Here is a 106,568-nt window from a genome sequence, read left to right as displayed (position 1 = left end):
ACTTTAGAAAATTGCTACCAAATAGCTCCTTATTAGCTAGGAATGTGTTTTTAAATTAGTGGCAATTAAGTTAAATGCCACTTCCGAAAACTGCTACCAAACAACTGCTAATTAGCTAGGAATGAGTTTCTAAACTAGTGGCATTCTAATTAAATGCCAGAATAATATACGTTTGTGGCATTTTTTGGTAAATGCCACAAATGTAGTGCCACTAAAAACAAGTTTTTTTTGTAGTGAAAAGAGAAAAGAGAAGAGAGGAAACAGATACAAATTGGTAAAATGATGACCCTTATGTGATTTTGATATTGAAATTTGGTAGAATTTGCCAATTAAGAATTCCAAATTTCTGGCCCCAGTACGTAACAAGTTGGGAGAAACTTTCCAGCACACAAGATTGGGTGATCCAGGTACTGTGCGGTGCCACTAGCTGGTTTTGTTGAGATCAAACCAGATCCAGATTATTCCACAAGTAGGGAAATTTCTTCACCTTTTCTTTTTGTTTTCTTAGCTTTTGTGTTAAGATGTGGAATATGGGAGCTGCTAACGATATATAATCTAGGCTTAAATACTGTAGGGGTCCCTGAAATTGTACCCCGTATCAAAATAAGTCCCTGAAATTTTTTTTTCCGATTCCGGGTTCCTGGAATTGATTTTTTAATCAGAATAAGTCCCTACGCCGGAGAAGACGGTGGTTGACGACGGCGGTCATGGCGGCGCTACGACCAGGGTGTTGGGCCGGCTTCGTCTCGTCCTCAGGAACTCAGTGGTGGTGGTCTCGTGGGCTGGGTCGTCACAGTTGAAGAGAAAAGGTCAGTCGCAAGTTGATTTCTTCTCGCCGGAATTTATGGAGCTTCTCGGTTTCTTCGTTTTAGCTTTGTTTCTTGCGATTTCTTCGCCCATATCAGATATATGAAGGTCTAGGAGTGTTTTAAACATGTTATTTCATGGTTTGTGGAAACAATGAGGAGGCAACCACTGTCTTCTCCGGCGTAGGGACTTATTTTGATCAAACAAATTTTTCTAGGGACCCGGAATCGGAAAAAAAATTTCAGGGACTTATTTTGATACGGGGTACAATTTCAGGGACCTACAGAGTATTTAAGTCTATAATCTAATCATATCAAATAGACATAAAAAAAATGGCTATCTGAGTGTCTTTTGGTGGTCGATCATTAACCATGTTTTTTCATAGGCTTAATCTTCAAATTAGTCCATGACTTTTTCTCGCCGTCTGAACTAGGTCTCTCATCGAAAAAATTTGTGCAAAAGGTCCTCTTATATGTAAAACGTCTGGAGCAGGCCAGGTCCTCGCCGGAGCCCGGAGCTCCGGCGAGTGATGATTTGGCATGCTGACTGTATTAATGAGGCCTATGTGGAATTTAAAAAAAATTAAAAATTACACATCAGAAACTAAATTAAAAAATTAAATTAAATTATATAAAAAAAAATCTGCTTCATCTTCTCATAACCTGTTTCTTCTTGTACAGATTCATAAAACAAGTTTAAATTTGCAAACACTAGGAAAATGGCACTTGCATGTACGATGATCATCGAAAAACCAAACAGTAGCTACATCTCAATTATTTTGGAAATGTGACCGAACATATGGATCACTAATTCATCAACAACAAATCAGTTAAAACCTAACTTAACACTTCAGATCAGTCTCTCTGGCAAAATAGTCGCAATATTCTGCAGCTTTCACATTATCTTCATCTACTTGCTAGAACAAATTTTTCCATAAATTTCTGCAAAACCCCAAATCAATCTCAAACGATGAGCAAGGTCTGAACTTAAAATCCAAATCACCCCCCCCCCCATTAACCCGTTTCTCCTCCTTTATCTTCTTCCCCTTCATCATCAATCTTCATTCTCTTATACACAAAACCCATTGAACACACAAGAAAAAACCCACAAAAGGTTTGATTTTTCTTAAAGATTCACAAACCCATAATACACATGAATCTCTTAACCTGTTTGAGGTTCAATTCTCATAAGCTTGATGGGTGATACACCGCCACAGATTGAAAGTCAGCCACCAATGGCGGTGGTGCCGAAACTGGAAGATTTCTTCGAGAGCCACCAAGGCGAAGTACAAGGTTCTTCTTCTTCACTCTCTCTGTTCGACCACGTGCCTCCACCTCCTGGGTTCTTTAACGATGAGCAGGATCTGAACTCGGTTGTTGCTGCGGAGTTTCAAGCCGAGTTGGCCACCACGAATCAGGGCTGAGGGAGGCGCGATCTGGGTTGAGGAGCCGCGATTTGGGTTAATGGAAGCACGATCTGGGTTAAAAAGCAACACTCCTCTATGGTCCTCTCTGTTTCTGTTGAGGGTGGGGGTGGGAAGTTGTGGGTTTAGGTTTCGGTTAGGGTGGGGGTTGGGATTGGGGTTTCTTCCGAGGGTGGGGGTGGGTTTGTTTGCTCCGGTGAGTGATGAAGCTCCAGTGGGTTTGTATGAGGGTGTGTTACAGGTCTAAGAGATCAAAGAAGGAGAAGAAGCACAAGTCAAGGAACAAGAATTCTGGACTTACATTTTTCTGGGTTAGAATGATGAAGATGATGAACATGGACCAGTGGATGATGGTGATAATGAAAGTGTTTTGGGTTTGTTAATTAGGTTAGGGTTAATTTTGTTAATTTGTTATATTTTTCTTAATTTAATTTAATTTTTTTATGTGTTAATTTTTTATTTTTCTTAAATCCACGTAAACATCCACATATGCCTCATTAATATGCTCAGCATGCCAAATCATCACTCGCCGGAGCTCCGGGTTCCGGTGAGGACCTGTTCCAGACATTTTACATATAAGAGGACCTTTTGCACAAATTTTTCCGGTCAGGGACCTAATTCAGACGGCGAGACAAAGACAGAGACTAATCTGAGGATTAAGCCTTTTTTATATATTTTGCTTGCAATTTATGATTATCTGGTTGTATTATTATTTAGGCTCCACCACTTGCATTTACATACAGCTGCCAATTTCTATTTATTATATATATTTATACATCAATTTTTAGGCTACGATATATAATCCACCAAGCTAAGCCATCATCAATATTCCAGATTATATATGATCTCCTTAAGGTAGATTTGGAAATGACAAGTGGAAATTTCTAGATAAGACCGTGACCATGAGTGGTAGTTAGACTAGGCTTTGGATTTTCTTCTTTTATACATTTGTCTGAATTGCATATCGTTGCTCCTGAATACTCTGGGGTGATATTCACAACGAAGCACAACTAAAAACAGTGGTGGTGTGTAGTTCAAAAAAAAAAAAAACAGTGGTGTGTATTTAATATTTATAAAAACCGTTGTGAACTTGTGATGCTTAAGTCAACTTCTTAAGAAAGAGTAAAATAAATGCTCAAACTAATGTTTAATTAAGACTAATTATGACACATGAATATGCATGGGCTTTTGGCCCTCCACTTTATAAAAAAAATGACACATGAATATCAGCAAAATGAATAATGTCTGAGTAAATGAATGTCCAAGCATGTACTCGCTCCGATCCTAAATAACTGACACTATTTTTAGCTAAATTTTGTTTTTAATTATCTGTCACTTTATAAAGTTCAAAAGATCATTAATTATACTTTACCAATTATACCCTTCATTTATTGGTGGTAGAAAAGTTGAAAAAGTTAGAATTAATATGAGAGATAAAGAGTATAGTAGGAAGTTAGATTGTAATTTTAATAAACAAGAACATTAATTGTTATTTCTTAATACTTGTGCAACAACCTTAAAGTGTCAGTTATTTAGAAACGGAGGGAGTATCTAAAGACACATAAATTGTTATTTTTATGATTTGAGGTCTCTAAAAAGCTAGATGAAGGATTTTAAAGATGGTCCATATTTTTAGGTAATCTTGTTAAAATTTTATTAAATGTGTCGGTTGTATTTGCTCGATGCAGAACGTTCATTAACTTAGTCATCTCGAGTTCTCGAACAACCTATAGATGGTGATTGCTTGGTTGTAAGAGGTTTGGGCAGACTGAGATGTAATTGGGCCTTCTGGCCATTTGGCGTACAAATGTAATATTTTATACACCCATATAACCATTGTTACAACAAATAATGGATTAGAAGTAAAGAGAAAACGAGTGTTCATACCTCTGGCTAGGTATGTTTTTTCTTCTTCTTCTATTTCTTGTTTGATAGTTATTTGCGTGTTTTTAAGGGAACCAGAAGAATATTGATAAAACTCTAACATCAGGGCACTTAGGAAAAATCTAAACTTCATCCTACTAAGAGCATCTCCAAGAAGGAGGTCTTAATTTTGGACTAAACTTACTATTTATGGACTTGTACTGCGACAAAGAATTTAAGGCACTAATAATATGTCTCGCTGCACATTTCGCTCTGATAGTCAGGACCTTACTTTAATATACTTTTGGTTTGGACCCACAAATATTATTGAATGAGAGAGAAACAAATATGATTGAATTGAGATGTTAAATTATGTTGGTGAATGTGAGAGAAATAAGTGTTATTTTATTTAAGATCTCACTTTTGAGGCAGCAAACTAAGATCTTAGCTTTTGTCAATATCTAGCTCATGTCATATATGACAACTCCAGTGGTGATATCTTGTTAGATTTATATCTTATTTTAAGATCTATGATTAAGATCTTCATTGGAGATGCTCTGCACGGTTCTTAGTTGCTACTAAGATTTCATGTCATGTAGAATATCTCCAACAGTATGATGTAACAAGATCCAGATCTTATTTTAATGTCCCAATTTAAAATCTCTATGAAAAACGCTTTTAAAAAAGCAAACCTCATTTTACTAAGCCATAAGCTTTCTTGATATCAAGACAAGTAAATCCTTTATCCTTGGGGAGTGTTAGAGTTCAATGGTTTCTGGTTCTCTAATGGCTTGTTGGTTTGGAATATCTTCACATACCAACATGTCCTGTGTTTTGTTATGCATGAAAATCGCATTGTAGATAGACAATTCAACCTCAAGCAACTAACCTATGAATAAAATAAATGTTAAGAGAAATCCAACTAACAAACACAATAACTAAAAACCCTCACTAGGGTAACCTTTTTTTGGAAAGGACAAATGAACTTTTTTTTTTTTTTAGAAAGATGAAGGTTTATATATATAATAAAAAGCTACAAGTAGCAAAATACAAGAGAACTTTATTAAACAGAAAAGCACCGGAGGTGCTACAAGAACATGAACACAACACAGAGTTACAATACATAGAAGTCTGAAAACCCCACAAAAACAAAAAGCAAGCCACACCAGTATCACGCCACAGGCTTCTGATGATACAAGTTTAACTCTCACTAAGATAACATAAACGATTCTTCAAAACAAAAAACATAATAGGAACACCGAAAGGGAATCCAACTTAAAAAAAAAAAAAACTGACAACACAAATTAACTAACATGCAATGACTGAAATTGCATATTTAACCCAAACCTGACACAATATTATCATGAACTAGCATAAAATGATCAAAGTGAGTCCACATAGGGCAAGACCACGTGCAACAGAGCCATGCAAGAGTAATCCCGAGTTAGAATTAGAAAGGACATGTCTTACTCCATCTGGACCAAACTTCTTTAATCCTTCTCCTACTTCTTCTGGAGTAGGAATAGGAATCCTTTTCACGGAAACGGAATGAGATTTTGAAACAAGGAGGAGAAGGAATAAAAGCAACAACACAGAAAGATAGGCTTAATTTCACTTTGGGTCCCTGATGTTTCGAAAATGTGCGGTTTGCATCCCTTGTGTTTAAAATGTGCGATCAACATCCCTCATGATTCCAGAACGATCTATTAAGACCCTTCCGTTAAGTTCCGTCAGTTGACTAAACAAAACTCGCAGACGATGTGTTCATTAAATGACGTGGCCTTACCACGTGTATAATACATTTTGGCTTAATTACAAATTTAGTCTCCAATGTTTATCAAAACCACAATTTTGGTCCTCCATAAATAGAGTGAAAGAGCGTACAGGAGAGAAAGAAGAAAACAAGGAGAGAAAGAGAAAGGGGATGAGAGAACGAAAAAAAGGGAATGAACGCACCAAAATGATGGTGATTGTTGATTTTACCAATCTTTTCCCCTTTTTTCCATTTGGGTATTGTTGATTTTACCCAAAATGATGGTGATGACCAGGTGAAGCATGCAGCCATGGTGAAAGGAAGGAGCTTGGTGGCTGCCTCTGAAATCCCATCCCACACTCAAACCACAACCAACACTCTCTCCAGTCTCCACCATCACCAGAACCCACTCAGTCCAGAACCCACCCCCACCAAGAAACCACCTTCAACCCAGAAATCACCACCACTCTCCACACCACGCCACCGCACCACCTCATATCATCTCTTCAATCTCAGTGCTTAGCACATCACAACAGGACAAATCAAGGAAATCGAAGTCAGATCTGCAACGCCCAACTTCTTCCCTTCACTACACTTCCCTACGGTGGTCGCCTGGCGGTGGCGGTGGAGGCCACGGTGCGACGATCCTGTCTCAGCGAGATTCTCTCCTTGGCTTCTTGATCGAAGCGACGAGGATGGTGAATGGGGAAGACCAAGCTCCTCGCCGCGCGGAAACAAAATGGTGGGACGATGGGAGAGGGCGGTGTTGTGGGCGGAGATTGAGAGGGAGAGTGGGAGGAAGATAAACTGAGATAATTTAATTTTAATTTCATTTTTTTATTTTCAGATAAAAATAACTATTTTTTAAAAAAATAAAAAATACCAGGAAACCCACGACAATGGGTTCCGTTTAGTCAACTAACAAAACTTAACGGAAAGGGATTCAATAGATCGTTCTGGAATCTTGAGGGATGTCGACCGCACATTTTAAACACAGGGAATGCGAACCGCACATTTTTAAAACATCAGGTACTAGAAAGATATGATGATTTCATGTTGTTGTTGATGAGGATGACAATTTGCAAATAAAGAAATCGTGAACGAGTTATATATATATAGAAGGTGTATGGTGTTGCTCTGCTCCCTCGGCAGCTTCTACACGGCGTACGTACGCGCTTATTATTTAAGGTGATGGGACGTAGTATGCAGGTGAGGGAGAGTGATCACGTGGTGGTGGGTCTTGAAGAACAAGAACGGGTAAATAGGCAAGTTGGTCCCTAAATGTGTCAGCCGCCTTCAAGTTGGTCCCTAAATTTTTAAAATGTATCCCGCGGTCCCCGAATGTGGCAAAAGTCATTCAAATTAGTCCCTAATGTTAAAAAATGTGACAGACGTTAACGACAACAGTGACATGGAATTTTGTTTTTTATCTGGGAGAGCTGACATGGAAATTATTTATTTCTCCCTCAAAATGAAATTCCCTGAACACGTGTCAAAGGCTAATTGGCTGAAATTGTAGTTAAATTGGTCCCTACCAGCTTAATTAACTTAAAACAAAATCAAACAATCCAACCTTCATCTTCTTCCTCCTCCTCCCTCAACCTTCATCTTCTTCCTCCCAACCCAACCTTCAAATTTTAGAAACCTTCATCTTCTTTCTCCTCGTCGCTATAAAAACCAATCTCTCTAGACCCTCACCTTCCCACGCAAACCCCCTTGCTTTCTCTCGTTACTGCCTCCTTCGCCACTCGCTCCGACACCACCCTGTTCCTGTTCCGTCACGTCACCACTGTTCTTCTTCCTTGTCCTTGCTGATTCAGAAACAGAACCCACCACTCTTTTCCTTCGATTATTGCAAATCACGCACAGAAGAAGCAAGAATATCAGTAACAGAACCACCTCACCGATGCGAAAAGGGTGAGAAGCTTCAAAGTTAGAAACTTTGAGCCAAAGGGTATCGTCGATAATGGATGGCGGTGGTGATGATGGATTTTCTTGTGCTCTCATTTACAATCGATTAATTTGTTAGTAGAATACAGTTCTTGCTAAATCATTTTGTGCATCAAATAATTAGACAAATATGCACAATCCTCTAATTTAATCTATCTAATTAATCAATTGTAATATTTAGAACTCACTGACCCAAGCCAAAATGTCAATAAATAAAATAGAAATAGAATTATTTACACACCACCGCCATAATTGCTACAATGATCTGTAATCAACCAAATGAAAATTATTTCCCCTTTCTTCTCTTTTTCTACAACATGTGTCTTTTCTATTGGACACTACCCAGCCGCTTTCTACCCAGTGGCCAGTACACACCCACTGTGTAGGTTTGATCGGACTTCTCTCTATCTATCTCTATCTCTGTTCAAATCTTCATCCAAATACTTGACTAGTAGCAAGGAGAAAAAACCAGGTAAAATCCATGGTGGATCAGGAACAAGTGGTGCTGCTGTGAATTATCAAACTGTTCCACCATCTACCTCACAGGTTCAGACTTCTTCAGCACCACCCACCTGGGTTTGGTTTTGGTTTTGGAAATAAGAAAATGGAATTAGAAAATTTTCTGGGTTTTCAAGTTTAAACTTTAAACTTGAAGAGGGAAGAAGATAATAGACTTAAATAGAGGTTGAAAATGATTAGGGATGAAGATAAGAAGTTAGGATATAATTTTTTTTTTGTTTTATACTGGGGACTAGTTTGCCACATTCAGGGACTAACTTGACGTCCAAATGTTTTCCCAACATTTTCAGTTCCACATAGGCGTCCACATAGGCAAAAAAAAATTAGAAAAAAATGATTTTGTTAACATCTGTTTCTTTTTTTAACGTTAGGGACTAACTTGAATGACGTTTGACACATTCAGGGACCGCGTGATGCATTTTAAAAGTTTAGGATCAACTTGAAGGCGGCTGACACATTCAAGTACCAACTTGACTATTTACCCGCACAAGAACGTACACATGCAGTAATGACAGTATAGATTAGCTAGCAACTACTCCAATGCGACATTATTGAATAGTACTCTAGATCATTATAGCAATTAGTACGTATGTTGGAAATGTTTTAAACAATTTAAATATATGTTTTAATAATTATTTTAGATATAATTATTTTAAGAAGTTAAAATGAAATAGACAAACTTAGTATTTAGATATTAAAGTAGAATTTTTAAATGATTTTTTAAAATTTAATATATAAATATAAAATATTATTATTTTAATGTTTAGATATGTTTAAAGTCTCTAGTTTTTTAAGATAAATAAATTTTTGTCCTTAAAAAGTTTCTTCAAAATTTCATCTCTTAATTTTTTTTCAATTAAATTAACTCATTTTGCCTACATATCGTTTATTTTTACTAGTCAACCGTCCATGTGGTGGCAATAGTGGCGTTGCTGTCACGTGTGTATTATTTTTCTGATTAAAATGCACTTTTTAATGTTGATATTTTTGGACTATGGGATGAATCCAACGAGCTTAAAGGTTGTAGTAGAGAGATTGAGAGAAAAACTGCGCCAGAAGATTCAGATTCAGGAAATACATGTATATTTAGTGTTAAAAATTGTATTGTCTAAAATTGGTTATTTATGACATAATGCATAAACTAGCTAATACCTAATGACATTTAATTAACATTTTTTACTTTTGCATATACTATTTCTTCTCAAAGCAAAAAAAATAGCGGTTTTCCCGATGTATAAAAAAAAAAAGCAAAAAAATAGCGTATTGTTATATATTGAGCAATTATCTATCTTGGATTTGATTTTATATTCTTTCCAACCAATTTTACCAAGAAACATGAGTCAAAGAAGTCATTTAGCTTCCTTGATCGTGTAACTATATGAAGATAAAAAAACTAAGTCAATCAGATTGGGAAATTTCATTAATTGGGTCCACAATACACTATGCTGAAGTAAATAGCACGGCAGAGAAAAGGATGGATGTCCCATATTCTGGCCCCAGTACGTAACAAGTTGTCAAGTTGGGCAAAACTTTCCACAAGATTAGTTTTTTTTTTCTCAGCAAAAGTAATTGTATTAAATGGGGCGCACTAGTTGGTTTTGTTGAGATCCAACCAGATCAAGATTATTCCACAAGTTGGGAAATTTCCTCACCTTTTCTTTTTGTTTTCGCCGGGGTGTTCATTAACTTAGTTAGTCATCTCGACCAGTGGCGGATCCAAGCCCTAAAGTTAGGGGGTTTAAATTTTTCAAATGAATACATCCGTAAAAATATAATTAAAAACAACTTTAATATGTTTATACATCAGAAATTATACAAGTCATAGTTTTCCTCTACGTGATTTCATATTCTGAAATCGTTGAACATTAAGGTCAGAGTCAATGTTATTGAATACATCACTCTTAATGTAAGTAACTAAACAATCGTTCATCAATGTATCTCCAATTTGGTTACGCAGCATATTCTTCACAATATTCATAGCAGTTGCTACTTATTTTCCTAGTTAGCGACTGATTAAGGAGGTAACAAGACACTTAGTGCTGTTGTGTTGGTGCATACTAATGGCATACAAGACATAAATTATATCAGGAATATAGCCCAAAATAGTAAGAAGCAAGCAAATGATGAATTCAACGTGCATAAAACCAATCACAATCAGCAATCTATCAAAAATCAAATACCAAATCCAACAAACTAATAGTCTAATACTATCATATAACTTCAGATTGGTCAATTAATATCCAATTAATTAAGAACTCAATTTATTTCACATCTTCCATAGTTTTAATTCACTCAATATTTAGATCAAAATCCAGAAAGGAAAAAACTGTGAAAGAGATCAAAAAAATCGATTTTGAGAATGGAAAAAGGAAAAACAAGTCAAAGGGGTGTTGATATGAAAAATTGGGGCAAATTATGCATCAAGTGCACAACAACCCGTGAAGATCGACGAGCGAGGAGAGTGGGAGGCGCGGCGTGACGGGCGAGGACGAGGAGGAAGGCGCAGTGGACTGGTTTGGTGGCTTGGTGAGTGCTTGGGTAGTTGGGTGGGAGTCTGTGAAAGACTTAGGATACGTCGTACGCGAGAGAAAGTGAGACAAAGTGATAGAGTGAGAGGAATAAGTGAGTGTAAGTCTTTGGTGCAAATAGGTGCAAAATTTGGTCTACTAGTATAATTTAAAATTTTCAGGGGGTTCAAAAAAATTTATATACAAAAAAAAAATTATATAGGGGTAAGTGCAAATTTTTTTTGAACCCCCTGAAACCAACACAGGTCCGCCACTGATCTCGACCAACCTATACGTGGTGTTTGATTGGTTTTAAGAGCTTTGGGCAGACTGAGATATTATTAGACCTTTTGTCCATTTGGGCCGGCCACAACATGAAACTTCTATCTTGGCATGTAATGCAATGTAATGTAAAGTTATAACCATTAACAAATTCTTATAGTTCGAGATGGATTTAAGACGGCACCCACTCTTTTTTGGTTGAACGCGACCAATATAATTAATCTTCCGAACGAAATTGTGCCTTCGAGTTTCTTCTGACCCTGTTCGACCATTTCAAATTTAAAATGTCATATGAGCAACCACGCGCTAACAATTACGTTTCCAATCAGAAAGTCGTAACCTTCAATGCATTCACTTTTTCAAATAGGTGCTTCGTTAAGGTTTCACAACAATTTATATCCTTTTATTTTTAAATTTCCAAATTGGGAGGAAAAGAATAATAGTTGTGTATGAAAACGTCATTTTCTAACACAACGACTTGCAAGTTCATACTCAAGAGAAAACGAGCGTTCATACTCCTCAGGTATGTTTCTTCCCCTTCTACTCCCCTTCTTCTGGTTTGATAGTTCTTTACATGTTTTTGTATGGGAACGAGGAGAATAGTGGGGTTTTTTTATAAGCATGAGGAGAATATATAGTCATAAAACTCTAAACTCAAGGCATGTACTCAAAGTCTAAACTTCATCATCCTTAACCTATACAGAAGAAAACTCCATTTTACTGAGTCGTAGGCCTTCTCAGTATCAAGATAAGTAAAAGCCCCAAGGATATAACCTTGGCGAGCGTTAGTAGAACCATGAAAGACAATTCCACCCCGAGCAATTAATCTGCGAATAAAATAATGGTAGAGAGAAATTTAACCAACATACACAATAATTAAAAACCCTGATTAAAATAGAGGGGGTCTCCATTTACTCCAGGAGTAAATCCCTAAAGCTACTTCCAATCCTAACCCTTTATTATTTTAAAATCTAAAGGCTTATATTTCATCTTTGATGTCCCTCACGTGTTCTCTCAATGCAACAACACCATGCTTCCTGCAAATTTTCCGTTGAACTTTTTCTTCCAAAGTTTTCAATGTTTAGAGATAATTAAAATGTATAATAAAGGATGGCAAAGACATATCAAAGGAAAAGAGAGACAAAAAGACTGGGGAGAGCTTTGATGATCGACAGAGATGGACCATGGGAATGACTAGAGACCGCTGCCGATAGAGATTTTAAGTTGGTGCTGCGATTATTGTTCAAGAGATGTGAAAAAGCATGTTGAATTTGGTTAGGGTTGGGGCTATTGTTTTCAGTTTTCATTACTTTTTCTAAAAAACGCAGATCTGTTATTTTATCCGGAACAGATCTGGAAAATGGAAAAGAAGAAAAACACAAAATCAAAGATTTCTCCTTTTAATCATCTCACAATCAATCAAGATTCCATGTTTGTTGTTGTAAGCCATGGCCGCACCGTAACGGACCACGCAAACATCTGCTGCACTTGTTGACTGCGCGCGCCGGAGACCCTGCCGCCATGGTTTGGGGGGCGAACCGTTTTGTTAAGCACGTGAGGCAAGTTAGAGATAGATTTTAGCCTTTCGATTTTAAAATAATAAAGGGTTAAGATTGGGAGTAGCTTTAGGGACTTACTCCTGGAGTAAATTGAGTCTTCCTCATTAAAATAACATAAACGACGTTTTTTCAAAACAAAAATACATAATGGCACCTCTTAAATGGAATCCAAATTAAAAAATAAAACTCTCAAAAAGGAAAATTCAAAAAAAATTAATTAACATGTAATGACTAAAATCTTAATCTTAATCATATATAAAGCTCATCCACCAAAGTAGGTCATATTTTAACCTAAATGCCACATGTTTTTCACCTATTGGTTGTTACAATGATTTTCCAAATGTTTAATTTCCATTGGTCCATATTCATGACTTTTCATTGGTCCATATTGATAACTCAATAAACTTGGAAATCTTAATAATATATAAAGCTCATCCAACAAAGTTGGTCATATTGTAACTTAAATGCCACATGTTTTTCACCTATTGGTTGTTACAATGATTTTCCAAATATTTAATTTTCATTGGTCCATATTCATGACTTTTCATTGACCCATATTGATAACTCAATAAACTAGGAAATTAAAAAATTATTAAATCATGGAGCCATATCAAATATTATATAAGAAAAAAATTCAAAAATATATAAAAAATAATCACAAATTAGAAATTAATTTTTTGTTTCACACTTTCATTACCATATTATGGAAATAAGATTTTAAAATGATACTTGAATAATTTTGATTTTTTAATTTATAAAAAATATATATTAACAAAAAAACATATTGAGATACATATATTGTTTTTTTACATTGAAATACGGATTTTACTTTATTTTCGTATTACAACAAAAATACAGATTTTATTTGTTTTTCAAATAAAATAATAATTTTTCATACAAATTTAGAACAAAAACACTATTAAATATGCATTCAAATTTTGAATTTCCTTTTTTTTTTTTTTTTTGAACGAGAATTTTGAATTTCCTTGAAGGTAGACTATTCCGTTAAATGTCTTTAATCACTACCTAAACTTAATGCAGTTAATTATACTAATAATTACATTTTAAGAAATCTAATCAATGAATACTCATAATTTTAGCATGCTAAATAAATGCGACATTATAAAGTCAAAAAATTCATTAAATAAATCGAAAATTACTATAATATAATTTAATACATTAAATACTTATAACTATTCATAATTATTTTTACTAAAACTATTTTTAATTTACAGAATCATTATTTTTATTTTTATTTTTTCTAAACTATATTTTACAGTATGTTTTTAGCATTTAAAAAAAAATTTTAATTTTTAAGAAAACAATTTCAATTTTTATCATCATACGTTTTTTAATTTTTTTTTCCAAAATCTTACAAATATTTTCTTTTTCCTATTTAGACACTCACCATTGAATAACCGTGACTTTGACATGCAATTCAAATTCATAATTTGAATACGAGATTAATGATCATAAAATCAAAACCGAATAGGTTAAGAATTTAATGGGTATACACTGTCAGTGTAAACTTTGTACGTTCAACATGAAGAGCCTGAACTATTATTATACGATTGGAGCGATCTTTCATTTGACCTCATAATTTATTTGGTGAATCCTCTTCAGGTCATCGTTGGCCAAGTCTATCTTCTTCTCGTGTAACACGACAGGGTACATGATAGCTTCTTCCACAGAGGAATGCCCCAACCCAAGTAAATGACCAATCTCGTGCATCACCACCGATTCAAGGTCCACTTCACCATCTTCACTTAGCTCGTCACTTGGAAGCACCCATTCCTCTTCAGCATCCAGATATATGCCCCCAGCATGAACACTGTAGTTCGTGTACGCACCTCCTACGATTCCTCCTTTTCCATCAAACCTCACAAATGCTATCTTGATGTCAGAGGCGTTGAACGACGCCGTCTCTGTGAAGTTCAACGTCGTGACCACCTTCGACCACTTGTCGAAGGCATCTCTAAACAACGACCTAACTCCGTCAGTGACGTTGTTCTGAGGGTTAAAAGCATAAGTCAGGTTTTTATCCCCGGTTTTCCACCACGGCTTAAACGACGTGGTGTTCGCCTCACCGGAGTTCATGGTGGTGGTACCGTTTATGATGTCGGCCACGCTGCACCGCGGCTGTGTTATGATCTCGTGCACTTCCTTGTCAAGCTCTCCGGTGACTTTGAGATTGAAATTCTTCTGGAACTTCTCTATAGCGGATTGGAGATTAACCGTGAACACGTCGGTGAAGTTTGAATGATGCACAGTGGAGTTGAAATATCCGAAGAGGTCTAAAAAGTCTTTCACCTGCGACAAACCATCCACGGTGTCTCCAATTTTTATCAGCCTATTGAAGAGTGACTTGAGCTTGTTCAAGATCTTGGAAAACCATTTAGTTGCAGTTACTCGTCGAAGTAACGACGGAATTTGTCTGCTTCTAATTAGTAATCCAATAGCGGGTGCAAAAGAAATGGATTCAGAGACATCCACAAAGAGAAAGGTTAATACTAAAAGGAGCAAAAAGGTGCTGCCTCTATGTGCTCTCAACCTCATATTTTAGTACTTGATTTTGTTTCTCTTGGGTGATCAAGTGTCTTGGTTTGGTGTTGGAGAAAATGTGAGTACAGAGCTTATAATATAGAACTCAGGGATTGGAGACAGTCGCATACTTTGTGCTTTGGAAAAGTCATCAAGTTGCGTCTACTAAGCAGGTTCTGTACAATCCGGAGGAAATTTCATGATTGAGTTCGACAGGTTACCTATCATTTTAGCTTCAACAATTTACATCTATAAAATACACTCTACGCGGTTTTGACGTATATATATATTTTTGCAGACTAACCAAAAATTAAAATCATCAGATTAGAGAGATCCCCTCACTTCCTTCTCCGGGGAAGCCCAAGGTATTGGCCCAGCAGACATCGCTTCTGGGTTCTAGTGGGCTTTTTTGGCGGCCCCATTCTCCTTCCACTTTTCAATCACTGTCCTACTTACATCTCTCCCTTCAGGGAAGAGCTCTCATACTCAGGGAAGACTGTATCATCGATGACTCGCAGTCTCGAGGAGCAAGCAGGGATACTGGTGATCGCCCAGGAACAGAGCTTTAGCCACATGGAAACTCCCTTCCTAAGGGTCCTTCAAGATTAACACCGATGCTGGTTGGAAAAAAGATCACCTAAGAGCTACAACTGCATATCTGGCTAGAGATTGTCGTGGTCAGGTCTTAATAGGGGGGGCCTCGGAGATACTTGCTTCTTCCCCCCTTGTTGCTGAAGCTGAGGCTTTAAGGGAAGCGATCATTACATCATCCAACTTTGGCTGGAGCAATTGTACTTTCGAATCGGATTGCAAGGAATTAATTGAGGTCTGTAACCGGACGAGAACAAATGGAGAGCTCCAAGTTATCACTGATGATATAATCAATCTGGCCACTAAATTCCATTCATGTACCTTCCTTTGGACCCCAAGGGAAGCAAATCAAGCCGCACATACCATTGCCCAGCTCCACTTTCATCACTCCCTTCCACTCAATTGGACTCGCAATTGGCCTCCGGAGCTCGCTAGGATCCTGAGAAGAGAGTCTCACCAGAGAAGCACGTCTACCGGAAGTGGCACGATCCCGTTCGATCCTGGTGGCTAACGTCTCCCCTCCCCCTTGGTTCCTCAGCCTTTGGGCCTAGTGACGGGCAGATGGGGTAGAAATAGGAATGTGGATTCTATTGTTGTTTAGGTTCTTTGTTAACCTGTAATCTTTTTCTTTCAGTGGTCTTAAGATCCACTTTCCATGTTCTACCCTGCCCTACCCATTTGGGCTTTGTTTTCTAGTAAACGTTGTCCATTGACCAAAAAAAAAAAGAAAAGAAAATGGATAGTTCCAAAACATATAAAAATGGATCAGTTATTTTTTTTGTCAAAAAAACGGATCCGTTGGTATAGAAATTTTTTTGTTGCCTTTCCAAACAAAAATGATTTTCTCTTTAATTTTAGGCTTAAATAATCTTTTGGTCCTTAAAATTGTAAAGGGAATCAAATTGAGTCCCTGAAAATTTTTCACATCAAATTGGATCCATAGAATTTGTTTTTAATCAAATTAAGTCTTTTTTTTCTCAATTTTGATCGATCAACGGTCCAGTGGCAAGCCTAATCAGCTGAGGATGATCACATAGATTTTTTCACATCAATTTTAGTCCCTTGAAAAATATTTTAATGAATTTTAGTTCATGTTCTTCCACCGTCATTTTTTTGTTGCCTCTAATTTTCTAGGTTTTAAAATAACAAGGTGAATGTGATGAACATATAGTTTTTTTAGTGTTTTGAATGTCTGGATTTAAGGATTTGAGTTATGAAGGAAGAGGAAGAAGGTGGAAGAACATGGACTAAAATTGATTAAAATATTTTTCAAGAGACTAAAATTGATGTGCAAAAGTCCACGTGACCATCATCATCTAACTAGGCTTGCCACTAGACCGTTGACTGGTCAAAATTGAGGACAAGGACTTAATTTGAATAAAAAAACTTTCTTGGGAGCCAATTTGATGTGAAATTTTTTCAGGGACTAGGTCTGATTACCTTTACAATTTCAGAAACCAAAATGGTATTTAAACTTTCTTTATAAGCAAAATTGAATTAATGAAACACAAGATATTACCTCAGTCAATTACATACAAGAAGACATAGCCAATTAAAACTCATAAAATGCACTAGTAACAAATTAAATCTATTTGCCAGCTAATACTCCACCGATTATCATGTACACCAAACATTTTTTTTTAATGCATGTTCACCAAAGGTTATTCCCAACTAGAACAAGAATGAGTGAACATACATGACAGAAAAACAGAAACTAGAGAACATGCATGTAACCTTAATGAACTTTTTTTCACGACAAAAACCTAACATAAACGTAAGTACATGGTACTCCAACCCTTACATCAACCAAAAGAAAAAGAAAAAACAGATAACTTCAGCTCACATACCAAGCAAGAAGGCAAACAGTAATAACGGAATTAACGGGGATACAATTACAAGGAAATAGAAGAAGAAAGGATTCTTACTTTTCTTAGACAACATATAAAACCTTAATTAATAAAGCAGTGATTGGTGAACATTCAAAAATTGTGGACATTTCTAACACATGTGTTATTAGTGATTTGATTTTGGTTAAAATCTGCCACAGATATATATAAAATGTCTAATTAATTAAATAATAGAAGAGAAGTCGGTACAATATATAATAATAAACTTAATTAACTAAAATATCCATTCAAGCTATTATATATGATACATATCCATTCCCACTAGAACAAGTGAACATATCAATCAAATTAAAAAAAAATGATCAAGTGAACATGGCACAACAAACAAAAAACAAGAGATCATAAATACAAGACCTTAACAAAATATGTTACACAAGTATCCAGTTTCAATCGATATTCAACTGACACATGCTTTAGTAGAGGTTTAAAGCCGTCAATACTAAAGCTTGTGTCAACTGAATACCTGATAAAAATTAGATGTCCACATATAATTCTTCAAATCTTAACACGCTTAATTACTTTATTTCCAAGCGGGAAAAAGATCTGGCCTTGATTCAGCAAAAACCTAAAACCATGAAAGCAAAAGCACCAATGAAAGCAAGGATCAGGTTGTGCCGCATTACATAGCCGGCGACGCCGCCATTACTGTTCGTTCCATGTGAAGATGCTGAACCGTTATTATGACCGGAGTTATTCACCTGGTTTATTTGGTGAATCCTCTGCAAGTCATCGTTGGCCAAGTCTATCTTCTTCTCCTGCAACACAATAGGGTACATGATAGCTTGTTCCACAGAGGAATGCCCAACCCAAGTAAATGTCCAATCTCGTGCATCACAACCGATTCAAGGTCCACCTCGTCTTGAGTCAGCTCCTGACTCAGCATCACCCATTCCTCTTCAGCATCAAGATATATGCCTCCAGCATGAACATTATAGTAGTTTGTATACGCGAATCCTACGTTTCCACCTTTTCCATCCAACGCGACGAACGCTATCTCGATATCGGAGGTATTGAACGTCGTCGTCTCAGTGAAGTTCAACGATGTCACCTTCGACCATCGGTCGAAGGCATCTCGGAACAACGACCTAACACCATCAGTGACGTTGTTTTGAGGGTCAAAAGCGTAGGTGAGTTCTTTAACGCCCGCTTTCCACCACGGCTTAAACACCGTCGTGTTGGCCTTCCTAGAGTTCATGGTGGTGGTTCCATTGATGATATCGGGGACGCCACATCGCGGCTGTGATAAGACGTGGTACAAATTATTGTCCAGCTGCCCGGTGACTTGGAGATTGTAATTCTTCTGGAACTCCTCTATGGCGGATTTGGCATTCTCCGTGTACTCGTTGGTGAAGTTTGAATGAAGAGTGGAGTTTAAGTATCCGAAGAGGTCTAAGTAGTCTTGCACCTGCGACAAACCATCGACTATGTCTCCAATCCTTGCTTTTGGTCCATTGAAGAGCGACTTCAACTTATTCCAGACGTTGGAAGTTCATTTACTTGCAATTACTTGTTTAAGGTACTGCGGAATTTGTTTGCTTTTAGTTAGTAATCCTGGTGCTTCTGCAAAAGAAATGGATACAGAAACATCCACCAAGAGAAATGATAATATTAGAAGGAAGAGAAAGCTTGTGTGTGAACTTATCCTCATATTTCATTACTTGTTTTTTGTTTCTCGTTGTTTGGGGTGGTGAAGGAAATGCGAGCCAAGGTACAACTTATATAGTGGTTGGACTTGGAGATATATAGTCCCGATCATGACAGCTAATTAGTAAAATTTATATGAATTTATTTTAACTATGTTTACTAAAAAAAATTAGAAGTGTGTTGAATAATGAAAGATTACATAGTAATGACATTTTAATTTATTGCCCATTTGCTCCAATAATGGTCCCAAACAAATCAAATGTTCACTCACTTTATCAATTAAAAATAGCATTGTTTGTATATACCTGATCAGAAACAATTGGCCGAGGAAGTACTCAAAAAAGAAAAAATAAATAATTTGGTGAAGAAGTCAAAAGTCAACTAACATATGTTACAAAGGAAAGGGATGTGTAACTTAGCCTTATTTTATTTTACCATTAAGATTATTCATAAAATATAAAAGAGTAAAATACAGTAATTTCTTAAAATTTGTCAAAATGACACATCACATTTGTGACGAATTTTATGACGGAATGGTTTGCGTCGTAAAAGTCATCACTAACTTAGCTTACATCCCTTTATTTTAGCAACAAATTCACATTTCCGAAATTTGTCACTAATACATGCAAAGTTTAACAAGTACTTTAAATTATCTATAAATTTTAGAGATTGAAATATAATTCATCGTTAAAATAGATTAATTTGGATTTGTGACGACTTTTACAACAGAAAACATTACTTTTATAAAATCCGTCACTAATTATGTCTTCAATATTTGAATTTTGTGACGGATTTTAGTGTTCCATTGCAAAATTTGAAAGAGAGTGGAGTAGAGTATATACTTTAGGCAAGAATAAGTTGAAGTGTCATTTTGACAAACCTCGAAAAAATTGCCTATATTTAACTGTTCTTGCCATGAACATTGATGAAAGGTATAGTACCTAGAGAGTGGAGAATTGCGTTAGAGAGAGAATGCTGAATTTCATGTATGATTTCATCAAATGAGCCAAAGTCCCTTACAACTGATAACTACCTCCAATTTATAGAGCTCGGGTACTACCTATTGGGCCAATTGGGCCTCCGAGATCAAGGCCCAATTTAAGGTCAGGGCCCCGCCACGGGGCGGGCTATATGCTGGGCGTTGCCCCTCTAGGGGCTCGCCCAGTCCACTAGTCCACAAGACACCGAGCTCGAAGTATGAGAGCTAAGTGTGTCTTTTAAATGCCTTTACATGTGTCCTATTGTGCACTGGGATCTAAGCTGTCAACATGACTTGAGAAAAGTGTGGTAAACTATATCGCCAACATGGCGTGAGCAAAAGGAAACTAACATCTTTAGCCACCCAGTCCACTGACTTGGCGAGCAACCCGAGCCGGCAAGCCCACAAGTCCACAAGTCCACAAGCGGCGAGAGCGATTGCTCCGTGCTGGCGATTAGCTGGAGCAGGTACATGACCGTTCGCCGGCGGGCATCATTCTGGAGCGACTAAACTTTGTTGCTGGCACCACCTGTCAGGCGATGGCGTTTGGTTTCTTCAGTGGCGAGGCCTTTCGCGCTTTCTCTTGTTTCAAAACTCTTTCAAATCCCTAACTGCCCCACGTGATGTGTCAGTTACATCAATTTCCCTCTTTCTCCGGAACCGTCACTTCACTTTTCATAACCGTCCCATCGTGCGCAGTAACTCCCCATTACACGCGACCCACCTTCCCAAAACCATCATGACTTCTAACCTTCCACACGCGTCCAACACGCGTCACCCTTCCAGACTCCCTCCTTTCCCTATAAAAACCCTTCTTCCCTACAATCATCCCTTTCCGAAACCCCTCTTCACCTCCTTAATCGCTTACCAGACTCCTTCTGCCAACTTCCGTTCCGGAGCCATCGCTTATCACCCCTTCCGCTACCCACTCTTCACATCTTACTTCGGTGAGTCCCACTGTCCTTATCTCTGCATCATTCACATACTCATCTTTTCCTTTCTTTCACTTTGCTGCCTTCTAAAAATGGCTTCAAACCCTACCTCCCCTAATCACTTCTCATCCTCCTCCGGAAGCGACCCCGACGCCACCGCTGCCGGCGGCCTCCGTTTAGAGGTCCCGGAGATCCCTCCTTACCGACTAAAAACCTACGCCACTCTGCCCCTTCCAGTCCAAATAGCCCCCACTCACGAGGCTATAGACCAACCTTCTATTTTCCAGGATAGCGATCTCATCGTACAGTTCGTAAACTCCTTGGGTGGTTTGTCTAATGACGATGAGTTTAACGCCAAACTCAGGATCTGGATTTGCAGTCCTGGGGATCGCCCCAGGCTTCATAAGCCAGACGGCGACGTAAAGAGATCCCATTTCTTCTTTGCATATGAATACATGTTTAGCGAGCTTGGAATCAGGCTTCCCTTCTCGCCTTTTGTTCAAACCGTCCTCCGCGACATCAACGCGGCTCCCTGCCAACTCCACCCCAACGCCTGGGCCTTCATTCGGTGCTTTGAAATCTTAAGCGCCGCTGTTGGCATCGCCCCATCCCCCACCAGTTTCTTCTACCTCTACGACGTCGACCCCAAGTCCATAAAAAACAAAGGATGGATTTCCTTGAAGGCCCGGGCCGGCCGGAAGTGCTTGCATCCCCACAAAAGTAATGCGAAGTCTTCCTTTGCGCGGAAGTACTTCCGTGTAGCGGTTCATCCCGCCTACCCAGAGGCCTTCACCCTTAGAGACGGGACCGCCCTTTTCCCCCTTTACTGGACGGAGAAGCCTAATGGGATTACTGATCCTTCCGAGGAATCCTTGTCCGTTAACGACAAAGCTTTTCTGCATCTCCTTGCCCCACTCCCCATCCTTGACTGCTCAACAGTCCTTGAGGGCGCTGGCTCCTCAAGGACTCCCAAATACCTAGGTCGTCCATGGCTTACTTCTATTATCGATATCTTCTTTCTCGCCTCTTATGTTGTTACTGATATTTTTCTTTGTTGCAGAAGACATGAACTTTACAAACGCCGAGCTCCTGAAGGCTCGTGAGAGGAGAATGGCCCGCTTTTCCCCAAAGTTCAACACTGAGGGCGACGTGAAAAAGCGGGGCGGTGCCGAGAACCAAGGTGAGGGCGCCAACGCTCTCAAAAGGAGAAAATTGGTCAAAGCCTCCTCCGTCGCCGGCACCTCAAACCCTGGCGCTCAACCCACCACCGCCGCTGCGTCTAAAGGTAAAAGTGTTGCTAAAGCCTCCGCTACCGAGACAACCACTGTCCCGGCCCCCAAATCTGCTACCGCGGACGTGGCCTCTACAGCCGCCACCAAGTCCACTACTGTAGGTGCCACAGCCGCCTCCACCGATGCCACTACTACCTCTGCTGGTGCCACAACTACCTCTGCTGATCCGTCGCCAACCGCTGATTCGACCGCCAACATCTCCCAACCTTCAGCTGCTGAGAAATCTGTCACCGTCAATGCCACAACAGCCGCCACGTCTTCTGATGCTCTTGTCGGGGAGAAAAGGAAAGAAAATGAAACCCCCCAGTCTCCTCCTCGCCAGGACGCACCTCCTAGCCCGCCCCCAACAAATGATGGGTGCCCTGCGTCTCCTCCACCTCGCCGCGAAGAGGGATCTTCTAATGTCGCCGCAACCCAGATTGAGCAAGCTCCTGGTAAAGAGAGCGATTCCTCCAGCTACTTCAACATGCTTCCTAACGCCATTGAACCTTCAGAATTCTTGCTTACCGGCCTCAACCGCGAAGTCATAGAGAAAGAGGTTTTGAGCCGGGGTATCAATGAAACCAAGGAGGAAACTCTCGCTTGCCTCCTAAGCGCTGGGTGCATCTTTGCCCACGCGTTTGAAAAGTTCAACATCGCCACCATCGAAGCTGAGCGATTGAAGGCCGAGAGTGCTAAGCATCAAGAAGCCGCCGCTGCTTGGGAAAAGCGTTTCGACAAACTGGCGACGCAGGCAGGAAAAGATAAGGTCTATGCCGACAAGATGATTGGCACGGCGGGGATTAAAATCGGCGAACTGGAGGATCAGCTGACGCTGATGAAGGAGGAAGCGGATGATCTTGACTCAAGCCTTCAAACTTGCAAAAAGGAAAAAGAGCAAGCTGAGAAGGACTTGATTGCCAGAAGCGAGGCGCTGGTTGCTAAGGAGTCGGAGCTCGCGATATTGCGCACTGAGCTGGAGTTAGTGAAGAAGGCGCTGGCGGAGCAAGAGAAAAAGTCTGCCGAGTCCCTGGCCCTGGCGAGGTCTGACATGGAGGCGGTGATGCAAGCCACAGCTGAGGAAATCAAGAAAACGACTGGTGCTCACGCCGAGGCCCTCGCCTCGAAAGATGCCGAGATTGCTTCCCAACATGCAAAAATCAAAGTGCTCGAGGACGAGCTGGCGACGGAGAAAACCAAAGCCACTGAGGCGAGGGAACAAGCCGCTGACATCGCCCTCGACAACCGCGAGCGCGGTTTCTACCTCGCCAAAGATCAGGCCCAACATTTGTACCCGAACTTTGACTTTAGCGCCATGGGAGTAATGAAAGAGATTACCGCTGAAGGACTGGTTGGTCCCGACGATCCTCCCCTGATTGACCAACACCTCTGGACAGCGACTGAAGAAGAAGAGGAAGAAGAAGAACAAGAGAAAGAGAAAGAAAACAATGAATAATGTAATTTTAACATTACTTTAGCTTTTACTGCCACCTTATAGTGTACTTTTCCGCCATGCATCTATGTTTAAGCAACCTCGCCACCTTGCCATAGCTTTTTATATCGCCGTTGGATATTTTGTAAACCATGTTGGAATGCTCTTCACCGTACATTTTTTGGTCGCCGTATTCTTATTGCTTAAAAAATTTAAGAACGAGTTTCATAGTTTAACCCCCCAACACGCCGAAGTAGTAAAATACTCAACATCCTGATTGACCAAGCACTCGCCTTCCACCTTATTCATTCGCCAACCTTATATCTTGCGCTGTTTTTCACGCGTCATATGATTGAATTACGCCTAACGATTTCGTGCATTAATTTTAACTAGGACTTGTTGCTTGGTATTCCACCACCAAGACTTTAGACGTTTTCCCCAAAGGGAGAAAACGGCCTCCATTCTCGAGGGCTTCGCCCGGGGCTTTGCCCGCTCGGGGCTTACAATGCTTGGATCCCAATGGCCATTTGGAGGTCCCAAGACTTTTGCCTAGTTAACGGCGCTCGTCGTATTCTGGCGAGACTTACCCAGCACATCGTTTACGGGACCGGCGATCACGTCAGACTTTCCGGGGGGTGATTCCCAGGCGTCAAAGGCCATTTGTGGAATCGCCGCCACCTTCAGGGTTCCAGCAAGCCCCTTTGGGGATCAAGCTTGTCCCACTTAGTGATCGCCGTAATTCTTTAAGTCGATCGGCAATTCCGATCGTCAGGGAATCCCTGGAATTTTTGGACACGAATTTCGTGAATTTTCGTTTTATTTTATTGATGGAGCGCCTCATTAAAAAACTCCTTTCGGAGAAAAAGAGCACGCTTTGTTTTTGTAATACATTGGAGAATTTGGAAACCTTTTTCAGAAAATTTTAAAGATCTCTGGCTCCGGCGACTCCGCCTTGCTCGCTTTCTCGCCTGCGATCAACTATAATAGTAGCGCAAGCTCAAACCATTGAACGACCGAGGTAGCCGCCTTCCATCAAGCTCTTCTAAATGATAGGCCCCATTACCAAGAACTTTAATAATGCGGTAGGGCCCCTCCCAGTTAGGAGTAAGCTTATTTCCCGGGGCTCCCGATCGCCACTTGAGGACCAGGTCGCCGACCTGCATATCTCGGACGCGAACCCTGCTGTTGAACTTTGCCGCCACGCGCTGCTTCATCGCTGTTTCCCGAATGTGCGCCTCGTCACGCGTTTCCGACAAAAGGTCCAACTCCGCCGCCATATTGGCCTGATTCTCCCCTTCAAAATCTGGCTGGGTTCGCCATGTGAAGTTGTCAATCTCCACTGGCAACATAGCATCAACCCCATAGGTCATTCTAAAGGGGGTTTCCCTTGTAGTGGATTGCACAGTGGTGTTGTATGACCATAGCACCACCGGGAGTTCCTCCAGCCATGCTCCCTTAGCCTCCTTGAGCCGCCGCCTTAATCCACGCAGGATTACCCTGTTTGCAGATTCCACTTGCCCGTTTGCTTGCGGATGTTCCACAGAGGCAAACCTCATCTGTATGCCCATTTCCTTGCAAAATTCTCTAGTTTGATTGCTTGAAAACTGGGTCCCGTTGTCGGATACGATCGCCCTTGGGATCCCGAACCTGCAAACAATTCGCCTCCAGTAGAAGTTGACTATTTTTGCAGAGGTTATTTTGGCCAAGGGCTCGGCCTCAATCCACTTAGTGAAATAATCCACCGCCACCAATATAAACTTCATTTGCGACTCGGCGATCGGAAAAGGTCCGACCAAGTCCACGCCCCACATGGCGAAAGGCCACGGGGCGCTCATCGTTACCAGCTCCTTTGGCGGTGCCTTAGATAAATCAGCAAACACTTGACATTTTTTGCATTTTTTCACAAAGTCCATGCAATCTTTCCTGAGGGTGGGCCAGTAGAATCCCGCCCTCAACACCTTGCAAGCCAAAGATCTCCCCCCAATGTGGCTTGCGCACACTCCCTCGTGCACCTCAGACATGATCGCCTCGTACTTTTCTGGCGGCACGCATTTTAACAATGGCGCCGAAAAACCACGGCGATACAAGTGTCCGTCGATGAGAGTGTAGTGGCTCGCCTCTCGCCGCTGCTCCTTTGTGCATTGCTCTACTTCCGCCGGGTCCCCCGCCAAGATAGACAATATAGGCCCCATCCATGTCGCCCCTCTGTCCACACATGCCATAAGCTCGCCTTCAATGCTGGGGAACGCCAGCGTTTCCTGAATCACACTTCTATTGTTGCCGGGCTTTCGCGTGCTCGCCAATTTGGCCAACGCGTCCGCCCGCTGGTTTTCAGTCCGAGGAACATATTCCACCACAACCTCTTGAAAAAGCGTCATCAAATATCGCACTCGCTCCAGGTACTTGATCAGATTAGGATCTTTGACCTGGAAAGTGCCCTTCACTTGATTCTCCACCAACTGCGAGTCCGTCCTTATCAACAAGCTCCCGATCTTTACCTCCCGCGCCAACTTCAACCCGGCGATGAGAGCTTCATAGTCTGCCTGGTTGTTTGTGGCTTTGAACTCAAATTTCAGCGATTGTTCCAGTACTAGATCCCCTGGTCCCTCCAACGTTACTCCCGCGCCACTGCCGCTGCTATTGGAGGATCCATCTACAAAGAGAGTCCACTGTGTGTCTACTCTTTCAAACCGATCTGGGGTTAATTCCACCACAAAATCAGCCAGCGACTGTGCACCAACCTTGCCTCGTTTATCATATTGCAACCCATATTCGGACAATTCAACCGACCAGGCGACCAATCTGCCTGACAAATCCGGTTTTTGTAACACTTGTCTCAGGGGTAAATCCGTCCGCACTCTTACTGGAAAACTCTGAAAGTAAGGTCTTAACCGCCGGGCGGTGACGAGGACCGCTAATGCTGCCTTCTCGATTTTCTGGTATCTGACCTCTGCGCCCTGGAGTGTGTGACTAACAAAATAAACAATTCGATGTTCGCCATCTACCTCCTGCAATATCACAGAACTCAGAGCACTATCGCTCACAGCAAAATACAAATGCAGCGGGTGTCCCTGTATTGGCTTCGACAAGATCGGTGGCGACAATAGGAGTTCCTTGAGGCGAACAAAAGCTTCCTCACACTCCGCCGTCCACTCAAATGCGACATTCTTGCGAAGACACTTGAGAAAAGGGAAAGATCTGTCACCAGACTTAGGAAGAAACCGAGATAACGCTGCTATTCGCCCTGTTAAACGTTGGACCTCCTTCACATTAGAAGGGCTTTTCATCTGCTGAATTGCCTTGCATTTATCTGTGTTTATCTCTATTCCTCTGGTTGTGATCATGAATCCCAAAAACTTGCCACCCTGAACACCAAAAGAGCATTTCTCCGGGTTGAGGCGCATATTGTGCTTCCTTATCTCGCCAAATGCTTCCCCCAGATCTTGATGATGGTCCAAACCACGTACCGATTTAACAATCATATCATCAACGTAAACCTCCATGTTTCTTCCCACCTGCCCAGCAAACACCCTATCCATCAACCTTTGGTAGGTCGCCCCAGCGTTCTTTAGTCCAAACGGCATGGTGCGATAGCAATAATTGACTCTGGCGGTCATGAAAGCCGTTTTGTCATCGTCTGCCGGGTGCATGCGGATCTGATGATAGCCAGAATAAGCGTCCATCAAGCTAAGCAGTTCGTTGCCCGAGGCACCATCAACGAGGCTATCAATGCTGGGAAGGGGATACGAATCTTTTGGACATGCTTTGTTTAAGTCTGTGTAATCTACACACATTCGCCACTTCCCGTTCGCCTTCTTCACCATTACGACGTTCGCCAACCACGTCGGATACTTCACTTCCCTGATGAACTCTGCGGCCACGCGCTGCTTCATCGCTGTTTCCCGAATGTGCGCCTATGGAATTCACACCACTTCTTGGGATTGGCGTCCCGTGATTGATACTTAGGGGCCTCTGGCTCATCCACTAGATTTGCGCCCCTCGCCTCACGGAGCATATCTGTTAATTCGGTATTCATTACCATGTCAGCTTCCTCCCGCTGGCGATGGGACTTGGATTGCCATGGCCGGCGCTGTTCATAGTCATCACGCCGTGGATACAACTGCTCCTTGGTCGGCCTCAATGCCGGCTTCCCTTTATCTTGCCGCTGCTGCTTGCCATCCCCCTTATCTTCGCCATTCTTATCTTTTTTCGCGCGCTTGGGTGACGTGTCGCCCTTTTCCAGCTTCGCGCGCTTTCTTTTGAAAGCGTCGTCCTCCTCATCAAGAATATAAGTGCTGGCGCGAGCACGCATCTCCTCCATCGAACGCGCCGGCTTACGTGTCAATTTACTGTTCAATCCTCCCGGTAGCAAACCGTTTTTAAATGCTAGAGCACAAGCTCGAGGCTCCTCGTCCTCAACCTTGACCGACGCTGCGCTGTACCTTGCCATGTACTCCTTCAGTGACTCTCCTTCTTGCTGGCGAATATTATATAGGTCATTGATCGTCACCGGCTGATTCTTATTCGCCGAAAATTGCACTAGAAACTTTGATGAGAAGTCTCTGAAATTCGAAATCGATCCGCGCGGCAAAGTTGTGAACCACGCCATCGCCGTCGATTTGAACGTCGATGGAAACATCCTGCACTTCACCGCATCTGACGCCGCAATTATCACCATCTTCGTATTGAAATACAGAAGATGATCCTTCAGATCGGAATCTCCGCTATAAGAATCCAGAACTAACGTTTTCATATTATCCGGAATCGCCACACTCTTGACATCTTCCGAGAACGGACGGAACTCAGCCACGGAATCTGCTTCTCTGCTTCTATCGTCCCGCTGCTCGCGACGGTAGAAATCCAACTGAGCCTGTAGATGCTCATTCCTCTGCTGGATGTTGTCAATGCTGCGCATCAGATGGCGCCATTGCTCCTGTGTCACCGCCGGCTGTTGCTCCGGAGCAGGTGAATTCTCTGGTGAGCGCTCCAGAGATCCAACCTGTGAAGGCGATGGAGGAGGTGGTGGTGATGGAGGAGGAGAAGGCGACTGTACTCCCGCCGTTCGTACCGGAGAATCCAGGATCACACGATGAGGCCGCCGAGGCGGCGAAATTCGCTGTCGCACCGGTGAATGATGCTGCCTCCTGCGTCGAGTCTCCATCCAAACCAAGAACGATGCAAACTCGATCAGAAAACGAACACCGGTTACAGAATCAAAATCAAAAGTCCAGAGAATTGCCGATCACAAACAGAGATAACTTCCTGCACAATCAATCTACAGTCCCCACGTGGTCGTGGGTTCGATCCCCACAGACGGCGCCAAATGTTCTTGCCATGAACATTGATGAAAGGTATAGTACCTAGAGAGTGGAGAATTGCGCTAGAGAGAGAATGCTGAATTTCATGTATGATTTCATCAAATGAGCCAAAGTCCCTTACAACTGATAACTACCTCCAATTTATAGAGCTCGGGTACTACCTATTGGGCCAATTGGGCCTCCGAGATCAAGGCCCAATTTAAGGCCAGGGCCCCGCCACGGGGCGGGCTATATGCTGGGCGTTGCCCCTCTAGGGGCTCGCCCAGTCCATTAACTATACTTTTGTAATGGTATTCTTCAAAAATAAATTAATACTTTTTAAATTAATGGTATGCCTCTAACGGGTGGTTGGTTCAAGTGGTACATACTTAATTTTTCTTAACAATGTTTCGGGTTCGAGTCTTGTATATGAAAAAAAAATCATGCTGAGAGAGTTAGCCCCACCATGATGTGGATGTTTCCGGCTCGAATAGAATTTTCTCCGAAGAAAGACACATGTCTTAAAAATAAAATTAATGGTTTGCCGGTCAATTCTCCTTGAAGAAAACATTTTCAATCGATCGATATAAAATTTGTGCATAGCATAATGAGATTTCTTATCTTCAATACGCAGATAACTAGTGAGGGAGGCTTTGACTGAAAATCAAACAAGCTAGCTATATGAAAACAATACTTAATTAATTGATTTGGATATTCGTTTAGTTTAAAAGTAAAAAGCTATTATTCACTCACAAGTAACACCTAATCTTTTTTCATTCATTTTTCATTTTCTACTCACTTTATAAAGTAAAGTAAGTATCATAATCATTGATTAAATTATTTTATTGAATATAATCACTATTTGTATATCAAATGGGGTTTCAAGCACCCCTTGTGTTTGGTTTTAACTTAATCTTTGCTTACCAAAAAAAAGTATCTACATGTTAATTATAATAGTTCTTTTTGTTATATTTTTCTTATTGGTCAAATTAGCTCTATAGAGATTAATCTCCACCTCCCTGGACCTACTCCTCTTCAACCCATATGTCTCACAACTATTATTATTTAAGTTATCCTTCATGGCAAGTTGATTAGGAGGATTAAGGCTCCTGTTGGAAGAGCTTATTATTTGAGTTTATCTGGTAGTATAAGCTAATTATGTCAGTATTTGGGAGAGCTTACGCAAACAACTTATGACTTACAATAAGCTGTTTTGAGCTTATTTTCATAAGCTACTCAGTATAGCTTGTTTGGAAGAGCTTATTATTTGAGCTTATCTGATAGCATAAGCTCTTATGCCAGTGTTTGGGAGAGCTTATGCAAACAGCTTATGACCTACCATAAGTTGTTTTAAGCTTATTTTCATAAGCTACTCAATATAGCTTATGAAAAATAAGCTCTTATACCAGTGTTTGAGAGAGCTTATGCAAACAGCTTATGACCTACCATAAGCTGTTTTGAGCTTATTTTCATAAGCTACTCAGTATAGCTTATGAAAAATAAGCTCTTATGCCAGCGTTTGGGAGAGCTTATGCAAACAGCTTATGACCTACCATAAGCTGTTTTGAGCTTATTTTCATAACCTACTTGCTATGTTTGGGAAAACAACTTAATTAAGCGCTTATGGTCATAAGCGCTTATGACATAAGCGTTTACTCATAAGCTATTTTAAAAAAAATTATTGAAATAAATTGAAAATAAGTTATATATAAGCATAAGCTCTTTCTCATAAGCTATCCTGAACAGCTTATGAAAATAAGCTTAAAATAGCTTCTGGTAGGCCATAAGCTGTTTGCATAAGCTCTGTCAAACACTGACATAAGCTCTTCCAAACTGGTTAATATAGCTTATGAAAAAGAGCTTATGCTTATATATAGCTTAATTTCAATAAATATTTTAAAATAGCTTATGAATAAGCGCTTATGTCATAAGCGCTTAATTAAGCTGTGTTTCCAAACGGGGCCTAAGTGTTATGTGCATGCATATTGCATTTTATGATAGATTTTGATATTCCTTCGCAAAAGTTAAAAAAGGAACATGCTATATTCCTAACCATATTTAATGACAAAGTCTTCTTCTTAATGGAGTCAACTTCTTTTGAAGTTTAAGAACTCTTATTGGAATGGCGCAAAATTGAAAAGGCAACAATATTTCTTTTCTTTTCTGGTGTCATTTTACTTCATTTCGTATCACGATTCCATTAGCATATTTTTCTTATCACTTTCTTTACCCTCTTCTTACAATAATTTTTAATATGCGATAATCTTCTAAAGACATCCAATTAACGATATTGGTTTTATAGTCTTCCAACCTTTTTGGAGCCTCAACCTTTGAAATTAATGCTTTGTTAGGGAAGAGTTAGTGAAGAGGGAGATAAAGAAGAGATGGCACCCTCCCTTATTTGGTGAGTGAGAAGGGAGATATAGGGAACTGCAACAATAATTCCTACTACTTTTTATGGTTACCCCAAATTGCAGAGAAAGCAAAGTGTTGTACATAACTGGCGGTTTGATACTACCTGAATGCGTCTATAATCGCGCATAATCATTAAAACTAGATAAAAATATTTTTAAATACAAAAAATATATTTTTCTCTATTCTATATTTCTTCTCTTTATTTTATAGAAAACAACTTATAAATTTATTCCATTTATCATATATTTCTCACATTTTTCTCTTTACTTATTTTCACTATTCTCTCTTTCTCTCCTAAACCACCCTAAGGCTAAAAAGGACTAATCACATCCATTTCATAATGAATCTTGAGAATGGGTGGGAAATATGAGAAAAATGATTAGAGACGTGATAAAAAATTAAGAGGTATAAAGAAAAATAAGTAAAAATTAAGGGTGAATGAATGAAAGCTCTTATATAAAAGGTATGAATTTTTCAATGAACAATTCCAATCCAAGAAAAAGTTGTATATAATAACTTTACAAAAATAAATAAAAAAACTACATAATCGTGGATAAAGAATGAAGAATGCCAATGGTAGTATCGTACAAAGTATACAGTATATATCGGGGCAAAAATGTAAACCTAATATATGCCCCCTACTCCGTGTGAGCTTACAAAACTCATTCTAACTTACAGCAAGAAAAGTGCAAATCCAAGTAAGACGACGGAGAAAAAGACGGAGCCACCCTGGCTACCACCGTCGCTAGAGTCCCTCTCCCGCGAAGAGGTGGAGGGAGTTCCAGTGAAGTTCGGGTTAGAACCATAGAGCTCCTGAATCCCTTGTATGTCATCTTCATCAAGCACCACCTTCCTCGTCCGCGCTGAGATAGAAGGGTACATGATAGCATCTTGCACGGAAGAGTGTGCTAATCCTAGTAAATGTCCTATCTCATGCACCGCAACAGACTCCAAATCCACCGCGTTCGAGAGGGACGCCTCCGTCACGTCCCCGCTCACCACCCAGTCCTCCGCTTTGTCCAGATGAAACCTCCCGTTCGTAGGGGAGAAAGCATGGGCGAGTGTCCCGAGAACCCCGTCGAATGCTTCCCCGTCCCCGTGGTCCCCACTGTAGAATCCAATCTTGATATCGGCCATGAAGTACGTTTCCGTTTCGCGGAACGTTATCGTGGTGACCTCCGACCAACGGGAGAAAGCGCTCGCGAACACCGCTTTCGTCATGTTGTCGAGGCTTTCTTCCGGGTCGAAGGCGTAGGTGAGCTCCTCGGTGCCCTCCGGCCACCGAGGCTGTCCTTCAAAGAAGGAGTAGTGCGCGACGGTGTGGAGGCTGGAGTTGGACTTGCCAGAGTTCATTGAGGTGGTGCCGTTGATGATGTCCGCGACGCCGCAGCGGGGGCGGACGATTTGGGTGAGCGTGGCGTTGTCGAGCTCGCCGGTGATGTTGAGGTTGAAATTCTTCTGGTAGGCGCGTACGGCGGACTCTAAGGCGTCGTCGAAGTCGTCCGTGAAGTTGGAGGGTGGTGCTTCGGGAATGTAGCCGAAGCGGTGGAAGTAATTCTTGAGGTTGGAGAGGCCGTCGTAGGTTTTTCCCGGGCTGCAGCCTGTGAAGTTGCGGTATGAGTCCCACGCGCCTGGTGGCGCGTGGTTTGGGATGGAGGTGGTGTTGGGGAAGAAGAAACGAGCTGAGACGACTGAAGGTAAAGTGGCGCAGATTGTTACTAGTATTGCCAAACTGATGAAAAGGAGATCACGGTGGTGATGAGTGGTCATAGTTGATGATTCTTCGTAATGCCAAATTAAAGGGTGCAAGAAATTGTGAAGAAGAGTGTGTGATAAGGTATGAGTTATATGAAGTTAAGGAATTAGGAACTATATTTATATTTACATTATGTATATTGTATAGTATTATATTATATGATGGGAATGAGCGTTGAAATGTTCGTCTAGAATATAAAATGAGGATGTGTTGAAAAGTGTAGTTTGTGCTCACGCAGAAAGGTAAGCATCTGGAAGGCAGGCCATTGGAAACTTCGACGTTTTGGCATATAGAATGGAACTGTTGTTGTTCGTTGAGGACAAAGATACATGTGTGCTTACGTGAACACTATTGGTCCAAGATGGAGTTTCCTTATAAGTTATACTAATATAATTTGTTATTACAAGGACCAATAGAAAACTTATAACGACTAGGGCGGCGGCGTCGTTTGACTTCGATACCTTCCCTTGAATACCTTCCTTTTTGTTTTGGTAAGCCACCTTGAATACCTTCTCTATAATACTGTACGTTATTCCCTTGAACATTCCAGAAGCTCTAAGTTCTTTGATAACAATCACCTAATGGAAAACAAACATGGATCAAGGCAAAAATGAATAATCACTCTGCGATTTCCTTCCAAGATTTCATAGAGACATTATTGTGATTCCTTAATTATTAGGATTAATTCAAACAAGCGCCAACGTACACACCATTCCATACTTTGCTAATTATAATAGCACCGTATTCACTCCACATAGAAGAAAATTCGGTCGGATTTTATGAACAAGAAATGCAGGACAACTTTTAGGAACGAAAGGAGCTTGAGTTCGATCACAATATAATCCCATGGTGACCATTGTGGAAGTTCGAACAATGCTCAAATAACCTTGGAAATTCTACGATCTTTTATATGTGACTGTGACATGATTTTATGTTTTAATATTAATCAATCATGATTAAATCTAACGGCCGTAATTTATTTTTCAGTTCATATAAAAACATTCAACATTCAGGGTTGGGTGGGTAGCTAGCATGGTTAAGCTAATGGTAATTACTAACAACTAATTAACATTTGTCTATAAAAAAAATATAGAAACTTTCAATAATGTTTTGTTCACATATCTTTTCACCTCCACCTTACATAAATAAAAAGAGAAATGAAAGAAATTAGTGATATGACCAGAAATGCGGAAAAAAATAAGAAGAAAAATGTGTGAAAATAAAATGTTAATGTGTTTACACCAAATTTTGGTACAACAAACAAGAGAATCCAAAGATCAATATGTGATTTGATTCGAGTCCTCTCTTTGAGTGAAAAATTAATGCAAATTTTATCATTGGAAATGAATGCTTTTAAAGAAAACAAATCTGAATAACAAAACAAAGTGAACTTCGACTAAATATAAAATAGTATGACTTCAATCTTTATAAATAGTCCTTAAGAAAAGAGTTTCACAGAAGATTCATACTCTTTTCCTTTATTGTTGCTTGTAGTCTTCATCATTCGACTGAAAGCTTTTAGAGTTTTGGAGTAGAATGAAATTGTGAACGTACCCCGATTACAATGTCCTAAACCTTATTAAATTATAGAGCTACAAGTAAACTGTCTTCCAACAGTCGGATAATGCGCGCATTTCTCACAAGTGTCCTATGATTTATTCCTGCTTTTACACATGTTTCTTTGGTATTCAACTTCCAATAACTGACTTCTAGGCTGGTCGAGCATTATAATTGTCTTTCTCGAATCATGAAAACCTTCGACCTCTGTCTCGAAAACTCGCTTGCCCAACTTAACAAAATTCCATTTTTATCAAACTACAATTTAACTAATCTAGCAATAAAAATCGAAATCATGCAAAATATCAAACTAACATAGAGAAACTGAGGTGTGTATTAATCACTACTAAAAAAAAATCTCGGCATAAGAATACATCTCCCTCACATCTCTCATACACATTTTCCACCTTGTGAGTATATAGTAACTTGATATGTTTATTTGATGGCATAAAGCACCTTTATCCCTTTTATATCATCATATCCTAGATTCACACGCCTTGTTCGAGTTTGTAAAACCGGCCACATGACAGATTTCTTGTCGTTAGAATGGTCTAACCCTAGCAAGTGCCCAATTTCATGCACCGCCACGCTTTCCAAGTCTATTGCACGGGATACTGGTGACTTTGTAACATCACCAGACGCAACCCAATACTCTTCAGCATCCAAGTGGAAACTGCCGTCAATGGGAGGTCTTGCATGTGCCAGTACATTATATGGACCATCAAAAGGAAACCCATCACCATGGTCCCCTTTGTAGAACCCGATCTTAATGTCTGCTGTCTCATTTGATGTTATCTCCTTAAATGAAAAAGGCATCCAGGGAGCCCATCGACTAAACGCCCTAGCAAACGCTCTTTTATAATCATTGTTCACATTGTTTTGTGGCAAGAATGAATAGGTTAGCTGTTTTGTTCCCGCAGGCCATCGCAGGTTTCCATCAAAAAATGCGTAGTAGGAACCCATGTGGAAGTGCGACCTATAATTGCCCGTTGACCAAGTGCAACAAAATTTAACTTGTTAAATAAAATTGACAATAACTAATTGAAATATAAATTTTGTATGAGAAAAATAATTTATTTCAATATTATTTAATGTGCTAAATATGTTTTTATAGTCTCTTTAATATATAGGGTGGAACCAATTTTTGTCCTTGTGAGTATTTATTTTTGAACATAATTTAAATATATTTACCATGGACCAATTTTGAGTATTTCTTAATTTTAATGGATCAAAATTAATTTTTTTTTATGAAGTAAAAACATATTACTCAAATAATTAAGAAAAATAATTCTTTGAAAGAAACAGTTTGTTTTTCTCTCCTTAATTACCTAATTTGTTTCCCTGTGGTGGTGTCTTTCTTTTCAGTGTGGATGATATCAGGAACGCCGCAACGTGGTTGCATCATGTGCTTGACAGTGTTGTCGTCAAGCTTACCAGTGATGTTGAGGTGGTAGTTCTTTTGGTAGCTCCGAATGGCAAACACGAGGGTTTCATCAAAAACATCGCTGAAGTTGGTGGGTGGCGCGTGTGGAATGTAGCCGAACCGGTGCAAGTAGTTTTTGACAGTTGACAAGCCTTTTTGAGTTTGGCCAAGGCGACAACTAGTGAAGTTGTGGAAAGTTTCCCATTGCTTGTGCTTGTGCATGTGGGAAATGCTAGGAATGGAAAATGATTGAGTTGAAATTGCTTGGACTGAGATGGTGAAAATAGCAAGAGCAGCAAAGAAAAGACCATGGTGGTGGTGTAGACTCATGTTTGGTTGGGGATTTGAGAAATTAAGCTGAATGAGGAATTGGAGAAAATTACTAGTATATATAGGAGAGGAAGGAATATATATTAGAGCTAATTAGAAGAAACCATGAACATATTGTCGGTTCTTGGCGCCAACCTATGTATTATCCTTTTGAAATTAACGTATCCGATCATGATTATAAGCAAAAGTTAGCTTTGTAGATTTATTCAATAAATGATGTATGTAACAATTTTAAATGATGTATGTGACCATTTTAATGACCACATACATCATTTATTAAATGAATTTAAAAAGCTAACTTTTGCTTATAATAGTGACCGGAGGGTGTATATTATCAATCAAATTTAATGCGCATCAATTATTTGGTCTTTGACCATCTAATTCTTTGCAACAATGATATATACACACCTCCTTTTTTATACACTTCATTTCCACATATTTTTATTTCTATCTCTCTCATCTTATCATCTATCATATCTTATACTTTCTCTTTCTTACTTTTTCTTTTCTTCCTATCTCTCCTCCTCCACCTCTTCCCACCTCATTTTAAGGTGTGAAGATAACATTATTCAATTCTTTGGCATTAAATTTATGACACGAGTCAGATCGTACCAATAATGAGAGAACCAATTTTAATTTAAGATAAATTCATCAATTCATTTAAAAATATTTATAATATAAGTATTTAGTATAAAAATAATTTAAAATTGACTTGAGGAAAATTAATAAGAACATTAATTACCTTTCCGACGTATAAAAAATTAAAAACATTAATTATATATGAAATAAGTTAAAAATTCAAATTATTACTTAAATTTATATTACTATATGTAAAAAATGGGGTTGTCTAAATGACCCATAGTGAAAATTGGGTTAAATAACTCATGTTCTATGTGGACCAATCACATTTAAGATAAATATGTTGAATTTTTTATATTTTATTTATAATTTATTTAGGATTAAATATGTTTTTGTCCCTCTCTTATACGCATAAATATAAAATGGTACCTGAAAATATACACAAAAGTTTTAGTCCTTCAAAAATTTTATTTAATCTAAAATGGTCCTTATAATGTCATAAAACGTGCGTGACAATTTCAGGCCCTTCAAATTTTCTTCCATCACATTTAGTCTTCTTTCCATCATAATTATTTCATGAGGGAAGATTCATTGACTCTAGGAGTAAGTTAAAGAATCTATACTCCCAATGTGGCTGAGATTATTACCCTAAACTCTCATATGACTCCTTCCATTTGTTTCCCAAGTTCGCTAGAAAACAATGGAACATCAGAACATGGAACTGAGCAATCGAGCAAGTGGGTCTCGTTCGTTTTTATATATATTATATTATTTTGTGTTATCTTCACAAAACATGAACTGGGCATATCAGAAATTGAGCACGGTGCGGGGCTTCAAGCTATGATTTCTCCAATTGATTTAGTTGATAAAAGGGATCTTAATCTTGTTATCATACAAACTGATGGAAACATGGTCCGAAAAATTAAACAAACAGAGGAAATGGACCATTGTCTTGAAATTTTTTATCGCAAAACAAGGGTGGGAAGGGCTTCATCACATATTTTTTATTGAAGAAAAACCTATCTGCATATGAAATTGTCATAATCCTAATTATTGATCTTAACATACTCAAACAAGATGGTCTGATGGTGTGAGTGACTCCTTATAAGAAGAGCAAGGGTTTGTGATCCGTCAATAGGTGAGGCTTCAGATTGAGGTAGGGAAAATATGGATGGATTGGTGAGAGTGGAAAAGCAGGATTTGGCAATGAGTGAACGAGGAAACGAGAATACGTGAATTGGTGAGCCTCAATGTTTATTGTACAAGAAGAAGTCAACGTTTCCATTTTTGCATATGGTACAAGAAGCCATTTTTTGGTCCCTACGCAGGTAACATGAATTCATAAAACATAAAATCCAAGTGATGAGCTGAGAATCCCATGGCTGTGTTCATTGAGTTTTGGGATGAGATATGAAGTTCTAGGTTTTGAAATGATTATGAAGAGAGAAGGATGAAATTTAATGGAAGAAATTTTGGAGGGACTGAAATAGATGTGAAAAATAATTAAAAGGACTAAAATCTTTGTGTTTTTTTAAGGTACCATTTTAGATTCATTTGTATAAATTAGGGACCAAAAACATATTTAATCCTAAATAAATTAATAAATAAAATATAAAAAATAATCAATTTATCTTAAATGTGATTGGTCCACCTAAACAATGGGTTATTTAACTCAAATTTCAACATGGGTCATTTAGACAACCCCGTAAAAAATTTAAGATAACGTTAATAATTATTGATCACTTGATAAAAAGTATTAATTTTTTTTTTATGACAAGAGCTTACAAAAAAACAAAAGAAAAGGGAGAGAATTAAGCCCTCATGAATAAAGTGTCCCTTTGGTCCTCTCTCAACAATCTCTCAACAAGCGCAGAGTTCCATAAATGGGAATATCTCAAATTAGAAACTCAGACATAGAAGAAGCTCCTTGCTTAGCTAATAAAAAGTATTAATTAAAATAATATATATGAATAAAAATCATTTAATCACGTTAATTATTTAATTTAAATATGTTAAATAGACTTATGGTATGTTTGCATGTCGGAGTGAAAATAACTAGAAAAATTATAAGAAAGAATACAAATGGGAAATGAGACGATGACTTTTAAGTTTTTCATAAATATTGCATTTCACTTTTTAAGTATATATATATATATATATATATATATATATATATATATATATATTAAACTTTAAAGTGGTTTTTAAAATTGAGGAGGACTCCGTTTACTCGAGGAGTAAATTAAAAGACTCACTCTCAATCTCATCTCAGCCCTTGTTTTTATTATACATTAACGGTTGAGATTAGTGTTTCAAATCTGTCACGTGATCCTCTATTCCTGTCTCTTCCTCGTTCATCTTCACATGTGTTTACAGAAAAAGTAAAACTGTCATGTCCGGATGTCCTCCGGTGATGTTTGGCAAAATGACACACACATATATATATATATATATATATATATATATATATATATATATTTCCTCATGTACATAATTAATTAAGGGAAATCTCTACTAAGTACTAAGTATAGCTAAGCTTTTATACATGGCCAACAGGCCAATAAACCTGAAACTAAATGCCATAATGTTGAGTGAGCTAAAACTGAAGATGTATTTACAGAAACATGTTGAACCTGTGGTATTCCTGTAGTAGAATGCTTCACTTTCTGAAACTGTGGCATGGTTAACTTGTGCTTGCACTTGTGACTTCCATTAGGCCTTTAAAGTGGAAGAGTTTTAAGCCTTTTGATACTCCTCATGTGAGAAAATTGATTTAATAGCTTGTCCCTTTCCTGAAGAGACAGACTCTTTTTCTTCCTGATGTGGATTTTCTACACAAGAGTCTGCCGTGTTAGCAGTGTACGTAAGTATTGGTTTTAAATTTTGATCCTGGAGCCTGTGCTTTCTATAGTACACCTCAAGTCCTCAACTGTCTAGCATGTTCTACCACAGAAAGTACATACCCTATTATTCTTTCCTCTTCCAAAAGATCCATTTTTTTCTTCCCTTCAAGAGCATTCACACTAATCTTAGATTCTTCTAAAACTATACAATTACAATGTCTCTCATATATGCTGGAGAACCTGAGAAGGTAGTGGATTCTCATTCATCAAAAGAACTTGAGACATAACTACACCAAACTGTTCATCATTAAGAACTAGCAGCACAACTGCACAAGCACATTTTATAGAACACACACAAGCATGATATGGTCTATAGTTATCTAACTCCTCCCACATAACCTTCAATTCCATGTAGAAATCAGTTACACTCAAATAGAATTTTTCCTAAAAGCATTAAGTTCCTGCTGTAATTCTGCAACCCTCACAAGATCCCTTGTGAAAAAAGCTCTTTTAAATCAATCAAAACATCAACAGCAAGTTCTATTAACACAAAACTTTGTGCAATAGAACTAAAAAAAGAATTTAAGATTCAAGAATGTACCAAATTATTGCACCTTTCTCAGGTACCTCAATCCTTGGATCATATGAGTTTGCGATTATTGCTCTCTCCATTGCTCTTGCCCAAGAATGGTAATTTTTACCATTTAGGGGATGATTGACAAGAGCAACTCAAGGATTCTCTGATGGCTGAATATAGAAGGGGCTAGCTGGATTTTGTGCTGGATCATCTGGTGGAGGAGGTGGGGGTACATGGCCACCATTGGTCAAAACATCGAATCAGAGGTCGCAGCAGAGCTTCAAATTAAAAGTGAAGCTCTGATACCATAAAAGTGAGAGAAATGGAAAGTGAGAAAAAATGTAACTGAATTGAATGAACAGAATTCATTAATTGAGTAATTGTGTATACAAGCAATTTATAGTAACTGAAGCTCTAACAGAAAAATAAATGCTTACTAACTATCGTTAACTAACCGTAACTAACTAAGTACAATAGTAACTATAGTATTATAGTAATGAACTGAAAGTGGTTGTAACTTGCTGCATAATCTACTTTTTCTTTATTGTTTGAATCTGTTGAATATTATTATTAAGATTTAGTTTAAAAATAGAGATATGGTTCAGATATAGGTTTCTATTATAGATTAGTATCTTAGGTTTCTATTATAGATTATAGATTAGTATCTTCAAGATTTAGGAAGATATAGTTTAGATATCTCTTTTACATCTATATATATTGTACAAGTTCATCAATATATGAAATCATCAGAAATTATCATATTCAAGTTGGTATCCAGAGCTAGGTTTTTAGGTTTCTTTCTCTCTTTACTGGTTTGTTGTTCCAGCAGCCACTGTGCTGCTGCCGCTCGTTTTTTTTCCGGTGGTTAAGTGACTTCACGACCACCGCCATCAGAACCAGAGGCCGCCGATCTGCTCTCCGACGAAATTTCAACTTCGTCCGACCACCCACACGCCGCCACGCGCCGCCACAGCACCACAGCTTCGCGGGCGCGTGAGTTCCACGCGTCGCCTTCCAGGCCGCCACGCGCCATTTTTCCGCCACCAGAGTGATCGCCCGGCCTTCCTCTTTCCCTTTTGGCCACGTTTGGTTTGTGGGTCTTTTGTTTTGACCCTGTTTCGTGCCACCTCTCATTGTTGGCAAAGTTTGGTTTGGTTTGTTTTTAGGTGCTGTTTTGGACGTCCTCCTTGACGGCTCCCATCGTTTGCCCAATTTTGTTTATTTGTGCTTTGTCTCTTTGGTATTTTTCCTCTTTTCTTCATGGCTGAAGAGAAGAAGAGTTTGGTGTCTTATGCTTTTTCCGGATCTCCTAAAATTACCTCGGAAAAGCTTAATGGAAAGAACTATTTGAGTTGGCGTGATGCTGTTGACATTTGGTTTGTTGGTCAGGGATTATCTGACCATCTTTCTTTCAAGGTTTCTGACATTGATGCTTCGAAAAAAGACGATTGGAAGAAAGTTGATGCTCAGCTTGTATCCTTGTTATGGCAGTCGATTGAACCGAGTTTGATGCTTCACTTTCGCACTTACAAAACTTGTTATGATATTTGGAAGACAGCTGAAACCTTTTATGCGAATGATGTTCAAAGGCTTTATGAGACAGCTCAAGGTATATCGTCTCTTCATATGACAGATTCTGACCTGCCCTCCTATCTGAAGAAGGCTCAGTCTCTTTGTGATGAAGTCAAACTGATGTTGGAAAATGATGATGTAAAGGAGATGAAAAAGAAGATTGATAATCTGCTCATGGTACTTGTTCTCCATGGCCTCCATAAAGACTATGAATCTATTCGAAATCAAACTCTGACAAATTCTGCTATCCCTACAGTTGCAGAGCTTATTGGTCGTTTAATTAGGGTTCCGCCACCAGAGATGGATTCTCACACCGCTTCCGAGTCATCTGTTTTGGCCTCTAACTCCTCTGGTCGAGGTCGAGGTCGAGGTCGTGGAGGTAGATATGGAGGTAGAGATGGAGGTCGTGGTAGAGGAAGAAACAATCTTCATTGTTCCTATTGCAATATGGACGACCACACTCAGGATCGTTGCTACCACTTAGTTGGGTTTCCTAGCAAAACTGCCGCTGTTGCTCAATCTCCGGTACATGGTATTGAACAAAAGCTCGAATCTGAGGAACATCGTCTTTCTGCTAGTGAATACAAGGAATTTCTTCAACTTAAGGAAGCTCAACAATCCTCTTCCTCAGCCACCGTAGCACATGCTGGTAATTCTACCATTTGTCTCTCTCAATCTGCAGGATCGTGGATTTTAGATTCTGGTGCTTCTGATCATATGGCTGGTAATCCTTCCCTTTTCAATAATTTGACACCTCCTAAAGCACCTCATAATGTTACTCTTGCTGATGGATCTAAAGCACAAGTCAAGGGCATTGGTCAAGCTTCACCCCTTTCCTCTTTATCCTTAGATTATGTCTTCTTTGTACCCGGTTCCCCTTTTAATTTAATTTCCATAAGCCGACTTACTCGTGCTTTGAATTGTTCCATAACCTTTGTTTCTGATTCTTTTCTCATACAGGACCGAAGTACCGGGAAGACGATTGGAGTTGGATATGAATCACGTGGTCTCTATTACATGCAACCTTATCTATCAACACTATGTGCAGTCTCCGAGTCTCCTGATCTTTTGCATCGTCGGTTGGGTCACCCAAGTCTTGAAAGGTTGAAGCAAATGGTTCCGAAGCTTTCTCACTTGAAGACATTGGAGTGTGAGTCATGTCAACTTGGAAAGCATGTTAGAGCATCCTTTCCATCTAGTATTAGTAGTCCCACTGTATCACCGTTTGACCTCGTTCATTCTGATGTTTGGGGTCCAAGTCGTGTTCCGTCAGTTTTAGGATTTAGGTATTATGTTACCTTCATTGATGACTTTTCAAGATGTACTTGGTTATTTTTAATGAAAGATCGTTCTGAGTTATTTGATGTTTTTAAGACTTTTTGTTTTGAGATCAAGAACCAATTTGGAAAGACTATTCGCGCTTTACGCAGCGATAATGCAAAAGAATATTTCTCTGTGCAGTTTACTTCATTCTTGGCATCTCATGGCATCATTCATCAATCCAGTTGCCCTCATACACCACAACAAAATGGTGTGGCTGAACGTAAGCATCGTCATTTGGTAGACACAGCCCGAACTTTATTAATCACTGCTAACGCACCATTGAAGTTTTGGAGTGATGCCATTCTTATTGCATGTTATTTAATCAATCGCATGCCATCTGCTGTTCTTGGTAATAAGGTTCCTCACAGTATTTTGCACCCTCAAGACACCCTTTATGTTGTTCCTCTCCGGGTGTTTGGCTCTACCTGCTTTGTTCATAATCTTTCCCCTGGATGTGACAAGTTGGCTGCACGAGCTATTAAATGTATATTTCTTGGATACTCTCGCTGTCAGAAGGGATACCGGTGTTACTCACCAACTACACAACGGTTCTATGTGAGTGCGGATGTTACTTTCTTTGAGGATAAACCATTCTTTGACTCAGCATCCGACGTGGCTTCGCAAGATTTTATTGACCCTGGTATTACATCTCCAGTATTACCTGTGCCACTCGCTGACTCTCGTCGATTTGGTATTACTTATGAGCGACGACGATCAGACATATCATGACCTTCTCCTACAGTTGAGACTCGTGATTCAGATCCAGCTCCAACATCTCCTCCTGATGACCAGCCTATTGCTCTTCGTAAAGGTAATCGTTCCACAGTTAATCCTCATCCCATTTATAACTTCCTAAGTTATCATCGCATATCACCTTCCTATTGTTCCTTTGTGTCTGCCTTGTCTTCTGTTACTATTCCTAAATCAGTTCAAGAAGCACTGTCACATCCTGGATGGAGACAAGCTATGATTGACGAGATGACTGCCTTGGAAGCCAATCATACGTGGACACTTCTTCCACTTCCTCATGGTAAATCTACCGTTGGATGTCGATGGGTCTTTACCATTAAGGTTGGCCCTGATGGACAGGTGGATCGCTTAAAGGCCCGACTTGTTGCCAAACGGTACACTCAGATATATGGTTTTGATTATGGTGATACTTTCTCTCCCGTTGCTAAGATGGCATTTGTTCGTTTGTTTTTAGCTATTGCTGCCATTCACCATTGGCCGTTGTATCAACTTGATATTAAGAACGCTTTCTTACATGGTGATTTAGAGGAGGAGATTTATATGGAGCAACCACCTAGGTTTGTTGCTCAGGGGGAGTTAGGTAAGGTTTGCCGGTTGAAGAAATCTCTATATGGTTTAAAGCAGTCACCTCGAGCTTGGTTTGGGAAGTTTAGCAAAGTCATTCAAGAGTTTGGCATGATTCGTTGTGAAGCCGATCATTCTGTGTTTCTTAAACGCTCATCATCCAGTCAATCCATTTATCTTGTCGTGTATGTGGATGATATTGTCATTACAAGAGTTGAAGTTTTGTGAGTTAGGACCTATGGAGCTTGCTTGTGATAACCAATCAGCTTTGTATCTTTCCTCAAATCCAATTTTTCATGAGAGGACCAAACATATAGAGGTCGACTGTCATTTTATCAGAGAGAAGATACTCTCAGGCGTAATCAAGACTTCCTATGTTCAATCTAGGGATCAACTTGCAGATATGTTAACCAAGTCTTTACGAGGGCCTAGGATACAATATATATGTAACAAGCTGGATGCATTAGATATATATGCTCCAGCTTGAGGGGGAGTGTTGAATATTATTATTAAGATTTAGTTTAAAAATAGAGATATGGTTCAGATATAGGTTTCTATTATAGATTAGTATCTTAGGTTTCTATTATAGATTATAGATTAGTATCTTCAAGATTTAGGAAGATATAGTTTAGATATCTCTTTTACATCTATATATATTGTACAAGTTCATCAATATATGAAATCATCAGAAATTATCATATTCAAGTGAATCATATAAACTCATTTCAATTTCAATTTCAATTGAGAAATACAAACAAGAATATATATCCTAAAACATTTCACTACCTAAAGTCCTAAACCAATCAAAATGATTTGAACTGGCTGTTGTAAGTGATTCTCGTGAGTATCTTGCCACTAGGAGACTGGATATTGTTGCAACAAGACGAAAAGAGCATGGATTTCTTTCAATGAGTGAGAGTTTAGCTTCTTCAATCCTTTCACTTCCCCTGCTATCTATTTTTGTCAGGAAGCAATTCTTAGAGTTGTTGCTTCAATTCTTCATCGGTATTTCTGAATTTTCCAAAGGATGATAAAACCAAATCCAGCTTAAAAACAACATATTAGTCAACCATAGTCACAATGCTGTATACTTTATTCCTTATACAAGGTATTAGGGATTATGCTTTGTCATTTTCATGCTTGTCTACAATTTATAAACTTCAAATTCCCAATTATACTTCTGAATTTCAGCTTCTTGATGAAAGTAATCGCTTCAGACACTGAGTAAGCAGAAAAGCATTTGTTGCTGCTTTCCTCTCAAATTTACAATGGACAATGGTTTGTCAAATCCTATTTAGTTTGGTTTCTGGTTCATCTACGATAGGCTGAATCCCAGAATTTGATTAATCTATAATTGGAGTTTGGAGAGAATTTAATTATATATTAATTTGGATTTGGCTCCTCTCAAGTGAGGTAAGAATCACTTGAGAGTTAGAATGTTGATTTCTCAATCAACTATGGAGACCGTTGATCATGTACTCACATTTGTATAACAAATTTGGTGTTTTTTTTTAACAACTCAACTCAAACTATGATTTCCTAATTATTTGTGACAATTTATGTTAACCTCTAAAAATTAAAATGACTCACTCATTTTAAAAAGAGTTAAAGTCTGTTAAACCAATTAATTTCATCATGGTTATCTAGATAGCATCCAAGGATTATTGCATTTTCTGTGAAGAAGAGACAGTTTGTGTTTTCTTGGACTCTTATCCTCTAGTTTTTAAAGTATATATTGTGAGAACATAAACAATTTTTTTAGAATGTAAAAACTGTTATTAAACAGAAAAAGGATAGTAGAAACATCAAATAACAATGTGAATATAGTTCTCCAGTACAACAAAGTAAATCCTAAAATCAAAGAAAAATCGCGCAGATATCTAATTGAAGCCATAGAGCGCCTTAATCCCATCTATATCATCACTTGTGAGATCCACCTTCTTCGTTCGTGATGGTATAAAAGGGTACATGATAGCGTTTTGGTCTTTTGAATGGCCCAACCCTAGCAAGTGCCCAATCTCATGCACTGCCACACTTTCCAGGTCCATTGCCCTGTCTACAGGTGACTGTGTGACATCACCAGACGCCACCCAGTACTCATCAGCATCCAAGTGGAAATGTCCATCGGTGGGAGCGAATGCATGCGCAAGTACCCCCATCGGGCCATCAAAAGGGCTACCGTCACCGTGGGCCCCATGGTAGAACGCAACCTTGATGTCGGCCATCTCATACGACGACGTCTCCTCAAATGCTATATTCACCACCGGCGTCCACTGATTGAAAGCGCTCGCAATCGCGCTTTTGTAGTCATTGTGGAGATTGTTTTGTGGCAAGAATGCGTAGGTTAGTTGTTTTGTTCCCTCCGGCCATCGCGGGTCACCTTCGAAAAATGAGTAGAGGGAAACCATGTGGAAGTGTGTCTTATCATTGCCCATCGACCTAGTGCTACCCGTGGTGGTGTTCCCCTTTTCTGCATGAAAGTTGTCCGGAACACCGCATCGTGGTTGCATCATGTGCTTGACAGTGTAGTCGTCAAGCTCGCCGGTGACGTTGAGGTGGAAGTTCTTTTGATAGGTTTGAATGGCAAACACGAGGGTTTCATCAAAGTCATCATTGAAGTTGGTGGGTAGTGCGCTAGGGATGTAGCCAAACTGGTGGAAGTAGTTTTTCACAGTTGACAAGCCTTTGTGAGTTTGGCCAGGGCGAGAACTAGTGAAGTCTTGTAAGGCTTCCCATGGATTGTGTTTTTGCATGGAGGACATGCTAGAGGGAAATGATCGAGCTGAAATTGTGGGGAATGGGATGGTGAAAAAATAAAGAATAGCAAAAGTAGCAAAGAAAAGACCATGGTGGTGGTGTAGAGTCATGTTTAATTTGGTTGGGGATTTGAGGAAGCTGAATGAGGAGTTGGAGAAAATAGTATATGAGGAAGGAATATATATATATGAGCTGAATGAGTCATGTTGAATGTGCATCTTCATGGTATTTGATCACGTAAATATTTTCATGAGAATGATGGAGGATTCATATTAATTAGGCAATATCAAATATGTGATGAGCGCCAAATCTTGCCTTCGGTTATTTCACATTGAGTAATTAATCAAAATAATGATTCAAGCGTTATGTCTTTTTTTTTTAAGTGGAAGCGTTATGTCTTTAAAACATATATATTGTGTCATTCTTGGACCATAATTAAATATCCAATTGCCTCATGCTACAAAAGGCATGGCTTCGAAACACAAAAAAGAAAAAATAAGAGCAGTAACAAAACAAATTTCCATGCACGCATGGTATCCCTCTTTATTCTTTGATCTTTCTTAATTATTGAAGTCACAAGCCGGTTAGAGGTAAATAAATTTGCGTGCATATGTTTATATGTCCATTAATACAAACAATTGTCTCTTGAAATTGTTTAATGCCTTAAATGCAATTTTTTTGAAATGGCCTTAAATGCAATTGATTTTCTTGAAGGGGGAGGGAATATAAATAAATAATTGCATTGATGTTTTTAAAACGAAATTACATTGATGTTTTTTATTGAAATTGCATTAATGTTATTCGTGTGATCAATATTATATTTGTAATTTGTAGTTTTTGTTTCTTGTCTGTTTAATTTTTTGATATACCAAAAAAAAAAGGAGTTTTCAAAAAAAATATTATATATAGAGAAAATTTATTTTGCTGATTCGCTTGATAAACAATGATTCAATAGAAAGTGGGACCAACAACGTTCAGCACACAATTGGTAGGAGTTGAGCTTAAACATTTAATTTGATGTTCAATCTTAGGTGTACATTATAAGCTAATTATGTCAAACATAGCTTTAATGCAATGTTTTGGAGAAATATTTGTTCAAAAAACTTATCAATTTAATGTGATCGTCGACGAGATGATTAATCTCATTGTTACCGGCTATGAGGCCAGAAGACCTTTGGGAAATAGAGTGAGGAAATATTTTTTGCATACCCCAAAATTATATGTCCGACCCTAAAAGAATTTTCTAAAATATTCTTGTAAAAATTCTTTCAGAAGTTAAGCTTTTAAAGAAATAGATTTCGTTATGCTTTCAGAATTTATAATTTTTTTTCTTCAAATTAAAATTTTGGCATTGCTCCGGTACCCATTGAAAATAAGAGAGCACAATACTTTTTAGTTCATTTTTTACCATACAAAAGTCTTATTTGTAAATTTTAAAAAGTCTATTATAGAGAAAACATGACTAAAAGGTATGGAACCCTCCATTTTTGAAAGGGTTCCAAAGAAATTGCATAAAAATTCAGGTGTAGTTTGCAAGTAAAAAAAAAAATTCTAAAAGTTTAAATCTTTTGCTTCCAACCGTCCACGTACCAGAACTTTAATTCATGAAAAAAAAAACAATTTACAATTTCAAACGGACCAAATTATTTCCTGTCTGTCTCTCTGTAATAACTTTTTTTAATTAAAGATTTTATTTAAAAAAAATTATGATGTTTATTTCAGTTTTTTAAAATTTATTATTTAATAATGAAATAAAATTATTTCAAAAACTATTTTGATTAGTTTTTATTGGAAAAATTTATATATAATAACTGGAATCAATTTCGAGCTGTCCTTCCCAGCATCGACGACGGTACTGATTTCAGGCGGTGGCTCATGGGGCTTCTTCAGAAGAGGGAGTGTGGAATGGCGGTGGCGGTTCTCCGGTGGGGTTGGAGATGGTGTAACAATGCAGTGTTTGGTGAGAAGGTTTGGCACCTGAACCAAGTTTTGCGGAAAATCCTTCTTGATGTCTCGTCTTGGCAGGATTACATGGGAACCAATGTCATGAGAGGGTCAAGCAGTAGTAGCAGCGGTACCAATAGTCGTGATTATTATCTCAAGGTGGACGGGAGTTGGAACCCAACCACAAGAATGATGGGGGGTGCAGCAGTGCTGCTAGCACCTGATGGCTCTTGGAGCGTTGCGGTTTCAAAGAGCCGATGGGGCGGTTCTGTTTTCCGGGCAAAAATATGGGTTGTTGAGCTTGGGTTGGCACTTGCTTGGAGCATGGGAATTCGTAGCTTGGATAGTGCTTCTTATTGTCTTGAGGTCGTGTAGGTCGTCCAAGCGCCGACGGTGGCAGAATCCTTTTGGGAACAAGAAGCGCTTCTGGAAGCTAGAGTTTGGTTCCAGTGAGATTGGAGAATTTCTCTCAAGCATATACCTAGGGAGCGAAACAACGTGGCTGACTTTTTTTCTAGGAAACTGCTAGGGAGGAGTCTCAATACCGGATGGAGGGGCAACCACCATCAGCGGTTTATGAGTTGTTATTCTTAGATGCTTTGGCGTAGTTTTTTAGCTTGTTTATCTTTCCTCTGTAACCAAAAAAAAAAAGAGAGAAAATTATGAAGGGATTTAATTTTTTGAGTGTTAACCAAGGTATCTACGACCGACTAATTCATCGCTTCACTCTCCGCGCACTAACCGGTATGAGGCTTACTGATGAGTTAATTTTTTTTTTCATTCACAAGAGTTGGTATCGATCCCTCAACCACTTGCTTAAGGGACGAAGTGCTAAACTCCACTACGTCAATTCACTTAGTTAAAGAGAAAAAGAAAACTGCAAAATACAAAGATCATTAATAATTAAATAGTATTTTTTAATATAAACTGAAGACAAAATTTTAACTAATTTACAATTTGGGAATGTATCTTATGAGATTCTTATATAAAATTTGATAAAGATAACCAATACCTTAATTCAAAGACAAATCGCATAGATATCTAATTGATGCCATATAACTCTCGAATCCCTTCTATATCATCACTAGTGAGATCCACCTTCTTTACTCGTGATGATATAAGAGGGTACATGATAGCATTTTGGTCGCTCGAATGACCCAACCCTAGCAAGTGTCCAATCTCATGCACTGCCACAGTTTCTAGGTCCATTGCCCTCTCCACCGGTGATGTTGTGACATCACCAGATGCCATCCAATACTCATCAGCATCCAAGTGGAAACGTCCATCAGTGGGAGCGAATGAGTGCGCAAGTTCCCCCATCGGGCCATCGAAAGGGCTATCATCACCATGGTACCCTTGGAAGAACGCAACCTTGATGTTGGCCATCTCATACGACGATGTCTCCTCAAATGCTATCTTCACCACTGGCGTCCACTGATTGAACGCGCTCGCAATCGCGCTTTTGTAGTCGTCATGGAGTTGGTTTTCTGGCAAGAATGCGTAGGTCAGTTGATTTGTTCCCTCTGGCCATCGTGGGTAGCCTTCGAAAAATGAGTAGAGGGAACCCATGTGGAAGTGCACCTTATCATTGCTTACCAACCTAGTGCTACTAAAAAAATAGTTAATAAGACAGAAATTTAACTTTAAAACTAATAATAACTAATTGAAAAACGATATATAAATTTGTTAAATGCAATGAACCAATAGGACTATTTATAAATAATAAATATTTTTTTATAAAACTTTAAATTCATGTCTTGAACACTATTGATTCATTAACCTTGGATGAAGTTATCTACATCATTATTTAGACAAACCCCTTTACAACAATATCTAATAGCTTAAACTTCAACTATATCTAAGTATGGGTGATATCATCACACTTACACGAGAGACTAACTTTGTTAAGATTTTTTATAAGAAAATGCTCGATTTTCTCTTTACCTGGTTTGTTGCGCAGTGGTGGAGTTCCTCATTTTGGTGTGGATGATGTCTGGAACGCCGCATCGTGGATGCGTCATGTGCTTGACAGTGTTGTTGTCAAGCTCGCCGGTGACATTGAGGTGATAGTTCTTTTGATAGGTTTGAATGGCATACACTAGGGTTTCATCAAAGACATCAGTAAAGTTGGTGGGTGGCGCATTTGGAATGTACCCGAACCGGTGGAAGTAGTTTTTGACAGTTGACAAGTCTTTGTGAGTTTGGCCAGGGCGAGAATTGGTGAAGTTGTGAAAGCCTTCCCATGACTTGTGTTTGTGCATGTGGGAAATGCTAGGAGTGGGAAATGATCGAGCTGAAATTGTGGGGAATGAGATGGTGAAAAAATAAAGAATTGCAAGAGCAACAAAGAAAAGACCATGGTGATGGTGTAGAGTCATGTTTGGTTGGGGATTTGAGGAAGCTGAATGATGAGTTGGAGAAACTAGTATAGAAGAGGAAGGAATATATATGTTCATGTGATAGCAGTGATACACAGTGGCGGAGCCAGGAATTTTGGGGAGCCTGGGCAAGGTTAAGTCTAAGCCTAACTGCCGACAGCTGACGTTTGACCCATGTTTTTAAATTGCGGTCGTGGTTGCAGGTGTTGCGGTATTACGACGTAAATAACCTGTTGCAATGACTATTATTGCGATATTTTTTTTACTTGAATAAATAGTAGTAGAGATAATAATTGTTCTAAACGTTGAAATACTCGAATCGATGATAACTAAAATATTATTTTTAACAACATATATAATATATTAAAAGAAATAACTATTTATATCACTCTAATATTTTTAATATACTTTGTAAAGTAGTAATAATAATCTATACTAATTATATGATCTTTAAACATGCTACCAAACCAAATTTAAAACATTATAACTTATTTTTTTCTAATAGAATAATGGTAAGGTTTTTTTTTTAAAAATATTGAAACATAGAACATGAGTACAAGTTGCCAAACTTTTTGCAATATATATTACCTAAATAATACTTTTTTTTCTTAAAAAAACACTAACGAAACCTAGTGGTTTTTTCACTAGTTTAAAAATATTTACACATCCCTTTTTCATTTACCTTTTTTTTTGTCAAAAAAACCACACAGCCCACTTAAAAATACAAACGATGGCCCAAAACTCTTTTAAGAATACCCAAATGTCAAACCCTAATTATTTACCCTTGCTTCTACCCTATCAGATTTATTGTCATCAGCAGAACAGCCGTCAACTACAAGCAGCCAAAGGTGTGGTGGTAGTGCCAACTCCAATCTGTGCCTTCTTCTCCCTCTGGTCCCGTAAGACGAAAAACAGTTCTGCAAGATATTTTGTTAGTATAATTTGCAAGAAAAAAAATTATGATTTTAGATAATACGTATTGCCCATCTTTTGTACTTCCCATTCAAGAAAGTTGTTCTTTAAGAAAGTTGTTCTCAGTAATTAAATGGGAAGTACAAAAGATGAGTGATTAAATGGGAAGTAACTGGGAGTAATTTGAATGAATAAATGAGTGATTTTGGGCCTCGTGTGAGTATGAGGACCAAAATCTTGTCATGTGTGCAAACTACGCTTATGTGGTATCCTATGATGCATGGGTACTCCAAAAATCGCATTGTACCCGTACCGGGTACGTACCCGGTACGGGTACGCCATGGGTACGCTGTGGGTACGTACCAGGTACGTACCCAAGTCCACCCAAAAAAAAAAAACTGGGGTACGTTTTTGGGTACGCCACGGGTAGGTTTGGGTACGCCCGTGGGTACTCCGGATACTTTTTAAAAAAAAAAAAAAAAATTGTTCAAAATTGTTCACTGATGATGGAGAAGGGAATGATGACACCATTACTGTTTGAGAGAGCTTTGATTTTGGTAGTGTTTGGCCCAACTTATTTTTGACTTAAAAGTCACTTTTAAGGTAAAGTTGGGCCAAACAGATTTCATTAAAATTTCTTTGACTTAAAAGTTACTTATTTTTACTGAAGAAATATGATAAAAGTAACTTTTTAGAAAAAGGCATTGAGAGGAGCTTTGAAAAAAAGGAGCTTCTCTTTTGGCCTAACTTATTTGTATCTGTAGTGGTTTACGTGGGTTTATCGTGGTTTTTCTCCATCTTCTTCCTCTTGGAACCCTGGCTGTTTCCTATATCGCCTTCCTCTACAGACTCGTGGTTTTGAATTTTGCACACACTCAGCCACTCAGGTACCGTTAACTATCTTTCTATTTTGATCTCTTTCTGAAATTCATGGATTTAATCACTGATTTCTACTCTCTGTGTGTGGTGATGTTAATATGAATGTCTTAATATTTGGTTTTCTGAGTTCCATTAGGTCTTACATGCGTACTCTGATTCAACCGATTCTGAATATTTATATAATCTATACATGAACCAACAATTAATCATATACTAATATATACACAAATCTGTACAAGAATCAGATTTGTTATGAAATTCTTAAATTCCATTGTTATACGTGGCCGTGGGTGGGGTTAAATTGCCATTGTTATACGTGGGTGGGTTAGATAATGATTAAGATAGGATTTTGGGTTTGCTGCATAAGGGGAAGGGGCTATAATTAAAAAATGATTAAATTTATCATGTGTGAAACCAAAGGTTAAGTGTAAACAGAACAATTTTAAGGCTTCTTTCTATGTGTGGGAAACTAGTCCTAGTGTTTGTTTGGGGGCTGCTATATCTTGGTAATTTTCCTACTGGGTTTTTTTGCTGCTAGTCCCTCTTGCCCCGGTTCTGTTAGCTGTCCTCAAAGCTGCTTGGTGTTGGTTTCTTTCCTACCTTGCCATCCTCGTGTTCTATGCTGCTACTTGTTGGACTTTTTAATGTTAGAGCAGCCTTTTTGTCTTTGGTTGTACTGTGTAAGGAGTTCATCACCAAGGGTTTAGGATTGGTGGATTCTTGTTTCTCTTGTTTCATGGTTCTGATCTCTGTTTCTTGTAAGGGATGTGGGCACCCCTAGTGCCAACCTCCTATTGTATCTCTACTTTTATTTATATACATATTACTTGGCCTTTCAAAAAAAATGTATTTTTTCTGTTTAGTTTTCTTCTTGGACTTCTTGTATGTACTCATTATCTTTGTGTCTTGTGTCCATGGAAAGCTTTCTGTCATATCTTTCTTGTGGTCTCTTGGTTATGAGGCGTGAGGTTCTTTATTCTGACTGTTGATGAGGGGGGTTTGGGTGTAGATGGGCATAGTTATATTATGGATTGAGCTGTTTTGCAATTTGGACCATGCGGGTGTGCTCACTCCATGCTTTCTGCCAAATATATCATCTATGTTCTGCATGTCTTTATGAAACTTTGTAAAATAGTTTTACCAAATAGCTTTTAACTTAAAAGTAGCTTTTAAGTTGTATAAAAATAAAATTTGACAAACAGCTTCTGCCTTTTTTTAAAAGCTCTTGTTTTTATCTTTAACTTAAAAGTAGCTTTTAAGTCTAAAATAAGTTGGGCCAAACGATCCCTTTGTACTGTTGGTTGTTGAACAATCTATCGTTTAATTGTTTTGTTGTGTTGAACAATCGTATTGTCTCTTTTGCACTATTTTAATTTGTGTTACTGTCTATGTTGAACAATCTTATGTTCTGTCTCTTCAATGTTACTCAATCTTATGTTATGTTTCTTCAATCTTAAGATTATCTATGACGGTACGTGTTTGAAGATATATGTTAAGGTATTACATATTCTTTTGATGATTTTCATTAGGTTGTGATAGTTTTTATGTTGGTTTTTCATATAAGTATTGACCATTAGGAGATTTGATATTTTTAATTAATAATATTGTGGTAGAAAACATTTTATTTCTATTTATATATATATATATATATATATATATATATATATATATATATATAACTGGCGTACCCGTACCCTAGTTTTTCAAAAAATGGCGTACCCCGTACCCGTACCCGGTACCGTACCCGTATCCATGCAACATAGGTGGTATCCCCACATATTTAAGTAACTATGACATGACATCTCATACGTTTACTAATTTTTCCACATCATATCAAATATTTAGAGATCCATGTGGAATGCAGATCGTTGTCCCTCTCTATATCCTCCCATTACTTTTTCATCCAATAATTAACCATGATTTATGACTATGCAAGAGATGAATGTTCATCAAGAAACTTAGGTAATTATCCTAAGAGTTGATATTTGAAAGTTTACATCATCACACCATACCCACCAAGAGTTGTTTGATTATGTATAATAAATACTTCAATTCAACTTAAAAAGGAAAAGGTGAACTTACATACTGAATTTTATCCCTGGTTTATAGTCAACTGCACACTAGCAAACAACTAGATAACCTGTAGTCAAGTTACAGACAACCAGCAAATCAAGAAACGGAAATGAGATGGATCTAACATTGTGAAGGCCTATCATAAGTGGGAGGAAGGGAAGGACAGTGCTCGTTCATATTAGGATATGGATCCAACGTGTTATAGCCAGGCAATTCCATCCTGTATTCACCAAGAATCTGGCAGAATGGAAGCCCGTCATTCTCATTGTTGCACCATCTTGGTAGGCGCGTTTGGTTATCCTCAAATATTCTAAGCATGTATGCATCACGAATCTGCAAATAACAACATAGAAACATAAGGAGGAGCAATTATGACGACCGGAGGTTAATCCAATAACCAAGGCAAACATATGGCTTACTGTGAATTCAGTTACTTGAATTGAGCTAGAAATGGGACCAAAGATTCCAGCCTCTTTATACATTGAAAGAATAAAGGCAACACATGTTGTTGACTTCCCATCACTGTATACCCATTCATCTTGTTCAGGAATGGTAAGCAATTCATCAAAAGTAATCCCACGTTTCTCTGTCTCAACTAGAATATCATGTAAATCTAAACCCTGAAAGCACAAAGAAATGAGATCCCACGAAATGTAAATTTGTCAGCAGTTCATGATAAATAATAATATGCTCTTGGAGTTCCTGCAATGGATAAAATATAATTTAAGACTTACATATTCAATGGAATTTGGGATGGGAACTATTTAACCATTTGATGCTTAGTACAAGCAATACATAAACTTTAAGAAATTTATATATAAGCTAGAATATAGTATTTACCATCAATGAACTCATGACTTGGAAAAAAATTCACATTTGACAAAAAAAACTTCCATATTGTAACAAAGTCAAGGTTTCAACAGAAGAGACCTTAGAGACCAATTTTACAAGCAATATGAAAAGGAAATCCTAAATAAAAAAATTTAAAAAACCATACAGAAGTTTTATCTCAAATCTTTTGTAATTTGTCTTGCCATCAATGTTAAAATAGCACCAGATAAACTGCGAGGTCATTTACAAGTTAAACCTATGTCCACTACTTGTTCTGGCTGAGAATTGTTCCACACAAGGTAAAAGGGAACAATTTGACTAAAAAATAGGTAAAATGTTATACAAGATAATATATACATGTAAATGTCTTTATATGGTAAAAGAGTAAAATAAAATATACCTCAGTCCCTAACCGCTTATTCAGCGCTTCATTCCACATGTTTGCAGCATAAGCTGGCTGCATTCTTGTCCACATAGACATGACAGAAGTTACCTGCAAAGAACATGTCATTCAAACAGACTACTCGTGGAAAATCAGAGCCTACAATATCAACAAGAGAGTATGCCATATATGTTTCTTTTGTATTTGAGACCCACAGGATAAATGAAGGGTTGAGATTAGTTGATTCATTGCTTAGAAGTTCAGTATTACAGAAACACAGGGGAGAACCTGCGAACCTTTTTTCTTGCATAGTGGTGTTACTCTTTACACAAATAAGGAAAGGATTAATACCAAGTGAGCATCAAGAGGTGGAGGATAGTTGTCAGCTGCTGTGTCAATCCAACTGAATATCATATTGTGATAACCATATGGCTTGCCAGACATGCTCCGCGCATACTCCCATGCTGCAGTAGAGTTGAATTTTGCACGCAACTCCGGATGCAGGGGAAGCAAGGCTATCTGAGGGTTCGAGCCATCTTTAAGAGCCAACTCCCACCATTCATGCCATGGAATTACCACTATTATTTCTTCACCCTGCACAAAGACAGGTCATCGAGTTAAGTTATATTCAGTACAAAGTGGATGGAGATCAGTGAATACCCTCAGCAACTATGAGTCAAATACGAAGTTCACTGTTTACTAGGCACTAAATGATGGTAAATTGGTAATATGAAGTTCGGAACGTTTTAAAACAAATTGAATTTGGTAAAGAACTTTTCACATGTATAAATGAGTACGTGTGAGTGTTGTAGAAAAAGAGTATAAGATTCTTCTTTATACCTTTTCATTCTCATGCCCAGATTCACCAACCCATAAATTTCCCATTTCATCCTTCAAGCAAACCGCTGTATGACCAGCAAATGCACCAGTTACCCACTTTTCTAGTGTCTCAAAACCTCCCCACCTACCACGGATCTTTGACACAGCTAAAAAGTCTCCGGAATGAACATCTGCAGGATCAATATTTGCACGCCAAGGCTGACTGCGTTTCTCAAATGTAGCTCCCATGTGTTTCTTTAGGAAATCTAAGTTGGCATTCTGACCCCAAGCAGTGTTAGAGAATAGAGGCAAAACATCAACTAGAGAAAGCAGCGTACCCAGCATCCCCGATGGCATGAGAAACACAGAAACCCCGTGCTGCTTTACCTGTACAATTTTGTGAGAATATTATCTTTCTGTCGCTGGGTTTCTCCAATAAAAAGATTCAAACAGAACAGAAAACCAACAAAAAGAAGAATACATATTCCAACTCTGCAGGCTCTTCCCACGAATCAAACTTCAAGGTATGCTCTCGTGCAGCAAAGTAGTAGTCCCATGTAATCCTGTACGGCGTCGCAAAAACATACAGATCCATGCAGGACCAGCTGTGTGCATCCTCTGTCTGTAAAGGACCAGATAATAATATCTTTTCAGCAAAGCAAAAAAAGACAAAAAACAAATGAAAAAATTTACAAAGCCATATTGTATAGCAAGCGGAGTATAGGATAATAGAAGACAGATACTTAAATCTCTCATTAACCAATCCAACCAAAAGCTATACCTATCTATTGCCTATATCAACCTATAAGGTATCAAGAAAACTCAGATAGAGAAAGGAAAATATACGTTTGCACCGAATTTACAGTTCCGCGAAAGGCACGAAGGTACCACTACCAGTAGTTACACAAGTAATAAGGATTCATCACATGCATAAAGTAATAGCACTTCAATTGATATATTCTTAACTACTATCCGAAATGGGAGTAATCTTTTAGTAATCTCTTTAGGCTTGTTCATAGCGCGCTATAGGGTAGCGCCATGGGGTTCACCGCTACTCCACTATTTGCCGTAATAGAGCTCGAAATAGTGTTTTTTGGGCTTGCTGCTACACTGCGCTATCCGCCATTAACACCCCTGATCTCTTACTATTAAAAAGTGAAAACTCAGTAAATCCCTCCCACAATCTCAGTTATTAACATTTTTGTAATTTTAGGAAAAAATCAAAATTGGGAATGACTTGACTAAAATAGAAACTTCACTCGACTAGTTCAATCATCATCAATAGCAAACAATTTACACAAGATGATGAAACCAAAAATAGAAAGTGAAAAACCTTGAGATAGAGAACGGCACCCCCTAAGGCAGAATCATTCCGATCACCGGCGGTGAACTCAAGCCTGGCTTCATTATCATAAAAGCAAGCACCCTTCCACTCAACAGTAGCGTTATCAGGAGTCACGGAGCCAACGAAAGACGGAAGCAAATCAACGGCGCTGTGGAAATTGTTGAGGACGGGCCACGAGATACTGCGGGGGAGAACAGGGAGAACATCGTTGACTCTGAAGGGGACCTTGAGAGCGAGTGATAGCGGTAGAATCGAGAGGAGGAGGAAGAGGAGAGGAAAGGGAGACATGGAGTTTGGGGATTTCAGGGGGTTTGGTCCATCTGGTTTGGGTGGAGGCGGCGGCGACGACGGCGGAGATGGAAGAGTGGTGGTTGTTGGGAAGTTATTCTGGGCGGTTGCGGTGAAGTGGGGACTTGTTGAAGATACGTGGCATACAATGATGAGGGTGATGAAATCGATTTGATAATATCTTAATCACATAGAGTTTTTAACGTTTGGAAGTGATAACACCCGTTCCGTTACCATTTTTCTTGACCCTTTATTTGGCCTTTACTCTACTACTGATAGGTAGAAGATGTGAATTTCTTCTAATAGCCACCTTCCACAAAATAAAGGAAAAACAAATATCGATCACTTCTAACACATAATTTCCTTAAGGATTATTTATTTATTTTTATATTTAAGTCAATTAGATAGCAATTAAAAAGATAAAAAAAAAAGATAGCAATTAAAAAGAGGATAATTGCATGAAATTAGTTTGGAAAATAATCGGTATCAATAATTAGAGTGTTTGAAAGTTTGTTGATAAGTATAATTGAATTCAACCACATCAAAAAAATCTATTTATTTTATTTTAATTAAAATTTAAAACGAAAATTATTATTCATCATACGTAAGTAGTGTAGTCTTTTGTAGTTTTTTTTTAATCCAAGTTTTTTGTAGTTACTTGTTAATAATTTTAACTTTTAATTTTCAGAAAGTATGAAGATCAAACAGATAAGGTGTGAATGAAGCACTTTTTGCTCGTTAAATTAGAAGCTTGCTGTTGCACAAATAAAAAAAGTAGAAGCTTTGCTTGAAGTATCCCCACAACCAGCTCACATATTGCCTCTTCTTTGAAAGAATGCATTAGAAGTCACTGTCATATATTCATATCTATATCAGATCATTAAAGTCCCGGAAACCTATTTATCATTGGTTAATTAGTAGATCACAATTCACTGGTATGGATAAATAAAAAGTTAAAATCTCAAATACATAATAACAAAAAATTCACAGGACTGTCAAGAAAATTTGGCTTAGTTTTTTCTTATCACAAGTATGTCTAGGGAGGCAGAGGAAGAAGGATTGTTTGATACTTGAACGAATTTCTTGATATCAGGGTAAAATGTTTCTAATCCCAGTAAAATTTCCCAATCTTGCTTTAAATTTCTGATTTTCAAAACTCCTTATTTTTTAACCTTCATTTTTTATAAAATTAAAACTCCTTATTTTGATAAAGGACTAAAGACAAACTCAATAAAAAAATATTAAAAGCGGGACTACATTCTATTTTCAGGGACCAAAATATATTTAAGTTTAACAAAGATGAGCTTTCTAGAGAAGTGAAACATAATTATAATAGTTAAGCTCTGTTCATGATTCCCTCTGATGGCTCAAGCAATTCAGATTTCAGAGCATTATTACCCTTTACATCCCAAATAGAAAGCAATTTGAGTAGCAGGGAAGCAACAGCACGCTGCCTTCCACGGCCAAAGGCTGCCTGAAAGGATTTAACTGAACCTACATAGAAGTGCAATGGATCATTGAAGGAAAATGATCAACGAAATTACCTTTCTGAAGACAAGAGAGCATAAAACGAATAAGAGTCTCACTGGCAATCTAAGAGGATGTCCAGTTACAGACTCAATGCAACTTGCTGCAAGATTACAAGCTTCCTCACAATAATCAGTAAAAACAGCTGGGATATCAATCTTTTTAATTAACTCCTGAAATTTTGGTCAAGCAAACTAAGCAAAATGAAGAAGGCAATGCTGTAAACATGTCTTATAGTTTTTAAATTAAATACGACAGTATAAGAACTAAAAATAATTCCTAAACAGAGGATAAGCACAAGGTGGAAGACATACAATACTTGGTAACCAGCTTGAGTAGGCAGCAATTCCACCATTAGGAGCAATCACAAGGTGAGGGGAGGAATTCTGTAAGAGGGATGCTATTTAAGAATATATAGTTGATTTTAAAAGATCAGACAGACAAATTAATTCAAGCAGTATTATGTTAAACTACAGAAACATACTTAAAACAAACAAAATCCAACATTTACATTCATATATTTAATCTTTTTTAGATGTTTCTATGAGATACCTTAACCATATCTATGTATCGGTCATGGTAGAATCCTCGCCAAAGCTGCAATGTCAGCTTCGAAGTGGTACCAGTTTGTGCTCCTATGATCATATTTTCACTCGCTAGTTTGCACTCACACTCATCTTCATTGCAACAAGGATACCTAGAAATGCTGATCTTCTCACCGTCCCTGTTTACTGGAAGGCAGGAAGGATATTTATGTAACCAAGTACTGACCATTATCAGATAATAGAAATCTCAATGATTTATGAGCAATGCATCAGACCTATGAGGAGGAACTGCAGGTCCAACAAGTTCTATATGAATGTGTACACCAGGGAAGAGGGCCTGTAATTCTCCAAACACAGCAAGTTGTAGCAGCTCTTTCTCAGGTCCTTCCATATAAGATGAGAAAACAGTTTCATAACTAATCTTGAGTAGCTTGGGGAATTTCAAGTATAAAATTTTAATATTATGTACACAAACCAGACAACTTCACTTCATTTTTAACCCCCCCCCCCCCCTAAAAAAAACCTTATCAAAGCCAGGAACTTTATATTGGTTGATTAGTAAATCATTACTTCCACTTTTACTTGTTTTAGTGGAAATATAAATCGTGCATTTGTCTAATAAAGAAATAGAAGTAGCACATATAGCCATAATAATATACAGCACTGGATTACTTGAACAAGTGTAGCAGCAACAACCAGAAATAAGGATATATATCATTTAGCGGAAAACATTACATCCTGGAAACATTTATAATAGCTCCTTTAGGGCATTTATCCCAATGTCACCAATAAAATATTAGCATTATATAACTCCACAAACTACACGGTCAAAAAAAAAGGTAACAGTTCTAATTTTCAATAAACCATGTAAATATAGGTCTTTATTTAAAGCACAAATGCAAGTTTTAAGGCAAAGCCCTTGGTCAACTTGAGTCTTTCTAACTTAGCATTTTTCTTAAAGTGGAGCAACTCTTTCTTTTTTCTCTGTTTTCTTTTTGGCGAAATAAAATAAACTAGAGCAACGTAAAGACTACTATTGAACAACAAATTCCCATGGTAGCATCTTTTCCTCAGAGTAACTTCTCTGAAAATATAACTAGATACGCAGCAATGACACACTTTCATTTGAGTACAAGAAAATGTTTTTAAGACTAGTCACGCAATTCAGAAAACATCCACATAAATACATACACTTGTGTAACTGTGACCGATGAAAAAGACGTCGCATTTCAAATTTAAATGCCCACAGAACTTGTTGGCGGTGACTTACCAAGGTAATGTATGTACAACTTATCTCCGACTTCTTGATTCAAGGTTGACTTTCCAACAAGTTGAGCAGCATGATATATTGTAAGTGGCTGAAATAGAGTTGATCATATAACTTTGAAAAGAATAGCCATCATAAAAATACACATTACATCATGTCTATGTTTACAATTTGCATCTGATAAACAAAATTTAGTGTAGGTATCTTTTCTTTAGTAGTAATTAATGGGAAAAGAAATTTATTCCCCTTGTTCCAACTTATAATTTGCAAGGTGATAGTAGACTTTCTAATTTAGTAAAGTTTAGGCCTTCAAGGGAAGAAAACTTAAGCCCCCCCACCCCTGTACTTTAACCGCAAACAAACTAAAGAGCCAACTGCACACATTAAACATATATCAAATGAGAATAAAAATACAGAAGTATGTAGAAACTAATCGCTACAAGAAATTACACATTCATACAATCATACCCAGTGAAGGAGCAAAGCAACAGGTGAATCAAGAGGGATGGTCCTCCACTTGTAGTAGTCTCTCCAACTATGCAATTGCTCTGATAGTGGAGAATCAGGCCCTGACCATTTATATGATAAATTTCTCTCTAAATTAATAAAAAAGAGAAAGTTGAAGTCAAACAAGAAGAAGCTTGAATGCTGAAGCATGAAGTTACCACAACATGGACACAAAACACTAGGGAGATCCCAGCCACTGTTTAACCTGCAAAAACAAATTCTAAACCTGAAGTTTGCTCTAAACTAATAAACTGAAAAGGTTATAACTTATATATGTTTACAACAATCATTAAATCTATGCATGGACTTAATTACTGGATTGTTCTCAATTCAAAATATAACTGTTCACTCGAACAAATAGAAGTTTAATTATGGTGTGTTTAAGTAAGCAGCTTAATTAAGCACTTACGACATTAAGAGCTTCTTCATAAGCTAATTTGAAAAACTTACTGAAATAAGCTCAAAATAGCTTATCGATAGTTATAAGATCTTATACATAAAGTAATCTAAGAAACTTTTGAAAATAAGTTTAAAACAGCTTATGGATATGCCATAAGCTATTCAACAAGTTTATCCAAATACTTGAATAAGCGATTATGTTATAAGCTCAATTAAGCTCTTTCGATCGCGACCAAAATATACATTTCATAAGAGGAAGGAAATAAGAGAAAACCCTAAACAATCAAATGAAGCAGATGATGCCCCACATTGGCATTCATGCATCCACATTCCCACTTGATGAAGGCCTCTCTTGCTCAAAAATGAACATCTAGTTTCCTGCTTCGCACAAACCTGTCAAAATTACATGAACATCAGCTAAACACCACAAAAAAGAGAACAAATTCATCATATTGAAAAGTAGTGAGAAGATTAATGATCACCTTGAACGTGGCTTCATTGGAAAAAGTAAACGGATAATCATTGACGACATCGATACTCTCCTTCTGTTGTTGCAACCTCTCGCACTCGAGTTTGTGGTGATTCCAGTGCGCAATCTATGAGGCAAAACGCGAAGCATTGAAGCTATGTGAATGTGAAACGCTAGCTAACTGAGATTTTGAGTAATGCAATAAGCAAAGACATGGGATTGAAAATTGGTGAAGAGAAGTTGAAGCGAACCTGGTGAGGGAGAGAGCAATAAGCAACGACTTCGCAGCGAGCACAGAGTCTCGTGGCGGTGGCGCTACACCGTGTTCCGCTCCCCTTTGCCGCGCACTCCATTCTCTGCCTTGCTCCGACCATCACACGCTATTATGTTTCTTTTGTAGCCGGCCCAATAATTCAGGCCCACCACGGCCCATTTGTTTTTTGGGTAGAAAAGATTTAGATGGATATTTTGATTCGACCAAAAATAAGGTCCATCAATTTAATCCAACAATGTTTGACCAAAAAAAAATGTCTCGAGTTCGAGTCTTATTGATGAAAAAAACCTTTGCTGAGCGAGCTAGCCCCGTCATGATGTGAATGTTCCTAGCTCGAACATTATTGTCTCCGAACGAGGACATCTATCTTACACACAAAAAATTAAAATTCACACTAAGGACTACTATATTTTAAGCCCTCCAAATGAGGTGAATGTGGTTTTTTTTAAATACATGTATTTATTCCATCAATCATAAGAATAGCGATCTGTTTGAAGAAAAAAAGGTAAGTTTGGCGAACAAAAACAAAACTGAAAAATTATAAATCAAATCACAACGATCAAACACGATCATGATTCATGACAAAATAGGTGTTGAGAATTCAAGTGCGGAGTTGGTAGAGCTGTCAATACGGGTCAGCCCGGCCCATATGGGTCAGCCCATATGGGTTGGGTCGAAAACAGGTTGAGTTGTGTCAACCCGGGGTCTTAACGAGTCAGAAAATATGAACCCAACCCGGCTCGCTACGAGCTCGCGGGCTAGCGGGCTGGCTCGCGGGTTGAGTGAAATAAATATAAAAAATTGCGAAATTGGATTAGAAATTGTTTAAAATGTTATAAAAAATAATTTCAAAAAAATACTTATAGAAATTGGTATCAACTCATAAAAAAAGGTTTATCAACGCAATTATTTTTATGTCACATTTGAAATATATAAAAAGAATTTAGTTTATAGGATTTAAGAACACAATTATTTTACTATCATATTTAAAATGAGATAAATAATATAATAACAATAAATAAAACATAAAAAATTGTCTCAAATTAAAAGAAATGAAAATTTTCATTTTTCTATCTAAAATTAATCCATAAAACTAACCTGGAATTAAAGATAAATAAAATAATTTTTTTAATAAAAAATAACTCTAACCCGACGAGTTGGCTCGCTTGACCCGCGGGTTGGCCCGTATAACCCGCGGGTTAAACGAGCCGGGTTGCATTAACCCAAGTTCTTTTCGAACTGGAATTTAACCAACCCAACCCGACTCATTTAGCCAACCCGTCGAGCTGGCCCGCGGGTTGGAACTCATATTGACAGCTCTAGGAGTTGGAGTCTCACATTGGTTAAATATGAGTGGGGAGAAGAGTTTATAAGAGATGTGATTCATAAACCTAATGCCTTAAGGTTTTGGTTAAGATGTGGAGTCGAGATCTCTTGGTGTCTTACTCCTCAGCTCATGGGCTCCCCTGCCTCCCCCAACAAGTGGTATCAGAGTCGATGATTGGTGTAGCCATGGTTACAACTCCTTGTGTCGAAAGTCTTCCTAACAGTGTGGCTAGGCGGCGGGTTTCGTTGATGCGGTGAAGCGAACGACGGTGCAAGAGTGGATAAGCTTCCGCGGAGGGGGTCATGATAATGTGGAGGTGACTCGCACTTGAGAGGGAGATTGTTGAGAATTCAAGTGCGGAGTTGGAGTCTCACATTGGTTAAATATGGGTGAGGAGAAGAGTTTATAAGAGATGTGACACATAAACCCAATGCCTTAAGGTTTTGGGTTAAGATGTGGCGTCAAGATCTCTTTGTATCTTACTCCTCGGCCCATGGGTTCCCCTGTCTCTCCCAACAATAGGTGTTAGAAGTCCCACATTGGCTAGAGATAGAGCCAAGATAAGCTTTATAAGGGTAGTGCAAACCTCAACTCTTGAGCTAGCTTTTGTGGTTGAGTATAGGCCTCCCAATTTCTAATATGGTATCAGAGCCTATCCTAGATCCATTTGTTGTGGAGACCACCCATATTTGGGCCACCCGTTGTTGATCCCACGTTCCAGTCTGTTCAATCCTGGACGTGAGGGGGTGTGTTACATTGGCTAGAGATAGAGCCAAGATAAGCTTTATAAGGGTAGTGCAAACCTCAACTCTTGAGCTAGCTTTTGTGGTTGAGTATAGGCCTCCCAATTTCTAATAATAGGAACTACCTTGCATGAGTCAAGATCAAAAGTCAAACTCAAGAATCATCGGAAAGAAAAGATATTACTAAAGAGAAGAGATGACTTCAACAGAATCAATCTGAAGTCTTCAAAGTCAATAAGTTAATTGGTTAATTTAGCATTTATTAGCATTTTGAAGGGTCACTTGTGGTCCAATATTAATGTTTGTAACTCATCCAAATAAACATACGTGTTTGGATGATATATAATAGCATATCCTTGAATTCCACCTTTGGTGTCCTGTATCTCTTTAGTGTTTGAAAAGATGAGGGTGCTTCCAACTTTCCTACTCTGATTTCTTATTCTGCTTGACGTTCCAAGCAAAATGCTTTGGTCACTTGTTTGGTAAAGTGAGATCCAAAGTTCCTATGATATTGCGATAGTACAATCAAATAAAAAAAGATACTCCCAAATCAATCTCACTATTGAAAAAAGAGATGCCAAATCTTAAGTAATCAAATAAAATACCAACCATTTTCGGTGGGTTCCCTTTTCTCCCTTGACCCTTTACGAAAGTTAGCTGTTAAGTGTTATATATTACTTATTATATAATGTAAGAGTCCTTGATTCTATTGAATATCTGAACTCGAATTATATGATCATATCTAATCCAAATAGTTTGTTCAGTTGGTCGGGCATCGCATAATTAATGTGCATCTCATGTTATAGTGTGAATGATATAACTTGCAGAATTTGCAGGAAATGATTGTATTTTAAAAGGTATTTGGTTAGAGATAGTCTACACTCTACACTGAGTAATTTATTTGTAATATTAACTCCTATGAGATACTATGAAACATTAAAATGAGAAAACCGTATATTTCTATACATATAAAAATCAAACCACAATCACATACTTAAGAGATTCGAACATTTTTCACTCGAACCAACAATGACCAACACATTATTGATTCCTAAACAAGTTTCAATTCTAAAAACAAAAAGAAGTGGCTCATGGTAAATCTCAAACCGTGTAGTATTTTATTGCTCACATGCATGTGGAGGATTAATTGAGTTAATTTAGTAAAGTCGGCGTTCACGTCATCTTAATTTTTATTTCTTCTCGACTATATAAAAATATAATATAAATATTTCATGTATCGGACCGTACAAGTAACAGATCTTTCCCAGCTAAAATTTTCAATTGGAGATGCATATAGCCATATATATTATTGTTGATAGAGAGACAAACATATCTTATTTTTCATTTTGATTTTTAGCTGGCATTTTTTGGAGTCTTGACCAATCTCCACCCATTATTCTCCATATAAGAAATCTCTTTCAAAATTCAAAAAGTAGCACGCAAAATCCCAAGAAATCATCTTACACACTAATCAGAAGCAGCAACCTTTACCAAAAATACACATCGACATAAAAATAAAAAATCAATACAAAAGAGGTAAAAAAACAACGCACACGAGGCAGCACGTGTAATGATATCGCTTCCAACCAGATTACATAGATACTCTTCTACCATCATAAATTCATCATAATAATGTAATAAAATAAAAAAATTCATCATAACAATGTTATCACAGCAAAAAGAGATACGACGCCGTATTTTACGGTTCTACTTTATGTTATTCCACCGGTTCAGGGAGCTGAACCGGAGATTTGACGGCGTGGTGCGGTTCAGCATTGACCTCCGGTCAACCCTGTATAAAAATCGTGTCTGAAGTTACTTTACTTAGTAGTGTAGCGTAGGGATCAGGAAAAAAGTCTTTGAGATCACACAGCAAAGTGGATTTCAGAATCTCAGCGCCATCTCCAACACCATCTTCTAAAATATACTCCTATATGAAAAAGAAAGTATTTTCAGATTTGTTTGTGAGAGAAAGATTTGATTTGTTCCAAAAGAGACTTTAAAATGAGAGAGACAAACATAGCGGTGACTGACAAATGGATACCATGTAGAACAAAGTCAACAAACAAATACAGTGCATCGTGAAAGATGCAGATTATTTGTCAAAATTCTGCATTCCTAAGCTTGCAAATTCTAGTGTTAAAATTCTGCTTAATGAATTCATGATAAGCTCAACAAGACAGACCAATTGTAAATTTTTTTTTGGTACTTCAAAATGCTTGAAATTATTTTTGCATTGTGAACACTCGAGATAAGAATGGAAAACACATAAATAAAATCACCCAAAAATTATTTTAGATGAAACAACTCTAATTTAAATGTTTCAATTAAGACATGTTTTAAATATTTTTTTTTCTTCGGAAAATTAACAACAAAGCAACGACAAACTAAGGAACAACAAAAGCATCCTCGAGGATCAACCACTCTAACTCAGGAGTAGCATTGGTCACCATCTGCAGCCCAAGAAGGGATGAATGAGCGCCCTGCTTTGCCAGCCAATCAGCAGCAATATTGGCTTCATGGGGAATCCAGGAAAGCTCAACCCGCCAATTCAAGGAAAGGAGAAGTTTAATATCACGAATAATAAAGGCTTGAGGATGCACACAAATTCTTTCTCCGTTAGTATCAATCGCAAGAGAAATAAGCTCCTCGCAGTCAACAGTCATTCCCAACACACCTTTATTTCATGCCAACTGCAGCCCTTCCCGGAGGGCCATAGCTTCGGCAATGAAGGATGATCCACCAGATTCGTGCAACAGGAAACCACAAATCCACTTGCCTGATGAACACCTTAGAAGTCCACCACCACCCATACAAGAAACCTTCTCTCGATAGCTGTCATTTGTATTCAAGGAGATGAAATCTATTGGGGGAGGTCGCCACAAGTTCTGCACCTGGAAATCAGTGCTGGATTATTCATTCTTGGAATGCATGGTCGAAATTTCATCATGCTCATGGCATAATTTATTCCAAGCTACCTCAATTGGCCTAATGAAAATTAAAATATTAATGAATTACATAAGTTTAAAGTGATTTTATCCAATATTTACTCAAATAACTTACCGTCTTGCATAATAAATGATGTGATATAAAAAATGAGGTTATAATTCTCTATTCTTATTCTAACCCATCAATTTATCCACACACCAATTAAAAAACATTGTCTTAACTAGTGGGATATGACATTTGACATTCTAACATTAATACTTTTTTATTGACTTCATATAATTTCGGTGATGCATAGAATAAATTAATTTTGGGCAAAAAAGATTTTGATCTTTAAAAATAATTGAAAATAAGAGACAATAAATAAAAATATTGCGGCATTGCAATGTATATAAGGTTTGGCCACCCACGTTAAGGAATCCTCTTTCTCTTTCACTTTCGCTTTTGCTTTTCCCTCTAATTTTCCTCTCTTTCTTTTCTTGCTCTGCTTCACCGTGCGATGGAGAACAACGGCGTCGTTTCATTTGATCTCTCACCGGAGCATGCGGCGGCGGAGGTTCATGTCTTGGCCGTCGATGACAGCCTCATTGATCGAAAGGTCATTGAACGCTTGCTCAAGATTTCATCATGTAAAGGTCAGTGTCCAGTGTCCTTTCTCAATTCTCAGTGTTGTACCTTCTCTGTTCTTGTTATTCATCTTGAAAAAAAAATTGCAGTTACTGCTGTTGATAGTGGAATCAGAGCACTACAATTTCTTGGACTGGAACCTGAATCTGATGATTTTGCTGTATGTATCAGATGAAATTAATTTCACTTTCTTAGATTATTATTTTTTTCCTTACCAATCTGAATTATGGCTTTATATTTTTTCCATTTTTAGCCATGTTTGAAGGTGGATCTAGTTATCACTGATTACTGCATGCCTGGAATGACTGGTTATGAATTGCTCAAGAAAATCAAGGTTAGAAATTCAAATTCATATTCAAATCATAAACCATTCATTTCTTGTTCCACTTCATGTATAATCAATGTTAGTGAATTTGAAATTAACTTTGAAAGTTTTGATTTGAAGCAGGAATCATCATCTCTCAGAGAAATTCCAGTTGTGATCATGTCTTCTGAGAACGTTTTGCCGCGCATAGACAGGTATGAATTAAGAATCATAGTGTCTGTGCGTCGTAAGTGTAAACTTTATTTACATAAACTCGTGAATTAATGTGTTACTGTCATTTATTTTTGGGTGATTAATTTAATTTGATGAGGATATATTGAATGTGTTAACAATCTGGGATTTTTTTGAAAATGTATAGATGCATGGAGGAAGGTGCTGAAGATTTCATAGTGAAGCCGGTGAAGTTATCTGATGTGAAACGGTTGAGAGGTTACATGACACCGAAGGAGGTTAAGACGGCGGAGAGTGGAGACAGAGGAGGTGACTGCGGCGGGGGTGGTGGTGGTGGTGGTGTGGGGATCAACAACAAAAGGAAGCTGCAAGAAACATCTGATCCGTCACCGTCGCCATCACCGCCGTCCATATCCTCATCAGCAGTTTCATCAGCATCGTCACTGTTGGATTCTTCTTCACCGTCATCATCTCCTTCATCTTCACCCCGAGTGCTTGATTCTCCGATCAGACGGCTGAAGATGACCAGCATCGATTGACTATTATTGGTTGTGTCATCATCATCATCATCTACATTCTTCTTCTCTGCAGCATTTTCATTTCTTTTTCTCTTTTTGAGATTTCTTGATTTCCTCTTATGGGGTTCAAACTGCAATTACCCGTTGTTTGTAATTGGAACGGTTTTTGTTGCATTGCCCTGTTCTTATCTTTTGCTGATTTGTTTTGTTCTTGGGTTTAAGTTTTCAGAATATATTAGTATTGTAGTTTTTCTTTTTGCTTGTTTATCTTTGGAAGAAAAGGTAAAGATGATATGAAAAGATTATGGCCTTTTTATGTGAAGGAGCAATAAAAGTCAGAAGGGAATAAAATAATATACATAGCATTGCATTAGTGTTTTATATTGCGCTCGCAGTTACCGCTGCGTCGCAAATTTGTGAATAAATGCGGGTTGAAGTAGCTGCAATTGCGGTTATAAATTTGAAAATCAATTACAATGCCACTATAATTGCAATTGGGGACTATTGGGGTTTGAAAATGATGTGAAAGAGATGGAAATATGGAATATAAGTTTTCAAGATCTTGTCTGCTATAAAGAATATCAAAAGAATGGGGAAGTGAATTGGACATGTTAAAAGTGTCCCCCCTAATGAAGAGGGTGGGAAGGTGTCGTGGGGTATAGGGTACTGGTGTTCTTGTCTAGTTGTCTCTGTGGAGGAGGTTTCGCTGCATTAAACCTTATGCAATGTCAGAAAAACATTGCTTGTGTCATGTGGAAAAGGAACCAGAATATTTGGTTGTTGCTATTAGTAGGTTTGGATCTTTCTCATCCTTTTCCCTATCTTTTTAAAACTCCACGCCTCCACCTCTTTTGAATAGAGCATTGAAACCTGTTTGTTTTTCACTTCACACAAAGTAATATCACACAATACCTCGGTAGTCCAATACCTCAATAGGTTTATGTAGTTTCATTGGCTTTTATGTCTCATAATTTGATAAAGAAACACAGCTGGACGTTTGTATTTTTTTTTCTTTCACGAATGTCACATATATTCATAAGTAGGTTGTGTGTTTCTATACAAATATTTCTCATAATAAATATCTTTTCTAAAAGTATGAATTTGTGTTCTTGTCTTTTTGAGATCTTACTTACTTATTGCTGGATCAATACATTGTTGGTAGGACACTTGTGGTTTAGAAAGGTCAAAACTCAAACAAGAATATTCAACCGAAAAAATAAAAGGATCAAAAGCTTAATTAACTCTTAGTTTAACTAACTCAACTACTTGCATTGTATGTAGGGCTTCCAAAAAAATTATTACCGATCGAAACCTAATTCACCCGACAAAATTGTCACATGAGAAATCGAATCAAAGCAATCTGTAGCCACTAATCAATCGGTAGTGGGTATAGTGTTTTGATGTTTTTCACCAGACAAAACCGATTATTTTGGCACGAGTCCAACCGAAACTGATCGATTGACATCTCTTCCTTCATAGTTCAAACCTATTTGAATGATTCACAACTTTACATAACTCTCACTACTAACTTTCTTGTTTGACTTGTCTCCTCCCTCAAACTTTTCTCTTCTCTTTAACAATTATAAATCTGAATGAGTCCTTGAAGGTTAGTGAAGTTTTGTCCAAGAGTTCCTTCATTCATATAAATGAGATTTATCATAATAGAAATTCATTCTATGTCACCGTCATGCACCGTCAAGGCAGAGCCAACTTCGTAGTGCCATCTTCTTCTTTTATTTTTTGAAGATTTTCTGAATTAACAACCCGTATGAACCCACTTGACAAAACCGTGCCTCGTGTAAAATTCGAACAACTCGTAGCCACTAATCGATCGGTTACGGGTCTAGTTTGATGTTTTTACCCGATAAAACCGATTATTTTGGTTCAAATCCGACTTAAACCGACTGATAGACAATTCTAATTGTAAGAGTGTGTTTGAAATACACCGAAATACATATTGAACCAATTTAACTTTTCAACGCAAAAACAAAACATGGTAGAAATTATTTTACACATTGCACAACTTTTATACGAACACACCAGCCTAAGGCATAATTTTTTTGAAAGACCATAAGGCATAATTGAAGGACTTGACTAGTCAAGTCAAGCTTAGATGAATGAGGGAATGTGTATTCATTTCTTTTACAACTTTTAAACAAAGATACACTACATCTTAAAATAAGTACAGGGTGAGGGAGGAACATATTATAAGAATACTATAATCAATCTATTTCACCACATCGTCTGGGCCTATCCAGTAAACCATGGGTGGTTTAGGCCCAGTTTGGAAGAGCTTATTTGAGCTTATCTGACAGCATAAGCTCTTATGCCAGTGTTTGGGAGAGCTTATGCAAACAGCTTATGGTCTGCCATAAGCTATTTTCAGCTTATTTTCATAAGCTACTCAGGATAGCTTATGAAAAACAGCTTATGCTTATACACAGCTTATTTTTAATTTATTTCAATAAATTTTAAAAAATAGCTTATGAATAAGCGCTTATGTCATAAGCGCTTATGACCATAAGCGCTTAATTAAGTTGTTTATCCAAACGGGGCCTTAATTGGGGGTCCATGAAACCCAATTTGCAGGATATAATAGAAGAAAGAGGTAGACAAATTTTCTGCTAGTCATCAATATTACTGCATCTGCTGGCTGGCCCCGTAATAATATAGGGTCCCCAAAATTATGATGGCTCAGATTTGGTTTAATTATGTGGAACATGTTTGGCAAAATCGTGATACGTAAAATCAGTTCTGTTTTGTTTGATTCTATCCGGGCCTAATGATATTTGTTGTTATCATTGCAGACAAAAGTTCATCATGAATTGTTCATATCTAAAAGCATTTGATGTCCCTAATTGGGTTAATTTTAGATGATAAAGCTGGAATAGTCGCCAGCAAGTTGCTTAATGAGGAATTCCATCACATGCACTAGGCACTCACCAATTATTGGCTAATGGGTATCTCAAGTGGGGTTATGTTAGATATATGGGGAAGTGTATGATTCAAATTACCCCTAAAAATATGGTCCAAATCAGAATTCAAACTCTAACTCTTAAAAATAAAAATCACAGCCATACTTATTTTAACACTCATTTTTTATTTGTTAAAATTCATGTAAAATTTTTAAAAAACATAAATTTTATTTTCAATAATGTTGCTAATACTCATCTTCTTCTTAAAAATAAAAAAAATGAACATGGCCGCCACTTATCCACTTATCCTCTTTTATACGTAAGAAGTCTGTTAACCTATTAAATAATAAGATAAAGTCTCACATAATTTTGTTACGATCCCATTAATCAAGTAACATTTTCTTTCACCTATTAAGCTTATGACAATTTTACAATTATTTTAAATACAAATATCTAATCATTCTAATTTGGCTTTAACACGTTGATCAGTCCATTGTTCTCTCTATCTCCTCCCTCTATCTCCTCTAAAAAAAATTGAAAGCAATGTAGTCGGGGCGTAATCAAGTTGAGTATCAATGTCAAGTATATCTTCACGCAATCAGGTCGGTTGCATGAAAGAATAAACCTTTCATTTTGCCAATCACCTGAATCTTCAAAACCCATCTTGAAGGGCTATGTCTGTGATCTCAATTAGCCATACCGGTCTATATATAAGCCTACAAAACACCAAATCTTATATGAAGGCGAAGTTTCTCTTTAATTCTAACTTTCCTTTTTGGTTATCCGTCCCCGTCCACAAACATTCCCTACGATGCTTACTTTAAATTAGGAGAAAGTGAAATTAAGGGGTGTTTAACATCACAAAGTGGACCTATTTCCTCATGAAATTGGGGGGTTGGAAATATAAACGAACTAGAGGGAAAGGCTTTACAACAAACCTTTGACAAGCCCATGATTTGACCTTTCTAGATTTTATTAAAAACCCATGTTAACGAAGAAATTTATGAATAATGTGGAAAAAAAATTATTTACCAAAAAAGGGTTAAAAAAATCATATTTACTAAACTGGTGCGTTTTTAAAAAAACCACGACCGCAGGGCAACCGTAAAAAAATTGTGGCCTAAAGTTGGGAAACGCCACGGTTCCTGCAACGGTTGTAGAACCGTAGCCTATACCTTCTTCCTATTCACATTAAAACTCACTTGCTCCAAAAAATTCGTAGAAATTATTTTCACTTATGAGAAATGAATTGTTATAGTTTGTATAATTTCATGAGTTTATTATATTTATTTATCTTTTTATAGATATTTATTTTAAAGAAAAATAAATAAATATGAGCTTTTCATTTATTTAAATGTTTAAAATAAATATTTTCACTAAAATTGTTATATATTTTTAAAATTTCATGAATTTGTATATTTATTTTTTTTCTTTATAAATATTTAAATAAATATCTCATATTTAAATAAAGAGCCCATATTTAAATTTCATGAGTTTATTATATTTTAAACATTTAAATAAATAAAAAGCCCATATTTATTTTTGTTCTTTAAAATAAATATCTAAAAAGAACATACATAAATATTTAATGTGATATTTAAACTATTTATACAATTTTTTGAGTGATATTTAAACTATTTGTAAGTGAAAATTATTTATACAATTTTTTTGAGAAAGTGATATTTAATGTGAATGTGAAGAAAGTGTTCAGGCACACTTTTGAAAACCGTGGCGTTTCTCTACTTTAGGCCACGGTTTGTTGACCGTGGCAAAGCGTCCGTGGCTTTTTCTCCAAAAACACAACAGTTTAGTAAATAAGATTTTTTTAACCCTTTTTTGGTAAATAAATTTTTTTTTCACATTATTCATATTTTTTTCCTAAAACATGTGTTATAAAAATTGAATTTCTAATATTTTTAGTATAGAAATGGGCTTATAGTTATCGACCCAAAGAAAGAAATGGACTTATATAAGAAAGAGCGCTTTCTTATTTGTTATGTTTTTTTTTGTCAATAGTGCTTAGTTTCAATATATCAAAAGGGCCAGGCCCAAAGCTGAAGCCAAAACCAACAGAATGGGACCACACATCACGCGGGAGCAGTAAAAGCCGTTGGTGGCAAAGACTTAAAAACTGAAAGGCTAACCTTCACCAAAAGACACAAATAGATAAAACAATGTATGTTCTTGTTTTGATTTTCTTTTTTTATAATGGTTGCTCGCTATAGTTGTGAATTTGAGTATCGAGCTATGGCTAATACCGCTTCCGAGCTCGTTTGGTTGCTTAATCTTCTCCATGAGCTTCGTGTTCGGTTATCCGCGACTCCTCTTCTACTCAGTGACAACCAAAGCACTTTGTTTATGGCTCAGAATCTTGTTGCTCATAAGCATACCAAACACATTGACTTAAATTGTCATTTCGTTCGTGAGCTGGTTGCTTCCGGTCGTTTAGCTGTTCGCCATGTGCCTACTTCTCTCCAGCTTGCTGATGTTTTCACTAAGGCATTGCCTCGTCCGTTGTTTGAGCTTTTTCGATCCAAGCTTCGAGTTGGTCTCAATCCAACACTAAGCTTGAAGGGAGGTGTTAGAGATGAATAGCCATAATATCCTACAAGATATTCTTTTATTATTATTTATTATATTTTGTAATATGCATCAGAATATTCCTTAGCATATTCTGTGATTTTCTATTATAAATAACATTGTCTATCTCACACACAATTTATGGTGAAAGTATCCAATCTTACACTTTTAGTGAGAAATTATAGTAGGCAAATTCAGATCATTAATTAGGTAATGGACCAACTTGGAACAATTTGCACTACCAATGACCAAATACAGAAAACTAAATAGCTTTTCAATTATAGAATAGAAATCCAACTTCATTTGAATTCTTAACTAAACCATAACATTTGAACAATAACTCAATCAAATATCAATGTAAAATTACCAAACCCATTTTTTGACTACCGGAGTGGCTGAACTTTCTTTTATTTTCTCCAAACTTTTAGGTCGCATCCCAAAATTGAATATTCATTATTTTAAATCTTCTCTAAGTATTTTTCCAAGGTTTAAGTAATCATTAATTCAAATAGTATATGTTTATTTTTTCTTAAATAAAGTAATGGGTTTGAGTATTATAAATGTAAAAAATACTACAAGAAGAGTTATCCAAAATGTGATTTGTCTTTTGACTCGAAAAATACTAAAAAAGAAGTGGAAGCTATGTACATAGGTATAGAGGGAGAAGTTTTTTTGCTTTCTTTTTTTTCTTCAGCGGAAACCAAGTGTGATATTTAAACTTGTGAAACACCAGCTGCACATTTTTTTTTCCCCGAAAATCATATAACAACCTAAAAATTATATAACAAATTTATATTAATGTTGTATATTTAATTTGAGTAAAGGATATTCTTGTAGAAAGTATTATTTTATACAGCAGTATCTTATAAAATGTCATTCATGACAATAGATATGTTCATTTTAAAAAAATTGATATGTAAATATTAAAATTTAGGGTTAATCCTCTAATTGGTCCCTGTGGTTGTGTGGCCGTCTGAAATTAGTCCCTCCCGTAAAATCTAAGTCCTCGTGTTTGAAAAAGTGTGTGTAGCAGGTCCTCGCCGGAGGGACTAATTTCCACACACTTTCCAAACACGAGGACTTAGATTTTACGGGAGAGACTAATTTCAGACTGCCACACAACCACAGGGACTAATTAGAGGATTAACCCTAAAATTTAATTAAGATTTTATGCTATTATATCTTATACGACCTTACTCTCTCATACATACTAAACAAATATCACATTATTTAAATTTATATCTCACTTTCACCAACCCGCTCAAATTGTAGAAAAATAAAATAATTAAAGAAACCGGAAAAAAATCGTTGTGCGTGGCCCTTGAGGGAAAGTTATATTAATTTTCTATATTTCCTGTTTGGTTTGGGGTCATCATCAAGAGTAAAATTACATTTTAAAACAATGTGTCCCGTTTCATTCTAAAGTCAAATGATAAAAGTTTATCATTTATGATTTAATTGTAAACAAATGGTTATGGTAAATCTTCTAACATTAGTCGAGAATCCCAAAATAACGATTGATGTTTCCTTATAGTATGCTATATATCAAATGAAGAATTCGGATCCAGTCATATGTAAGATTGTTGTAAACTAGGAAATTCAAGCTTAGAAGTTAGAACCCATAGAGAATTTCAAACTTAGCCTTTCTCAATTCAAGTGAACATAGTCAGTTCACCCTCTACATAAATCATTAATCCGCATGGACTTAAACCTTCTGCACACAATGTCTAAACTACACAGAATGTCTAATTTCTACCTTGACGATCCATGTAGGGACAGTTTTATTTGAGATTCCGACCTTGGAGAATTTTCTTCCGTTAAAATGAGGATGGAAACGAAAATCCCCCAATAAAAATGTGAGGACGGAGATGAGATTACTCTCTCTGCCTGTACAAATATTAAATTACATACGATACAAACTTCATTTTTTGGATGAGTTGAATATTGTACTTCATGTTTCAAATTATTTATTTTGTAGACTTTACATATTATGTGATGAACTTTATTTAATGTTATTTGAACTTTATCGTATATTTATATTGAATTTGATGTAGTTGCATTATCACTTGTGATTTTAGAATTTATTGCATAAACTTATGTACTTTATACGAGGTTGTCTAAATGATACATGAGAAAGTTTGGCTTAAATAACTTATTGTCCAATCACATTGAAGATAAGTGAGTTGAAATTTCTATATTTTATTTATTAATTTATTTATAAAAAATCACATTGGTTCATTGAGTTGTGGGTTAGTAACCTACATGAGTCATTTAGACAATCTCATTTTATATACTTAAATTAAAATTTTAGTGACATATTCGAGATCCCGTGAAGACCCGTAGAGATATGGGGAAGGGGATGTGGTGAACGTTCACCCCGCCGCGGGAATAGGGACATAAAAGAGACATTGGGAGCGGGAAGTCACTCCCGCCCTTGCCCCGTGCAGGTGCTATCCCTACCTAAAAGGCTACATACAATGAACCATGTGATAAAAAATAAATTTACCCGCTGATTCATAAACCGTCATAATTGTTTAGGTCACCCAATTTTATATACGAGTCTAACAACTCATGACCCGACCCGAACTCCAACGATGAGGCATAGATCACCCAACCAGTCCAAAAATATTTTAATATAATTAGTTATTTACATTTCTATTCACAAATGTTAGACCTTATAACCACTATGAGATTTTGTTTTGAGGGGAGGCCGTTATCAGAAAATTAATGACAAATAAAGTTAACAATTATAAAGTGAGGGTGTTAAAGAAAAAGCATATGGAACTAAAACCAGCAAGGGTTTCCAAATGTAACAAAAAACCAGCAAGGGTGAAACACCTCGGAAGATACTAGTTTATATGATTTCAAATAAGAATTTAATATCATGTAAATTGTGTGTGAAAATTAAACTTAATTTATCATCAGAAAATGATAAGTAAAATAGAGAAAACATATAAGTGGGGGTGTTAAACAAAAGCATTTGGAAGTGGAATGCAACTAACAAGCGTGAATGGCTTTGGAAGGTATACCGAAACATTAGATTGATATTGACCAAATTAATCAATCCTGAAGGTCACCCCCCCATGGTCTTTTGCTGTTTGAGTATACAGAATAGATCATGAAGTCAAATTCAAACAATAAAATACCCACAATTTTATAAGTTGCAGAATAGAAAATTAAATTTCTCACATCATCATCACACTTCAGTTCTAAAAATTAAAACAAACTGAAATTGAAAGAAATTAATCTAACTGAACTAAAGAAAAAAACTCATTAGCATTTAGCTGAATATAGAATCCTAGGTTGTCCCTAGCAAGACCATAAAGTCAATGAAATCCTTCAGCTGAAAGTTCTTCACTAATGGAATTGGTTCACATTCTTCTTAATTCTTATTATAATCCTTCAAAAACTTCAGTTTAAGAGGAGCAGCTAGGTTATCATAATCATATTTGTAGACAAAAGCTAAGTCAAAATTGGGATAGCAGTGCCACTTTATGTCATTTGAAAATGGATCATGCTAGTACAACTTCCAACCTGTACCTTCTTTAATATGTTTGACATGGCTAGCCTTCAGTTGAATGTCCACTAGTGAATTTCAATGCCATACCTAATCTAAGTGTTAAAGTACTAAATCATCCCTATATTGCATCCTCACTCAATTCTAGGATCATGGTCATGTTGGTCATTGCATGGGAAATTTGAAAAATTCAAGTGAAAGTCGTCACTATTTAGCCACTTACTTCTATTGAAATTGTCAGCCAGCAAAACAAATAGCACAAGACACAAAGGAGGACAAAGCTTGCAATGATCAGCAAAAGAGAAAGAGCACAACAGCATATCTGGTTCTAGAAACAACTGCTCATAGAAACTTCTCCTTAGGATTTATTTTGACTTTAGAATCAATTATAAATGAATTACCAAACATGTTAGTAGTTTAATCTTTGGTCTGCTTTCATGGCTTTGAATGTGATGCTTTTTCTGAGCAGCCTTATTGTTTTACACAGTTTTCTAACACCAACTTGCCATTGCCAGACCTGTTCTCCTCAGAACATTGAAACTTTCTATCCCATTGAAGCTCCGAAACCAGCCCCCATAACACAACCTCTTGAACCAATATCAAAGCCACAAGCACCATCACCATCACCAGGGCTGGGATCGGCGGCAGCGGTGTCCACAAGTTCTTCATCAAACATTAGGATAGTAATTGCAGTAGCTCTAGCTGTTTCTGGTTTGATTTTCCTTTTAGCACTGATTTGCTTCATCAGAGCAAGGAGGAGGGGAAAGGTGATAATGGGCAGCACTGCTTCTGCCACCGCAGATAGGCGTGTTGATGTGCCGCCTCAGGTGAACGTGTTTGAGAGAATGGAAGGAAACATCAAGGGACTGATTGTTGATGAGGGTGGTTTGGATGTGATTTATTGGAGAAAGCTTCAAGGTAGAAACACAGACAGGAATTTCCAAAAGGAGGTCTTGCCTAATCCCAAAAGCAGTGAAGAAGATGATCATGAAGGAAATCAAGGGAGAAGGTATAAGTCTATTAAAGAAACTCCTCTTCTTAGAGGGAAATCTTCAACTTCCCACATGAATATATTTCCAGAAGAGCCATATACAATTATGAGTATTCCACCTCCAGCTCCTCCTCCCATTGTTTTTGCATCAGTTGGAGCTGCTTCTTTCACATCAATTCCTAAGATGAAAACTCCTGCTCCTGCACCACCACCTTCCCTTCCAACAATACCTGATAGAAAGATTCAAGAACCAGAACCAGCAGTAGCACCTCCTCCACCAATTCCAGTTACAAAGAATCTAGCACCACCATCACCTCTTCCTCCACCAATCTCTACTAGAAATAGTCCAGCACCACCACCTCCTCCTCCTCCACCAATTCCAGATAGAAAGAATCCAGCACCACCACCTCCTCCTCCACCAATCCCTGCACCACCACCTCTTCCTCCTCCAATCTCTGCCAGAAAGAGTCCAGTGCCACCGCCTCCTCCACCAAAGTCAGGTGGTTTCAATTTCAAGTCATCCTCAAAACCACCACCTATCCCTATGGAAACACCAGTTACCAACAGTAAGCAAGGAAACTCTTCAGGTGAAGTAAGACTGAAGGCATTACATTGGGATAAGGTGAATACTAATCTTGACCACTCTATGGTGTGGAACAAACTTGACCGTGGCTCTTTCAGGTAATCCTTAGATTTTCCTAAATTTATATGCTTGCAAACTTTGATTCTCCATTTTAGCTAGCATTCACTGATGATTTCTAAAATTTCAGGGTTGATGAGGATCTTATGGAAGAACTCTTTGGGTACATTGCCACCAAATCAAATAGTAATGATACCCTAAAAGGAAATGACTCAAAGAGTCCAAGAAGGGATGCCTCAGCTCGATCAACAAATGCTTTCCTTCTTGACCCCAGAAAATCACAGAACACTGCTATAGTTTTGAAATCTATGGCAGTATCACAAAAAGAAATTATCGATGCACTGGTTGATGGTCAAGGCCTTAACACAGACACCATTGAAAAGCTTGCTAGAATAGCCCCAACAGAAGAAGAACAGTCCCTTATACTTGAATATGAAGGAGACCCAGCAAGACTTGCAGCAGCTGAATCTTTCTTGTATCACATCCTCAAAGCTGTTCCTTCAGCATTTAAGCGGTTAAACGCCTTGCTATTCAGGTTGAACTATGACTCTGAGATTCTAGAAATCAAGGAGTTACTACAGACCATTGAGCTAGGGTGTAAGGAGCTTCGAACACAAGGAGTGTTTTTAAAGCTACTTGAAGCAGTGCTTAAGGCCGGAAATCGTATGAATGCAGGTACTCACAGAGGTAATGCTCAAGCTTTCAACTTGGCTTCTCTAAGGAAGCTCTCTGATGTCAAGAGCACTGATGGGAAAACCACATTGCTTCACTTTGTGGTTGAAGAAGTAGTCCGTACTGAAGGGAAACGTGCTGTTCTTAACCGCAACTGCAGTTTGAGTCGTAGTAACAGTAGGAGCAGCAACAGCAGTGGAGAGTCTCAGAACTCTGTTGCTTCAAATGAACAAAGACAAAGGGAATATATAACACTAGGATTACCAATTGTAGGAGGGGTCAGTTCTGAGTTTTCCAATGCAAAGAAAGCGGCACTTACAGATTACAACACTTTTGTTGGTTCAATTTCAGCACTCTCAGCAAGGATAGTAGACTTCCGGCAACTTGTTCCCAAGTTTGGAGATGATAAAGGAGGAAAGTTTTTTAGAGAAATGAACAATTTTCTTGAAAATGCTGAGGAGGAATTGAAATTAGTAAAAGAAGAGCAAACAAGAGTAATGCAGCTTGTCAGGTGCACAACACATTATTACCAAGGAGCTTCAAAAGATAGTGCAGACTACGCTCTCTCTTTATTTGTCATAGTCAAGGATTTTCTGGGAATGGTTGATCAAGCCTGCATAGAGATTGCTCGTAACATGCAGAAGAGGAAGGTACCCAAGGCAAATTCAGGGTAAAATCAACAGAGGCACCAGCAAAATGGATTATGAGGTTTCAAACATTCAAACCTGCTAGAACATAACAGATCAAGGAAGTCCAGGATTGGCCTAATTCATTCAAATTTTTTTCAATTGGACAATTTACACAAGGGAACTGAAGTCCTAAAGTCCTGGCTCAAGTGTGTTTGGATCTCACAATGGATAGGAGAAAAAGTAGCTTTAGATGAATGTAATGGAAATACAAACACACATCTCTTTCAAACTTTGAATGAGACAGCTCACAAATTCGGGTGTCTTGGAAGAGAGTTGACAGTGGTCTGGACACAACCTAGTTCTGCTATCCATTTGAGGTTCTGATTTTGTGAAAGCAGGCTATGCTTTTGCAGTGATAAGAACAGTTTGTATGAGGCAAATTCAGAAGCTAGACACGTCGTTGTGATCCCCCCTCCCTCTAAATGTACACCTCACTTGCATAGGGAACTATTTTCTCTACCTTTTTTCAAGTTTTGTGTATAAACATGTTGGATTCTTTTGTCATCAACTGGAACTTCCCCTTTATTCTCACTTCCTATTGTATTCAATTTGTAAGTTTAATGAGAGTGATTTTATTTACTGTTCAGATATCAGAAAACTATTATCCAATTGTACAGGTCCCCCCCCCTCCCCATAAGCTTAACTATAGAGGGGGAGACAAAGAAGAAGAAGAAGAAGCAACCTAAACAACTCAGATAGAACTATCAGTATTCAGTACAATTGTACAAATTTAAAAGTAGCTATTGCAAGAGTAGTTGCGTATATAGGCAGTATACCAAACAATATTTAGCAGAACATGAAGGGTGTCAAGCTTGATAGTACTGAACTTCTGCATCGTGTAGTGTAGCCCACTAATCAGTCTTGGTTTCCCTGATTCTGAAAGTTCTTCAATTATGTTTCCCAATGTAAGCATAATTTCATTGCATTTGAATGAGGAATGGGTGAGATTAGACCGACACTGTTTATGTTAGCTTTATGGTCAACCAAACGTTAGAAACCATATCAATCACCCATAGAATGGACAGAGAACAAGAAAACTGCTGTAACCAACTACAAGAAATGTGTGCATTCTTTACATTACAGACATTATACAAAATTATTTTCTAACTAATATATAGCCTAGGAGGGGTGTGAGAAAGAAAATTATCATCAATAAATGATGCCTATTCCTTCCTCCTAGTCCTCACAATGTTCATCAGCTCCTATTTAACAAGATGATTCTTCCCTGTTGCTTACTAAACCAGAATGCCATAGCGTTGAATTACTTCCATTAATATTTCGCCTGAAGATACACTAGTCTATTTAGCCTCTATTTATTTCCCCCTCTCTCTTTACCTTCACTATTTGTGGAGCTATCGAGGTTTCTCAGTCTTAGCATCAACCTGCATCAGTAGACATGACAATAACAGTTAATGGAATGCAGAATTTTTATATAATGATTGGATATAGAAGTAGGAACAAGACATCAGCAACCTACTGTTTATATCAAAGCTTCTTTTTTTATTTTCATTTTTTTCGGAATATATATTTATTAGTGTATAAATAATTTTTTTTAAATGATGTGTATAAATAATTGATATAAAACTTCAGTGATATTTATAGAGTTCTAATCTCTCAGAATTTTATGAAATAAAAGGCTCTACATAACATTATTGTGAAAATTCTCTAAAGTAGCATACAAATCATGTTCAGGGATCATTTAGTGTTAACATAATGAACAAGGCCTTAGAATGGAGGATGATCTGGAATGTCATATGATTATCTGAAATGAAAACAAACCAGCAGCCATCAATGCCTAGATCGTGTTGAATTTAGGAAACCCAACGACATTATTTAACTAGTTTGATGGAAAATACTAGAGGTTAATGGCAGACAAGATATATCAGCTCACATTGACATCTAACAATCTTGTAGTGTACTCCTAGTAATGCTGTTAGACTCTAAACAAGAACTTCAATCATTATCTCTAGTATGAACCTCCAACCCATATGCTAATTTGGCAGAAATAGGTTTATTTTTTACCCAAAACATGTCAGACAAGTCCCATAGACCCTGACTAGTCTACAATCACCAGAAACCAATTATAGCATGTGGAACATAAGTTTTAGCTGACTTGGATTAAAAGTCAAGTTTTACACTCAGTCATTTTCAGGTCTATTTTTTACCGCATAACATGACAGCCAAGTCCCATAGATCTCCCAGACTTGTATACAATCACCAGAAACCAATTATAACATGTGGAACATAAGTTTTAGCTGACTTTGATTAAAAGTCAAGTTTTAGACTTTCAGTCATTTTCACTAGTGTCTCCAGAATGCAATCAGTAATAGGTGTTGTTATTCAGATTGCTTTATAGCAACAAGCAAAAAGGAAAATAGCCAGTTGTCACACAAAAATATAAAGAAATAGTCAGCTGATAAGAGGTAACTGTGGGGGAAGTTCACCCTACTATTGGATGATGGATATCAGATCAGATGTATAAACCATACCTTTTCTGGACGAACTTTTGATACTTTTTGACCACCGTAAAAAGCTGGTAGGGGTGTGGCCTTGAAATTATGTTTGAGCTTTTTCATGTCTGCCTCTTTTTCCTCCTGTTGAGGAATACAGGGTTCAGGCATGCCAGTTATGGATATGATATGGATTAAAATAGCAACGTCAATTTTATAACTCCAGATCAGCCATTCTATAAATTATCATTGCCCTGGCTATTTTTTGAACAATTATCTCTGATACATTAAACTATAAATATATGCAGTGCAGACACACACATAAATGAAGGCATGGACAAGAATATAGAAATATAGGAAATGGCAATCATTTCTTGAGAAACATTGGAGAACATGGAAGGGTATCTTTACCTTCAATTTCGATTGGAGACGTGTCCTTGGCGTCTCTTTTGCATGAGAGCTTACATCTAATTTTCTTGAAGACTGATTAAGAAGCAAGAGAAAAAATAATAAAATTCAGATCAGTAGAAACCTACGAAAAGATGTACTTTCAGACATCTAGAAAAACAATCCTACCTCTTTCCCTTTCCCTGATATAATGTCACTTTTTCGGCTCAAAGTAGTTTGTACAGTGTTTCCACCTCTTGTGTCCTTACTCTCAACCTTATTTGGCCTATTCAAAAATACTCCAAGAGAATTATTATACAAAACATTGAATTCCTCATACATCCATAAGATATGAGCATATCAGATTTGTTTTATAGAACTCCTTTAGAAGTTTTGTCAAAGAAAGGGATTTAACTCAGATGTTCTCCATTATCAACATTTTACATCTATGCTATAAAGGAGAAAAAGCCTGTGGACTGGAACTGGCAAATCTAAAAGCCTTCTATAATTGGTTCAATAAAAGAAATCATGTACACATTTAGATACAGTTAAATATTAAACAACATATTAGAGCAAAGTCGAGAGTTGATATCACTTGACAACCGAACAACCTAAAGTCAAAATTTGAGAAAGACAATGACAAAAGAGGTAGATTTCATCAAATCCAAAAGTAGTAGGCAGTTAAATTTCTATACAAAACAATGGGCATTTTCAATTATAGTAGACATTAAATTGATGTCGCAAGATACTCTGCTAGACTATCATTAGTTAAAAATATACTCTAATCACTTTGTATAGCAACAACATCCTATGCTTCCTCATTTATTCATCTATAGTTTCCATCATTGGATCTCTCCAATAAGAACTATAAACAAAAACATGTTTTCTTATATGGTTGTGCCTATGGACAATAGTTCTCACAATAACTGTTTGTTACCTTATTCACAGTCTTGTTCAGAAGTATTACTACTATGAACTACATAATAGAGTGAGAGAGAGAGAGAGGCTATGCAAAATACAAAAAGGAAATTAAACTTGTGCAAATGAAAGCACACAATGAGTATTGATTAAAATATTTACCTTCCATTTTCTTTCCGTAAAGATGAAGATGTTGGAACCTTTGACACAGTCCCCCTTGAAGGAACCTGCCCAGGAAATATATAGAAAAAACATTTACAAACCAATATGATTTTTCACAGGTAACTATGACCATTCATACTGTACAAAAAAAAATATCAGCAGTAAATAAGGGTTTGTCCATTAAGATTTTCCTATTACCTGCTTTTTTACCGAAGATCTGTCTTCACCAGAAGATTTTGGCTGGCTGTAATTGTTCTGGAATGTCTTAAATGTCTTAAATGCTCGTTTGACTATGTCCTTATCCCCCATACTCTCCATAATGAAAGATTTCCTCAAGGTAGGAAGAGGAGCTGGATCAGGATTACTCGGCTCCAAGTTCAGGGACTTGTGCAATGGTTTGTTAGCAACTTTTTTGCTTTCCTCACTGGAAGTAATTGGCTTCCTAGATAAAGATGGTGAATTTCCCTTTTTAGTTGAAGAGGCAGATGTCAATGGCTTGCTTGGAGTTGAAGCAGGCTTTGAATTTCTGGGCGTGGAAATCTGTGATGCCTTAGATTTAGGTAGCATTGATTTCTTTTTTGTCTTGGCTGCATTGCTTTCCCTATTCACAGAGGCAACCTATCCAAAATAAATGGTGAGAATTAGAATTCAGTGGAACCAAATACTCAACCTTTTTGCAATATATATTATGAATGATCCAATTAAAACAGACCTTAGATTCCTTTGGATGATCCAATTTCACATCTTTTGCTTCAACTTCTGAGGCCTTTTCTGTTTCCTTATACTCAACGTGTGAAATTTCCTTCACATCTTCAGCTTCAACATGAAGATTTTCTTCTTGTTTTATGCACACAACTTCTTCAGGCTCATCTATTGGTTCGGCACCATGAGATATACTTTCCTGTTCCTCACTCTCTTCAACCTCAATTGATGAACTCTGGTAACAATCTCTAGAAACTGCAACTTCCTCCTCCTTCAAAGCATCCAAAAGGTTCCTGCTGACCTCACCAACAGAGCTGATTTCTTGCTCAACCCCTTCAGTGGTAGAACCTTGAGCGTTCGATACATCAAACTCCGCATCGGTCCCACAAGCATTCCCACTCAGATCTACACCATTTTGATCATCTGATCCGAATGAATCCTTCTCCGTTTCCTTCTCTTGAGCCAGCAATTCGGCTTTTCGTGCAGCAATCTTCTTGTAATGCGCTTCGAAGTAAGCTTTCTTCTGCGCTACCGATCCAGGCGTGGCACACTTCTCAACCTCTTCCAAGTACTTATTCGGAGAGAACGAGGACCATCTCTCCCAAGACAATGAATCATTCTCAAATCTACCAAATGAAACAGAAACTTGCAAAGCAGAATTTGAAGCAGCAGCAGTCTCTCCCATCTGATCAAACACCATTGAAAAGAACAAAAAACAAAAACTTTGGCATGATTGAAAACAAACAACACCAAAAAGCACAGAATTTTAACAATCATAAATTAGGGTATGATAAATCTAAATCATAAATGGGTTTGTTTACCTTATCTCCAAATATTGTTGTATCTACAATAAATTCACCCATAGAAGTAAATTACAACTCAGCTACTACAGTCTACACCCCAAAGAGCAACAAGATAAGCATAGCATGACCTAAAAAACAACAAGCAATGGGGAAATTCAATCATTCATGGGGATCTGAGTGAAAAGACCAGGAGTGAAGAATGGCCACAACAAGACAAAAAGAAGGGTCTAAATAATTTGCAGCAAATGATGAGTAAAGGGATAACAAGGACATGTGCATATGTGTGGATTCATTGTGGAGTGAGAGAAGAATAAAAGAATAATCTTTCTTTCCTTTACATGAATTTCTACCTCCCTCACCTTTTCTACAGTAACAACCTCCTTTGTCTGGTTATATGGTACTTGAGGAGGAAACTCCTAAGATGAAAAAGAAAAACCAATCATGAAGACAAAGCAATCCAATATTCCCCAAAAGCAAGAAAGAAAGAATGAAGTGAAAAAGTCACTCACTCACTCACTCCAGGGTTTCTAGATCACACAACACATATTGTATATATTGTCTTCCTAAAAAGATGATTTAGCTTTTAATGGCAATAAGTGGTACTACTACCAGTGAAGAACAGTTCATGATAAATCAATTATGAATGGATAAAAAAGAAAAAAGGGACCATAAAGTCACCAATTTTAAGATTAGTTGTCTCAAATTAAGGATGTTTCAGTTTTCTACTAAACAAAGTTGAACAATTTCAATAATTCATAAACATAAACATGCATCAAGATTTTCATACAATTAATCATGTAACAGTAAAGGGTTGTTGTTGTTCACTCACAGAAAGAAAGAAAGAGAGTTCAATCTAGGCGGTGATGATTAGATTTGAGATCAGATCAAATGGAAGGGAAGGGAAGAATGGCCCACATGGAGAAAAGGTAAACAGTGGCGACGACGGTGTGTGAAAGGTTGCATGTGATGATGAGTCTATAAAATTTAATATAGATGCCACATGTGGACCATTATTGAATTGGATCAACTAAAAAAAGTGTGTGCCACATGATTCAATAACAACAAAAAACGATGCCGTATTAGTCTCCTACCAAGTACCAACCCCTCAAACGACAGCGTTTTGTTGTAGAGTGCCAGTTCATAAATGGGTCCAAGTCCAAGCCCAATTGTTAGAATGAAATTTGCTATAGTCCTATTTTTTTGTCAACTAAGTAGATTGATTAATAATGGAGTTTTATGATTTATTAACCAATTTTCTTTTTCATCCCAATTTCACTTGTTTTATTTTCTTATCTTTATATTTGTTTCCTGTCACATCATATTTTCTATTTATGCATTTTCTCTTCCTATATCACTCAAAGTGTGAGAGAAAATCAACGGGCGATTGATTCAAGTGGTACATGTTTGATTTCTCTTAAGTAAGATCTTGGGTTCAAATTTTATAAAAGGAAAAAACCCTCACTAAGAGAGTTAGCCCCAACATGATTTGAATGTTTCTGACTAAAAAAAAGTGTGAAAGAAAATAGGGTGTCAAACAATCATTACCCATTAATAATAGGTCAAATGACGTTTAAATTATAAATTATGAAAGAGAACAAAAAATTCAACAATGCAACACCACATACAAACATGTTTGCTCTAGCAAGTGATCAGGCCAACTAATCAGTAAACTTCAATACTGAAGATAAAAACAAGACAAAAAAAACTTTGACATTTTACCCAACAAAAAATGCACAAGTCTTTTTCAGTTGAATAGAACGTAGTTATCATCTCATCCTCTTGTGTGGCTTATTCTGACTTGATCCTTTAGCTTGCCTTGCCCATCCCTCATCCTATGCTCTTAAGCTACTCAATCACCTCACCCCCACAACATACATGTCCAGCTAAATCAACATCAACATCCACCACCTGCTCTTTATTTCTCTCTTTATACATCTATGTATATATATAACCTGACCTATGCTGCCAAATTCCACACACTATAACCATAACATACACATCTATTGTGTAGCTAAAATGAGAACCCCTTTTCACTCTCTTCCACTATTATTTTTCAGCCTCTCTCTCTTATTGGGCCAATGCAGGCCCGACCCAGACCCACTTCAAGACTACTGCATTGCAGATAACAAAAACACATTTTTCATCAACGGTGTCCCCTGCATTGACCCAAAACAAGCTTCCTCCTCACACTTTGTCACATCCTCTCTATCCAAGCCCGGCAACACCACTAACAGTTTCGGCTTCAGCGTCACCGCGACCAACACTGTCAACCTTCCTGGGCTTAACACCTTGGGCCTGATCCTGGCCCGTGTTGACATAGCGGCTAATGGGATAGTGCCGCCTCACTCGCACCCACGGGCCTCGGAAGTCATTACTTGCCTCAAGGGCCTGCTTCTCGTGGGCTTTACCGATACTTCTAACCGGGCCTTTACGCAGAACTTGAACCCGGGTGAGTCGTTTGTGTTTCCAAAGGGTTTGATACATTACATTTACAATCGTGACTCTAAGCAACCGGCATTGGCATTGTCTGGGCTTAATAGTCAGAACCCGGGTGCACAAATTGCTTCTCTTGCTACTTTTGCTAGCAAGCCTGCAATTCCTGATGAAATTCTCAAGAGGGCTTTTCAAATTAGTGGTCAAGAAGTGGAGATTATTCGTAGAAACCTTGGTGGTTGATTGTGCTGATTGCTATGATGGAGGTTTATTTAATTGTGATTATAGATATACATTTATTATTTCCTTTTGATGCTGTAATATTTGGGATATTCCTAGGTGGGGGAACATGATGTTAGGCTGGCATATTTAAAAATGAAATGAAAGAGACAACTAAACTGTCATACTACAATAATCAGGTTGATCAAAATCAAATATTCATCACTATTGAAGTGAAGAAGTAAGCTTCCCCTGCCCCCTTCTTTTCTTGGATTATTATTTGGATTGTTCCATTTAATTTAACGCAATTTAATAGCATGTTTGGATTAACAACTTTTTATCAAAATTAATTTTGAAATTCGAAAGCTATTCACATAAGCTTCTAACTCCATAATCAATTGTAGAAAGATTTCTAAGTCATTGCATGATGCAAAAGTGATTGCTTGTGATATTTTGGAAAGACTACCAAACTCAAACAGCTATTCATGGTTTCACCACTTCAATCTGTTCCCATGTCATTGTCCTGTCCTGCAAATGATGCATTTAGCAATTGGCAGCATGTTTTGTACTAAAAAAAGACTGAAATATTCCTCCAATTTTCCATATAGTCTTATTCCGTAAGCAAATGCTGAGAAGTTTCAATTGAAACTGACATTATGACTGCGGATACTAGTCAACCTTGTAAACCAGTCAACCTTGTAAACCAGGAGAGCAAGGAATAACTTCATACTGGACACTTGGCATCAGGGTTTCCCAAGTGTAGGGTTGTCGACTCTGCATCGGCACCACAGCCTTATCAACCCACATTTATCTGCAATTCTGCCACTCAACCTCAACAAAAATTTAATACCTGTATAGCACACAAATCCACCTATCGACATGCTGAGGAAGGAAAATAGAAGTTTCCATCTTCTACATAACACAAAAAAAGCAGAAATATTCTTATCTTATACGAATTGCTGGCGGTGCCTTGTTTGGATTCTCTTTGAAGTCTTCAGGAGAGTTCTTGACAGCACACGTGTAAAGAAAAATAGAAAATTGCTAATCTAGTTCTAGGTGAAATTGCAATCATTTAATCTTAAGCGTAGAACTTTCCAATTAACATGAGCTATGTGGGGTCTCAAGTGGTTGAAAATGAAGATTGCGATCACTTTGTAAAGCCATTTCAGTTTCCTGAAGGCAAAGTAAACTAATGTGATTTCAGTACCTAACTCCAATTCACAGTGGTGAATGTGATCTATACTCTTTCTCATACCCTCTCTATTTCCTACCTTAGCCCTTCCATCATGGTGAATCCGTGATCAATTCCTTATCATAACTTGATAAGTGGCAACATGTTGTAATCACAAGCTATAGCACCTTATCATGTCTTACCCTTTTCTTTTTCCTCCTTCTTTAGGAGTGGGACACATCAAAACATATATTAAAACCCTTCAATTCCTAAATCATTCATTGTCTTGCTGGTTACAACTAAGGAAAGCAAACAAAGGTGATAAATAGAAAGAAAGAAACTGAATCCAAATAAAACAATGAACAAGTAGTAGTCTCTGTCATTCTGCACTTCCTTTGGCACATTCAATCAATAGGTCCCATTACAAAGAACTCAACCCACCCACCAAAATTGTTCCAAGACATGGAACTCCCAGCAGATAAAGAATGTTCAACTTTCACATGTAAACAACAAGAATTTCAATGAAATTAAAAAAAAAATTAAAAAGAAAAACTCATTCTACAGAAAGAATGAAGCTAGAAAGAACCCTGAACCCCTCTTCCTCTGTACACCCCTACCAAAGAATCTGTGAACAACAAACATACTACCAGTCTACCACCAATTACCAAAGAATCATCATCATCACCATCACCACCATCATCATCATAGCAAATCATGAGCATATCCAACCAACATGGAAGAAGAGAAGCTCCAAGATTGATGCATCTTGTTATGAAACTGGTGTGGCTTGTACAGATCATAAGGCTCCCATAACCGATCCAACGGACAAGGTTGCTTGTTATCAAGCCTCACCCATGGCTTCCCTTTCCCACTCCAATGCAACAAGCTAACAGGACCAGGATGCAGAGACCTACAAACCCCATTCAAATTATCCCCACCAAGACCATGCTGGTTCCACCTATGATCAATAGCCTCAACATTCCCAGCAAAAACCAGCAAAAAAGGAGGCAAAGAACCCAGTTCATAGATCCTCTTCTTCCTCTGCAACTCCATCCAGTTCTCAATCCTCTTCCTGTAGTTCCCTTCTCTCCACCTCACCAAATCCATCACCATCACACCCGTGTTGAAGTAACACGGCCTTCTCGAGCTGAACACACGCGACAAAACAGGGTCCACCCAGAACTCGTCGGTGAAGTACTTCGTGAAGTTCGCATGGCAATACTCCGGCGCTCCGATGACTCTTGACTCGGCGAGCGTCACGTTCCAGAGCTTGCTGACATCGTCGACGACGACCAGGTCGGAGTCAAGGTAGATAACACGGTCCACGCAGGGATCCAGCATGTCGCCGAGGTAGTTCCGGGCGTAGTTCAAGGGATTCTCCAAAGCTTGCCGCACGGAGGAGGAGATGAGGTTGATCACCGTGTCTTCCCGGAAGATGTAAACCTTGAAGTTCAAAGAAGGGAAAGTGGACCTGACCAACCGGGTCAAGACTCGGGGACTAGCAGGGTCGAACTCGGCGGCGACGAAGTGGAAGAAGACGTTTTCCGGGCAGGAAGAGTGGCGGAGGACGGAGTGGACTGCGGCTATGGAGCCGCGGAGGTAGCCGGAGTCGAGGGTCATGGCGATGTGGACAAGAGAAGGGTCGCAGGACAAGACTACAGAGTCTCTGTTTCCGGAAACAGGGCAACCTGCTCCGTTGCGATACTCCGGCGCCTCTGAGTATTCGAAAAGGCCATCGGCGGCGCTGATGGTGGTGGGGAAGTAGCGGATGCAGATGCAGAGGAGGGGGCAGGCACAGCAGACAATGAGGAAGAGAACGACGGCGCTCCAGCGGAGAGGAAGCATTTGGTGTTTTTGGTTTGTGGGTTCTTGATGAAATGGGTATATGAAAGGATAATCAGATTGGCATTGTGGTGATAGAAAAGGAGAAAATCTTTAGCATTAACTTTCTTGGTTTGTTTGTTTGTTTGTTTGTTTGTTTGTTTCCTGTTTTGCTGAGAAAGAACAGAACGCGGTTTTGGTTTTCTATCTCTGGAACCAAACAAGGAATAAAGCAAAGAAGGGTAGAAGGAACAGGGAAGGGTTCCAGAGAAGAGAGGAGAGGGAAGAAAGAGAAGGTGGAGCTGGAGAAGAGAAGAATGAAATGAATGACCTACTTATATCAGCATTCATTCATTCAATGATTCATCACTGTCTCTGTCTCTCTGCGTTTTCTTTCTTTATTCTCTCTCTTGTTTTTTATGTAAGGCTTAAATGTGTTTTTGGTCCCTCAAGATATAGCAAATATTAATTTTAGTCCTGAAAATTTTCTTACTATACTTTAATCTCTAAAAATACATGTTATTATCTGTTTTAGTTTAAGTTTTACTTACAAGGCTCGCACAATATGACTCGGGCACTCAGCAGTCCCAACATAGTATTTTTATCTGGTTTGACACTGGGAAAACTCACTCATTTACATAACTCGTCATTAGTTTGACTTCAATGCAATAATTGAGGCTATGTTTGTTTTTTCGTTACGTTCAGCCCACCGTAAACAAAACTTTTTTCTTCTTTCATGTTAGCTAGCTGTATATGAAATCGGGATCCTGATTTACAAAGCTTTTGAATGTACGTTTTGGTGGTTGTCCAAACAAGCATTGAGTTATTGTAACGAGGTGGTCCTACAATGTAAGATTAGATAAATAAAATCCCAAATACAAAGGTTGAGTCATCATAGTGAGCCTTGTAAACAAAACTTAATGCAAAGATTAAGGGCTTAAGAACTAAGAAATTTTTTAGGGATAAAATTAACATTTGCTATATTTTTAGGGACTAAAAACATATTGAAGTTTTTTGAAATTTTCACTCTCTCTCTCTCTCTCTCACATAGGCACATAGCAGAGCTGAGCGAGCAAAAAAGGACAGAGAGAGAGAACGTGTCCTGATTTAACATATTTGCCGAAACCGCTGATAATTAAGCAAGGAATTTTCTTTTCATTGCTCTTCTTTTGTACTTTTTCTTTTCGTTATCTGTTTTATTTAATGGTGCGATTTCTTACCCTTTTTTTAACTTTTTGTGATTTTTCAGTATTAATTAAACGCGTTTATAATTGAATGGCACACGTAATTGGATGCGTATTAAGTTTAATACCATGCCTCCAATACGCTCGTAAACTACGTTAATTGTACACGTCGACAAATTAGTGAAATAGTATAATTACCATAGTTTTTATTAATAGAAAATATATATGTGATGTGATTTGATTTTGCAAGTAATGATAATTGGGGATTTTGGTTGTGTTTGTGCATAAGACAAGTGAGACAGGTGGACACGTACCAAGCATTTATGGTGTCAGAAGAAGCTGTAGTGTGTTCAAAAATTGAGCTATTTCGAGTTAACTATTTGGTCAAATTGTCTTAAGGTAATTTGTTATTTTATTTTTGTATATGTATAAAGGTTTATGCGGTAATCAAGTTCTATATATGATGAAAAATATTGATCTTACCACAAATTCTCCAATCATCTAACCTAAATATCCTCTTTTAACCTCTTGAAAGTCTCATTAGGAGTGAAGAGGTAAAAAGGTTTAAAAACTGTAATGGGTAGGGTAGGTTTTGAATTACTCTGATAGAAATTGAAACACAATAACTATGACAGCTAAGAAACACCTAGCAATATTACAACTTTTCTGGTTCAAATCCCAACATTCCTCAGGGAGAGAGTAGATTGCGATTGTAGAGGGTGAAACCTTTAAATGAACATAAATGCTATTTGACCAATTATCGATACGTAAAACGGTAAAAGGGAACAAGAAAACTATCGTTTTTTTACATTTGAATTTTGCTTAGATGTATTTCAAACAAATAAGCTTGAAAATAAAAATTGAGATTGAAAAATAGTGTGGAAATATGATAAAATGCATGCTTATGACCAGCTTAATTAATATGTTGGATAGTATAAAGTCTAATTATTATAATCCTTTGGACATCAAGATCTCTCATGTAAAATTTCTTATTTTCCTTCTCTAATATATTAATATTTAATTTTATGTCTATTTTTATTTTCAAAAAAAAAAGTATGTGGTCCCATGTTGTAACATGAAATTTATACTCCAATTAAAACAATAATATTGAATATAGTGTTAATATTGTATAAGTAACAAGTATGAAAAAAATTCAGTTCTTCATGGTAATATTTTAAACACTCAATCTCATTAACTTTTACTCTAAAAAATGAAGGGAAAAAACACTACTCCAACAACCACAAATCACTAATGAAGAATGGGGCTTCTGGTCAGCAAGAAAAAAATGACATTAATTATTTAATCCATGATGATGACTGACCGGTAAGAGACACTTTATATCCAGCATTACCAATTTCAGTGGCAGGGCTTCCACCACCAACTTAAAAGAATTCAGTGACAGATAATAATTTCTCAAATCCAAAGAACATATATACATATATCCAAACACAAAATAATCATTTTAGTGCAGCTAAGCAACATGGGAATTAAATGTAAAAAAACAGAATAATAATAATAATAGTTTTAAGAATAAGAATAATAATGCTACTAGTGACAAATAATTTAAACTAAAAGTTCATAATATTCTTAGCGTCCAGCTATGGGAAAGCCATTTTATTTTGTAGAATATATGGAAAAGAAAGAGTTGAAATAGACATTGCTTGGCTGGCAGAACCCCACTGGCCGAAATGCTTCATTTTCATTACCTTCTCAAGCAACCTAAAGTGGCTAAACCAACACATGTGACCACGTGTAGTCCCAATTACACTATTTGACTTTTTAACTTCAGTTTTATTATGTTGACATTCATTTTCTCTTTTTCATAGTCCTCCTTAATTTTCATTAAGAAGTTACTTTAACCTAATTCAAGTGAGTTAAAATAATTAGTAAGAGTAGTTTTTCATTTCAATATATTAATTTGTTTTAAACCACATCTATTCCCTATCTAAAAAATCTTATTCAAGTTGGGTAGCTAGAATATTTATAAAGTAAAATTCTCTCTACTTACAATAATATGACTGCAGTTATAAAGACTCGAAGCTAACTCAATATTAGAATATCTTGTATTAATTGATCAAGGAACACAAGACTCTTGTAATCGGGGGAACACAAGACTCTCATAGCGTGAATGACCCGTTAAAGAATTAAAAGTATCATCTACATTTAGCTAGGAGCACAAGAATTTTGAACATCGCTCATAAACTCTAACCATTCCTTCTTAATCTAATCTGGTACTTATTTCATTCACAATTTCAACGAATTTCATTTCCATTCCAATTCAGAAGGTTCTGGATGGAGAGTGGCTAGAATATGCTATTACGATATATTTTATATTCTAATTTCGTATACTTTCATTTGTTCCTATTGTTGTTTTTATCAACAGTTCTTTGCATTAGTCCCCTTTCAAACGATCACTTTACGTGTCTCATCTTTTAATTATATTTGTCCCTTTACAAGTCTTTTTACAATTTGGTAATCCCATTATTTCTTTGAATGTTATAATTTAATAGTTAAATATAAATTGAACTATATTGATGTTCAACATCACCTAACTTTGTATTGATAAGTCATTAAACAGAACTATAATTGTCTTTCTCATTACAATTATCTACAATTATTTATCTGAAATTAATCAAAATGATTAGCTTTGTTTCAAGGCAGTTCTTTTGAAGATTTTTTTTAATCTCTAAAACTTTTGAGATTTTCTGGTTGAGTGGGCATCAAATTTAACATGGTTGAGAGAGTATGAAATTATAACATAGGCTTGTCTTTGCCGTAAGGGTATGTTATTCTTCTGCTGTCTTTATGCAACGTATTTATGCCGTTATACACTTGCATGCCCTAATCTCTGTAACATGCAATTATTGGGAAAGGAAGATGTTAACGTTGCTTTGCAATTTGCAAAGATATATCTGAGAATATATTCTTTTTGTATTATTATTGTTCCCTACAAATTACAATGGTTGACTCAATGTGAAGTCCAAGGCTCCTACATTTGTGGTCATACCTCACCTTTAATTTCTCTGCGTGTCTAGAGCGTGGCAAAGTGCATGTAATTACAAGAACAAAATTCAATTTGTTGCAATATTCTGGTTAGTAATTCTATTTCAACTCAACATTTGTATAGCTTTTAATAGTATATAGCTAGAAGAGAAATAAAAAAGTAGAAAGTGTGAGATGAAATAATAAATTAAAAATAATTTATGTGATGTAGAGAAATAAACAGAGAGAGGGGGTTGAATATGTTCGTCCCTAATTAAATAAGTAATGATATATACACATCTCTTCACTTCTTTTCCACTTTCATTTCTATTTATTTCTATTTTCTCTATCAATCAAATCACATATCACATCTTAACTTTTTCTCTCCTTTCTTCCTATATATCTCTCTCTTCCTCCACCTCTCCACACCTCACCTCTCCACCTCATTTTTGAGGTGTGAAGATATGATTATTCCTAATTAATTAAAGTGAGAATTTGATTTTCATCCCTATACTAAAATTTCTTAGTTTTCTCTCCTTAACTTGTTGGCATGTGTGGTTTTCATCATTTAACCAGTTTGACTGATGATTCGGAGTGCTAGCGTATATGTTTCATCTAATGTGAATTATTTATTTGTTTTTTAAACGCATATGTCGAATATCAAAGAGATAAAAAAAAGAATTTATTTTTCATCATTTTCTATCATCTTCATCTTTCATCATCATCTTCTTCAATATTAAACTCTTAAACTTGAAAAAATTAAAAAAGTTTTCTCATTTTAGAATAATTAATTAGGCGACCCCTAATGTGCACAACTTTTTAAGTGGTGCAAAATAAGATGTGTTGACCTGTTACCCGTCAAAGCAAGTGGTGTAAAAGTACACCACTATAAAAATGGTGCATATTAGGAAGAAACAATTAATTAATTTAAAAATACTATTTTTCCTAATATGATCATTCTGTCTCTTCCCTTTCCTCTCTCACTATTTTTTATTACTTCTTTCTTTCTATCATTTTCTTCCGACCCCTCTAACCCTAACAGAGATATTTTTTCCCACTCTATGATCCAACACCTCCAGATCTTCCACGACCAAACTCAAACTCTCCATTTACCATCAAAACTCACGTATCCTCTTTCCCAACTGCATGAAATGGCAAACAAAGAAAAAATGACAAGATTCAAGATGGAGAAATCGGGAGATTTGGGTTATCCCGCAATATTTGAGTTCTCGCGATGAGAGAGAGAGAGAGAGAGAGAGAGAGAGAGAGAGAGAGAGAGAGAGAGAGAGAGAGAGAGAGAGAGAGAGAGAGAGAGAGAGAGAGAGAGAGAGAGAGAGAGAGAGAGTTGTTCGACCTGGAGCGACAATGACTCAATCTGAAGCGAGAGTAGTTGCTTAATTTGGAGCGACAACGACTCGATCTGAAGTGATGACGGTTGATTTGGAGCGGCAACACTAACGACAGCTGGATTATTGGACTTTTATTTAGTTTAAACCTGTTTTGAATTTTTTTAATAATACTTAAGCTTTTTAAAATTAAAATAAAAATCGGTTCAGTCCAATTTTTACCGCCATTTCTTAACCGATTTTATCTAATTAAACTATTTCTCCCCATTATGGAATCTAAGATTTTCCCCTTCAATTAGACCCATCACTTTGACCGATTTCTGGTGTTGCAAACAATTAATGTCAACAATAAAGGAAAAAACTTATATATGAGCTTATTTAGCTTTGTATAAAATATTAGAAAAACTGTGTATATATTTACATCCTAAATTAAGGATTGTGTGAGTAATTAATAAAAGAAAATTTTTATAGATGATTTGCCTATCATTTTGGTTGTGTTTAGATTCAAGTTAGCTTAAAGAAAAAATACTTTTTTTTTTTCTAAATTAATAAAGAAGAGTGTTTACTTTTTAGGAGGAGTTTATTATGGTCATCTAAAAACTTGTGCATAGTTGCACCATGCACTTTTTACCTGTTATAATGGGTTTATCAGGTATTTCGAATTAAATTTAATTCAAAAAATATATTTATTAGTTAATTAGTTAATGAAAGTTTTACTAAATTAAATACCTAATAACCTAATCACTAAATTAAACCCTCCATCATCTTCATCACCATCTTCATCTACCTTCATCTTCACTAGATTCAACCCCACCATGAACCCAGAACTCATTGTTTACTGTGTGCTATGAGCATTGGCATTTGGCAGCTATGAAATTAGTTTAATAGATTAGATTTTAACAAAAATGCTGAAATTCATAAACACGTTGAACTTTCAATATCACTGGTGTTCTGAGTTCAAGGATGAAAATTCAAAACATACATAACCCACAATGAAATCTCAATTCTGAACTCCACAACACAATTTTTCAAAAACAAAAACTAAATCTTTACAAGTTAGAAACCAAATTGCGCACAAAGATTTAAAACTTTCTTAAGCTTCAGGGAAAGATGAAGATTGGTGGTGCAAAATCCTCCTCATCCTCTCTCTCTGCAGCTTTCATGGTGGTTCTGCAAAACCCACCCCACCCAACATGGCGCCAACCGCCAACCGCCACGCCCACCCTCAACCTCAACCTCAACCCCCACCCCCAAACCGAAACTTCTGGATCTAGATCGTAGAAGGAAGGCGAGCTCAGATCAAACCATATCGAGACCAAACGAGCTCAGATCGGGCCACATCGAGACCAAACTCCGATCTGGATCTGATGAAGGTTTTGGCTTGAGATCCAGATCGAGAGGGAGGTGGAGGATGAGAGGGAAGAAGATAGTGGTGTTGGAGGTGGAGGAAGGAGGGGACGGTGGTTGTTGTGGTTGGTGGGCTCGTGGGGTCTTAACTGCAGGTTTTGGATTGATGGTGGCTGGGTGGCATGGAGGTTTGAAGATGAGGAATGAAAAATGGATTTCAGAATGGGTTTTGGATCTGGTGTAAGAGAGAAGAGGAACAGAAGATTAAGGATTAATGTTTTTTTCTAAATTAATTAAGGATAAATGTTTAATTAAAAAAATATATATTTTGATTTTTTTTTTATTAAAACCTGTTATAGTGAGTCAAAATGGGTTGGTGTAACTTTGCACAAGTTTTTAGAAGACCATAATAAATTTTTCCTACTTTTTATCTCAAAATATTCATTTACATGGGTGACAATTATGTCTTGGTCTTCAACTACCTTTCTTTATAGTGATACTCAAAATGCTTTCAAATTGCTTATATAATGTTGTATTTTATGAACGCACCAAAATTGTCAGTTTGTCTGCCATCATGTCACTCAAGGTATTTTATCTTGTTTCCAGCATCTTCACCAAAACTCATTTTCTTGCACGTTTACAAGAACATGTTTTGAAACTTATGCAGGCATCTACAATGGCACCTTCAGTTTGAGCCTTGAGGTGAGGTGTTAACGTGAATAGCTAATTAATATAAAATGAGATAGATAGGAATTAATTTGTATTAATTCAAGCTTAACTTTAGGACCTGAATTTTACTGAGTAGCTTGTGGACTATGCTCGTGGGAACAATATATATCAAGTGAATCCAAGAGCTCTGACAAAATTTAACTTGTGAAAGCTGTTTCCAACATTCAATTGGCCCGTGACAGTTTCGAGTTTCAACGCACAACCAAGTTGATGTTAAAAATAGCATCTGTTCAGATGAATGTCCAAGTAATGCAGTAAAATTCTTTCTTTTTGAGTTCAATACTTTGCTGAATAATTTATGCTAGAATATGGAAATGGCAAATCTTGTTATATCGATGCAGGTGAATAATTTCAATTTCTTAATTAGGAATTGGTGGGGTTTGAGATCTGTAGACATAGCAAGTTGACGTAAATTAATGTCACTAATCATTAACAAAAGTTTATTCTTTCTAAGCCTTTGTTTGGCAATCACTGAATTGTACCTTATATTATAAGCCAATTGGTCATGAAAAGGCTGATCTTGTAGTTCAATTCAAGAAAATAATGGGTGCTCTTCCTTCCTTCACAGTGAAACAGGACAAATTGTCTGTCTCTCACCCACTCTGCAAACAAAATATTCTAAGTTATTATAGAAAAAGGGTTGAAAATTGTGACCAATTTAACTGCACATGGGAGTTGAGATGGCAGGTAATGGCAGATTAAGAGTGATTTAACTATTTGTTTAGTCAATTTAAAAAGTTAAAATTTTGCCCCAGTGCACGAATGACCTAATAGGAAAAGTAATGCACATTTTTGTTTCAATGACTTTTTATCTTGTGGTGGAGTTATATATAGTAAAACAATTATTTACCTGATACTCTCATTCTCAATGCCATTAGTATACAATTATTTACTTGTTCAATTTTCTTTAGCTAACTTGTTTCATTTAATTTTCTCTAAACGAGCAATGAGTCAGCTACTCAGCTCATGGTGGATTGATAAATGTTGATAAAACATTTTCAAACTTCTACTTCTGCTGTGCTAGATAAGACGTCGATAACGTGTTGGGAAGATCTACGAACGCAAGAGATTTGTACCCTCAACTTATAGAGAAATAGAGTTAAATCCATAAATTGTGACAAGTTGTATCAAGTTGGTGTGAGAAGTACTTTGTTGTAATGTAATTGAAATTTGTAACCTGTGTGTATACATAAACAACATATGATGTCAGTTTAAGAGTGCATTGGATACTTTGTAATGTAAGTTGGTACACATTGTTAAGAATGCAATGGACACTAGTAGAGAGTCAGTCCCATATGGTGGTTTTGTCTGCATCTGAATTCCACATAACATGACGCCACGTGGACCCCGTCTCACTTTCTTCTTCGCAGGGGTGCTACGTGGAAGTGGGACCCATATAAGAAAAAAATAATCAGAAGATTCGAATGTAATGACACCACGCAACAAAGTCACCAATCATTTATCAGACCATGCATCCGACGGCTATAAACAATTTACCCGTGAAACACCGACGGCTTCATGATTTGCCACCTCTATGGCTCTATGCATGTGATTACAGTTGCAATAATAATACTACCCACTTTAATATTCCTATATAAATTAAACAAATTTCAACACATTCTTTCCATGTAATTAAGTAAGATTAATTGTATGTGTTAAGTTTTCAGTTGAAAAAAAATAACAGTTCATTCACTCAATCTATCTCTCTGATTTTGTTGGCTTTTATCCCTGTTGATCGAGTGAATGCATATTCGACATTTCCAACTGAAAAACAAACAAAATGATCAGTGGCGGATCCAGGACCCCGAGGTCAGGGGGTTCAAAATTTTCAAAAGAACACATCAATTAAAATACTGAACTGCTGAAGAACTGGACAGAGAAATACACGAAATGCACAAATCCTATGTTGGGAAAGCTTAAAAAATGAAAAGAATTCAGTTGAATGAAAATGATTTACAAATCCATTAAAAGTAACAAATTATGAGATATTACAATTTACAAACACGATGATTGGTAAATGAATTAAAGTCTTAAACCATGACAATTTAAAACCAGATTCATACGAGAATTCATTCCAATTCCATGATGATTTTAAGGATTCCAAACACAGCGAAAGGGAAAAGACTTTCATATACCTTTGTAACCTGAACTAAACAGATAACCGAAATAAACTGTACCCCAAGGTTTCAATATGCGTTAAACACCAAAGCTTCTGATAACTCTCTCCAAAAAGCCCTACCTTGGCAATGGAAGTTCCCACATTAATCACCTACAATTTTGTAAACAAGAAATTTATTGATTTTGCATGCCAAAAAAACAGCAGTTCAAAATACAAAAGACACAAAGAAACCTTCTATTTTTTAAAATGTGAAGCTTGAGCTCTGCATAAATAAGCATCCTAGCAACAGATAGGATCAGTAATATCAATTTCACCATTAATTTGCATAGCTACGGAAGTAAAATAAAAAGTAACTAAAAGAAACAAAAAAGAGAAGAAACTCAAAGAGACCATTTTGAAACTTTCTTCATGAAAACAATACATACATAAATACAAAGAACATTTTTATTTAAACAAAGAAGGAAAAAATACCGCTAAAGAAGATATGAAATCCATTCAAAATGAAGAGCATGATACATCAAGTGAAATGGAATTAAAAATGTAGCAACTAGCAAGACTGCTGAATCCCTAAATACCCAATAGCATATAACCAGAGAGACCAAGAACACAATTTTTCATATGATTGCTTAGCTCTTTGATATCTTTGGTCATTTAAGAAGGTTGCAAGGTGCAAGAATTACACACAGATTGCAATTCAATTTGAAGTCCTGGACTTACTGACTCTAGATGATCATCATCATTGATATCTCCCGTGGTATCAAATGTGCAGATCAAACCATCTTCTGAAGCAGAAATAAGCTAGCCTCGTTCATCAGGGACAAAATGAACCTAGCACCAATCACACACTTTCAACATATCAGACATGAATACACACCTCCCATTAAATAAATAAATAATTAAAGCCATTTTATTCATCAATTCTCATATACCCACATCAAATTTTACCCAATAAAGCAACTTTCAAGCAAATCAATTTTATACTACATAGCTGCAAATTGAATCAAGAAACAATGTCAAATACAAATTGAAGATTACCTTTGCATCCTGTTGCGCAGGACCATTCTCTTGCTGATTCTGGGCTTGCCTTCTAAGAAGGAACATGTTGACTCCAAAACCTATGCAAGAAATCTTCAAATAAAATTAGTGTTCCTCTTCAAACCTAATTTACAATATCACAGAAATCCCAGAAGGCGAAACAAAAGTAGAAAATAATCAAAAAATCAGAAATATCTAATATTCCAGCCAACAATTGACAAATTGATTTCAGCAAATTCAACAATTGACAACATACGCTACTTTCAAACTCAGAAAAGGGAAAGCAAATCAAAATAATAGCAGTTAGGGTTTTCAATTTGGGGTTTAGGTTTTCAATTTGGGGTTTTTCAATTTGGGGGTTTTCAATTCCAACCAACCTTCAAGCTTCAACAGAGAGAGAGAGAGTGGGTGGTGGCGTTGTGCAGTGTGCGCCGGCCGCCGGTGGTGGTGGACTGGTGGCGTGGCCGCGTGGTGTCACTGGTGTGTGTTGTGCTTGAGAGTTGAGAAGTAGAAGTGTAGAACCAGAGTCGTGAGAGAGAGAGAAGGTAGTGAGCAGAGAAGGATTGTGGTGGGCTGGTGGCCGGTGGCGGTGGTGCGTCGGCTGGTGGTGGTGGACTGGATCGGTGGTGGTCAAGAGAAGGAGAAGAGGTGTGACCGTGTGAATGACAGAATCGTGATTCGTGAGTGTGGTGAGAGAGAGACTGAGAGTGAGAATGAGTGCGTGAGAGAGAGTGAGGCTGTCTGGGACCTGGGTGCAATTTTTTAATTTCAGGGGGTTCAAAAAAAATTTACTATAGGGGGGTATGTAGGAATTTTTAATTTCAGGGGGTTCAACTGAACCCCCTGAACTGAACGTGGGTCCGCCCCTGAAAATGATACACATATGTGTGTCCGTATACAATGTAGATAGTAGATATATCTCTTATAAATTATACACACTTTTACGTCATATTTCAGAAATAAAACTACAAAGTAGTGTTCCAATAAGGTGTGAATACTAAATGTACTCAACTAACTTCTCATAAATAATGTTCCAATAAGGTGTGTACTAAACGTACTCAACTACTCATAAATAAATAAAATCTATGTTGCTTTCATGTTGGAGTGATGGTGCATAATATTACAAGTGGCTGCATTGGTATATCATTTTACTTTTTCATACTATAAAGCTGATCAACGTGTCCGGGAGGTTACAAAAGAAAAGGAAAAAACAAGAAAGAAAAGAACAAAAGTGGTCGGTACTTCACTTTATTCGAATGTGTTCCTAACAAGTAAGGATTATTTATCTTTGGTTTTGTAATAATAATTTAGAAATTAAACTGGAGATTGAAGTCAAGAAAATCTCTTAACCACAATTTGATGTCAAAATTTTAATTAGATTGTGATTCAACGAGACAATATGGAAATTGGAGTTGTGATTAGTTCATATGGTCCAATCATTTTCTTAAGGTAATTTAGGGGTTACAGTCTCTTTGGCTTGTATGCATGCTCGACTGAGTCGCAATACCACCCCGCCTTTAGGCTGGACTATATATGCTTGGTGGAGCCGCTCTACTT

At 37.4% G+C, this 106,568-nt stretch overlaps 12 protein-coding genes, 1 long non-coding RNA gene and 1 pseudogene across 17 annotated transcripts; 3 read left to right on the top strand and 11 right to left on the bottom strand.

Annotated features, from left to right (window-relative positions):
- Nucleotides 1–14,110: 14,110 nt before the first annotated feature.
- On the bottom strand, nucleotides 14,111–15,288 carry LOC130739940 (metalloendoproteinase 2-MMP-like). Its single transcript, XM_057592417.1, has one exon. It carries the CDS (start codon nucleotides 15,217–15,219, stop codon nucleotides 14,248–14,250), a length of 972 nt encoding a protein of 323 aa, XP_057448400.1. The 5' UTR covers nucleotides 15,220–15,288; the 3' UTR covers nucleotides 14,111–14,247.
- A 2,641-nt stretch (nucleotides 15,289–17,929) lies between these two features.
- On the bottom strand, nucleotides 17,930–19,371 carry LOC130735730 (metalloendoproteinase 5-MMP-like; annotated as a pseudogene).
- A 12,786-nt stretch (nucleotides 19,372–32,157) lies between these two features.
- LOC130735729 (metalloendoproteinase 2-MMP-like) lies at nucleotides 32,158–33,531 on the bottom strand. The gene has a single exon (XM_057587633.1). The coding sequence runs from the start codon at nucleotides 33,440–33,442 to the stop codon at nucleotides 32,345–32,347; it is 1,098 nt and encodes a 365-aa protein (XP_057443616.1). The 5' UTR covers nucleotides 33,443–33,531; the 3' UTR covers nucleotides 32,158–32,344.
- A 1,889-nt stretch (nucleotides 33,532–35,420) lies between these two features.
- LOC130737080 (metalloendoproteinase 1-like) lies at nucleotides 35,421–36,738 on the bottom strand. Its single transcript, XM_057588850.1, has 2 exons — nucleotides 36,314–36,738; nucleotides 35,421–35,961 (listed from the first exon to the last, which is right to left on the bottom strand). Exons 1-2 carry the CDS (start codon nucleotides 36,736–36,738, stop codon nucleotides 35,421–35,423), a joined length of 966 nt encoding a protein of 321 aa, XP_057444833.1.
- A 10,088-nt stretch (nucleotides 36,739–46,826) lies between these two features.
- Nucleotides 46,827–47,813, bottom strand: LOC130737079 (metalloendoproteinase 1-like). Its single transcript, XM_057588849.1, has one exon. The coding sequence runs from the start codon at nucleotides 47,811–47,813 to the stop codon at nucleotides 46,827–46,829; it is 987 nt and encodes a 328-aa protein (XP_057444832.1).
- Nucleotides 47,814–50,688: 2,875 nt separating this feature from the next.
- On the bottom strand, nucleotides 50,689–52,164 carry LOC130735727 (metalloendoproteinase 1-like). Its single transcript, XM_057587632.1, has 2 exons — nucleotides 51,606–52,164; nucleotides 50,689–51,228 (listed from the first exon to the last, which is right to left on the bottom strand). The coding sequence occupies exons 1-2, from the start codon at nucleotides 52,101–52,103 to the stop codon at nucleotides 50,689–50,691; spliced, it is 1,038 nt and encodes a 345-aa protein (XP_057443615.1). The 5' UTR covers nucleotides 52,104–52,164.
- Nucleotides 52,165–55,761: 3,597 nt separating this feature from the next.
- On the bottom strand, nucleotides 55,762–59,810 carry LOC130739938 (uncharacterized). Its single transcript, XM_057592414.1, has 7 exons — nucleotides 59,255–59,810; nucleotides 58,403–58,543; nucleotides 57,943–58,308; nucleotides 57,454–57,696; nucleotides 57,121–57,213; nucleotides 56,309–56,509; nucleotides 55,762–56,222 (listed from the first exon to the last, which is right to left on the bottom strand). Exons 1-7 carry the CDS (start codon nucleotides 59,552–59,554, stop codon nucleotides 56,010–56,012), a joined length of 1,557 nt encoding a protein of 518 aa, XP_057448397.1. The 5' UTR covers nucleotides 59,555–59,810; the 3' UTR covers nucleotides 55,762–56,009.
- Nucleotides 59,811–60,192: 382 nt separating this feature from the next.
- LOC130739939 (uncharacterized) lies at nucleotides 60,193–64,630 on the bottom strand. The gene is made up of 11 exons (XM_057592416.1): nucleotides 64,520–64,630; nucleotides 64,282–64,395; nucleotides 64,074–64,192; nucleotides 63,559–63,605; nucleotides 63,362–63,462; nucleotides 62,897–62,984; nucleotides 61,902–62,010; nucleotides 61,634–61,805; nucleotides 61,396–61,467; nucleotides 61,141–61,254; nucleotides 60,193–61,048 (listed from the first exon to the last, which is right to left on the bottom strand). Exons 1-11 carry the CDS (start codon nucleotides 64,619–64,621, stop codon nucleotides 60,956–60,958), a joined length of 1,131 nt encoding a protein of 376 aa, XP_057448399.1. The 5' UTR covers nucleotides 64,622–64,630; the 3' UTR covers nucleotides 60,193–60,955.
- Nucleotides 64,631–69,971: 5,341 nt separating this feature from the next.
- On the top strand, nucleotides 69,972–71,670 carry LOC130739937 (two-component response regulator ARR5-like). Its single transcript, XM_057592413.1, has 5 exons — nucleotides 69,972–70,193; nucleotides 70,275–70,345; nucleotides 70,439–70,519; nucleotides 70,634–70,704; nucleotides 70,869–71,670. Exons 1-5 carry the CDS (start codon nucleotides 70,058–70,060, stop codon nucleotides 71,218–71,220), a joined length of 711 nt encoding a protein of 236 aa, XP_057448396.1. The 5' UTR covers nucleotides 69,972–70,057; the 3' UTR covers nucleotides 71,221–71,670.
- A 4,652-nt stretch (nucleotides 71,671–76,322) lies between these two features.
- Nucleotides 76,323–83,789, top strand: LOC130737078 (formin-like protein 8). The gene is made up of 4 exons (XM_057588848.1): nucleotides 76,323–76,658; nucleotides 80,453–80,536; nucleotides 80,628–81,883; nucleotides 81,973–83,789. The coding sequence occupies exons 1-4, from the start codon at nucleotides 76,323–76,325 to the stop codon at nucleotides 83,186–83,188; spliced, it is 2,892 nt and encodes a 963-aa protein (XP_057444831.1). The 3' UTR covers nucleotides 83,189–83,789.
- Nucleotides 83,790–84,221: 432 nt separating this feature from the next.
- On the bottom strand, nucleotides 84,222–89,599 carry LOC130739933 (protein WVD2-like 7). 5 transcript variants are annotated; one of them, XM_057592407.1, is made up of 10 exons: nucleotides 89,455–89,599; nucleotides 88,985–89,041; nucleotides 88,644–88,753; nucleotides 87,833–88,507; nucleotides 87,319–87,738; nucleotides 87,121–87,185; nucleotides 86,230–86,326; nucleotides 86,065–86,136; nucleotides 85,693–85,797; nucleotides 84,222–84,585 (listed from the first exon to the last, which is right to left on the bottom strand). In XM_057592407.1, the coding sequence occupies exons 3-10, from the start codon at nucleotides 88,683–88,685 to the stop codon at nucleotides 84,556–84,558; spliced, it is 1,506 nt and encodes a 501-aa protein (XP_057448390.1). In that variant the 5' UTR covers nucleotides 88,686–88,753; nucleotides 88,985–89,041; nucleotides 89,455–89,599; the 3' UTR covers nucleotides 84,222–84,555. The 5 variants fall into 5 exon arrangements, with proteins under 5 accessions (XP_057448390.1, XP_057448391.1, XP_057448392.1 ...); XM_057592408.1 differs by lacking the exon at nucleotides 89,455–89,599 and adding an exon at nucleotides 89,135–89,376; XM_057592409.1 differs by lacking the exon at nucleotides 88,985–89,041 and having other exon boundaries at nucleotides 89,455–89,595.
- A 988-nt stretch (nucleotides 89,600–90,587) lies between these two features.
- On the top strand, nucleotides 90,588–91,518 carry LOC130739936 (germin-like protein subfamily 1 member 1). Its single transcript, XM_057592412.1, has one exon. The coding sequence runs from the start codon at nucleotides 90,642–90,644 to the stop codon at nucleotides 91,299–91,301; it is 660 nt and encodes a 219-aa protein (XP_057448395.1). The 5' UTR covers nucleotides 90,588–90,641; the 3' UTR covers nucleotides 91,302–91,518.
- Nucleotides 91,519–92,799: 1,281 nt separating this feature from the next.
- On the bottom strand, nucleotides 92,800–94,622 carry LOC130739934 (probable galacturonosyltransferase-like 9). Its single transcript, XM_057592411.1, has one exon. The coding sequence runs from the start codon at nucleotides 94,291–94,293 to the stop codon at nucleotides 93,151–93,153; it is 1,143 nt and encodes a 380-aa protein (XP_057448394.1). The 5' UTR covers nucleotides 94,294–94,622; the 3' UTR covers nucleotides 92,800–93,150.
- A 9,026-nt stretch (nucleotides 94,623–103,648) lies between these two features.
- Nucleotides 103,649–105,753, bottom strand: LOC130735726 (uncharacterized). Its single transcript, XR_009018547.1, has 4 exons — nucleotides 105,389–105,753; nucleotides 105,012–105,091; nucleotides 104,694–104,804; nucleotides 103,649–104,126 (listed from the first exon to the last, which is right to left on the bottom strand). It is a non-coding gene; the product is annotated as an uncharacterized LOC130735726 (long non-coding RNA).
- Nucleotides 105,754–106,568: the final 815 nt, after the last annotated feature.

This window comes from Lotus japonicus, chromosome 2 (assembly GCF_012489685.1).
Source record: "Lotus japonicus ecotype B-129 chromosome 2, LjGifu_v1.2".
In the NCBI taxonomy this organism is placed as follows: domain Eukaryota; kingdom Viridiplantae; phylum Streptophyta; class Magnoliopsida; order Fabales; family Fabaceae; genus Lotus; species Lotus japonicus.
Note: the sequence above shows the minus strand (reverse complement) of the source record. Positions and strands in the feature narration are given on the sequence as shown.

Coding starts and splice junctions, on each gene's coding strand:
- LOC130739940 (XM_057592417.1), bottom strand. CDS start 15,219: ATGAGGTTGAGAGCACATAGAGGCAGCACCTTTTTGCTCCTTTTAGTA.
- LOC130735729 (XM_057587633.1), bottom strand. CDS start 33,442: ATGACCACTCATCACCACCGTGATCTCCTTTTCATCAGTTTGGCAATA.
- LOC130737080 (XM_057588850.1), bottom strand. CDS start 36,738: ATGAGTCTACACCACCACCATGGTCTTTTCTTTGCTGCTCTTGCTATT. Junction 35,962..36,313: donor ACCACAGGGAAACAAATTAG/GTAATTAAGGAG, acceptor GGGCAATTATAG/GTCGCACTTCCACATGGGTT.
- LOC130737079 (XM_057588849.1), bottom strand. CDS start 47,813: ATGACTCTACACCACCACCATGGTCTTTTCTTTGCTACTTTTGCTATT.
- LOC130735727 (XM_057587632.1), bottom strand. CDS start 52,103: ATGAACATATATATTCCTTCCTCTTCTATACTAGTTTCTCCAACTCAT. Junction 51,229..51,605: donor AAATGAGGAACTCCACCACT/GCGCAACAAACC, acceptor AGCAATGATAAG/GTGCACTTCCACATGGGTTC.
- LOC130739938 (XM_057592414.1), bottom strand. CDS start 59,554: ATGTCTCCCTTTCCTCTCCTCTTCCTCCTCCTCTCGATTCTACCGCTA. Junction 58,544..59,254: donor GTGCCGTTCTCTATCTCAAG/GTTTTTCACTTT, acceptor GGTCCTTTACAG/ACAGAGGATGCACACAGCTG. Junction 58,309..58,402: donor AGCCTGCAGAGTTGGAATAT/GTATTCTTCTTT, acceptor AAAATTGTACAG/GTAAAGCAGCACGGGGTTTC.
- LOC130739939 (XM_057592416.1), bottom strand. CDS start 64,621: ATGGAGTGCGCGGCAAAGGGGAGCGGAACACGGTGTAGCGCCACCGCC. Junction 62,985..63,361: donor TTGCTTTGCTCCTTCACTGG/GTATGATTGTAT, acceptor ACTCTATTTCAG/CCACTTACAATATATCATGC. Junction 62,011..62,896: donor GTTGTACATACATTACCTTG/GTAAGTCACCGC, acceptor CTTATATGGAAG/GACCTGAGAAAGAGCTGCTA.
- LOC130739937 (XM_057592413.1), top strand. CDS start 70,058: ATGGAGAACAACGGCGTCGTTTCATTTGATCTCTCACCGGAGCATGCG. Junction 70,194..70,274: donor CAAGATTTCATCATGTAAAG/GTCAGTGTCCAG, acceptor AAAAAATTGCAG/TTACTGCTGTTGATAGTGGA. Junction 70,520..70,633: donor AATTGCTCAAGAAAATCAAG/GTTAGAAATTCA, acceptor GATTTGAAGCAG/GAATCATCATCTCTCAGAGA.
- LOC130737078 (XM_057588848.1), top strand. CDS start 76,323: ATGGTTGCTCGCTATAGTTGTGAATTTGAGTATCGAGCTATGGCTAAT. Junction 76,659..80,452: donor TTTTTCGATCCAAGCTTCGA/GTTGGTCTCAAT, acceptor TGAAATTGTCAG/CCAGCAAAACAAATAGCACA. Junction 81,884..81,972: donor CTTGACCGTGGCTCTTTCAG/GTAATCCTTAGA, acceptor CTAAAATTTCAG/GGTTGATGAGGATCTTATGG.
- LOC130739933 (XM_057592407.1), bottom strand. CDS start 88,685: ATGGGTGAATTTATTGTAGATACAACAATATTTGGAGATAAG. Junction 88,508..88,643: donor CAACAATATTTGGAGATAAG/GTAAACAAACCC, acceptor GTGTTTGATCAG/ATGGGAGAGACTGCTGCTGC. Junction 87,739..87,832: donor ATCATCCAAAGGAATCTAAG/GTCTGTTTTAAT, acceptor TATTTTGGATAG/GTTGCCTCTGTGAATAGGGA.
- LOC130739936 (XM_057592412.1), top strand. CDS start 90,642: ATGAGAACCCCTTTTCACTCTCTTCCACTATTATTTTTCAGCCTCTCT.
- LOC130739934 (XM_057592411.1), bottom strand. CDS start 94,293: ATGCTTCCTCTCCGCTGGAGCGCCGTCGTTCTCTTCCTCATTGTCTGC.